Source organism: Equus przewalskii, chromosome 10 (assembly GCF_037783145.1).
Source record: "Equus przewalskii isolate Varuska chromosome 10, EquPr2, whole genome shotgun sequence".
NCBI classification, from domain to species: domain Eukaryota; kingdom Metazoa; phylum Chordata; class Mammalia; order Perissodactyla; family Equidae; genus Equus; species Equus przewalskii.
The window spans coordinates 52,838,504-52,964,522 of NC_091840.1; the positions used below are offsets into that span (position 1 = coordinate 52,838,504).

The 126,019-nt window shown below is 40.5% G+C and overlaps 2 protein-coding genes across 4 annotated transcripts; both read right to left on the reverse strand.

The window, feature by feature from the left end:
- Positions 1–27,281: 27,281 nt before the first annotated feature.
- On the reverse strand, positions 27,282–52,791 carry LOC103557159 (myosin-1). The gene is made up of 40 exons (XM_070563420.1): positions 52,445–52,791; positions 52,166–52,196; positions 50,436–50,679; positions 50,193–50,336; positions 49,922–50,078; positions 49,353–49,380; positions 48,456–48,570; positions 48,277–48,369; positions 48,080–48,143; positions 47,318–47,416; positions 47,122–47,225; positions 46,830–46,968; positions 46,499–46,617; positions 46,259–46,408; positions 44,195–44,365; positions 42,806–43,115; positions 42,641–42,708; positions 41,184–41,271; positions 40,984–41,101; positions 40,575–40,698; positions 40,350–40,486; positions 39,997–40,252; positions 37,620–37,862; positions 37,352–37,528; positions 37,126–37,271; positions 36,956–37,046; positions 36,480–36,869; positions 35,768–35,894; positions 34,054–34,172; positions 33,699–33,895; positions 32,250–32,433; positions 31,813–31,978; positions 31,599–31,723; positions 30,874–31,182; positions 30,583–30,786; positions 30,119–30,244; positions 29,858–30,028; positions 29,483–29,587; positions 29,265–29,360; positions 27,282–27,542 (listed from the first exon to the last, which is right to left on the reverse strand). Exons 3-40 carry the CDS (start codon positions 50,637–50,639, stop codon positions 27,390–27,392), a joined length of 5,817 nt encoding a protein of 1,938 aa, XP_070419521.1. The 5' UTR covers positions 50,640–50,679; positions 52,166–52,196; positions 52,445–52,791; the 3' UTR covers positions 27,282–27,389.
- Positions 52,792–55,077: 2,286 nt separating this feature from the next.
- LOC103557160 (myosin-2) lies at positions 55,078–81,291 on the reverse strand. 3 transcript variants are annotated; one of them, XM_070563421.1, is made up of 40 exons: positions 80,960–81,291; positions 80,700–80,742; positions 79,012–79,238; positions 78,777–78,920; positions 77,197–77,353; positions 76,055–76,082; positions 75,863–75,971; positions 75,684–75,776; positions 75,115–75,178; positions 74,891–74,989; positions 74,134–74,237; positions 73,463–73,601; positions 72,745–72,863; positions 72,507–72,656; positions 71,219–71,389; positions 70,784–71,093; positions 70,082–70,152; positions 69,182–69,269; positions 68,974–69,091; positions 67,737–67,860; positions 67,512–67,648; positions 65,628–65,883; positions 63,789–64,031; positions 63,521–63,697; positions 63,293–63,438; positions 63,123–63,213; positions 62,648–63,037; positions 61,634–61,760; positions 60,821–60,939; positions 60,483–60,679; positions 59,601–59,784; positions 59,358–59,523; positions 59,135–59,259; positions 58,658–58,966; positions 58,367–58,570; positions 57,717–57,842; positions 57,456–57,626; positions 57,268–57,372; positions 57,052–57,147; positions 55,078–55,362 (listed from the first exon to the last, which is right to left on the reverse strand). In XM_070563421.1, exons 3-40 carry the CDS (start codon positions 79,213–79,215, stop codon positions 55,210–55,212), a joined length of 5,814 nt encoding a protein of 1,937 aa, XP_070419522.1. In that variant the 5' UTR covers positions 79,216–79,238; positions 80,700–80,742; positions 80,960–81,291; the 3' UTR covers positions 55,078–55,209. The 3 variants fall into 3 exon arrangements, with proteins under 3 accessions (XP_070419522.1, XP_070419523.1, XP_070419524.1); XM_070563422.1 differs by having other exon boundaries at positions 80,884–80,987; XM_070563423.1 differs by lacking the exons at positions 75,863–75,971; positions 76,055–76,082; positions 77,197–77,353; ... (2 more) ...; positions 80,700–80,742; positions 80,960–81,291 and having other exon boundaries at positions 75,580–75,710.
- Positions 81,292–126,019: the final 44,728 nt, after the last annotated feature.

The following is a 126,019-nucleotide window of genomic DNA, read 5'->3' on the forward strand; positions in this document are numbered from 1 at the left end:
TTTTTTTTCTTTTAAAGATTGGCACCTGAGCTAACAACTGTTGCCAATCTTTTTTTTTTTCCTGCTTTATCTTCCCAACCCCCCCATACACAGTTGTATATCTTAGTTGCAGGTCCCTCTAGCTGTGGGATGTGGGACGCCGCCTCAACATGGCCTGACGAGCGGTGCCATGTCCGTGCCCAGGATCTGAACCCTGGGCTGCCACAGCAGAGAGCACAAACTTAACCACTTGGCCACAGAGCCAGCCCCTTTTTTGTGTTTTGATGTCTCTTGCTATCAGTATGCTTTGGCTTCTTTATCATGTTCTTTTGTGTAATTACAAGATTTTCCCTTGTGGTTACCATGAGGCTTATATAAAATATCTTAAGCTATTTTAAACTGCTAACAACTTAATGTCAATAGAATTCGTATGCTTTACACTTTACTTCTTCTTTCTCTCACATTTTAGGTTATTGCTGTTACAATTTGCATTTTTTTAATATTGTGTAACAAATAACAGATTATTGTATTTATGGCTATTTTTGCTATAGTTGCCTTTTTTTTAACTTTTAAACTAGAGTTGTGAATTATGCACCACTATTGCCATATTGAAAAATCTAACTGTGACTATATATTTATCATTGCCATGAGTTTTATGCTACCTTTCAATGTTTTTATGACGTTAATTAGCGTTATTTTACTTCCACTTCCATTATTTTACCTTTAGCATTTCTTGTAAGGCTGGTCTGGTGGTAATGAACTCCTTCAACTTTTATTTGTTAAGGAAAGTCTTTATCCTGCCTTTGTTTTTGAAGGACAGCTTTACTGTGTATAGAATTGTTGGTTGACAGTCATTTTCTTTCAATATTTTGAATATGTCATCCCATTCTCTCCTGCCCCAAAAAGCTTCTGTTGAGAAATTCACTGATAGTCTTATGAGGGTTCCCTTGTATGTAACTTTTCTCTTGCTGCTCTTAAAATTCTTTCTTTGCTTTGACTTTTGACAATTTAGTTTTAATGTTTCTCAGTGTAGCCCTATATGGGTTCAACCTATTTGGGATCCTTTGGGCCTCATGGATCTGGATATCCATTTCTCTCCCCAGGTTCAGAAAGTTCTCATCCATTATTGCTTTAAATATACTTTCTGTCTCATTCTCTTTCTGGAATTCCCATAATGCAAACATTGTTTCTTTTCATTGTGTCCCTTAATTCCTGTAGGCTTTCTTCACTGTTTTTAATTCTTTCTTTCTTTTTGCTCCTCTGACTGGGTAATTTCCAATGTCCTATCCTCCAGGTCACTGATGTTTTTCTTCTGCATGGTTGAGTCTACTTTTGAAACTTTCTATTGAACTGTTCAGTTTAGTTATTATATCTTTCAACTCTAGGATTTTTTTTTTGATGGTTGCTATTTCCTTGTCAAACTTCTCATTTTGTTTATGCATTGTTTTCCTAGTTTCATTTAGTTGTCTGTCTGTAGTTTCTTGTAGTTCATTAAATTAATTCTTTATCTGATAGTTCATAGGTCTTCATTTCTACAGGGTCAGTTATTGGAGCCTTATTAGTTTCCTTTGGTGGAGTCGTATTTACCTGATTTTTTGTGATACTTGATTCCTTATGTTGGTATTTGTGCATTTGAGTAATTTGGCTCTTCGTCCAGACTTAGAGGTTTGCTTTAGCAAAGACAATTCTTCATCAGTCAACTTAGTTTGGGTTTCTGGGTGTGTCTGCTTGCAATGTCTTTGGGCAGGTGTGTCCCGCTATTATGGTCTATTTTGGGGCAAGGCATCTGTTCAAGCTCTGAGGGTGGGGATGAGGGGCGTGCCACTGGCTGAGAACAGTTGGATAGGACTACTGGCTTGGTTCCCTACCCAAGTGAGGCTGTAGGACAGGTTCCATAGGTGTCTGAATTCTCTGGTCAGGCTTACTAGATGGCTGGGACTGGGTACTATATACAGTAATGGGTGGAGCTGTGAATTAACTTCTCTGCCCTGGCAGTGCAGCAGGCCAGGGCCCAGAGCCTGTTCAGCTCGTTGTTTTGGGACCTGAATCAGGCCTGAGTGTGCACTGAATTCTCTGGTTAGGTGAGGCCCTCAGTTTTGCTTGGTGGATGGGGGAGGCCATGAGTTGTGCTCTCTGTTCAAGTGCCACTGTATGTAGGACTGTTGAACGGGCTATGCAGCTTCCTGTGTGCTCTGGTTAGGTTCCCTGATCAAACAGGCCGAGGGCTGTATTCAGTGATGATTGGGGCCATGATTTGATTCCCTGCCTGGGTGCAGTGGGAGAGGCTGTCTAAAACCAATAAAGCTCTTTGTTTGTTGTCTTAACTCAAGCCAACCTGCATCTCAAGTTCCCTGGCCAAACAGGGCCACTGGCTTTGCTCTGCAAACTCTCAGCTCTGTCTGCCTTTTTTTTTTCAACTTGAGCACTACTGGGCTGCACAGCTTTCAGGTGTTCTTGCCAGTCCTTCTGGTCAGATGGGGCCAGAAGAGAAGCTCCACAGCAAATGAGGCTATGTGTCATTCCCTTTGCCTGGGCGGGAGGGGAAGGGCCACTCAGGGCTGCTCTCAATTTTCCAAACAGGCTCTCTGGTTGGGAGGGGCTGGGAGCTACCCTCAGCCCTGTCTGTGAATTAGTCCCTGTGCCTGTGCATAGCATGGGAAACCTCCACCCCTGTATTGGCTTTGCTCTGGGGGCGATCTGCTCTACTTGCTTGTCTCTCAGCTCAAGCACAGCTGGGCCACACAGCTTCCAGGAGTTGTCATCAGTCCTTATGGTCAGATGGGGCCAAAAGACACTTTCCACAGCAGCTGGGGCTGTGACTCATCACCTTGCTTGGCATGGGCAAACTGGGCTCTAGGGCTGGCAAAACTCCTTGTGTGAGGATCTGAATCAGGCAGATCTGTACCTTGCTGAGTTTCCTGGTCAGAGTGTGCCCTCAACTTCATTCTTCAGATGAGTAAAGCAGTAAAAGTAAAGCTGGTTGGGATTACTACTTGGGCACTGTGGATATGAACTCAGTCTGCCAAGATCCATGTGCTGATTATTGCAAGCCCCTCTGTCTTCCCTGTCACAGTCAGATTCCCAGTGGCTGGGCCGCACAGATTCCCCTGCAATCTCTGTGGTGTGAGATCAGAATAGGGGTTTCCATAAAGTGATCCACAATCCTGGGGGAGGCTGGTTGTCCCCCTAGGCTCTCTTTTCCCACTGGAGGAGCCAGAGGCTCAGAGGATACCTCTCTGCCTGGTACTGTGCTGTCCTGGGGGAGGGGCAATGTTGTCAACATGTAGCTGCTTCTCTTACCCTTCTAATGCAGCCTGTCATGGTCTCTGAGGTGCAGGGGGTGATTAAGCCTCATCCCTGTGTTCTAGGATTCTCTCAATGTGTCTTGTTCTTGAATAGTTGTTAGTTGTACTTCTTGTGAGAGGGAGTGAAGTCAAAAACCAACTATGTTGCCATCTTGGTGACATCGCTCTGATCTTGCACTTCTTTATGTATTAAAAACATAAGTCTGATGAAAACCTGATATTCTCTTCACTTATAGAGTTGTATGAATTAAATTAGATTATATAAGTAATCTATAGTTTATAATACTTATATAACTAATATGCATAGTATAGATTATGATATTACTATATCATAAATGGAGATTACATATATCTTACATGTTACATGATTTATGTATACACACAGACACACACATGTGCATACATATATGTGTAAAATGCTTAGAACAGTGTCACCAGGGGCTGCTGAAGCAGACATTTTTAAATTAGAGGTAAAGATCACAATGGCATACTGACACTTCACAATATACCTAGGGAGTCAAAGTGGTAGTAAAGGGCTGAAGGTAGATGGTGGCTAGGAAATGTTAGTGAACATGATTGTTTTTGTTGCTGTTATGTTTTTCTTATATAAATTGTGTTAAAAAATACAGTTGGGAACTTGTTGGAGATGTTCATGTCCAAGTATCTGTGGTGTCCAGCATGGCAACATGATCTCAATAAAACCCCTTGAGATTCAACAGGTCAGATTATTGTTTGTCTTCTTTCAAATTTCTCTGGGACTCTGATAGGTCATCACTATTTAAAAGAAGTTGTGTACTCATTTTTAAGTCAGTTATTTATTACACTCTACAGAGTTCTCATTCCAACGTGTGGGTATAATCACTCCCTCACTTGTATATTCAACATGTATTTATTGTATTTATTGAATGTCTGCTATGTGTCAGCCACGGTTCTAGCACAGGCGCTACTACAAAAACAGGCAAAGCTTATGCCCTCATGGCAATTTCAGTCAACAGGGGTGGACATGCACAAACAAACAAACAAGTCAGATGGTATTAAGTGCTGAAAAGAACAATAAAGCAGAGCAAGGGGGAAAGGGAGTATTGCATCAAGGTGGGTAATCTGGGAAGACTTCTATAATAAGGTGACATTTGAGTAGCAGTTTGAGGGAAGTGAAGGAGTAAGCAATATGGATATCCAGAAGAAGAGTATTTCAGATAGAGGAAACAGAAAGTGCAAAGGCCCTGAGGCAGGAGTACAACTAAAGTATTCAAGGAGCAGCAAGGAAGCTTGTAACAGGAGCAAAACTAACAAGGAGGAGAGTGGCAGGAAATGACATAGAGAAGGTCAGATAATGTAAGACCTTGTGGGACAATGTAGGGACTTTGTTTTTTAATCTGAATGATGTGGGGAGTCAGAGGAGAACTTTACAAAGTGGAGCAGTGTAATTTGATAGAAGATTTAAAAGAACCCCTTTGGTTCTTATGTTGAACATAGATTGTAGGCAGCAAGAGGCCGAGGGGAGGCAGCAGGCCACTGCAACAACATAAGTGGAATATAGTGGTGGCTTGGGCCATGTTCCAGTTGCTGTAGCTGCATAAGAAATTAGCACAAACATAATGGTTTAAAACCACCATTTTAGGGGCTGGCCCAGTGGTGTAGTGGTTGTTTGCGTGCTCTGCTTTGGCAGCCTGGGGTTTGCTGGTTCAGATTCTGGGTGCAGACCCATGTACTGCTTATCAAGCCATGCTGTGGCAGGTATCCCACATATAAAATAGAGGAGGATGGGCACAGATGTTAGCTCAGGGCCAATTTCCCTCAGCAAAAAGAGGAGGATTAGCAGTGGATGTTAGCTCAGGGCTAATCTTCCTCAAAATAAATAAATAAATAAATAAAACTGTTTTATTATGATCAGGGATTCTGTGGGTCAGGAATTTGGAATCTAGAAGGAACACAGCGGTCTCTGTTCTACAATATCTAGGGCCTCCGAGAACCCAAGGGGATGATTCAATAGCTAGGGGCAAGCATTATGTCTCATGAAAAAGGTTAGAGAACAAAAGATTGTTGAGAATGATAGCTAATAAATGAAGTGGTATTTGGAGGCAGACCTGGCATCAAGGGAAGGTTGGGAAATTGATGCAAGAGAGGGAGGGGATAATTGTGGGAGACAGGGCAAGAGAAGCTGGAGTCTAGGGGCCAACTGAAGGTTTGGACTCTGATGGGAGCAGGGACACCTCATGTATTAGGAAAGAAGTCAGAGAGTGAGAGTAAGATACAGGTTAGTTGGTAGATTTGATGGTGGGAAGATGAGGGAGTTCCTATTTGCTTGCTTTAATTTTCTCAATGAAGTATGAGGCAAGGCCACTGGCTGAGAGTCAGGGCAGTGGAGGAGATTTGGTGGATATACAGAGAGAGGAAGTATTTATTTTGGAGAGTGAGAGGTGTCCTAGGCTTGCCCAGATGTATTGAGTTATAATCATGAAGTTTAAGTGAGCTCTATTTAGCAGAGCTGTATGTTTTTCTCCAGTAACTCCAGTTGCTTGGATGTGGCTACAGAAAAGGTGAATAGTTGAGTTTAACCAAGGTGAGACTTTGTCAAGCAAGTGAATATAGGGAGAGAGGGGCAAAGGAGTTAAGAATATTTTCAGGTGAGTGATTATAATATTGGATCGTGCAATTCAAGCTTAAGGAAGGAAGGGAGAATATGAGGAGACATGTCAGAACAATAAAAAAGTGGTGGAGGTCAATGGATAGGAAGTCTTGATGATGTCAAAGAATTGCAAGGATGGAATATCTGGAGTAGGTGAGCTGGAAGAAGAGGAGGTATTGGATAGAGATTGGTTGGAATAAATCCCGCTTGGTTGTGGTGGGATTCCGTTTGATAGTATTTTGTTGGAGATTTTTGCATCTGTGTTCATGAGATATATTGGTGTGTAGTTTTCCTTTCTTGTACTGTCTTTATCTGTTTTTGGTATGTGGGTCATACTGGTCTCATAGAATGAGTTAGAAAATATTCCCTCTGAGAGTGATGTCAGCATCGTGGCAGAGTGAGTCATTCTACTTGTCTCTCCTCTCTAAGTAACAACCAGTCAGATATCCAGTGAACAACAAAGGACTCCCTGCACAGCACACCAGAACGTCTGAGTGATCCTTGCATCTATACATCTGAATGTGGGTGGACTGCATACAAGAACCTGGGCTCCTGACAGCAACAGCAATGCCTGTGAACCCAGTGCCCTTGGCAGCATGCTGCCAACACCCCCAGATAACCCAGTAGCGGCAGTGTGGGTGGTGCATGAGGGAGTAGCACATGAGCCCATGGAGAGCAAGTGGAGGAACAAGAGACCCAGTTGACCCCAGAAGCAGCAGAAGTGCTCACAGCCTGGTGACCCTGGTGGCAACACCTGAGACTGCAATGACCTTGAAAGCAGCAAGGCATCAGCCACAAGAAGCACAAGGAGGGCACTGATGACACCTCTAGCAGAGGCAGTGGAGGGTGGAAAGTGCAGGCTCTCAAATACAACCAGAATCAGCTTGGAACCAAAGTAACCAAAGCTGTACCCAAATAGGAAAGGTGGTTACTACCACAAATGAGCAGGCAAAGGATCAATTCATCAAATGCCATGAAGAAATACAGTAATACAGCAGAAGAGAAGGAGAGTATCAGCTCTACAGAAACCAAACTTGAAGCCATGGAAGATTACAATCTGACTGACAGAGAATTCAAAATAGCTGTCATAAAGAAACTCAGTGCGTTACATGATAACTCAGAAAGACAGTACAGTGAGTTTAGGAATAAAATTAGTGAACAGAAAGAATACTTCACCAAAGAGATTGAAGCTCTAAAAAAAACCAAACAGACATTCTTGATATGAAAAGCACAATTAATGAGGTAAAAAAAATACTGTAGAAAGCATAAAAAATAGAGCAGACATTATGGAGGAGAGAATCAGTGAACTCAAAGATAGAAACTTAGAAATGATCCAGGTGCAAGAGGAGAGAGAACTAAGATTTTTTTAAAATGAAGAAATTCTTCAAGAAATATCCAACTCAATTAGGAAAAGTAATATAAGGAGTATAGGTAACCCAGAAGAAGAAGAGAGGGAGAGGGGAACAGAGAGCTTATTCAAATAACAGCTGAGAACTTCCCAAACCTGGAAAAGGAACTAGACATACAGGTACATGAAGCTAATATAACTTCTAATTACCTCAATGTGAAAAGACTTTCTCCAAGGCATGTAATATTAAAACTGTCAATTTCAATGACAAAGAAAAAAGTATTAAGGGCAGAAGAAAATAACCTACAAAGGGGCCCCCATCAGGCTTTCCACAGATTTCTCAGCAGAAACCTTACAGACTAGAGTGGAATGATAAATTCAAAATACTGAAAGACAAAAACTATCAGTCCAGAATACTCAATCCAGTGAAATTAGCCTCCAGATATGACTGAAAAACAAGAGTTTTTCCAGACAAACAAAAGCTGAAGCAGTTCCTCCCCACTAGATCTGCCTTACAAGAAATAATGAAGTGGGTCTTTCTAGCTGAAACAAACAGGCAAAGGTTTACAAAGCTTTGAACAAAGAGATAAATAGGCAGACAAAATAAGTAGATTTCAGCTCTGTATCAGAGTAGGTCAGCAAACACAATTATAAAATAAAGGATAAAGGGAATGAAAGCATCAAAAATAGCTATAAACACTTTGATTTGGTCACAAACTCAAAGCACACACAAAAATAATTTATGACAACAAAAACATCGAAAAGGAAGAGGAAGGGAATGGAACCTGCTTAGGCTAATGGAGATAAGAGGCTATCAGAAAATGGACTATCTCAACTATGAGATCTTTTATACAAACCTCATGGTAACCACAAACCAAAAAATCAGAGGAGAGTCACAAATCATAAATAAAGAGAGAACCCTCACAAAAAACCACCAAACTGAAATGCCAGATAGAAATACAAAGGAAAAGAAACAATGGACATAGAACAACAGGAAAAAAAAAAAGAGAAAATGGCAGTATTAAGCCCTCATCTATTAATAATCACTCTACATGTAAATGAATTGAATTCACCAGTCAAAAGACACAGAGTGGCTGAAGGGCTTAAAAAACAAGACCCAACAAAATGCTGCCTCCAAGAAGCACATCTCACCTCCAACAACAAACATAGGCTCAGAGTGAAGGGATGGAAGATGATACTCCAGGCAAATGACAAGCAAAAGAAAGCAAGTGTAGCCATACTTATATCAGACAAAGCAGACTTCAAAGTAAAAAAGATAATGAAAAACAAAGATAGTCATTATACAATGATAAAAGGGACATTCCACCAAGGAGACATAACACTTATCAATATATATGCACTTAATATAGGAGGACCAAAGTATGGAAAGCAACTATTAACAAACTTATAGAGAGAAATTGACAGCAACACAATAGTAGTAGGGGACCTTAACATCCCACTTACATCAATGGATAGATCATCCAGACAGAAAGCCAACAAGGAAACAGTGGGCTTAAATGAAACACTAGACCAGATGGGCTTAATAGATATATATAAAACATTCCATCCAAAAACAGAAGACACATTCTTCTCAAGTGCACATGGAACATTCTGAAAGATAGACCATATGTTGGGAAACAAAGTAAGCCTCAATAAATTTAAGAAGATTGAAATCATATCAAGCATCTTTTCTGACCACAATGGTGTGAAACTAGAAATCAACTACAAGAAGAAAGCTGGGAAAGTTGCAAATATGTGAAGACTAAGCAACATGCTACTGAACAACTGTTGGATCAATGAAGACATCAAAGGAGAAATTAAAAAGTTCCTAGAGATAAATGAAAATGAAAACACAACATACCAAAACGTATGGGATGCAGCAAAAATGGTACTAAGAGGGAAATTTATAGCAATGCAGGCCTACCTCAACAAACAAGAAAAATCTCAAATAAAAAAGCTTACTTTATACCTAAAAGAACTAGAAAAAGAAGAATGAACAAGGCCCAAAGTCAGTAGAAGGAAGGAAATAATAAAAATCAGCAGAAATAAATGAAATAGAGCTAAAAAACATAGAGGGTCAGCCCCATGGCCGAGTGGTTAAGTTCGTGTGCTCTGCTTTGGCAGCCCAGGGTTTCTCTGGTTCAGATCCTGGGGGTGGACCTAGCACCACCCATCAAGCCATGCTGAGGTGGCATCTCACATAGCAGAACTAGAAGGACCTACAAGTAGAATATGTACAACTATGTACTGGGAGCTTTGGGGAGGAGAGGAAGAAGAAAAAAAGAAGATTGGCAACAGACGTTAGCTTAGGGCCAATCTTTAAAAAAAAAATAGAAAGGATCAATGAAACTAAGAGCTGTTTCTTTGAAAAGATAAACAAAATTGACAAACCCTTAGCCAGACTCACTAAGTAAAAAAGAGAGAAGACTCAAATAAATAAAATCAGAAATGAAGGAGGAAAATTACAGTGGACACTACAGAAATACAAAGGATTATAAAAGAATACTGTGAAAAGCTATAGGCCAACAAACTGGATAACCTAGAAGAAATGGATAAATTCTTAGAATCATATGACCTTTCAAACTGAGTCAAGAAGAAATAGAGAATCTAAATAGACCAATCAGAAGCAAAGAGATTGAAACAGGAATCAAAAACCTCTCAAAAAACAAAAGCCCAGGACCAGACAACTTCTCTGGTGAATTCTACCAAACATTCAAAGAAGACTTAATTCTTATCCTTCTCAAACTAATCCAAAAAACTGAAGAGGATGGATGCTCCCTAACTCATTTTACAAGGCCAACATTAACCTGATACCAAAACCAGAGAAGGACAACACAAAAAAAGAAAATTACAGGCCAATATTGCTGATGAACATAGATGCAAAAATCTTCAACAAAATGTTAGCACATTGAATACAACAATACATGAAAAAGACCATACACCATGATCAAGTGGGATTTGTTCCAGGGATGCAGGGATGGTTCAACATCCACAAATCAATCAATGTGACACACCACATTGACAAAGTGAAGAATAAAAATTACATGATCATCTTAATAGATGCAGAGGAAGCGTTTGACAAGATCCAACACCCATTTATGATAAAAACTCTAAACAAAATGGGTATAGAAGGACAGTACCTCAAGATAATAAAGGCCATATATGACAAATACACAGCCAACATCATACTTAATGGAGAAAAACTGAAAGCCATTCCTCTGAGAACAGAAGCAAGAGAAGGATGCCCACTCTTGCCAATCCTATTCAACATAGTACTAGAAGTTTTAGCCAGAGAAGTTAGGCAAGAAACAGAAATAAAAGGGATCCAAATTGGAAAGGAAGAAGTGAAACTCTCACTATTTGTGGATGACATGGTTCTATATATAGAAAATTCTAAAGAATCCACCAAAAAACTATTAGAAATAATCAACAAATACAGTAAAGTTGCAGGATACAAAATCAACATATAAAAATCAGTTGCATTTCTATACACTAGTAACACTCTAGCAGAAAGAGAAGTCAAGTATACAATCCCATTTATAATTTCAATAAAAAGAATAAAATACTTCAGAATAAGTTTAACCAAGGAGGTGAAAGACCTATACACTGAAAACTATAAGACATTATTGAAAGAAACCAAAGAAGACATAAAGAAATGGAAAGATGTTCCATGGTCATGGATGGAAGAATAAATATAGATAAAATTTCCAGGTTACCTAAAGCAGTTCCTACATATTACCTACGGATTCAATGCAATCCCAATCAGAATCCCAATTACATTCTTCACAGAAATAGAACAAAGAACCCTAAAATTTATGTGGAACAACAAAAGACCCCAAATAGCCAAAACAATCCTGAGAAAAAAGAACAAAGCTGGAGGTATCACACTCCCTGATTTCAAAATATACTACTAAGCTATAGTAATCAAAACAGCATGGTACTGGCAGAGAAACAGACATACAGATCAATGGAACAGAATTGAGAACCCTGAAATAAAACCACACAACTGTAGACAGCTAATCTTGACAAAGGAACTAAGAACATATAACGGAGAAAGAAAAGTCTTTTCAATAAGTTGTGCTGGGAAAACTGGACAGCCACATGCAAAAGAATGAAAGTAGACCATTATCTTACATCATACACAAAAATTAACTCAAAATTGATTAATGACTTGAATGTAAGACCTGAGATCATAAAACTCTTAGAAGGAAATATAGGCAATACCCTCTTTGATATTGGGCTTAGCAGTATCTTTGCAAATACCATGTCACCTCAGGCAAGGGAAACAAAAGAAAAAATAAATAGGGCTACATCAGACTAAAAAGCTTATGCAAAGCAAAGGAAACCATCAAAAAACATGAAAAGACAACACACCAACTGGGAAAAATATTTGCAAATCTTATATCTGACAAGGGGTTAATTTCCAAAATATCTAAAGAACTCATGTAACTCAACAACAAAAAGATGAACAACCCAATCAAAAGATGGGCAGAGGATAGGAACAGACATTTTTCCAAAGAAGATATACAGATTGCCAACAGGCACATGAAAAGATGTTATGCATCACTAATTATTAGAGAAATGCAAATCAAAACTATAATGAGATATCATCTCACACCGTCAGAATGGTTATAATTAACAAGACAAGAAATAAGTTCTGGAGAGGATGTGGAGAAAAGGGAACCCTCATACACTGCTGGTGGGAATGCAAACTATTGCACCCGCTATGGAAAACAGTATGGAGATTTCTCAAAAAACTAAAAATAGAAATATTATATGATCCAGCTATTCCACTACTGGGTATTTATCCAAAGAATATGAAATCAACTATTCAAAAAGATTTATGCACCCCTATGTTCATCACAGCATTATTCACAATAGCCAAGATGTGGAATCAACCTAACTGCCCATCAACAGCTGAATGGGTAAAGAAGATGTGGTTATATATATATATATATATATATATATATATATATATATACAATGGAATACTACTCAGCCATAAAAAAGACAAAATCATGCCATTTGTGACAATGTGGATGGACCTTGAGGGTGTTATGCTGAGCAAAATAAATCAGACAGAGAAAGACAAATACCATGTGGTTTTGTTCATTTGTCGGAGACAAACACACACATAGATAAGGAGAACAGATTAGTGGTTACCAGAGGAAAAGATGGTAGGGGTAGGGTGAAGGGGGTAAAGGGGTACTTGTGTGTGGTGACAGATAAAAACTAGACTTTTGGTGGTGAACACAAGGCAATCTATACAGAAATTGAAATATAATAATGTACACCTGAAAAATACACAATGTTAAAAGCCAACATGACCTCAAAAAAACAAAACAAAAACCCACCATTCCTCATGTCCAAAAAAAAAAAAAAAAAGGAAATGTTCCTTCTTCTTTTGTTTTCTTGAAGACATTTTGAATTGGTATCATTTCTCCTTAAAATTTGGTGGAATTCACCAGTGAAACCATCTGGGCCTGGTGCTTTCTTTCTTGGAAGGTTATTATCGATGATTCAATTTCTTTAGTAGATATAGATCTATTCAGATTATCTATTTTTTCTTGTGTGTTTGATGATTTGTGCAGTCCAAATGGGATGTTCGAAATTGAGATATTTTTGAAGGTACAGGTATTGATAATGACAAGGTCAAGGATGACTATATGCTCAACTACCTCAAAGTACTCTCAGGGAGTAATTTTCTATACATACAAACATATTTCTATGCACACATATATAGTGTATATTTATACAAATGAAATGATCATACTGATCATCTGCAACTTGGTTTTTTTCCTCATAATAAGGTATTTTGAGCTTCTTCCCATGTTAGTATTCATTCATTTAATTGGTATTTATTGAGCAAACATAAAATGGTTTAAAAAACAAAGTCCCTGGCTTTCATGGAATTGACATTTTGATGAGAAGGGGTAGTGGAGTCAATAAACTCATTAAAAAATACTTAAAGAAGGATTTCTTATTCTAAATGATATGTTATGGAAAGTATAAATTAGGATAATGAGGTAGAGATTGATTCGGGCAGGGGGCCACATTTAATATGTCAAACAGGGGTAGACTTCTTTGAGCTGTGACCTGAATAATGTAAAGGAAGGTGTCTGTGCAAAAATCTGAATGAAGGACTTTCTAGGTAGGAAAAATTGTGGAGAAGTGAGTGAGAGAAAAATAGATCCATGTTTTGAATATCTGCTATGACCCATATGTATATTCCAAGCATTTGATGTACATTTATTCATATTATCCTCATGCGGACCTAAAGTATAGAAAGTGTTATTATTGCCATATAGTAATGAAAAGGAACTGAGCCACAGTCTGGTTAAGTAAATCCCCAAGGACCCCATAGCTGGTGTGGGTGGAGCCAAGACTCACCTTAGGCAGGGTTACCCCAAAGACCATTACTTAGCCACTAGCTGTACAGCCTCTAATGTCCTGATCAACTCGAAGGTTCTGTATTTATCTAATGATTTTACTGCCACAATAAGAGATATGCCAGAATTAAAAGGCTAATAGAATAATAAATGAGAGATCTCCCATCAAATTGCTTACACTTTAATGAAAGCCTGCATTTACAAGAACTTCATGTGGTGTTATGGTGTTCTGTTGTTGAATGTGCCATAATGCTTACCCACCAGAAGCTGGCATATTCAAAACCAGGATGCCATAAATAAACTCACCACATGACACACAGAACTATGGGAAGAGATAGAGGTATGTAGAGACTTATATTTTTTGTGCTACAGGATGTAAGTGGAGCCTTGAAAATATTTTCCAAAAATTCTGTCTTGGTAGCCGATCCATCGTTTGGTCCCACACACGTAACAGTTATGCTCACTCACCGCTTTCCTCTTCTAGCTGTCTACATCTTTCCTCTTGCTTGAATAGAGAGAATAGAGAAGCATCTGCTAGATGTTATAATTAACTCAGAGGCACATAGATTCCTGGGAAAGTAAGTCTAAATGGGAAAAGAATGGGGAAACAGTATCATTCAACTCTTCCAATTATTCTATTTCATTCTTCAGGGCCTCTCTGATTCCGAGGGGCTGGTATTTATTTGTATGGCTTACATTAATTTTCTTCTCTGGTTGTTATCTGACATCTACTCTAAGGTGTAAGAAATCATGCACTGTCCTCGCTACCCAGGCAACAATAACTAATTAATATTTAAGAATCTAATTTCCTGTGTATTGATGAATTATAATAAAAATAAATCAGCAAATTCAATTTTAACTTGAATCACCTTAAATTCTCTCTTCCTTCATAATTCCAGTTAGCAAGATACACTTGGGCATCTTACTCCAGAAGGAAGACTTACGTTAAATGTCATGCTTACTTATAGGATTGTTTTTCTGTTTAAGTTTTAGGTATGGCACTAAGATGCCTTTAATACAGAAAAGAAGTACCAGGAAATCACTGTTGTCCTTGTTGACAGCTGGCATCTCCTGCAGAGCTGAGAGTAGAGGTAGGAAGGGACTATACAACATTCCCAAATGGTAGGATTTCAATGAGAGAGAACAGGAAAGAAATAAGAGGTAGTTGTGTAGGGAAAATGTAGTAAATGTTTTAGTTTCCTTGTATTGGTTGTTTGTGGATATTTTGGATTTCTATAAATTTTACTGTGTAAATAGTTGCCTAATGGTTTTGAAGGTGTTGAAACCAGGAGAAAAGACTTAAAAAACTAAGTTTTTCTTAAATACATGTAGCAGTTAGGGAAAATTCAGAAGTAAAATGTGAATAAGTACAACTAGCTTTCTTTAAACAAGTAAAACAAACTTATCAATCTAAAATCTGGACTTGCCTTGAATAACAGGAAAGATAAGACAATGCAATAATTGAAGAGGAGAGATAAGACAGGATGCATTAACTGAGTAGGGGACATAAGACAGGATGCACTAATGGAAGCTAAAAGATAAGACAGGATGGAATAACAACAGAAGAGATAAGGCAAGGTGCGGTACTTGAAGTGGAGAGATGGAAAGGACACAATAAGTGAGGGGGGAAAGAGAGAAGATAGGATGTAATAACTGAACAGAGAGATAAGACAGGATGGAATAACTGAATGGGAAAGATAAGACAGGATACAATAACTGAAAAGGAGAGATAAGAAAGGATGCGATAAATAAGAGGGTGACAGAAGAGAGGATACAATAAATGAACATGAGAGATAAGACAGGAAGGAATAACTGAACTGTAGAGATAAGACAGGATACAATAAATGAGTAGGCAAGAAATACGGTGTGCAAAAATGAATGGGAGAGACAAAACAGGATGAAATAAACTGGAAGAGACGAGACAGGTTGCAATAAATGAAGAAGAGAGAAAAGACAGGATGCAATAAATGAGAGGGAGGGATAAGACAGGATGCAATAAATGAGCAGAAGAGATAAGACAGGATGAAATGACTGAATGGGAAAGATAAGACAGGATGGAATAACTGGACAGAAGAGGTAAGACAGGATGCAATAAATGAAACTGAGGATAAGATAGGATACAATAAATGTGCAGGAGAGATAAGAAAACATGCAATAACTGGACAGGTGAGTTAAGACAAGATATAGTAACTAAGCAGGAGACGTAGACAGGATGCGATAACTGAACATAAAAGATAAGACAGGATGGAATAACTCAATGGAAGAGATAAGACAGGAAGCAATAATTGAACAGGAGAAAGTATTAGGTAATTGCTCTAGAGAGTTCTTCTTCCTACTAGGAAAAGCTTCTTGGAGCTAGTGCTCTTGAAAGATGAGTAGGGTGGACTTACAGAGAGGAGGAAAGGAGCACTATGGTCAGAGGCAACAGGAGCAAGAAGAATATGACAGTGATATTAAAATTTGAGAAAGGAACATTTAAATTTACTTGGGTGTCATAGAATGTGTGAGTGGATGCGCTGCCTCCTAAAGAAAGCATTAAAGGGAGTAACGTTTAAGCTGAGAATTAAAGAATGGGTAAACATTTACCAAATGGACAAGAGATGGAGGGCAGGAAGGCAACAAAATCAAAGGTATGGAAACATTTATTCATACTTTCAAATATAATTATTGAGCATGTGCTGTATTCAAGGCACAATGCCAAGTGAAGGGATACAGGGATAAACAAGTAAGACCCCAAACCTACACTCCTGTAGCTTACATTTTAATGAGGGAGTAAGATATTACTTAGTCACAGTTTAGTAAGTGATAAGTAAAGAGAACATATAACAGGGAAATATGACCTATTCTGGAAGGTCTTGGAAGCTTTTCTTAAAGAAGTGAAATTTAAGCTGAGATTTAGGGGATAGGCCTAGGACTGGGCCTTAGCTAGTCAAAGTATGGAGGTGAGAGGTGAGAAAGAGTTCTTAAAAGTTAAGGGAACAATATGTGCTAAGCCGCTGATGTGAGAAGGCTCAAAGTATATTCATGGGACTGAAAGGAGGTCACTGCAACTGAAATATGAAGAGGGAGGAAGAGAGAATCACAAGGTAAAACTTCCAAGGTGGGCAAGGCTGTCTTCAGAATTTTAGTCTTTATACTAAGAGCAAAGGGCTAGAGAGTGAAGTGATCCGATTATTGTTTTTGAAAGATCTCTTTGGCTACAGTTTAGATTCTGCCAGAATGGTTTAGACTTGGGAAGGAAGACTAGAGGAGTGAGAGACCAGGCAGTAGACGATGGCAGTTTGGATGGGGAATATGGCAGAAAAGACAGAGAGAAGTTGATGGTCTTGAAAGATATTTAGGAATAGTAAAGAAAACACATGATGATTGATTGGACATGGATGAGTGAAGGACAGGTAGATTTCAAAGATGATTCCTAAATACTTAGCTTGAGCAACTGAGTGATTACTGTTGCCATCCGCTGTGATGAGGAACAGCATAGGAGTACAAGAGGGGATAAAGGAGAGGAGGCTGTGTTCATGAATGTTTTGACTCTGTTGAGTTTGAAGTGCCTATTATCAAGTCTGGAACTCAGAGTAGAGAACCAGAGTTGGAATATAAACTTGGAATTCATAGGTTATAGATGGTAATATAAGCCAAGGGAATGGAGGAGATCATTTAGGGAGAAAATGTAAAGTGAGATGAGAAGGAGCCTAAGATGGAAACTTGGACCACATCACACTGAGTTCACAAAAACATTTGACAGTTAGGCAGAGGACAATGAGCTGATGAAGGAGAAAGAAAGAGAGGCTGGAGAGTCAGAGCTGTGAAGAAAACCAGGGCAGGGCAGAGATTTGGACATCAAAGGAAGAGAACATTTCTGATAAAAGAGAATGGTCAGATGTATAATGTGCAGTTGGAAGGTTGGGTTAAGTAAGGATTAAGACGTGACCATTTGATTTATCAGTGAAGTCACTGAGGATCATAGTGAGATTCATTTAAGTGGAATGGAGGGAGCAAAAGCCAGATTGGAGTGAGTTGAGAGGTAGGTGAGATGTGAGGAAATGGAGACTGTGTATACACAACACTTTTGAGAAATTTTATTGTAAAGGAATGTAGAGAAATGAGACAATAACTGGAGAAAAAAATAGAGTCAAGGGAGAGTTTAAGAAAGGATCCAGCAGAGTAGGAGAGAGTAGGAATAAAAGTGAAAGAAAATGAATTCACTGTATAAATATTTTAAGAAGGAGGGAAGGGATGAGATTCAGAGCCAGGCAGAAGAGGTGGTCCTAAATTGGAGGAGGTATCTCCATTTCCTTCATTCATCTCCATATCATCCATTGGAAGGATGAAGATGACTTGGCGGTAGAAATGTGAGGCCATTTCCATCCAATGGCGTCTGTTTTTTCTTTTAAGCAGGATGTGAGATCATTTTCTGGGGCCAAATGGGGGAAATGGAGATTGGAGGAGAGTGGAGAAGATTTGAAGTAGAAATAGAGTGAGCAAGTTGACTACGTAACTCCAGCACTGAAGGCCTGGTGAGGTTAGTGACTGGGAATTTATAGTGGTACCATTCTCTTTGAAGTGTGGAGTAGTGAATTGTCGGATTCATTAGGGTTAGTGTCTTTCCACTCAAGTGTGACAGGGGCATAGGAGATGGCAAGGAAGTTTAGGATGTTGTCAAGAGACTGGACAAAAAGATTATGAATTTTTACTTAGTTGGGAGAGAAATAAAGATAAAAGAGAGGCTGATGAATATAGAAGAAGTAAAAGTTCAGAATACTGGACATGCCAGTGGGGTTGAAGAACTGTTATGTTGGGGATAGTTCAACAAGCAAGCTAGAAAAATCAGGAAGGAGATGCTTGATTTGGTGACTTTGAAGTTTGGGCATTTTCTAGAGTGAGGCTGTGGAAGAGGTGGAGTGGAAGAGAAGGCAGCAGAGGGCGGGAGTCAATGTATTTGGTGAATCATCCATGTGGACCTTGAAGTCTCCCAGAAATGTGGTGAGAATTGAGTGGAGAGAGAAGAGGTGCCAAAATCTTGGATGAATGAAAAGTGAGTAGATGATAGCAACAGGTATGTGGAATAGTAGAATAGCATGAACCTTGAAGAGGGAAGAGCTTTCTACAAGAGCAGTGGAGATCAAGGGGGCATATTATTTCTAGTTCACAACTCCTTAAGAACTTAAAGAGTTCTGAAAGCATGAGAGAATGGCCATGTCTTAAGAGAGCTTCCAGGGAAGCATTGTTATCAAGGAGGAGCAGATTTAAATTTAAGTCAGGAGGTAGGGGAATATTCCAAGGAGCATAAGAAATCCCATGTTTTCCAGGAAGGTCAGTATTAAGTGAGGACAGAACCAAGATTGGCTGCCATTATCAGACCCTACCCTCTTTTCCTGCCTCTTTGCTTAACATTTGTCTATTTATCTATTCATTTTTATCATTAAGTCAGTAATCCAATGAAATGGCAATGTGGAATTGGAGTATTAGGTTGTAACTTTTGGTGGAAAATTGGATAATATATTAAGGATTATTAAAAACTTTTATAAATTATTTTAAAGTGTAGCTCAAGATGTAGCATTAGGATAAACAATTGTCTCCAAGGACCAAATAAGTAGAGGTACGTAACAACCCAGAGGGAGCTGAGGTCCAGAGGTGTGCAGCTGGATGCTTTAACCTACTAGATAATAAAATTTAAAGCATTTAATTTTGTATTGTTCCTTTTAATTAGGTTGTGTACTATTCTTATAAGACATTTGTTATATTTCTAATAGACAAGATAGTTGCTTTTTTACTTGCCCTCAGCACATGTGACTCTGTAGTCATAATACCAATTATACTAAAGATGATAATAGAGGATCTCATCAAGATGGCGGTGTGAGCAGACGTTGAACTCGTCTCCTCCCACGAACACAACCAGGTTACAACTATTTTTGGAAAAATTACCCCTGATTGAAAACTGAAAACTGGATAAAAAGAACCCCCACAACAAGGGACAGTCCTGACGAAGGCAGAGGAGGCAGAAATTCCTGCTGGAGAGGAAAAAAGCCACCTTTGGGAGCAGCGGGCTTCTCAGCTGGCCAGGCGGGAGCCACCCGAAGGTACGCAGCCCTCCCTGGAGGAGTGAGGTCCGGAGCAGGGGCAATACTGCTATAAGCATGTTTCAGACTCAGCCCAACTGAGACGGACATCTTACTGTCTGGCTTTGCTGGCTATTAACTGCAGCAAGGGTACCCCCAGAAAAGCTATTGGCTGAAAGCCGAAAAGACCTGACTCTTAAAGGGCCCACGCACAAACTCACTCATTGCAGCAACCTAAAATCACCAGAGAGAAGGCTGACAGTCCTTTGGTGAAATGAGACTCACCTGGTGGGCTCTGGGGTCATCTTGGTGAGAGGAGGCACTTCTCCGGAGACTGAGACATTGGTGGGGGTCATTGTTCTAAGCTGGTCCAGGCGTGCTGACACAGACCCCAGTGGGTGCCATTGAGGTTCATCCCTTGGCCTGTTAGCCCAGGGGTCTGCCATGCCCACTAGAGCACAGATTTAATCCAGTTCAGCCAGGGTAGGCAACCTTCCCGAGGGACTGGCCCCACCTAACAGCAAGCCCTCAGGCTACTTTTCAGCCTGTATTGACTGGGTGCCTTGATCCTCTACAGGCAGGCAAGGGTGTCTGCCTCTGTGGGGCAGGGCCAGTGTGAAGACCAGGTGAACTGTGGGGGGCATTGGTGGAGAGGTGGGGGCCTCTGCAGCAGTGTCAGGGTATGCTCCAGGGGGTTGAGAAGTGTACTCAGACCAGGACTGTGTTGATGGTGTATGTGGTCCTGTGGGGGGTGAGGCTTATCAGCGGCAGAAGACCTGTGCTTCACAAATAGCCATAAAAAGGATCAGCCCCACCTTCCAAAGCCTGAAACAATTGAGTGCCCCTGTGCCAAGGGCCAGCCGCACTCAGCTACACTCCTAAGAGAACTGACAACAGCCTTGTAGGCCTGAGGCCTATCACAACTGTAAGCCCCTGAGCCTAGCAACCAGCTACTCTGGGTACCAACCCAATTAAGAGGAAAACTGCAATAGGAGTGTGCTGATAGACTTTGTAGCCAACAGTGCTGAGGCTTCCCAAACCGGATTTACAAACAGCTGGCCAGGGAAGGAAAGACTAGACTCCCTGGATACCTGCAGTGGGAGCAACCCTGCCACAGCAGAAGGACACAAGTCACCCACAAAGGGGTCCCTTCTGGTTCTTATGGACTGGTAACAAGAGGGAAGCACACTGCTGGGCCTCATAAGGCATCTCATACATAAGGCCACTTCTCCAAGATCAGGAGACATAGTGGACTCACCTAATACATAGAAATAAGCACAGAGAAAGAGGCATAATGAGGAGACAAAGGAACACTTTCCAAGCAAGGGAACAGTACAAAACCCCAGAAAAAGGACTAAATGAAACAGAAACTAGTGACCTACTCGACAGAGAGTTCAAACACAATATCATGAGGATGCTCACAGATATGGGGAGAAGAATGGATGAACACAGTGAGCACATCAGCAAAGAACTGGAAGATATTAAAAAAAAACCAATCAGAAATGAAGAATACAATACTGGAAATGAGAAATTCACTAGAGGGACTCAATAGCAGAGTGGAGGATGCAGAAGAATGGATCCGTGAGCTGGACGAAAGACTAGAGGAAATCACCCAAGCAGAACAGAAAAGAGAAAAAAGAATTAGACAGAATGAGAACAGTCTAAGGGAACTCTGGGACAATATCAAGCGTGCTAACATTCAGATTATAGGTGTCCCAGAAGGAGAAGAGAGAGACAAAGGGACAGAAAATTTATTTGTAGAAGTAATAGATGAAAATTTTCCTAACCTGAGGAAGGAAACAGACATCCAAGTTCAGGAAGCACAGAGAGCTCCAAACAAGATAAGCCCAAAGAGGCCTACACCAAGACATATTATAATTAAAATGTCCAAAATTAAAGACAGAGAAAATCCTAAAAGCAGCAAGAAAAAGGCCACAAGTGACATATAAAGGGAAGCCCATCAGGCTATCAGTGGACTTCTCAGCTTGAGACCCTACAGGTGAGAAGAGAATGGCACAAGATATTTAAAGTGCTAAAAGGAAAAAACCTACAGCCAAGAATACTTTATCCATCAAGGTTGTCATTCAGAATGGAAGGAGAGATAAAGAGCTTCCCAGACAAGCAAAAATTAAAGGAGTTTATCACCAAGAAACCAGTTCTGCAAGAAATGCTGAAGTGACTTATTTAAGTGGGAAAGCAATGACCACAAATAGAGATAAAAAAAAAAATTATCAAAAAAGCAAAACAACAACAAAAAACAACCAGGCAATAAAATCACTTGTAAAGGTAAAAATGTAGTAAAGGCAGCAGATCAACTACCTGTGAAGATAATATGAAGGTTAAAAGACAAATGTACTAAAATCACCTATTTCAATGATAAGAGGGTAATGGATAGACACACACTAAACAAGAGACTATAAATGATTTGAAAAACATGTAATGTGGGAGGAAGGTAGTAAAAAAGTAGAGCTTTTAGAAAGAGGTCAAGCTAAAGAGTCTATCAACTCCATGTAAACTGTTATATGCATAGAATATTAAATAGGATCCTCATGGTAATCACAAATCAGAAACCTATAACAAGCAAGAAAAAAAGTAAGACAAAAGAAATCAAACATATTACTAAAGATAGCCATCAAACCACAAAGGAAGAGAGCAAGAGAAAAAGAAAGGAACAGAGAAGAACTACTAAAACACCCAGAAAAAAAAGTGACAAAATGGCAATAAATACATATTTATCAATAGCTACTTTAAATGTCAACGGACTAAATGCTCCAATCAAATGCCATAGGGTGGCCAACTGGATAAAAAAACAAGACCCATGTATATGCTGCATACAAGAGACACACTTCAGACCCACAGACACTCACAAACTGAAAGTGAAAGAATGGAAAAAGATATTCCATGCAAATGGCAAAGAAAAGAAAGTGGGGGTAGCAATACTTATATCAGACAAAATAGACTTTAAAACAAAAACTGTAACAAGAGACAAAGACGGGCACTACATAATGATAAAGGGAACAATCCAACAAGAAAATATAACACTTGTAAATATCTATGCACCCAACATAGGAGCACCTAAATATATAAAGCAATTATTAACAGACATAAAAGGAGAAATAGACAGTAACACAATAATAGTAGGGGACTTCACCACTCCACTTACGCCAAAGGATAGATCATCCAAACAGAAGATCAATAAGGAAACACTGGCCTTAAAGGACACATTAGACCAGATGGACTCAGTAGGTATATACAGAACATTCCATCCAAACACCACAGAATACACATTCTTTTCAAATGCCCATGGAACATCCTCCAGGATTGATCACATATTAGGCCACAAAACAAGTCTCAATAAATTTAAGAAAATCGAAATAATACCATGCATCTTTTCTGACCACAAAGGTATGAAACTAGAAATCAACTACAGGAAGAAAACCAGAAAACCAACAAAATTGTGGAGATTAAACAAAATGCTACTGAACAACGATTGGGTCAATGAAGAAATCAAAGAGAAGTCAGAAAATTCCTGGAGACAAATGAAAATGAAAACATGACATGCCAAAATCTGTGGGATACAGCAAAAGCTGTTCTAAGAGGAAAGTTTATAGCAATTCAGGCCCACCTCAACAAAGACGAAAAATCCCACATAGACAATCTAAAAGCGCATCTAAAGGTACTGGAAAAAGAACAACAAACAAAGCCCAAAATCAGCAGAAGGAAGGAAATAATAAAAATCAGAGCAGAAATAAATGAAATAGAGACTAATAAAACTATTGAAAAAATTAATGAAACCAAGAGCTGGTTCTTTGAAAAGATAAACAAAATTGACAAACCCTTAGCTAGACTCACCAAGAAAAAAAGAGAGAAGGCTCAAATAAAATCAGATACGAAAGAGGAGAGATTACAATGAACACCTCAGAAATACAAAAGATAATAAAAGAATACTATGAAAAGCTATATGCCAACAAATTGGATAATCTAGAAGAAATGGATAAATTCTTAGAAACATATAACCTTCCAAAACTGGACCAAGAAGAAGTGGAAAATCTGAATAGACTGATCACCAGTAAGGAGATCGAAACAGCAATAAAAAACCTCCCAAAAACTAAAAGTCCAGGACCAGATGGCTTCTTGGTGAATTCTACCAAACATTCAAAGAAGACTTAATACCTGTCCTTCTCAAACTCTTCCAAAAAACTGAAGAGGAAGGGAGGTTTCCTAACTCATTCTACAAAGCTAACGTTATCCTGATACCAAAACCAGACAAGGACAACACAACAAAAGAAAATTACAGGCCAATATCACTGATGAACATCGATGCAAAAATCCTCAACAAAATACTAGCAAATCCAATACAACAATACATTAAAAAGATCATACATCATGATCAAGAGGGTTTCATTCCAGGGATGCAGGGATGGTTCAACATCCACAAATCTATCAATGTGATACACCACATTAACAAAATGAAGAATAAAAATCATATGATCATCTCAATAGATGCAGAGAAAGCATTTGACAAGATACAGCATCCATTTATGATAAAAAATCTAAATAAAATGGGTATAGAAGGAAAATACCTCAACATAATAAAGGACATATATGACAAACCCACAGCAAATATCATTCTCAATGGAGAAAAACTGAAAGCTATCCCTCTAAGAACAGGAGCCAGACAAGGATGTCCACTGTCACCACTCTTATTTAACATAGTATTAGAAGTCCTAACCAAAGCAATCAGGCAAGAAAAAGAAATAAAAAGGATCCACATTGGAAAAGAAGAAGTGAAGCTGTCACTCTTTGCAAATGACATGATTTTATATCTAGAAAACCCGAAGATTCCACTAAAAAACTTTTAGAAACAATAAAGGAATACAGTCAAGTCACAGGATACAAAATCAATGTACAAAAATCGGTTGCATTTCTATACACTAACAATGAAGTAGCAGGAAGAGAAATTAAGAATACAATCCCATTTACAATTGCAACACAAAGAATAAAATACCTAGGAATAAATTTAACCCAAGAGGTGAAAGATCTGTACACCGAAGACTATAAAAGGTTGAAAGAAATCGAAGAAGACACAAAGAAATGGAAAGATATTCCATGCTTTTGGATTTGAAGAATTAACATTGTTAAAATGTCCATACTTCCTAATGCAATCTGTAGATTCAACACGATCCCTATCAAAGTTCCACCAACATTTTTCACAGAAATAGAAAAAGAACCCTAAAATTTACGTGGAACAACAAAAGACCCTGAACAGCCAAAGGATTCCTGAGAAAAAAGAACAAAGCTGGAGGTATCACACTCCCTGATTTCAAAATATACTACAAAGCCATAGTAACCAAAACAGCATGGTACTGGCACAAAAATAGACACACAGATCAGTGGAACAGAATTGAGAGCCCAGAAGTAAACCCACACATTTATGGACAGCTAATATTCGACAAGGGAGCTAAGAGCATATGATGGAGAAAGGAGAGTCTCTTCAATAAATGGTGTTGGGAAAACTGGACAGCCACATGCAAAAGAATGAAGGTAGACCACTCCCTTACACCATGCACAAAAGTCAACTCAAAATGGATTAAAGACTTGAATGTAAGACCCGAAACCATGAAACTTCTAGAAGAAAACATAGGCAGCACGCTCTTTGACATCGGTCTGAGCAGCATATTTTCAAGTCCCATGTCTGACCAGGCAAGGGAAAAATGAACAAATGGGACTACATCAAACTAAAAAGCTTCTGCACAGCAAAGGAAATCGTCAACAAATGAAAAGACAACCTAACAATTGGGAGAAGATATTTGCAAATCATATATCAGATAAGGGGTTAATATCCAAAATACACAAAGAACTAATACAGCTCAACAACAAAAAAAACCAACAATCCAAATAAAAAGTGGGCAAAAGATCTGAACAGAGATTTCTCCAAAGAAGATATACGGATGGCCAACAGGCATGTGAAAAGATGCTCAACATCATTAGCTATTGGGGAAATGCAAATCAAAACTACAATGAGGTATCACCTCACTCCGGTCAGAATGGCTATAATTAACAGGACAGGAAACCACAAATGTTGGAGAGGATGTGGAGAGAAGGGAAACCTTGTTCATTGCTGGTGGGAGTGCAAACTGGTGCAGCCACTATGGAAAGCAGTATGGAGTATCCTCAGAAAATTAAGAATAGATCTATCATATGATCCAGCTATCCCACTGCTGGGTATTTATCCAAAGAACTTTAAAACGCAAAGGCATAAAGATACGTGCACCCCTATGTTCATTGCAGCATTATTCACAATAGCCAAGACTTGGAAGCAACCTAGGTGCCCATCAAGGAACGAATGGATAAAGAAGATGTGGTATTTATACACGATGGATTACTATTCAGCCATAAGAAATGATGAAATCTGGCCATTTGTGACAACATGGATGGACCTTGAGGGTATTATGCTAAGTGAAATAAGTCAGAGGGAGAAAGTCAAATACTACATGATCTCACTCATAAGTAGAAGATAAAAACAACGACAAACAAACACATAGCAATGGAGACTGGATTGGTGGTTACCATAGGGGAAGGGGGGAGGGGGGAGGGCAAAAGGGGTGATTAGGCTCACATGTGAGGGGATGGACTATAATTAGTTTTTGGGTGGTGAACATGATGTAATCTACACAGAATTCGAAATATATTATGATGTAATCTGAAAATAAATAAATAATAAATTTTAAAGGAAGGTTTGAAAAATAAAAAGATGATAATAATGGCTATAGCAGTAGAAAGGCTCAATGTAGCAATCTAAGATAAAATAATGAGAGTAGGGAACTGACTTTAAAAAAAAATATTACTTGGCCTTCTATTGCTATCAGAAGTACTAGGAGAAAGCCTTGTAAAAGATACAGGAGTTTCCAAGGAGATAGAACGAATACTGACAATCCATCCATTCTTAACTCCCGTTTACCATTCTAATGTGATAACAAGGGAAGAACCTCAGTAAAACAAACAAATAAACATATTGTAGGTAACCAAAACCTAAAACTCTCCTATATTTAAGAAGGACCAGAAAATCTGGTCTTTTCAATCCTTCTGAAGGGATTCTAATCCCAACTTAATAGTTCATGTAGTTATAGTGGAAAGGTTACATTTTGAATATTTTTGAGTGTCTAATCCAAATTTTTTTACATTTTCTTTTATTTTATGTAGATAATCAGTGTTTTATCTTTTCTCAGTCTTCAGATCAAGCATTTCCTACCGTTTTCTGAAGAAAATCAATTACTTCATTAATCTGCTTTTCTGATAACTAGCTGATGTTTGGCCAAGTAGGTTTACCAAATATTCTGTGTTCTCTGTGCCTAAGGTCTGCCCCTAGTCATCACCTGCCTCCCACAGGGGCATCTACATACTTACTCACTGAGTGCTTACTAACCAGGACTGGCCTGGCTGCTCCCTTCATGTTTTATTCTTGGTGATTAAATCCTTCTCCATAAAATAAAAACAATGTGTTTATTTCTTTCTTTTCTCAAAGCATGAAAAGGTAAATTGACACATTGGGGAAAAAAAGAGACTTACAAGTTCTCTGCTGATAAATTTTTTATCTGCAAAAATCTTAAGTACAAAATAGAGTGACAAAGAACTTCACATTTTGTGCATTTCTTTGGTCACTTTTAGCATTTGGATAAATTACTCTTCACTAATGATTTTTGTGTGAACCTCCCGGCTCTTCACCCGCAGCTTGTTGACCTGGGACTCGGCGATGTCAGCCCGTTCCTCGGCCTCCTCCAGCTCGTGCTGGATCTTGCGGAATTTGGAGAGATTGACATTGGACTGTTCCTCCTAAGAATGAATGGAGATGCATTGATGAGGGGAAAAGTTCAGAGGTTCTAGTTTCTTAGGTCAGTGGGTCTTGAATTTCTTTTTACTTAAAAATGATCCATTCTAGTTAGTAAACCTTTTTTTAAAAAATTTGAGAAATGCTTCTTGAATTTTTTTTTGTTTTTTTGGCATTAAATCCTCTTATGCTTCTTGAACTCATAGATAACAAGGAGGGACGGGTGACATTTGTCTCCAAGTTTAGAACATCTAGACTTAGAGCTACTACTAAATATGCCAGCTTTTCAGCTTCTTTTTTTCCAGAATCCTGAGAATCTAACCAGACTTTTTAAAAACGCAGTTAGGCAATCTGTATTCTACCAAACTGATAGCCTTGAATATAAATTGTTGCCACTTGAGTGTAGATTATTGCTACTTAATGCAGCTTAGGAATTAAATAAGAAGTCTATTGCTTCCTAAAACAGTCTGAGTGGTCTCTGATTATTTTGAATATATAGCAGTGAATTTGAGAAGGCCAGTCTTGGTTTAGTCTCTAGCAAGCATTCTTTTTAAGACTCATTAAGAACTGTCCAAAATATGTCATTCAAATTTAGAACATTAATAAAACTTAGAATCACTAAATAATAGTGTTTGAAAAAAACCTCCGATCTTCCTCTTACAGATGAGGAAAGTAGGAGCTAGAGACAAGTTAGGTCTCTCTGTCTCTCAGACATTAGAGGTCAGGGGAAAGATAAAGACCACAAATGAACAGAGGAGCTAATTTGTGGTATATACGTATGTATACCTGTACTCCCATACTTAGGAAATTGATCTTATTTGATTATTATTTCAGATGAATCACAGGCTAGGGAAATGAGATAAGGTGGAGACCTGAGAATCTAGAGGTTTGAACATAACTGAGACCTTCTGAGCTCCAGACTTCATATTTAACTGCTTACTTAACACCTTCACTTATGTATATAATGGTATTTCAAAGAATGTTTCCAAAAGAGAATTCCTAGTTCCTTCTTGCTCTGCAAATCTATTCCTCTTTTACTTCCCCATTTTAGTGTTACACCATCCACCTGGTTACTCAGACCATAAACTTGATGAATTACCCTTGATTTCCTTTCTCTCCCCACCCAACTGCAACCTATTAGCGTATCTTGTAGTTTCTACCTCCAAAATATATCTTGAATCTCTCCACTTCTGTCTGCTTCACCACCACCGTAATCCAAGCCACAGGGCCACCCAAAAAGCCTCCTAAAATGTCTCCCTGGACCTCCCTGTGTTATCTGACCATCATTCTCCACGTAGTACCAGATACTCTTTTTAAAAAACAAATCAGGGCGTGAATGATTCAACTTAAAACTCTCCTGTAGCATTCTAGTGTCCTACTGTCCTTAGAATAAAATTCAGACTTATTACTGTGGCCTAGCAGACCCTGTGATCCGCCTCTTCCTAGCTCTCGAGCCTCATCTCTACTGCAGTCTCCCTTGTTCTTTCTGCTTCTTGAACCAGACTCCTCTTCCACTCATAAGCTTTGCCTTGGCTCTTCCCTTCCCTAGAACATTTTTCCCTGGCTCTTCAAGGAGTTGATTTCTTCTCATTCTTCAGACCTCCACTGAACCATTGTCCTTTGATCCTTCCTCATTTTACCCTTTTCTTTCATCCCTTTAATTAAATTGGCTTGGGCATATCTGAGACAGGAGGCTACTCAACCACCCCAAAGGGTTCTCAACTCACCGCTTCCTCAGCTTGTCTCTTGTAAGCTTTCACCTTTGATTGCAGTTTATCCACCAGATCCTGGAGCCTGAGTATATTCTTGCGGTCTTCCTCAGTCTGAAATAATATTTTAAAGAGTGAGGTTCTTGAAAGCAGAAGTAGCATGGCATTTTGTTGTATATTTGGTTTTCTGTCCCTTGCAGACTGGGGTGAAAACCTAGACAGGTCATTTTCCTTACCTGGTAAGTGAGTTCCTTTACTCTTCTCTCATGTTTGCGCAGACCCTTGACAGCCTCAACATTGCGCTTCTGTTCACTTTCAACTTCTCCTTCAAGGTCACGTACCTGCAAGAAGATGGGCATTTTAGTGACGTTTACTACAGTCCATTCACTCCATGGATTTCTACCTCTTCAAATGACCCATGGTGCTTCTTTTACTCTGCTTTATATGTAGTTTTTGATGCCTTGGTCTAATCGCCCCCCTTAAAAGTTCTTGGGCAGCAAGCAATATCTCTCATTCATCTCTGTATGCCCCACATCATCTAGCTGTGCTAGGTATCCAAAATCGTGCATCGGATTGGAGTGAGATGGGATATATGCTGTTAGAAGACCCACCCTGGCCTCCAGTTTCTGGATCTGCTTCTTCCCACCCTTCAGGGCCAGCTGCTCGGCCTCATCCAGACGGTGCTGCAGGTCCTTCACCGTCTGCTCCAGATTCTTCTTCATCCGCTCCAGGTGGGCGCTGGTGTCTTGCTCCTTCTTCAGCTCCTCAGCCATCATGGCCGCCTAATTCACAGTAAAACAAGATCAGTTGAGGGAGCTGAGATAGCACATCAAGATTCAAGTTTGACCACCACTGCGTTGCCCTCTGCTCACATCAGTGATGGCCTTCTTGGCCTTCTCTTCTGCATTGTGAGCTTCCTGGACGATATCTTCCATCTCTCCCTGCAGCTGGGAAATGTCTGTCTCCAGCTTCTTCTTGGTGTTGATCAGGCTGGTGTTCTGGTTAAAATATCAAATTTAGAAATATTAAGTGCATGGGAGCAAAATTAGGATGCTCTGTGTTCAAATGAACTCCAAAACTCATTGATTAAATTAACTAATTAGTAGCTCTCCTTGTTCCGTAATTTATCTGAGTTGACAGTGTATTTTTAAAAGAGAGTCAACTCTAGATGTCACAGTTCAGATAAACAAAAATACTGTTAATCCAAAAATGTTAAATGTTTTCAACTTTATCCTCCATGAAATACTATGAATAAAATTTTAGCTAGAACTAAGATTTGAGCAAGAATTTCACTTTCATTCTTTTGTATTTTGTACTGTTCTATTATTATACTCACCTGGGTGTGCAGGAGCTGGACGCGCTCACTGGCATCCAGGAGCTCCTGTTCTGCGATTTTCCTGCTCCTCTCGGTCTGCTCCAGAGTGGCCCGCAGCTCCTCGATCTCAGCCTGCAGCAGGTTGGCTCTGCGCTCCACCATGGCCAGCTGCTCCTTCAGGTCCTCCTGGCCCCGGAGAGCGTCATCCAGGTGCAGCTGGGTGTCCTGTGGAACGAACAATCATTGAGACACCCCGTTCTCAGGGCTGCAGTCACCCCAGCCGCCCTGGGACCATCTCTTGAACCCATTTACCTTGAGGATGCCTTGAGTGTTCCTGTAGTTCCTCAGGGCCTCTGCAGCCATGCGGTTGGCGTGGTTCAGCTGGATTTCCATTTCATTGAGGTCTCCCTCCATCTTCTTCTTGATCCTGATGGCATCATTCCTGCTCCTGATCTCAGCATCCAGCATGGTCTGCATCGTCTCCACAACTCTGACATGGTTTCTCTTCAGCTGGTCAATTTCCTCATCCTTTTCAGCAATTTTCCTATCAATTTCAGACTTGACTTGGTTCAACTCCAGTTGGATGCGCAGGATCTTTCCCTCTTCGTGTTCAAGAGATGCCTTAATGACAGCAAGAGGTCACATTAGCAGGGAATGGAAGTGTATATATTCTAGAAACAGGAATTAGTTCCTACCTTTGTCCTGCCTTATACATCTTTATTCCATTGTTATAGAAGTTTTTACAGTGTGCTATTGTTGGTTTTATATTTTTTTATCTCGCCAGCTAGATCATGCCCTTCAGGGCAGGGCCCTTAACTTATTCATCTTTATTTTCTCAATGTCTAGCACAGTTTCTGACATATGGTTATGTTAGTTGCTTGCATGGTCAATTCTCCATCCTCTACACATCCTCCATCCATGTGTACTTAGTGTACAGGGTAAAAGTTATTTTATTTTCTCTTTATCCATCAGTTCTTGCATGCAGTAGACCCTGATTCCTCTTGTAATTGTGTTAGAGCGTGTGATAAAATGTTTACCTCTGCTTCTTCTAAAGCAGCCTGAATTTCAGACTTTTCTTGCTCAATTTGCTTCTTTACTTTTTCCAGTTCATGGATACGCTTCCCTCCTTCTGCAATCTGCTCAGTGAGATCAGAAATCTCCTCTGTTGGTGAACAGAAATATAAAAATTTGTTCAATAGGGGAACACAGTCTTTCAAATCTTTTGTTAAAGAAAAGTTAACATGTACTCACGTTGCAAATTCTTATTTTCCCGCTTCAAGGTTTCAAGTTGGTCTAAGGATTCCTCATAAGCATTCTTAACCTTGAACAGCTCTGTGCTGAGTGACCTGGACTCCTTTTGGGAAGCTTCAAGTTCAGCATGAGTTTCTTCATACTTGTGCTTCCATTCTGACAGGATCTGAGGTGCAAGGAATGGTCAAGAAATTTAGCGAAGAAAGTTTGACAGGATGAAAACCATCTATTCTGGCAACTCTCAAACAGAGTTGCGATGATCTGGGACTGAAATAATTATGATGAGATGAGTAGGAGACCCCTCTCCTCCCCCACCTATCCATGGAGCGGGAGCTACTGAGAACAGTCCTCAGATGGTTTGAATAAGGCGCACTGAAGGTGGCAGGCAATCTTAAATGATATGTTGAATGCTGAGGCAGAAACCGGTGCAGACATACCTTATCGAAGTTCCTTTGCTTTTTGTCCAGGGCTGCACAGGCAGCATTGGTTCTCTCAACATCAATCATGAGGTCCTCCACTTCATTCTGGAGCCGCTGCTTGGTCTTCTCAAGGGAAGCACATTTGGCATTCACAGCTTCTACGTGTTCCTCAGCATCCTGCAGCCGCTGAGCCAGCTTCTTCCTGAAAGGTGAAATAAAGACAATAGAAGTGAATGGCCATGAGTACAACTGGGTGTTTCAAAGTGGGTACAAGAGAGTGATTTCCAGAGTCAGACTCCTTAATACTTGGCTTTCCAAGCTTGTTTGTAGGCCCAGTTCTGTATTAACTCCTTCCACTCTCCTACCAACCAAATACTGAAAACAACCCAAATTTCAATATCGCCGTACTTCATAGTCTGGCTTTAAGGCATCCATGATCAGCCCAACCCAACATTTTACCCTTCAAGGTAGCTGGTTTATTCCTCCTTTATGGAATATTAATATCTCTCTTGAATTACTGTTATTTATGTCTTTTCTCCACTGAAATTTGATCTCAAGAGGGTAGAGTCTGTATCTTGCTCATCTTTGTATCCTTGTTGGCTGTCACACATATCAAGTACTCAAATGTTATATGAATTGAATTCAAATGAAATATACTTGATTTTGTCTAATTATATCCTTTATTTTCTTAGCTTTCATTAATCCTTTAATAAAAAGAAGCTTCCCCATATCAATATAAATTTTACTTTGAGAGCGCCATTCAGAATCTCTTCTAAGGCATCCACCAAAACATTATAATTCCAACTATATAGTTGTATATTATTCACCGAATAAATGACTAGATCTCTCCTTAAACGTTCTGTTGAATAAGTAGGTTCCCTCTTGTCTAGATTCTCCCTCTGACAGTTTAGTCTTGAACTTTTGATTGCATTGAATATTTAGTCCTTTATAAAACAATTTGTTCTTTCTTATCAGAGAAGTTTTGTCTACTTTTTAGTCTTTAACGATATATTTCCTTTTCCCCCTATAAATAGCCATATTTTCACATCTCAAAAGGAGAAGCTCTGCTTTCAAGCCTGACTATTTTTCTCTTACATACTTCTCCCCTTGGACTGATACTTTTGTTAGTAGCTAGGAGGGAGGAGAGGCACAGAAGAATACAGTTAACTCTTATTCTATCTATACCTGTATAAATAGAATGATGTCAAAAGTTACCCCCCTTTTAAAAAAGAATCATGCAGCTTTCTCTTGTCTTATATCCTTTTTCTTTCTACCCTCTAGCTTAATTTCTTTCCTCAGACAACGTAGAGTATTTGGTATTTTGGTTAGCTTTATGTTCAGGCATGTTTTTTCCCTAGTTTTTTATTTGTTTTGGGCTCAATGGACATTTGCCCATATAGTACTTATAGCAGATGAACTTTGATTGTTAATAGAGATATTTCCATTTTGACTAAGTCTAGAACATACTTGGCCTCCTCCAGCTCCTCCGTGCGCTGGATGGCGTCCGTCTCGTACTTGGTCCTCCACTGGGCAACCTCACTGTTGGCCTTGGACATTGCCCTCTGCAGCTCGGCCTTGGCTTCCTGCTCCTCCTCGTACTGTTCCCGCAGCAGGTCACAATCATGGCGGGCTGACTGCAGGGCATGGGCCAGGGCACTCTTGGCCTGAGAACATAGAAATTGGTGACTTAATTTTATATCTTTAAAGTGATGTTTTAGTCCATAACCTCCTATAGGCCACCAGAAGTAAATCTGTGAAAGTAAGCTAAAAACAAACAACCAAAACAAGGATAATGAGAGCAACAACAATAAGTACGGCTTACCTTTATCTCCTCTTCAAGCTGCCTTTTCAGTTCCTCAATCTGTTGTGTGAATGCTTGTTTGCCCCTTGAGAGCTGAGAAACTAATGAGTCCTTTTCATCTAGCTGGCGTGAATATTCACCTATAAAGACCAAGAACCAGAACTTACTCTGATAACTAAAGCTCTAAATTACAAACTGGAGCAAGGAATGGGAGCTGAGTCTGAAACATGATGGAGAGCACGGATTACAACAAACCACCAACATGCACTTGAACCCTGATGAGCAAATCTGTGTAAAAATGAAAAGTATGGAAAACTTTGAGGCAGATGACATGCTTATGAACAACACAAAAGATTTTGGGAGATATTTAAGATTATTTGATCACAATAGAAATTGATGAAGAAACATGTGAAAAGAAATGCAAATCAAACCAACAAAACATTCCAGTGCTTTTTGTCTACAATGGTGTTGTACTCGTGTACCTTCTATTGAAATTTGATTGAAACAGAGAGTTTATTCTTTGGAAAATAGGAGACTTTGAGCAATTCCCTCTGTAGGTAGAAGTGATATGCAAAAGAAAATACTGGAAGCATTTTTATATTTAGAAATCATCAAGTATTCTTCCATCCCCAGAATGAGTTGGTTTAAGGATAACTAGCCAGTTCCTAAACTAAATGGCATTTAAATTTGTCTCTAATTTCTTTAAGCACCATAGTTCAGAAAATATACAACCTTATATTAAAAAGAGAGAAAAACCTTTCAGTACCATTTTTGAACTGGTTACCTGGAAGCTTTATCTCTTTAACATTTAATGAGGATACCAACTTTATTATTTTTTTCATACCACTAAATTACTAGGAGTAAACATGTTTTGAGGAAGAGAAAATGCAAGAAGCATTTTGATTCTTTGAGAATAAATTTTGTTTTTCATAAAGTGTACTTCTCAGCAGTATAACAATAATAAAGCCTTACTTTGAGCTTTGTTCCAAAAAGAACAACATTTGGATGAATATGAAGAAGTAAAGTGGTTCTCCAATACTTTGATTGCCTGTTACTTTCATACCCCAAATGACCCATAAAGAAATTTCTATCTTGTTACCTCTCACTTGGGGAAGTGGAACTTTGGTAGAAAGTCGGATAGGTTGATAGAGGAAGGAGTAAATGCAGAGACTCTCCAGTTTGGATAATCAACCTCTATGAACCTCACTTGAATGCTCCTGGGCTGGGCTGTGGTCCTGAATATTTCCCCTGCTATACAGTGGTAACTACCAGTAATTGGCAAGACTTCAGGAAAAAGACGAGTCAGCATTCTTGGACAAGCCATTTCATCTCTACTGTGATCTGTCATCCTTCAAATGGGGATAACATTGTACAGACTAGTGGAGATAACAAAGTAATAAATAACTTGTGGAAGCATTTTGAAAAGTGAAAATACTGTGAGGATACAGTTTTTATTTGATAACTTTTTGATAGAGTGAAATCTGCTTTAAAATGCTAATGTACAAGAGAGTCTGGATCTTTTTATTAAAAAACAACAACAACAACAACAACTAAAACCAAATGAACAAGAAGGCAAGAAAGCCGTCCGTGCCAGTGGTCACTAATGTGTTCACATGAGTGGGCACCTCCCAGGGAGGTAATATGTGATCTCAGGTAACTCAATGCAGAGTTTTTCAGCAAATTGAGCATCCAAGGTAAATTTATCATTCAAGGTCAACAGTGGTAAGTGACCCACCTGCTTCTGTCTGCAGGCGCGCTCTCTGGCCCGTCAGGTCATTGACCAGCCTCTGCTGCTCTTCCTCTTTGCTCTTAAGTTCACTCAGTTGATCTTCCAGGGTGCGGCACATCTTTTCAAGGTTGCCCTGCATTTAACAAGTGGTAGAAGACATCTCAAGCCAAGTATTTGGACCACAGAAACTTTCAATTATCCAAGCATCCCACAGGACCTGCAGTTCTCATTTATTTTGAGAATAAACTGTCTTTACAAACAAACAAAAGCAACTGAGTCCATAGATTGTGATGGAAAGAGTAATGAGATACATAGTCTAAACGTGCTGCCACTAAATTGCTTTGTGAATTTAAGTCTTTACTCACTTGGCTTATCTGTGATATCATTATACGTGATTCAACTCATGAGTTTTTTTGAGAAACAAATTATGTACTTGTGCTTAAGGGAAAAACAAAAAGCATAATCAAGGTGAGGTGTTTTGAAAATCTCAATGTATAGTTGACCTGTATTTTTTTATTTGAAAGAGCTTAAGTTTTCACTCTGCATATTCCTTGGGTGTGGCGATGAGCGCTCTGCTCCATCACACCCGAGTTGCCCCTCCCTGCCACTGGTCTCCTGCCTTGTACCAACCTCCTCCTGTCAGTTGCTAGTGACTCTTGAAAGGCTCACTCGCTCTTGTCTTACCGAAGTCTCTTTAAGACTTAAACCATGATTGTACCTTGGCTTTGGAGACAGTCTCCATGTTGCTCGCCAGGTCGTCAATCTCCATCTTCATTTCGCTCTTCTCCTTCTCCAGTTTCTGCTTGACTCTCTGCAGGTTGTCTATCTGCTCCCCGAGCTCTGCCACACTGTCCGCGTGCTTCTTCCGCAGAGCGGCCGCCGTGGCTTCATGCTGCAGGGTGGCCTCCTCCAGGTCCCTGCGCATTTTCTGGAACTCAGCCTCCCGCTTCTTGTTCATCTCAATCTGGGCTGAAGTCGCCCCACCGGCTTCTTCGAGCCTCTCGCTGATCTCCTCCAGTTCCCGGGAGAGGTCGGAGCGCTGCTTCTCTGCTTTGGCCCGGGAGGCGCGCTCTGCCTCGATTTCCTCCTCCAGCTCCTCGATGCGGGCCTGGCAGTGGTGAAAGCACAAACTTAGCTTCTTTGTGTTAGTAATTTTTTCATGTTGAATTAGACTGGTGGAGACCATGCACTTACCTGTAACTCCTTGATCTTCTTCTGCAGCTGCATCGCAAGGGCCTGCTCATCTTCAATCTTGCTTTGCAGATTGCTCATTTCAAACTCTTTCCTGTTAGAAAAGCACTTTATGTCAGTCACAGAAATATTAATAGTAATTTCCCCTTGAAACTTTTTTTCTCGCTGCTTACTTTTTCAGTTTTTCATCAAGTTGCTGTTTGTCATTTTCTATGTCCATTGTGGATTCTTGGGCCAATTTTAGGTCACCCTCCAGTTTCCTCTTTGCTCTTTCTAGATCCATTCGAAGTTTCTTTTCTTGCTCTAGAGATCCTTCAAGCTTATGAGAAAGTAAAATTTGTTAAAAATTGAAAGTATAGAAAAAAAAATCTTTCAAGTGGATATTAAAAATACACTTACATCATCCACTTGCTGCTCTAGCTTGGTTTTAGCTTTGGTCAGAGTGTTGACCTTGTCCTCTTCTGCCTGCAGGTCATCCAGGGTCTGCTGGTGGGCCTCTTGGAGGGCCTTCTTCTCCTTGGTCAGCTTAGCGATGGTTTCGTCCAGGCCTGCCATCTCCTCTGTGAGGTTTTTCACCTTGGAAAATTGAGAAGAAATGGTCTCTGCAATAAAGCAGCTTTGTTGGATGGCAGAACCTCTATATGATGCAGCAGATTATGATTCATACCTTATTTTCTGTGGCATGTTTCTCCTTTTCAACCTTGGCCAGTGTCAGCTCAAGGTCATCAATGTCCTTCTTGAGCTCTGAGCATTCGTCCTCCAGTTTCCTCTTCTTGGCCGTCAGCTCAGCGTTGATCTCTTCCTCATCCTCAGCTCTCTCAGTCGCCTCCTTGATTTTGGCCTCCAGCTGGATTTTGGTTTTAATCAGCTGGTCACATCTTTCCTCTGCATCAGCCAAACTGTCTGCTTCCTGAGAATGGACAATAGACGCTTTTACATTTTACTTCTTTGGACATTTTCAGATTTTATTAAGATTTTGAAACCAAATAAGTAAATTGTGTTGTAAAGCCTTTGGTTAATTTTCATTAACTTTCCATCATTTGGGAGATATTTATTAGGCACTTATTGTGACACTGGAAATTTTTAAAAAGGGAAATTTAAGTCAGGGTTCCTGGTGAAAGTATGTTACAATTATATTTGCTAATGATGAGGTTCAAGACACCATACCCTGAAATATGGCACCTTGGCATACTGGATATTTTCGGCTGAAGGAGTTTGAGAAAGCGACAGAAGCAAGAAGCCCACCCTGATCTCCCCTCACCTTTCTTCCCTGAAACAGATCATAAAACACTCATGTGAAAGGTGCCCTCCTGTACTTGGAGTAAAGAAGACCTTCTTGTCACCAGAGATGGGGAATTTGGGGCAAGGAAGGCTGTAGAAACAAACCTTAAACTAACTCTTATCCTCCTAGTTATTTCTTCACCATTTACCACACCTAGCCAAACCCTTTTGCTTTTCAATGCTTCAAAAATTTATTGTTTCTCTGTCTAAAAGGTATAAAAGCTTCCTCTTCTGGTCTCTTCTTTGCATCTTCATTCTCTTGTGAAGGCTCTCCTGTATATGTAAAAATTCAATAAAATTTGTATGTTTTTTCCCTGTTAGTCCGTCTTTGTCAGTTTAATTTTTTACCCAGCCAGGGATCCTTAGAAGGTTGAGGAACACTTTTTCCTCTTCTACACGATAACTTGTATTTAATATGTTGGTATCTAATTTCAGATCAGTTAGTTTTCTTTAATATTTTTTTCCAGAAAAGTTTAGTATGTGAAAAACAAAATGATAGCATATCTAGCAGTTTGCTAGGAAGAAGGGGTAATGTCAGAGGAGTGGCTTAAAGAGAAGACGTGTCCTGTAGTGATAGAGTAGCTGGGAATTAAAGGGAACACCTGTAGGAACTAAGGGGGAGTAGACAGGTTAGAAAGGCGGTGCTCAGAGAAGAGGCAAGCGTGCTTCTCATGAGAAGAAACAGGAGTCGGAGTCTAAACTCCATGAGGGCAAGGACTAGGTCTTTTGCTCAAAGTTGTATCCCTAGTGCTTGAAACTTCATCAATTATTTGTTAAATGGATAGTTGATAGGATAATGTTGAAAAGAGGTCATACTGTACTGAAAGGAGAGGAGTATGCTTGGATCAAGCTTACATACCCGCTATAAAAATCCCTTGATTCTCGAAAGTGTGATGAATCCCTCCTCAATTTGGAAAACCTTCATCTACATAAACCATAAGGAAAGTCACAGTGCCAACCTCGGTATTTACAATTCACCTTTCCTTAAATTTTCTAGTTTTGTGTCCAAAACCTATACACCCAATGGAAACAGTGGAGATTCCCTTCTGAATTCAGAGAACTAGAGGGTAGCCTTTAACGTTTCTATTGTCGATTTCAGTGGCAGCAACTAAAATTATATTGTCATTTGGGTCAGAAAAAATGGGTTAGACAGTGGCGTTTGATCAGATATTTCTTCCCAAGCCTCTGGATATTTATTGGGACATCAGAACAAGAACATCAACCCTCTCTCTCATGCTTTGCATAAAAATTGACACTATTTATAGAAAGTATTGCCGTTATCCTTGCAATGGTCCTATTTTTCAGGTACTAGAGAGTTTCTAAAGATAGAGTTGAGAGAGAGGTTGCCAGGGGGCCATAGATATAAAAATTCAGAGTATTGGTTTCAAGTTGATATGTTTTCATCACAAAGTCTCCTTCCTCTTCACTGTGAATATTATTCTTTTTTCACTGCTATTATTTGCATTTTTTAGTAGAGAGCGTCTTAGGGAGCAAAGATCACCTTATTTCCTGACCATATTCTGTTAGGAAAAGCAATAGGGGGAAAGGAAAAATGGTTATTTTCTCCTTCTCAACAGCAAGGAACCCTACCACAGTGCTTCTTAGTGATGTTGTATATGAGATTTTGTAGGATATTGTAAGGAGTTGTGAATTAGGCAAGATTGATGATCAGTCCCTAGTAAGGTGGAATTTAGACTTACCCCTAGCAATCACTGAACTGAAATTTTAGCATCAGTTTGCAAGAAATGAGTTCTGATACTCACAGCTTGAACCTGAAGTTGCAGGTCGTTTTTCTCTTGCATCAGAGCTACCATTTTTTCTTCCAGCTCTTTTCTTTTGGCCTCAGCCTTTGCAAGGCTTTCTTTGGTCTTCTCGAATTCTTCCTTCATGTTGGCCATCTCTTTCTCTGTCTCTGCACTCTTGAGGAGGGGCTTGATCTTGAAATACAGCTTCATCCAGGGCCAGTGCTTCACGTTCATGAAGGCACGGACATTGTACTGGATGCAGAAGATGGACTCTCTGTGATAGGAACAGAAATATTCAAAGTTAAGTTGTAACAGGAAGCAGAATTAAAAGGCCTAGGCTATGAGGTTTAGTGAAGTATTCCAATTAGTACCTTCTCTCCACCATCCTCTGGTACTCCACTCTTGCCAAGAACCCTCTGCACCTGGCCTGGGTTCGGGTAATTATCTGGGCCAGCTTGTCATCTCGCATCTCCTCTAGGAGCCCCAGGAGACCAGCTTTGAAGAAGACCTTTGTGTGGGCAGAGTTGCAGGTCAGAAACTTGACATGAACTTCAAAGGGACAGGAAGAGCATCAGGTAGGTTTTAGAGACTGTTACCTTGGTGTGACCAAATTTGTACTGGGTGTGGTCAATGTCAATGGACCCAAGGAGCTTCTCAGAAGCCTTCTTGCTATCGATGAATTGTCCTTCAGGGATAGCACTTGCATTTAATACCTTGTATCTGTTTAAGCCAAACATACAAATGATATAGCTGTTGTCACCAATAAGAAATTCCCGTTTCAACCCTTGGGTCGTCTAACAAACATAAACAAGAAATCACATCTGCCTCTTTATCTATTCTCTGTTTATTCAAAGGGTGTCAAACTTTTGGTATATCATTACAGAGTCTGTTAAATTTGTTTCTCTTCTCTTCCATTTTAAAATAAAGTATAGAGGATTCTTTCATTGAAAAATTAAAGCAAATAACAAGAACCTTTTAAAATAATTCACAGTGAGAAAGTCTGACCTCTGTTTGAAGTCTGCATAAAGGATCCTGCTTGGGAATCCCTTTCTGCAGATGCGGATGCCTTCCAGCACACCATTGCACCTCAGCTGGTGCAGGACAAGTTCATGCTCCATGGCACCTAAAAGGAAGAATGCACATGCTTTGTTTCCTGGTCTAAAGCAAACACACTGGAGCTTGTCTGGATCTCAGCAGTGTCTTACCAGGAGTTTTGGTTTCATTGGGGATGATGCACCGTACAAAGTGAGGGTGAGTGCTCCTCAGGTTGGTCATCAGCTTATTCAAATTCTCCTGTGGAACCAAATGAATATTTGGTTTAAAAACACACTTATTTTCATACATTCATATTTATAGACATAATCATCACGATCTATGACATTGGTTCAATTCTAATGAATAGGATCCAGATTTGAATTTGCAAAGCGTGATCTCTGGAATTTCCACATTCCCAACATGTCCTTCTATTTCCTAGTTTTGTGCGTTATAAACATATTTTTCTACTAGCTGTTAAAGATGTTCTTCACTGCTGTTGAATTTTCTAGCATATGTTGTAAATTTAGCATGACATTCTATACATATGGAAATTTTCCACCCATACTCTTTTGCCTAGATATGTGGTCTGGTTTTACAAATAATTCAATGTCTTTTCCAAATCTCCCATTTCTTTTTTTTTTTTTTTTTAAAGATTTTATTTTTCCTTTTTCTCCCCAAAGCCCCCCGGTACATAGTTGTGTATTCTTCGTTGTGGGTTCCTCTAGTTGTGGCATGTGGGACGCTGCCTCAGCGTGGTCTGACGAGCAGTGCCATGTCCGCGCCCAGGATTCGAACCGACGAAACACTGGGCCGCCTGCAGCGGAGCGCGCGAACTTAACCACTCGGCCACGGGGCCAGCCCCCAAAATCTCCCATTTCTTTCTTTACCTGACTTTCAATCGGATCTGCTTGTCTAGCACATGCTTATTCCTTATCATAGTTACTGAGTTGTGTCCTCCTGCTGGTCTCATAGAAAGTGACCTGTTAATGCCTCATTCTGGGAATTAGCAGAAAACTGGCAGTCTTGTTACCAAGTATGAGAACCTTTCCAACCTATGAAAATCCTGGTTTTTAAGAATAACTAGGGCTTCAGTTATTATAATTAGATTGTCAAAAGAAACGTAAATTTCCCTTAAAAAGCTATTTCTTATCATATCTGGTTTCTTATTTCCTTCTTTTAGCTCAGCCTCCAGGTCCCACTACCATTCTTCTGTCCTCAGCTTTCAAAAGTATTCATTTCAGTTCTATGCCAATATACACCAAAGCGCCTACATCATTTGGAGGCTCCCAAAGGCTCCAGCAAATCTCATGTTTTGCTTAATCCTGTGCCAGTAGAACCTTTTAAGTGTCAAATGACCTCATTTTCCAGCCCCCAAATTGAATTTTACCATCTGACACTGACTTCTGCGTTCACTCTCATCCCTGCTGGCGTTTGTCTCCTATACCCTGAGGCGTCTCTTCCTAACTACACCAAACCTCCCTGAGCCTCAGTTCTGCCACTACCCGCTGCCCTGTCTTCTTGATTCACATCCAGTTCTAGAATCCTTGCAACATTCCTTCCCCTTCCCACACAATAAAGTAAAATTTATTTCCTAAATCTAATTAGAGACAGAAAATGAAGTTTGTACCCTGAAGAGCGCAGACACGGTCTGGAAAGAAGAACCCTTCTTCTTGCCTCCTTTCTTTCCACCAGCCTCTAAGTGGGGGAAGAGAAAACACAAGCAACCATCATACAGGTGTTCTCTGATTGTGTTTTATACATTAAGTAAAAGATTAATTGTATTGAAAATTACCCGCATCAGCACTTGCTGGCCCAGAGAAGAGCAAAGCCAGAGTCTTCACTGAAGACTTCTGGTACAGCCCGACCACGGTCTCATTCAGGGGGTCCTTGTTCTTGTCAAGCCAGCCAGTAATGTTGTAGTCCACAGTGCCGGCGTAGTGAATCAGGGAGAAGTGGGCCTCAGGCTTGCCTTTGACAGGTTTAGGCTTCTGGAAATTGTTGGACTTTCCAAGATGCTGTTCATACAGCTTGTTCTTGAAGGAGGTGTCTGTGGCCTTGGGGAACATGCACTCCTCTTCCAGGATGGAGAAGATGCCCATCGGCTGAAAGAATAAAAAGAAACAAAAACCATTAGCATTTGGTCTGCTTGTAGAAATAATATGTAACATTAGGATCCTATTTGAGTAAATTCATCCTTGAATTCCTTATAGTTAATGAAAACTCATGCCTTTGGCGAGAAGTTGTTCGTTTAACAAATATTTCCTGGGTGCTTATCAGGATGCAGGCGCTGTGTCAGGCTCCGGGATTGATGAAGAGTGGGAGAAATGGAGGGCGTGCCCTCGTGGAGTTGGGGTCTTTGCCCCAAAGGCTTTAGAGCCATATTTCTCCAAGCGTGCAAACTGGTTGCATCAGAATCATTTGATAAAAATGTGGATTCCAAGGCTCCATCCCACACTTACCAAAAAGTATTTCTGGGGCGAGATTAGGGAAATCTGCAAATTTTTTAAGTGCTTGTGGTGATTGTTGGGCACAACTGAAGTTCAAGAGCCTCTGCTTTAGAACACTAGAAATTCATATTTCAAATGCCAGTGATAATGAATCTGAGGATGGCAAAGAAATAAGAAGTAAAAGCTACTTTCATCAGTGCTCTTTTTTAAGGAAAGATGGCTTTAAATACAAGGCTTGTGTTGCAAGCTGTGGGGAAATATAGAGTTCTGGACTTTATAGAAAAGATTCAGGGGCTGTCCTGGTGGTGCAGCAGTTAAGTGCGCACGTTCTGCTTTGGCGGCCCGGGGTGCTCCAGTTCAGATCCTAGCCGCAGACATGGCACCACTTGGCACGCCACGCTGTGGTAGGCGTCCCACAAATAAAGTGGAGGTAAATGGGCACGGATGTTAGCTCAGGGTCAGTCTTCCTCAGCAAAAAAAGAGGAGGATTGGCAGCAGATGTTAGCTCAGGGCTAATCTTCCTCAAAAAAAAAAAAAAAAAGGAAAGAAAGAAAGAAAGAAAAGATTCAGTCTCCTTTTACCAGAATGCCCACCTCACAGTTGGCAAAAGAAGGAATTTTTCCTGATTTTGCTTACAAGTAGAAATCTTTTCCCATAGTCTGTACCAAGGATTTACACTTTTAATTTAAGTACTGTTCAGCAGTTTACTCTGCAATCTCAGAAAGCAAGCGAACCTTCTCGATGAGCTCAATGCAGGCAGCCAGGTCCATGCCGAAGTCGATGAACTCCCACTCGATGCCCTCCTTCTTGTACTCCTCCTGCTCCAGCACGAACATGTGGTGGTTGAAAAACTGTTGCAGTTTCTCGTTGGTGAAGTTGATGCACAGCTGCTCCAGGCTGTTGAACTAAATAAGTAGAAAATACAAATTAACATTCATCTGATAATAAAGGCTTCTCTTGGAAAGGAGCTTTTCTTCGTTGGTTAGCCTCACTGCCCTCTTAGCATGGTATGGCTAGGTCGTGCCTATAGCCACCCCCTTTAGCCTCCTGTGTCTTTTCTGCTGCTGCCGGCTAGGAAGTGTCATCACACTTGTTGAAACTCTCTCATCAACAGGAATAGACAGGCTCTGAATGATGCTTTCTTATGTGATAAAACAATTGTTTGGTTTTTACAATATTTTTGTTGGTCAGAGGTTTTTTAGTAGTTCATCTGTTTATCATTATGTTGTATAATGAGCTAAATTCACTACATCTGCCCACTGGGGTCTGCATGTTGTTATTAATAATAGGAATACAAATTCAACAGCTAACGTTTGTTGGATATTTACTATATGCTAGACACTGTGCTAAGTGCTTTGTATAAGTTATTGCATGTAATCCTCACAGCTGCCTTGGAAAGGTGGTACTATTTGCGCCTTTCACGGATGGGGGACGACTCTTAGAGGGGAAGTAACCTGTGCAAGATCAGGAGAGCATGGCGCATGGCAGGGGCTCCAATGCTTTGGCAGCAGAGCCAGGGTTTGTAACGACCTGCAGAACTTGAGGAGATCTGCTCTGCTCCACTGTTCGGGACACCTCGATGCACACACGACTGGGAATGGTTTCGTCTAAGAGCGGTACCACCACACACAGAGGTCACAGAGGGTCTACAACACGGAGGAACCTGCAAACGTTCTCCTACATGACAGAAGCCGATCACAAAGGACCACGGATTGTATGATTCCGTTTCCATGAAATGTCCAGAATAGGCAAGGCCATAGAGACAGAAAGCAGATTAGTGGTTTCCAAGGGTATGGGGGAGGGGCAAATGGGAGTCACTGCTTCATGGGGATGGGGTCTTGTTAGGGGGATGAAAATGTTCTAAAATGGATTGTTGCGATGGTTACCCATATCTGTAAATATACTGAAAACCACTGAGTTGAGTACTTTAAGTAGGTGAATTGTATGGTATGTGAATTATATCTCAGTAAAACTGTTATTTAAAAAACTCAAAGAGGTTGCAAGTTTGCACTGTCATTAGTTTTCTTGTTTAAAATGTGTGGATTGCTCTCCCTGCTCCTACTTGGTACAGGTTATTCCTCTCTTCCCATGTGGGCTTGGAAATTTCTGGAAATGCTCTTGTCCCTAAAACTCAGAAAATGTCATCCTGTCTATCAGTCCAGTTAGAGAATGCTGTAGAAATGCGATTTGAGGCTCAGACACATCTGAGACACTGCTGTCGTGTAGAGGGCTTGGGCAACCTTGTTTCCTAAGCTGTATGGGAGGTAATCTTTTTCAGGCAGATGAATTTGAGTTTCTTTACAATGCCATTTCCATCCTCTATTCCTGGATATTGCAGGCCAGATAGGAATCTCAAAATCTTTTTGAATTTGTCATTGTCTTACTCGGTATCATCTTTGTTGCCATTGTTACCCTCATCACCTTCTTTATCTTTTACTGAGTGCTGACTATGTGCTTAGGGACTGTGCTTACAGCATTAAACTCAGAAATCTTGTAAGAGGCAGAAAGATCTTAGAAGCGAGTGTGTTATCTGGAGTGCTAGGTGCTCCACATACAGCTGCTGGTTGAATTTGCCCAGTGTCGGTCGATAACATTCCCATTATCTAAGTTCACACAGGTAGGAAATGACAGAGGTGGAGTGTGAGTCCAGATTTGTCTCATCCCAAAGTTCATGGCCTTTCATGGACTTTGAGTTTTCTTTCCTGTGTCAATTTAATTTGCAGTGCAGCTATTTTTCATAGATCTTTTCCAGTATGGAAGATTTATAAATTTTTCTGCTACAACGTTTCTGAACTCACATCAAAGATCTCAAAGCCAGCGATGTCCAAGACCCCGATGAAGTACTGCCTGGGCTGCTTGGTGTCCAGCTGCTGGTTGATGCGGGCGACCATCCAGAGGAACATCTTATCGTAGACGGCTTTGGCCAGAGCACCCACCGCATTGTACACCTTTATAGACAAAGTAATGATTGTTGGGCTTATTAAGGACATGCCATGAAGGCCTGGGAGGTGTTTGATTCATTGAGGTCGTGCACTTACCTGTTCTACAGTCTGGCCTTTGGTGACGAACTCATTGCCGACCTTGACCCTGGGGTAGCAGAGAGCTTTGAGCAGGTCAGCAGAGTTCAGACCCTGAAGATAGGCAGCCTTGTCAGCAACTGCAGAGACACAATTCAGGTACCCAAGGTGACCTACTGTGGGCTTCACAATTCACTGGGGCAGAGTAGGAGTGAGTAATTTCATGGAAAGTCTATGTGGGGATAAATTTGCATATGCCCATGGGAAACTCGGCTGTAAAGGAGGCATGAGTTTGGACTTGGCTTTTTGCCTGTATTCTCTCATTAAACCCAGATGGAGGTTTATTTGGTACCTTCAGTGCCATCTGGCTCAGCTTGCTCCTCACGCTGCTTCTGCTTGAATTTCAGGTTCCCGTAATGCATTACTGCCCCTGTGAGCTTATAGATGGACACTCTTTCATCAGAAGTGAAGCCCAAGATCTCAATGGCACTCTACCGGGAGGGACGAGAGGACAAAAGTTAGGCCAGAAAACTGTAACCTATTTAGGAAAATTTATACCATATCCTTAACTACACCTACACTGTGTTGTTACTGTCCTTCCCAAACATAAAGGAAATTTTTAAAAAGCTGCATGTGTAACTTACATCTGTGGCCATCAACTCTTCTTGGTCATCAATGCTGGGGACTGTGATCTCCCCTTGACTGACAAAGGCATAGTCATACGGGTTGGTGGTGATCAGGAGCATTTCTGGGTACAGAGAATTCAGGGTATGTGTTTTACATTAGAAGATGTTAATAAAACAGTTAACTTCTAGCTTATAAATTTAAACTCTTTCTTACCAATTAGATCTGGCTTCTTGTTAGACATGATCTGATAAAAAATGTGGTAGCTTCTTTCCGCCTTTAGCTGGAAAGTAACTCTAGACTTCTCCAGAAGATCTGCAATGGAAAGGAGACATTGGATTAGGGGGAAAAAGTATAAAGTTCTTGGAGTGATTTTGGAGCTTGAGGTCATTAGCTAAATCTCATTGGCCCTTTGGGATTTCAGCTGAATGTTCCCACAAGGTTCCACATATTATGTCTCTACAGACACCATTGCAGTTGCTCTTACCACCCCTACAAAGAAATAAAGCATGCCAGGCCCAAGACATATTCATTTCTCACACAGGAGATCCTTGGCATTGGGAATATAATTGATTCTTAATAACCCTTCCCTCTTTAGGGTCTGTTTTCCCTTTATAATTGAAGAACTACTAAGAGCACCATTCCTCAAGGGTCAGACTAGAAAGAAATCACATATATTCAGTCCATAGGTCCATTTACCCCTAGTGTTAGTTTTTTCTCAGAAAAATTTGAAATTCACTCTGAGGCTGGAATGTTCAGATAAGCCCAACAGCTCCTGGCAGTTTTTACAGAATCATAGGCTCATGACTGAAGCGGATTAAGTACACTGTGGTCGGTGGATAAGACTGGCATTAACCATGGACATGTTTGTCAGCAGACTGGTGTTTCACAGGCTCCAGGCTCAGCAGGAGCTGCAAATGTTCCTCCAAACCATCATTCATCATTCTTGGATTCTGTTTAGGAGGTTCTGTTACTCACATGTTTCAATATCAGCAGAAGCCAGTTTCCCTGTGGTACCGAAGTGGATCCTGATGAATTTACCCTTGCAAGTAAAAAAGATGATGTTATATACAAGACTTGAAGCACACAAGAAAGCTGAGATTGAAATAATAATTCAGGCCTGCTTTCCCAGGCATTAAGGGCTGAGAAAACACCTCTGTGACCGAGAGACTTACAAAGCGAGAGGAGTTGTCATTCCTCACGGTCTTGGCGTTGCCAAAGGCCTCCAGTAGGGGGTTGGCACTGATGATCTGATCTTCCAGAGTCCCCTGCAAAGGCGAGAGCAGACCTCACATCTGGGCTCGGGAGCTTCTTCCCTGAGAGCCCAGAGTCAGAGCATGGCCGTCAGACCCACCTGCATTTTGCCGGAAGTAGGTTCCTCCTTCTTCTTCTCCCCAGTAACTGCAATTGTTGCAAAGTACTGGATGACACGCTTGGTGTTCACAGTCTTCCCGGCACCAGATTCTCCACTGCCAAACAGTGAGCAAACTTGTGAGCAAGCGAGCTCTACGACAAGTGACACTCCTTCCACCATCAGCATTTCCTGCCTTATGCATCTGTCTTTATATGTCGTCGTCAGAGTCTCCTAGATCTTTCTCTTCAGCCTACATACAGCTCTTATTATTTCTGTTGCTTTGTACTGACAAGAAGTAGAGAAATTTGTTCATTAGTCATGTAGCACATATTTCTTGAGTGCTTAAAATGTGCCAGGCTCTGTAATAGGTGCTGAGGCCTGGGCTTGAGGGGTCCGAAAAGCAGCCACTCAACAACTGTGTAGTAAATGAAACAATTAGCAAAAACCTCTCTGAAGCAATGCAAGTGTTCTTCAGCTTCCTTTGACTAAAGACATGACACAAATTACAGCTTTGAAGGAGCAGACATCCCTCAAGTAGGCCTTAAAAATGAACCCCTGGTAAGAGTTCTAAACTGCTCAGCCTTCAGAACGTTGTACGTTGCTCACTGCCCTGTACCAGGTGTGACTGTGCACAAAGAAGGGGTTTGCATCTCCCACTCCCAGGAAGGTTCTGTGGAACTTTCAAGACTGGGCTAGCAGATGATGTGATTTGGGACGTTGTTGTTTTACATTGTGATGCAATCTAAACCCTACAGTAAACTGAAAACAGCATCTAGTTCCAGGCTGATCATGCCATTGCTTTAGTATCGATGGGGGCGTTAATTAATTTCTTCTTTTGGTTTGTCATTTTCCCAGTGAGAATCAAAGACTAAGAAGTCTCAGAGTAGTAATACGTACGTGATTAAGATAGACTGATTCTCCCGATCTAGAAGGAAAACAGTGGACAATCAGCATATGTACCAGGTATGCAAACAACACTTCCTATAGGGAAACACTCAGGGCATTGAGGATAAGTGTCATTCTCAACGGAGTGTTCAGTATATTATCGTAAAGTTATAAAGGTCTAATTCTTAAGCCTCTTAAGTTGGGGAAGAGAAACATAAAATGTTATCATTTCATAAATTCCTTAAGCCCCCACAGGAAGTGTGTCCTTCTGGTTTAAAATAAAGAGCAGTACTTTCCAAAGCCAGGCACATTCCCTGGTTGTCATCTATAGATGTCAGTGGCATGGCTGTCTGCTGATAAATGCATGTAATTGAAAAATGAGTAATAAGCTTGGAGTTTGGATTGTAGTTCAATAGGTTAGAGTAGAGTTAATGAAACCAAGGTTGAGACTTCATTTTGACAGTATATATCTCTGTCTGCTTTAGTCACCTCTAATAGTTGGATTCAATTATTTCTATGGGTCTTTTTAGCTTTAATGTTCAGCGGTTATAGGTGGTAATAAAAACAGTTGAGCCGCTCACCAGTCAGCATGAACTGATAGGCGTTGTCAGAGATGGAGAAGATGTGGGGCGGGGCCTCCTGGCGCTTTTTGCCTCGGTAGGCCGTCACCACCTCGGCGTTGTACACTGGCAACCACTTGTAGGGGTTGACGGTGACACAGAAAAGACCTGAGTAGGTCTGCCAAAAAAGAAAAGAAAGGAATATAATTATTTCATGGGGACCTTAATAATGTACTATTTTTCACAAATACTAAGCACCTGCGTGAGCAGAAGGCCGAGAGAATGAACTCACGTAGATCATCCAGGCTGCATAGCGCTCTTTGAGGTTGTACAGCACAGCAGGCTCATGCAGGTGAGTCATCATGGCCATGTCCTCGATCTTGTCATATTTGGGAGGGTTCATGGGGAAGCATTGGTCTTCTTTCACAGTTACTGTCTGTCAAGTCAAATAAGAGAGGCCAGGTCAAAAACTAAGTGTCAGCTAACCTAACCACAAACGAGGCACCATCGAATCATCTCCAGACGTTTTACTCACAGCTCCAGCTTCAGTCTTGGCTGTCACCTTCCCTCCTTCCCTGCTCTGCACTGTTGCTTTCACAAAGGACTCCTTAGGGTCAGCCACAAAAACTGATGTCTTGGCATCGAAAGGCTTATTCTGGGCTTCAATTCGCTCCTTTTCAGACTTTCGGAGGTAAGGAGCAGCCTCCCCAAATATAGCCATTTCCTGGTCTGAACTCATGGCTGCGGGTTATTGATGGAGGCCCAGTCAAAGACCCTGCCTGGCAGAGGAAGAAAAGATATTATAGAAATTCAGAAACTGGACCATTAGGTTCACATTACAAAAAACAAAACACTCTTTATTCACTGACCAGTTGAGCGCTTAGCATCATACTGGGTATGGCTACCTCCAAGGCTTGGCTGGAGGTGAAATGTCAGTCTCTGTGTTCTGTGCCAGTGCTGACAGATGCTTAATCATGGATTTGGAAAGAGACTGCTGTTACTGGCTCATCTACTGTGTGATGTCTTAGCTACTTTTTCTGTTTCATTTGTTATGTATATTAATCTTTATAAGCTGCCTTTCATTGGCTTATCCAAAACACAAAGCTGAAATGATGGCAAGATGTTTTCCAGCTCTTTCATTTATAGTTCCTATTCGAATTGGATTATAAGCATTTTGCAGGCAGGGAGCACTTTTCCTTCTATAGCATCCTTCACCCCTGTTAGAACGCATGCTGGGTACAAGGAAGGGCTCAAAGCTGGCTTCATGAGTTGAAAGAAAATAGAAATATGTTGCTAAAGTTATAGGGCAACTATTTTATATATAGTGAAAATCTTTTCATTATAGATTTGTGATTTACAAAGACTACCTAATAAAGGAAAGCAGGAATATGAGGAGCTTGTCTTGCATTATTTTGTTAAAAAAAGTATATTATACATCAATTGCTCTTGTTCCTGTATCGTAATTTTGACAAACTCGGCTTCTTCACCTCTCTTTCGTATTGCTCAAAGAATTATTATAAAATGTTATTACTTGTGTTTTCTTGCTTTATTTTACTAATATTCTCATAAAAATTTCGCAGAAGTTTTTCTTTTCAAGATCCGTCTGTTGTCGTTTTAACCAACATTCAATAATATTCATAGGTAATCTATTTTATAACAATAAAATATCTTTTCAAGGAAAACTCAAAGCACATTGTTAAACTTTTCCATATTTTCCATTCAAACTACAGTGATTTGGATAACACAATTAAAATTCTGTGTCTTGTTGAAAATGCTCACAATCATTTTTAACATCATATTTTGTAAATTTTCGTTTTACAGATTGAAACAACATGCAGATTTCGACCACTTCTCTAAGACAAGGATTCAGTCCATTCTATTTATCAATTTAGCCAGCATCTCAAGGTTTTTTATATTATATAATACTGAGTAAAAGGAAATTTACATTTCCTCTATAAGTAAATAATAACACTCTGAAATGTATTACGTTATAATTCAATTATTTAAAAGATAATCTGCAATGCTGGAAATAGAAAAAATTGTAGATAAAACTCTTAAAGACTCTGAGAAAGCATTTTCATTTATTGCAAAGGATATACATTAATGAGAACCAGTTTCTAAAGGCCCCCTCAGAGTTTTTTGAGAGGAGTATGATTGGCCATGGAATTGAAATGCTTTTATTTTATAACTCCCTGACCCCTCTCCAAACCACTGCAAAAGATTTCTTATACCCTGAGAGGAATGAGAAAAACATCGGTATCTTACCTTAGAGATGCGGCCTTGAAGTGGGTCAGAACTGTAAGAAAAGAGCAAATTTCTCCTGATTAAATTCTAACCATTCCTGATAATATCATAATTCTTAACTGAGAACCAGGAACTGACTGTAAACACTAAAACATCTAATTAAAATTGCTACAGAGTAAGTTGGTGCTTCACTGGCTGGGCTCCCAGGGGCAGTGGGAGCCAGGATGTGTGGCATGCATGCAGCCAGCCAGACATCCCTTACCATCCTTCAGACAGAGCGCTGTCCTCACACACACTTACCTTGAAGCTTTATGAGGAAAGACAGGTCATACTCATTCCAAGGGTACTTTTATACGATCAAATATGGAAAACACATAGCCTCCTCCTCTTTCCTAAAACATATTTGGCAAATCATGTTTTTGGCAATGAAGGGCTCCAAGCATAATTCTCCTCATATTAAAGATGTTTGGATATAATTAGAAATATTTCCTCTCACATTGGGTTAAGTATATGAATCAATCTCCTATAAATAATTTGAGTTGCTGGCAATCTGAGAGTGATCTGCCTTTGGAATAATGTAAGGTGTTGTTTCAAGACAGCTCTGTTCTGGAATGCCTGGACTTTGTTGCTTGCTGCTCTTCTGTTTCGCTGAGTTGCCTGTGTGAGGTCTTTTCAACTGCCTGCACGATTGCAGATATTCTCCTAGGAAGGGAAATTTCTGCTCTTTACCAGAGAGTTATAAACAGATTGTTAGTTCCTCCCAAGAAAGCGTGATGTGGTTTATTTTGCAATTTATTGTGCTTTTTCAAAGATACTTGGAAATTTAATATTAACACTTGCTTCATGAAGAGCAGCCAAATATAGACAACGTCTTTTGTTTCCTCCAGCTGCCTCTTATTAGTTGTCAAATCACACCACTCCCACTTCAAACTTTTGTTCCAAAACCGGATCGCCTTGCCTTGTGGAGGTGGCCTGCTTCTCTCATTTTTTAAAAAACATACAAATTGCTTGTGAAATCCTGTTTCTTCTATGAAACTCAACATAGGAAAATATTAGAAAACAAGGCATTTCTCTGTCTAAATATGCAGCATGTATGACTTCTCCTCCATCAGCTACCCATGGTATATATTTCACATCGTGCTTACAAATAATACCTGAGCATTGTTTCCTATTCTAATTTTTAATTTAAAAAATTTATCTGTGTGGCAAATTTGTATCTCTCTGTGTCAGCATTGTCTGTCTGGGACTGAGACCAAAAATGCTTAATATACCTTGTTTTGCAACCACTCCTGTATTATTGCACTTATATTTCAATCAATTTAATGGAAATAGGTTGTCTTAGGAAAGCAGGTATCTGGAGATACTGGTTGTAATGGTCACAGGACTTTATTATTCTAAGGGACCAATCCATACTCCTTATCTTACTAATAAAGCAACTGAGATCCAAAGAATAGAAGAGAGACTTCACAAATCACTCAGCAGTCTAGACCTGGTCACCTGACTCGCTGTCCAGCATGCTTGCTGGTAACACTCTTCTACCTGGAGTAGTTTGAAGCCCTCATCAAGGGTTTTGCAGGAGACGAGCCTCTGAGAGGGCTTTCCTAGCCCACTGCTCACCTGCTTTGTTATCACAGGCACATCATTTTACTTTCTTACATGTCCGTTTTCTTTATCAGGCATCTGAAAAATGTGGGCAATGATTCTCCGGAAGAGGGAACATTTTAATAATGTTCTCAACAGGATTTGATGGGAATTTAAAGACAGCCTTTTGACCTGCTCTGGCTAGATTTTTCAATAGGTAGAAGTAAGACGTTGTTTTGGTCATTACTGCCAAGTTATGAGGCACGTAAGCATTTACAGGTGATGTGGGAACAAAGTGGCAGAAGTGCCAGTGCAGTGAGAAAGGCAGTTCCACACTCTTCCACACTGAGGCCCGCGTGACAGTGTGAATCCTGAGTACCTGGCAAGCTGCCGCCACACATCTACTCCAGTCCTTCTCTCACAGTGCCATGTAAACCAGCACACGTGGGCCTTCTCTTCAGACGGGAAGTTCCCATTCAGCTTTTCCTTAATGCTGCCCAGAAAGGTTATATTTTTGGCTATACATCTCAACTGAATCCAGTTTGTCCTCTAGAAAAACTTCTCTGAGTAATTCAGATTGCTACCATATCTAGTTTTTGCACCAAACTCATAGTCATGGTTATGTGTATTGAATATACATTTAAATAATCTATTTTGAGCTTCATATTTTATTGACACTTTTAGTGATTTATTTTGGCTCTTTACGTGATTATACAGGAGGCCGTAGAGTCCAGAAACATAGGCTAATAAACAGCTGATTGATGTGGCATTATGATATATAGAATGATATTCTCTTTGTCTCCAGACTTTGTAGCCACCCTATAGCTTTCATTAGGGAGCAGGGTCACATCTCACTCTTTCATTGTCATACCCATTGCCCAATGCACGTACTGTGAATAGACAGTATATTGGTATTAATGATGAAAGTCATCATGCACTAATAATAATCCTTTGGATTTGTATTCCTGATAACACTTACTAAGCAAGGAGAATTAATGATGTACGTCAGTCTGAATCCCATATGTGAGAATATAGCTAGTGCCATCCTTTGCATAGACCTGAAAAATTAGGTTCATATTAGGAGAAGCAGAAGCTTTCTAAGCTCCTGCTTGAATCCAGTATTAGGGAAAGGTTAGAAAGAACTAAAAATAACTTCCAGATTTCTGTTCATCAGAACAGGCTTCCCTGATAAGCAGTAACTTTATAGTCTTAAAGTGGTGCTACAGACCTCAAATAGTAGTAAATACCTGACTACTTCTTAGTGGCAGGTTCAGTATGATTCTTGATAGCCTTGTCAAGCTTTGACATCAAGGAGAGAGAGAAAAGAAAAAAAAAAGACCAGTCTAAGGATATTGTTTGCAAAGTACCTTATGCTCTTTATTTCCTTTGCAGTAGGGTGGAATAGACAGTAATTACAGACAGAAATGACCAAAGACTTCACATTCTGTGCCTCTCTTCAGTCATTCCATAGCGTGAAGGCATGATCACTCTTCACTTATGATTTTTGTATGAACCTCCCGGCTCTTCACCCGCAGCTTGTTGACCTGGGACTCAGCAATGTCAGCCCGTTCCTCGGCCTCCTCCAGCTCATGCTGGAGCTTGCGGAATTTAGATAGATTTGTATTGGATTGTTCCTCCTGAGAATAAAAATGGAATTGTAAGGAACCCATGTTGCGCATCTTTCTAGATGCTGTAGGCCGAAGGGCATCTACAGAGAAGTTAAAATATTCAGCAGGAAAAATTATTGTCTTATCACTTCCTGGATTTTTCTTATCATTGAAATTAACTTTATGATTTACTTGGGGTTTGGTGTCTCATAAATAATTGCACCCCTATTTTTGCAACCAAAACATATTAAAAGATATATGCCACAAGTAGAGCAAGAAAAAATGTAAGAGCCGAGAAGAAGTTAAGAATATTAAAGTTATGTTTGTTAATGCTTGCTATAAGATGATGACTGTTCGATCGGGTTAGATATTGTTTATCATATTAAGGATAAATTTCTTAATAGTTCCTTTAAATTGAAATGTGTTGAATTTTATCATACATTATTTTGGCACATTTCAGAACAAATACTTTATTCTTCTGCTTTGCATGTAATGATTCTATTGACAGATTCCCTAATATTAAGTAATCCTTACACTGCAGAAATTAAGCCGATTTAATCACTGATGGACAATCCTCTGAATAAAGTAAGGGTTTCAGCAACTTAGTAATTTATCTTTGCTGTAACTACACTCATGGGTAAAACTGCCTTTAGTTTTTCTCTCCTGTTCTCTCTTGGACTGGTTTTGGTATGAAGGTTATGCGAGCTTCTTAAAATGATTTGGAAAGATTTCTCTCTTTTCTCATGCTCTGGAACAGCTTACATAGCTTGGGGATTATCTGTTCCTTGAAATTTTGAAAGACCCGTCTCGACCTGAGTCCATTTGCAGAAGTAATTCTGAAATAAGTTATTCAGCCAACTTAGTAACTTATCCTATAAAAATCATCAATTACTTTAAGCTTTCAACTTTGTTGACAGATTTATATTTTACATTAAAAAAAATCCTCTACTTGTAAGATTTGTCCCCTTCCTCATTCTTAATCTTGTGAGTTTGTATTTTCTTTCTTGTTTTCCTTGATCAAGCTAATTATAAGTGTATCTATTTTATTAACTCACCAGGAATTAGTGGAATCATCAAATTAGAAAATAGTATACTCTAATCCATCAATTTCTACCTTTATCTTTAACAGTACCTCTTCCTTTCATTATTTTATTATTTATAATTTCTTTTTTGGACTGTCAGTTTATTCATCTATTTTTATTTTTGATTCATAATGATAGCATATAAAGCAATGAATTGTCCTCCAAGCTTTGTAGCTTTGACTACATTCTATAGGTTTGTAGAAGTAACATCTTCCTTTAAATTTTATTTATAATGAATAATTATTCAGTAATTATGTTTTTTATTTCCAATTTAACCAAAAAGTCATTTAGGAAAGTAAGTATTTTTAGCATTTAAGCATTTGGGAATTTTTGTTTGTATTTTCTCATCACTTTGCAAGTTTAACACACTGTGACTAGAGAAGGTGCCCTGTAGTACTTCTACTTTGAAATTTTTTGAGCTTTCTTTGTGGATTGAAATTTTACTTTTAAAATCAAGCTATTAATAATACAAATAATAAGCAATAAGTACAAAAATGCACACATATGTTTAAGAAATACACAGTCTGTATAAAGCAAATAGCTGATTACTACAAGGATTAGTAAATCTAATTATTTATTTATTAGCTTTTCTTAACAGAGGGGTTTCTCTCTTCCCTTCAATCTTAAGAATACTTACAGCCTCCTCAGCTTGTCGCTTGTAGGATTTCACTTTTGCCTGAAGTTTATCGACCAAATCCTGAAGCCTGAGAATATTTTTTCGATCTTCTTCTGTCTGAAAGATTATAAAAACCATAGGGCTTCACTTCAAAAGCACATGACTATTGTATCATTGCATGTGAGTGTTTCACATATATATGGAGGAGTGCTTAGCTGAACAAAACTAGTGCTGTACCTGGTAGGTGAGTTCCTTCACTCTCCTCTCATGTTTGCGCAGACCTTTGATAGCTTCAGCACTACGCTTTTGCTCACTCTCAACCTCCCCTTCCAGCTCACGCACCTGTGAATAAGTAGGCTCTTAAGAACTTTGATCCAATAAGGCATTGGGAGCAAATGGGAGTAGAAAGATATTGAAATACCTACCCTGGCCTCCAGTTTCTGGATCTGCTTCTTCCCACCCTTCAGGGCCAGCTGCTCGGCCTCATCCAGACGCTGCTGCAGGTCCTTCACCGTCTGCTCCAGATTCTTCTTCATCCGCTCCAGGTGGGCGCTGGTGTCCTGCTCCTTCTTCAGCTCCTCAGCCATCATGGCTGCCTAATTCACAGTAAAACAAGATCAGTTGAGGCAGCTGAGATAGCACATCAAGATTCAAGTTTGACCACCACTGCGTTGCCCTCTGCTCACATCAGTGATGGCCTTCTTGGCCTTCTCTTCTGCATTGCGAGCTTCCTGGAGAATGTCCTCCATCTCTCCCTGCAGTTGGGAAATGTCTGTCTCCAGCTTCTTCTTGGTGTTGATCAGGCTGGTGTTCTGTTTAAAAATAAGTTATAAATTTTTTTATTGTGGTACCAAAGTACTTAGTGGTAGCCATTTTTTGAAAAAAATTTCAGATAAAAATTTGCAAGTCAAATGCCATACAATATTATTCTGTTATGCAGTACAATTAAGTAAAATAGAAATGTTATGGAATATTTGGCATCTTCAAGTACATAGTTCATAATTGGACCAATATCTCTATAATTTTATAACTGCCATTTACAAGGATAAAATTATAACAGGTGTTCAAACATTCCATTTCTTCACAATAGAAATGTCACTGTTGATAATGAGGATCAATAAAGATGTTGGCACAAAAGAATATGGGCAGCTTTGGAATATTTTAGGAAGTGAATCAATAATAATTTATGCAAAATAAAATAGCAAAAGATTTCTCAATAATACAGTGAAAATTTGGTAGAAGTATAAAACCTGTCTGTTATATGAAAAATTCAAGCTTATATTTTCTGGGATGTATAGGCATTTACTGAAGGTGATTTCTTTGTGCTGAATCTCACCTGGGTGTGCAGGAGCTGGACGCGCTCACTGGCATCCAGGAGCTCCTGTTCTGCGATTTTCCTGCTCCTCTCGGTCTGCTCCAGAGTGGCCCGCAGCTCCTCGATCTCGGCCTGCAGCAGGTTGGCTCTGCGCTCCACCATGGCCAGCTGCTCCTTCAGGTCCTCCTGGCCCCGGAGAGCGTCATCCAGGTGCAGCTGGGTGTCCTGTGGAACGAACAATCATTGAGACACCCCGTTCTCAGGGCTGCAGTCACCCCAGCCGCCCTGGGACCGTCTCTTGAACCCATTTACCTTGAGGATGCCTTGAGTGTTCCTGTAGTTCCTCAGGGCCTCTGCAGCCATGCGGTTGGCGTGGTTCAGCTGGATTTCCATTTCATTGAGGTCTCCCTCCATCTTCTTCTTGATCCTGATGGCATCATTCCTGCTCCTGATCTCAGCATCCAGCATGGTCTGCATCGTCTCCACAACTCTGACATGGTTTCTCTTCAGCTGGTCAATTTCCTCATCCTTTTCAGCAATTTTCCTATCAATTTCAGACTTGACTTGGTTCAACTCCAGCTGGATGCGCAGGATCTTTCCCTCTTCATGTTCAAGAGATGCCTTAATGACAGCAAGAGGTCACATTAGCAGGGAATGGAGGCATTTGGAAGTTTTTCTGCACTTTCCCTTTCACGAATTTTGTGCTGTTTATCTTATTAGTCAATCTATGTGGATGGGCCTCATTCTTTTCTGAATTTATTTGTTTATAATGTATAATTTGACCAGTACCTCTGCTTCCTCTAAAGCAGCCTGCAGTTCAGACTTTTCTTGTTCCACTTGTTTCTTTATTTTCTCCAGTTCATGGATACGTTTCCCTCCTTCTGCAATCTGCTCCGTGAGGTCAGAAATCTCCTCTGTTGTTTGGGTAAAAGACAGATAGAGATTTGCTCAGAGAACATAAGAGAAAGGTTCCTTGAGAGCATGAATGTTACTGAAAGTAAAAGGGACTCACGCTGTAAGTTTTTGTTCTCTCGTTTCAAAGTTTCTAGCTGGTCCAAGGATTCCTCATAGGCATTCTTCATCTTGAACAGCTCGGTGCCAAGAGAACGGGCCTCCTTCTGGGAGGCCTCAAGCTCAGCATGAGTTTCCTCATACTTCTGTTTCCATTCTGCCAGGATCTGAAAAACCAAGAGTGGTTATCCGCTGTAAAGGGTAGAGGAAGACAGTAGAGAGTGGAGGCTGCTACAGAAGTTACCTTATCGAAGTTCCTTTGCTTTTTGTCCAGGGCTGCACAGGCAGCGTTGGTTCTCTCAACATCCAGCATGAGGTCCTCGACCTCATTCTGTAACCGCTGCTTGGTCTTCTCAAGGGACGCACATTTGGCATTGACGGCTTCTACGTGTTCCTCAGCAGCCTGCAGCCGCTGGGCCAGCTTCTTCCTGGAAGATTATATGTTTGTAGAGAGAAGTGAACCAAAACAAGGATTATGAACTATTACCACACTGAAAAGTATTGGAAACTTCATAATACTATCCATTCATTCATTCAGCAAATGTTGATGAGCTCCTTTTATGAACCAGACACGGCTATGAACAGGACGAAACAGGGCCCTGCCTCATGAAGCTTCCAAACAGGTGAGAGAGAGAAACAATAAGCAGGTGAGAAAATGCATAATAACGTATTGCGGATGTAAGTGCAATGAAGAAAAATAAAATGGAGTGAGGTGTGGGGAACTACTCTAGATATTCAGGGAAGGCCTTTCTCAGGAGGTAAACATTGGAGTCAAGATCTAAGAGAAGTCAGAGAGTGAGCTAGAGGGAGATCTGGGGGACAGTATTCCAGACGAGGGGCCAGCGAGTACAAAACCCTGAAGCAGGAGTAAGCTTGGTGCGCTTGACAAACAGCAATAAGCCCTAATTATCTGGATAATCGTTGGTTATTCTTCGTAACAAGATTTTCAGCTAGGAGGGCGGGGATCGTGTGCACTTTATTCATGTCTTATTCTCGGGACTGATAGTGCCTGCCGAATAGAAGTGAATTAATGTTTTTGGGCTAATTCACTGAACCTTCAAAGGCTGTATCTTTCTGATTCAATGTGCAAAGTTTTCTGCACGTTCTCTCATCTCTCTGCACATACTTGGCCTCCTCCAGCTCCTCCGTGCGCTGGATGGCGTCCGTCTCGTACTTGGTCCTCCACTGGGCAACCTCGCTGTTGGCCTTGGACAGCGCCCTCTGCAGCTCGGCCTTGGATTCCTGCTCCTCCTCGTACTGTTCCCGCAGGAGGTCACAGTCGTGGCGGGAGGACTGCAGGGCGTGGGCCAGGGCGTTCTTGGCCTGTGGAGATAGTTACACCTTCATTTTACTGGATACTTCAATGCTTAATTCTTCAGTTTCAAGACTCTTTAAAAGTTGGTGTAGTGGACTCCAATTAGGGTCAGGTCATGGGAAAAAAATGAGTTTTATAGTAACAGTTACCTTTATCTCCTCTTCAAGTTGTCTCTTTAATTCCTCAATCTGCTGAGTAAATGCTTGTTTGCCCCTTGATAACTGAGACACCAGTGCTTCTTTTTCATCTAGTTGACGTGAAAATTCACCTGATAGGCAAAAGAAATAGCAGCATTTTTTTAAAGTTAAGGAAAAACTTTGCAAACCCCTATTAGAAATAAATTTCAACTCTTAACATCTCTCCCCCCAATTGAGGGCTCAGATGATTGAATTCTCTATTAATATCTTCATGCTTAATGTCAAATTTCTGATTTTTATGGTGAAATTATATATTAATCTGAATGAATAAATACAGCTTACATTCTTTTTGTTTTCTCCATAACTAATTCTTTCAGAGTTGTATGATATTGTGCAAAACCTGAGGAGTGTCAAAGAAGGGAGCGACAGTGGTTAATGCTACCTAGTCCCAGTTTCATAAAACTTGTGAGAGAATGGCTTGCCCACTGCCCTCTTCAGGAATTTGGTTCACTCTGGCATGGATGAAAAGAAGCTTGGTCTAGAGCAGAAACCCTGGACCCATGCTGGTGTGACTCCTAATCCAAGCATCCCCTCAGTGTGGCCAACTACTCAAGGGCTCTCTGGAGTAGAGCTTGATCCGGTCCTATTGAAGTCTTTATCTCCAACCTTGTGCCCAAGTGACCTTGCAAGTAGGTTGAGAGTCTGAGCTGTTCAGTAAATCAGACGTGTCCTCAGTGACTTTTTAGTAGGCTCTCTCATCACAAATCACTTGTTTTGAACCACATCATCTCCACTCTTAGGCACCATAAAAGAGAAGAGAGTTACCAGCTTCCGTCTGCAAGCGTCCCCTCTGGGCTGTCAGGTCGTTGATCAGTCGCTGCTGCTCCTCTTCCTTCGATTTCAGCTCACTCACTTGGTCCTCCAGTGTGCGGCACATTTTCTCCAGGTTTCCCTACATGAGAAAAAGTGAAAGAAGTCAATGAAGACGTTTTAATCTAATTTTGCTATAGCTACAATTTCTTCTCAAACAAAAAATTTATTTTGACGTATAAAATCAAATTCTCATATATAATATGATTATATTTAGAAATTTTTTTATATTTATGATTACTGCTCTAAGTTGAAAATACTGTACATTGGGATTTAAAAAAAGCTAATTGCGGGGCCGTCCCCAGGGCCGAGTGGTTAAGTTCGTGGGCTCTGCTTCAGCAGCCCAGGGTTTCCCTGGTTTGGATCCTGGGCGTGGACATGGCACCACTCATCAAGCCATGCTGGGGCAGCATTCCACATGCTACAACCAGAAGGACCCACAACTAAAAATATACAACTATGTACTGGGCTGCTTTGGGGAGAAAAAGGGAAAATAAAATCTTTAAAAAAAAAAAGCTAATCGTGGAGCTCTATTCAATATTAATAAAAAAATTTAAAGATTATGTTCTGAATTTAAGATTTTCTAAGAAGTGTATAGTACATTTCCTAAAAGGATGTTCATAAATACTTCATTGCTTTTATGTACAAAGAAACACTGCTGATTGGATAATTGAGAATATTGGAGAGCTGTTTTCTCCAAATGGAGACCGCGAGAACACAGATGACCTATGTTCAAAAGCTGGTTCTGTCATTCATTAATGGGGTGATGGGGCTGATGTGCTTAACTTCTTTGAATTTCAATTTCTTCATACGTTACGTGGAAATAATACAAGTACTAATATCTTTCTTGCTTACCTCTTGGATTACTGCAAAGAACAAATGACATACTGTGTGTAAAGTACCCTGTGCGAACTATGATGTGTACGTAAAAGATTATTGTTGTTGATAATTTCCCAGACTCTCTAGTACCTTGGCTTTAGAGACTGTTTCTACATTACTAGCGAGGTCGTCGATTTCCATCTTCATTTCGCTCTTCTCCTTCTCCAGTTTCTGCTTGACCCTCTGCAGGTTGTCTATCTGCTCCCCTAGCTCGGCCACACTGTCCGCGTGCTTCTTCCGCAGAGCGGCCGCCGTGGCTTCATGCTGCAGGGTGGCCTCCTCCAGGTCCCTGCGCATTTTCTGGAACTCAGCCTCCCGCTTCTTGTTCATCTCAATCTGGGCTGAAGTCGCCCCACCGGCTTCTTCGAGCCTCTCGCTGATCTCCTCCAGTTCCCGGGAGAGGTCGGAGCGCTGCTTCTCTGCTTTGGCCCGGGAGGCGCGCTCTGCCTCGATTTCCTCCTCCAGCTCCTCGATGCGGGCCTGGAGTAGCGACAAGCACAAACTTAGCTTCTTTATGTCATAGCTGTGCCTCTTTTGAGCTAGACTAATGGACATATGAACTTACTTGCAACTCTTTTATCTTCTTCTGCAGTTGAATGCCAAGTGCTTGCTCATCTTCAATCTTGCTTTGCAGATTGCCAATTTCAAACTCTTTCCTTTTTGAAAAGTAGCAAAAGATAACAGTTGAGTCCATATCCACCATTGGAATCAAGTTCATAAGCAATTCTTACTTACTTTTTGAGCTTTTCATCAAGTTGTTGTTTTTCATTTTCAATGTCCATTATGGACTCTTGGGCCAACTTGAGGTCACCTTCAAGTTTCCTCTTAGCCCTTTCTAGGTCCATGCGAAGTTTCTTTTCTTGCTCCAAAGACCCTTCAAGCTAAATATAAATAACGTTGAGTCAAAAGGAATGCTTGCCTTCCTTTCGTAGAAGATAATTTCCTTGATAATCCTAGACTTACATCATCCACTTGCTGCTCTAGCTTGGTTTTAGCTTTGGTCAGGGTGTTGACTTTGTCCTCTTCTGCCTGCAGGTCATCCAGGGTCTGCTGGTGGGCCTCTTGGAGGGCCTTCTTCTCCTTGGTCAGCTTAGCGATGGTTTCGTCCAGGCCTGCCATCTCCTCTGTGAGGTTTTTCACCTTGGAAAATTGAGAAGAAATGGTCTCTGCAATAAAGCAGCTTTGTTGGATGGCAGAACCTCTATATGATGCAGCAGATTATGATTCATACCTTATTTTCTGTGGCATGTTTCTCCTTTTCAACCTTGGCCAGTGTCAGCTCAAGGTCATCAATGTCCTTCTTGAGCTCTGAGCATTCGTCCTCCAGTTTCCTCTTCTTGGCCGTCAGCTCAGCGTTGATCTCTTCCTCATCCTCTGCTCTCTCAGTCACCTCCTTGATTTTGGCCTCCAGCTGGATTTTGGTTTTAATCAGCTGGTCACATCTTTCCTCTGCATCAGCCAAGCCTTCAGCTTCCTTGAGTTGGAAACAAAATCAAAATTGGGGAGAAAGAATGAAATATTGCACAATGATCATGGTGTAAATCTCTGCTGTTGGTTCTTTGGATTTAAGCTGTTATGAACCACCTACTATGTGCAATGCAGGACACTCCACATTGTGGGAAAACCAAAATGTGTCAGATATTGTCTTGTTCTTTTAGAAAGGTATATTCTACAGTAGATTAAAAGTTCTATCCCCCAAATCTACCATTAATTCAGAAAGCAATTAGTGACATAAGAGATCAGAGAAGTTGTATCAGAGATGGTTACATGAATGAAATGGCATTTGAGTTGGGCTTGAGAGTTGGGTAGGGTTGGGTCTTGTAGAAATCAGTTTATTTGGGGAAGGAGCAGGAGGAGAGAAGGGATGCCAGCAGGAGAAATTCAGAGTGCAGCTGCTACTGAACTATTTCTCTTTGTAGTACTGGCAGATGATCCTGGTTATGATGCTCTAAATTCAAGCTGAGGCATAAAATAATCAAGAAATTCCTGGCGAACTGCTATGTTTCCGATTAAGATGGTTGGGGCTGGGCAGGAAAGGAGAGGGAAATTGATATATACATTCGTCAGTGAGCCTCCCTATGAGCCTTTGAACACATAAAGACATAAAATGTGCCGCATACAGTCAGGTAGTGGATAGAGTGGTGTAGGACAGATTCTAAGTCATTCTCTGTGAACAACAAGTGAGAATTCAGGATAGATTTGAGGGGGTGGGACAGAAAAACAGCTCTTTTTTTCTTCTGTAATCTAGAAGAGGGAAGTTTTACACTACCCAAACTTGACAGAAAAGACCAATCTTAATCAACGGGAAAAATACATATATGATTTTGTGAAGAGTAAATTATACCACCAATTCAATTCACTCCAAATGGAAGACAGCCTTATAAATTATATTTCAGAGCTGATGGAAGCAGTTCTAAAATGATTGTTCAGGAGCAGCGAGCAGGGAGCAAGCTGGATGGAAGAAGAGGGAGTTGGAGGCAGGCAGAGCAACTTAGGTGCTGATGCAGCACTCCTGGTGTGCTGTGATGGGGCGCTGACTATGGAGATAGATTGGAGAGAGTGAATCCGAGTTTTGGAGATCAATAACAAATGATAACTCAATAAAATTTGGTGTAGAATACTGCCATTTGTCAGCTGTACATATTGTGATTTAAGACCCATGGATGTCTAGAAGTTCAAGGAAATTTCAGAGACAAAAAATCACCCTCTCCATGCTGTCCTCCCTTTACTGTTTTATATGGGATACTTTCATGTTAAAATTCACCTTTGAGGACTATCTTTAAAGGGAAAAGAAGTCATAAATCCTAGAGTTTGAGGAAATTGTGTAGAAAGGAAGACAACAGTCAGTTCTACCTCAGTGCCCTGGTCCTGGTGTGTGTTGGGGATTGGGTGAGGGAGATTTATTGGGTGATTAGGAATACATGGACTTTATTAGTACCATCAGAGTTCTTTAACCTTCTCCCTCCAGTGAGTGTCTTCCACGCTGACTACCCAACTCACTGGCGCTAGTGGCCAGAGTTCTAGCACTTGCATTCTGGTTAGCAGTACCCAGGATGACTCCACTACTTACAGACTGAACTTGGAGCTGCAAGTCGTTTTTTTCTTTCAACAGTGAGACCATCTTTTCTTCCAGTTCTTTCCTTTTTGCCTCTGACTTGGCGAGTTCGTCTTTGGTTTTCTGAAACTCCTCCTTCATGGTGGCCATCTCCTTCTCAGTCTCCGCACTCTTCAGCAGAGGCTTGATCCTGAAGAACAGTTTCATCCAGGGCCAGTGCTTGACGTTCATGAAGGCTCGGATGTTGTACTGGATACAGAAGATGGACTCCCTGAAATTTAATTTGTGCAAATTAGATATTGTGCAGACCATGTAGTGAGATGAAAGCTTGGCAATGAGAGTTGGAGTTCTTTCACACCCCACTGTGTTCCTCAGCTACTTCCAAAAGTACGATGGAAGAAGTAATATCTTCAGATGATGGTCAAGGACTTGTTAACCACTCATTTTTCTACATCACTGCTTCTCAAGCTTTAGTGTGCAAAGGAATGATCTGAAGGGCTTGTTTAAATACTGCTTCCTGAATCCTATGCCCAGAGCTTCGGATTCAGAAGATCTGAGGTGGGGCCTAAAAATTTGCATTTATAACTGATGGTGCAGGTCCAAGCAATATCCTTTGAGAAGTACTGCTCTACCTCAATGCTTCTGAGACTTTCCCGTTAGAACAAAGCTGAGAGCAGTGAAGGGGGACTGGTCCTTGAGAGATGTGGCGCATAGGATAAAGGGATTCACTGAAAATTCAGAATTTCTTTCAAAATCTCTGATTGTATATTTTAATGTTGTATGAATTTTGCATTCTGCTCTGTAATATCATCATATTTGTTTTAATGTAAATTCTTTTAAAAAATTAATTTCCCTTGGGGCCAGCCCTGTGGCCGAGTGGTTAAGTTCGCGCGCTCTGCTGCAGGCGGCCCAGTGTTTCGTCGGTTCGAATCCTGGGCGCGGACATGGCACTGCTCATCAAGCCACGCTGAGGCGGCGTCCCACATGCCACAACTAGAAGGACCCACAACTAACAACATACAACTATGTACGGGGGGCTTTGGGGAGAAAAAGGAAAAAAATAAAATCTTTAAAAAAAAATTAATTTCCCTTGTATACAGGCAATTAACTACCCATATATACATATGTATATAATAGGTCATGATCAAACATTATTTTTTAATAAAATAGAATACAATAGAAAATATTACATTAACTACAGTTACAGAAATAAAATTTGTTTCATGTAAATTCTATATTTACACACGTACACATGTATTTTGGATGCAGAGATGACAATATAAAATGCATTTCTGACTATGGGTCTCGTTCATATGCATCATGCAGTTTGAGATGGCTGGATCTTTAGTCTTAGGACTCTGTCCCTGCATCGAATTAGATCACTAGAAAGCTATATACTTTGGTGACATTGTATTGACTCACTGAAAAAAAATCTTTCACAGATAAATGCCCCTAATATTTTAAATCATAGTAGTTTGATAATAGAAATAATCAGATGAAAAAAGTTTTTTCTAGAGCTTGTATACAACCACCGTTGAAAATAGTCTGCTATGCAGCTCAGTGTATCTTATTTAATGATCTACCCAATAAATTCACATTAGAACCAAGTGCTAGGGCAAAATTCTGTTTCTGCTTACTTACTGGTATATTTTCTCTTGTTAGATAAAAACTACACACACTTTATGCTTCTCTTTCTTTTACCTGAATGCTCAGGATGTATTCTGTGGTGATGACACCTATTTTAAGTTTTCTGGGACATTTATATCCCCACTTCAGTAGGGGACTCTTATTCATTCCTTCTTTCTTTGGGGGCCATATCATATCGGAGTAACTGTAAGCCATCTCAAATGTATTTCTGAAGAAGGAAGATGTGAATAAATAAACAATAAGTTTTTATACCTTCTCTCCACCATCTTCTGGTACTCTACTCTTGCCAAGAACCCTCTGCACCTGGCCTGGGTTCGGGTAATTATCTGGGCCAGCTTGTCATCTCGCATCTCCTCTAGGAGCCCCAGGAGACCAGCTTTGAAGAAGACCTTTGTGTGGGCAGAGTTGCAGGTCAGAAACTTGACATGAACTTCAAAGGGACAGGAAGAGCATCAGGTAGACTTTAGAGACTGTTACCTTGGTGTGACCGAATTTGTACTGGGTGTGGTCAATGTCGATGGATGCAAGGAGCTTCTCAGAAGCCTTCTTGCTATCGATGAATTGTCCTTCAGGGATAGCACTTGCATTTAATACCTTGTATCTATTAAAGTAAGTATAGGTTTTTAAAACTTGGTTTACCGATGACACTAATAGTAGTTAGACATGAAATGACCCATTAAAAAATTAGAGCTTTTAAAACAATTATTTTTTGTTCACAGGAAGGACATTCTATACATGGATGGTCAATCTAGTATCAACTATCTATTTTTATTCCATTTTACCTTCCTGCATAGTTGCAACTTTCCTTTTTGCCTCATCAGACCTTGTTCTCAAGAAAGGATTCTATAATCTTGTTCACATTAAGGTGTAGATGGTCAATAAAATGTAACGTTACACTTGCTAAATGCATTTGGTTTATAGGATCCTGAGTCCAAGAAAGCAGAATTTTATTGAGCATCTGGTAAGAGCTAAACTTTAGGAGTGAGGAACTGTCCCAGTCACCTGAAATAAAACGTATGGGTGCTTTGAGTCTTGAGCACTGGAGTTCTCTGTCAACTCCACCAGACCCAGACTTAGGAGAGACAAGCTCCCTGCAGCTGCCATCCAGCCCCTTGTCCCCTTTACATCTTGTTTGATTCTCAAGATGGATTTATCTAGGGAGGAAAAAGGGGAGCTGAAGAGCTGTTTGGACATGGTTCTGGGAAACATTGGGAAGCTAGAGTGTGAAAGAAAAAGATGAAGATGTGAAAGAAGTGACATGAAATGACTTATTGGTAGTTATACTTGCGTGGGAGAGTTCCTCACTCAGCCACTTAATAACTACGTGACTTTGGGCAAGTAGTTTAATCTCTTTGAGCCTCAGCTTATTCATCTATAAAATGAAGTATTGGTAGTACTTACCTCTACTGAGTTTTTGTAAGGGTTAAGTGAGATAATCTAAACATATTAAGCACTCAAAAATGGCAGTTCTCGTAATGATTGAAGTTAATATATACACTTATGAGCTAAGCCAGGAGCTTGATATATCCAATGAATGGTCTTCAGAGTGCTTAATATGTGGTATAGCTATATTTTAAAGGTGTTTTGAGGCTTATAATTTTTTATTTTTTGTGGAAAATTAAAAATAACAAATAGAGGCATATTTTTCACTAAATTGTTTTCTTGTACTAAATATATTTATACTTAAGGTACACCGTAATTAGGAGAGTCTGACCTCTGTTTGAAGTCTGCGTAAAGGATCCTGCTTGGGAATCCCTTCCTGCAGATGCGGATGCCTTCCAGCACACCATTGCACCTCAGCTGGTGCAGGACAAGTTCATGCTCCATGGCCCCTAAAATAATACATATTTATTTCACTGCAGAGTTTTGTAAAAAGGAGGTATAGCGGTCATGCTTTGAGCTGCCAGTCTAGAGCTTCTTACCAGGAGTTTTTGTTTCATTGGGGATGATACACCGCACAAAATGAGGATGGGTACTCCTCAGGTTGGTCATCAGCTTGTTCAGATTCTCCTGTAAAATCAGGAAAAGTCCTATCTCAGACTTTAGACATGGTTAAGGAGCATTTAGTGATGTCCATAATAGAGCTGACATATATAGCAGAGGACATAGCCAGTAATGGACCATTTTTACTTAAGTTAACACCTTGATAGGCTTCTCCTGAGATGCAGTTTCCTCCTCAGTACCTTTTTCTCCACTTAAGTTGCCAGGAGTTACAAGTGTAAAGCAGCCTGACATGTGATTCCTTTCATGTATACAAGCACCCTCCTTTTTCCTACCCTGGTCCCTGGCCACGCAGATATATTTACAAAGTTATTGCCTTCCCACACTACACGGTCACACTTTCTTCTAGTAAACTCCATGGTTCTCCAATAAGGAAATTCAAGCCTGCACCACATTTAGACTTTTTTCTCATAAATATAGCTCCCCTTTTTCAACTCCATCAACTTTTAGGGAATAAAGATTATCTATCAGGGAAACAATCCTACTGGTTATAATTGAGAATTGATTGGATTAAAGAACAAGGATACCATATTAGGTTCCTTGTGGGTTAGCTGTTAGATTTTCGTTGGTCTTGCTGATGATTTAGTCTCTCTGAGTACATGTCATTGCTTATTTTAAAATATTCTTGATTATTTGGCTTAGCATGAAAGATGAACTAATAATTCCTGAGTTATTGAAAGCTCTTCTCTCCAAAGCTAGATTAACAGAAGTCATTAGTTAGTGTTAGCCGTTTCCTAATCGACTGTGGAAAGAAGACCCTGTGCTTTAAAAAACAAATTTCCAGAGTAACTGGGGAGTGTCAACAACAGTTTCTTCCTTACCCTGAAAAGGGCAGACACGGTCTGGAAAGAAGAACCCTTCTTCTTACCACCTTTCTTGACACCACCTGCCTCTGGAGAAAGAATAAGAAAAGGTGTCATCCAAATATAGTTTTGAATCAACAGGGCTATTTCTTGCCCATTTTCTAATTTTTCTAAACAACTAGAGCGTTTTTGACACTACTGGCCTCTCTGTTTGAGTTTGAATGAATCTTATCTGTCAACTAAGTTTGCATTCACTTTTCTGTGATTTCTTTCTCCATTTGGAAATGAAGTGAAAGGCATTCACTTCACCCTGTAGAGATGGACTCCTCAAAATTAGGACATCTGGGGACACAATAACTTTAAAACATCAGTAGAAGCTAGAATCGAGAGGCAGAAGTTTCTCACTATATTGCCTTAAATACCCGCAGATACTCAGTATCCAGCAGATGTGGAGGAAGAAGTAGAAGAGAATCATAGAAGCCAAGGCTTTTCATTGGTTGAAATCCTGATGGTTCCTCTCTGACCCTTTGTAATAGGGCTTTTGTCAGTGCTGGAGTGAGCCACAAATATATACTTACAATGCAGCCTACTTTCTCAAAACTTGGAGGCATCAGGGGTTTGGCCTTGCAACCCTTGTGCCAGGGCTGTGAGATCACCAGCCTCAATCTGACATCACATTTTGTAACACCTAGAGAAAGTGTTGGATTTTTTGAGCATTACCTGCATCAGCAGTTTGAGCCCCAGAGAAGAGCAAAGCCAGAGTTTTCACTGAAGACTTCTGGTACAGCCCGACCACGGTCTCATTCAGGGGGTCCTTGTTCTTGTCAAGCCAGCCAGTAATGTTGTAGTCCACAACACCAGCGTAGTGAATCAGGGAGAAGTGGGCCTCAGCTTTGCCCTTGACAACCTTGGGCTTCTGGAAATTGCTGGACTTTCCAAGATGCTGTTCATACAGCTTGTTCTTGAAGGAGGTGTCTGTGGCCTTGGGGAACATGCACTCCTCTTCCAGGATGGAGAAGATGCCCATCGGCTAAAAGCAGACCACAACGCAGTTTCAATTCTCTTTAAACTTTTTTTTCTGTATATAGAATTAAACTAAGATGCAATGAATTCTTTAGTTTTCACAAAACGTGGTCTCTGAAATGCAACACAGACCTTCTCGATGAGCTCAATGCAGGCAGCCAGGTCCATGCCGAAGTCGATGAACGTCCACTCGATGCCCTCCTTCTTGTACTCCTCCTGCTCCAGCACGAACATGTGGTGGTTGAAAAACTGTTGCAGTTTCTCGTTGGTGAAGTTGATGCACAGCTGCTCCAGGCTGTTGAACTAAATAAATAGATGTGTTTACTTTTCTCTTTAGCAAATTGAGCATTTTTAAATATAGGATTTTTAAAAATGTGTGTCAATTAGCCTTTAGATTAAAGATGTCAACATCATTGGGGACCTGTGAAATCTACTGCTTTCTCTGCTGCATTTTATACAAAACCCTAAATCATTAAAATACTCTTTTCCTGCACTTGCTTATGTTTACTCAGGTATTTTTCTGAGTTCCTACTTAATCCTTCTGTATTTATTCCCATCGTCTTCTGCATTTTCTGTTTTCTCATTTAGGAGCTAATTTGCAACCTGTTAGAAGCTGGCTGGGAGGAGTTGTGCGTTGTATGAAAGTCCTCATGGTCGGTATTGCAGGTGAACAATAACTGCCACCCTTGTTCTTCCTTAATGTGAAATGAGAGAAAATCGACCCAGCAAATATTATGTACTGTATGTTAACATGTCCTTGCATTTTTTTAAAACAGCCAAAATGTTAACATTAGCTAGATATAAATAGCAGAATTAATGTGGAATCCTTTCCCTTGATTTTCTGTATTTTCTGCAATGCCCAAGTTTTGCTTTTATAATTAGAAAGAAAAATATAAACTTCTTAAAAACTATAGACTGGAAAAATGTATTTCATAATTAAATATGAATTTTTATCCCATGATACTGCGTTGAGAACCAAGTTAATTGCAGTTAATGCTGACTCTAAATTACTCACCTTTTCTCAGCTCTTATTATTTGCCTAAGTGTTTCTGAATGATTTTTCTACCATGTATTCAGAGCATATTATGTGTGGCACAGGTTTACATTGATATTTTTATGTTGACTTCATTTTGCATTGTGGGATTTTTAGACACCCCCCTGCCCCCACTAGACCAAGCTAATTCCTAATCCCTTTGGATCATGTAGCAAGTTGAAGAGTCCTCATTAAGTGCCTTATTTCTCATATAAGTGGAATTGCCACTACAATAATTGATTAGTAGCTGCCCAATCACTCTCTTTTAAGTCTTAACGTAACTTTTTGACAGTGGTAAGAAAAGGTCATAATATTCACAAATGTCTTCTTATTGGTATTTTCATTGCCTTATTGTAAAATCCCCTTACCAACCAGCTACCAACTCACATCAAAGATCTCAAAGCCAGCGATGTCCAAGACCCCGATGAAGTACTGCCTGGGCTGCTTGGTGTCCAGCTGCTGGTTGATGCGGGCGACCATCCACAGGAACATCTTATCGTAGACAGCTTTGGCCAGAGCACCCACCGCATTGGTCACCTTGAAAGGCAAACATATATCCATTGAGGTTATTGAAGGACTGTAAAATGCTTGCATCTCTGGCGGTGAATTTGAATTATGCACCTACCTGCTCTACAGTCTGGCCTTTGGTGACGAACTCATTCCCGACCTTGACCCTGGGGTAGCAGAGGGCTTTGAGCAGGTCAGCAGAGTTTAGACCCTGGAGATAGGCTGCCTTGTCAGCAACTGAAAGGAAGAAAAGATAGAACAATGTTATTATGGCCCAAAGCAACCCACTTCCTCAAAAAAATTTTTTTTAAGTTACAGGCATTTTGTGCAGTGCTTCAAGAATATCTTTTTGAGTATTGGCTTGCCATTTTTTTCACAAAGTTCAAGACCTTGATTATGGGTAGCGTGCCCTAAAGAACTCCAGAAATTACAGGGAACATCTATCTAATACCCATGCTTCGCATATGGTAATATGTTATCTAGGTGTACTTTAAAACTCAATTCTTAAAAATGAGTTTGTCTTCCTAGGAAAACTCAAGGGTAGCAAGTTAAAAATGTGATTTCCAAGCCAGATAGAAAAGGACAATTTCTGTATGACTCCTCTCATATGTGGAATTTAAACACGTAGACAAAGAGAACAGATTAGTGGTTATCAGGGGAAAGGCAGGGTGGGGAATGGGCACAAAGGGTGAAGTGGTGCACCTACAATATGACTGACAAACAATAATGTACAACTGAAATTTCACAAGATTGTAAACTATCATAATATCAATGAAAAGTTAAAAAAAATTTGATTTCCAACAAACATGAAATCATGTGGATGACTCAGTTGGTACCTTCAGTGCCATCTGGCTCTGCCTGCTCCTCACGCTGCTTTTGCTTGAATTTCAGATTCCCATAATGCATTACAGCCCCCGTGAGCTTGTAAATGGAGACCTTTTCATCATTAGTAAAGCCCAAAATGTCAATAGCACTCTGCCAATATAAACAATAGGATAACTGTTAGGTTATGATCCACACATTTACTATTTATAATTCACAGTCTGATTCCTGGCTTATTGGTCAAACTAAGGAAACTACCAGTACTCATGGGGGCAAGGAACTCTTTAGAATGGGTGTCTTGGGGGTTGATCAACCAAAGGCCATGACAGAGCATTAGAATTACAGGTGCATACCCTCTGAAGATAAAAGAAGTAAGCTCAAGATAGAGAATGGGGATAGGAAACTTAAAGAACTTGTTATTTTGAGAGGTGGTATGGGTCTAATGCAAGTAGATTATTTAAAATGGTTTAGGTAAATTCAGAAATGATAGATCTTTAAAAGACTATTAAGGGAAAGTAAAATGTTGTAGGGGCACATCTTAATCTTTTCACTTGACTCCAGGTGGCATATCTATGCTCATCCTTGAATCCTCTTTTGCTGTTTCTACTAGAAACTGAATGTTTATCTGAAGGGATCATTGCTCCAACTCAACATAATCATTCTAATTTTCTTGTGTTCAACTTACATCTGTGGCTATCAATTCTTCCTGATCATCAATGCTGGCCACACTGATCTCCCCTTGACTGACGTATGGGTAATCATATGGGTTGGTGGTGATCAGAAGCATTTCTAAGTACATGGAACAGAGCAAAGGTAAGCAGAATTATCCTCTTCATTGAGGCAAGAGATTTCTAGACAAATTCTGAGGCACCATTTGATGCCAAAGAAGATAGTCACATACTTGGAAAAGTTATGTCTGTAAGGGTAATCAGTACAGTGTTGACTATTTAAAATCCAAAATTGGAAACAGCCTAAATATTCTTAAAAGGGTTTGGTTAAATAAATTACGCTTATCTCTAGAATGCAACATTATGCAACCATTAGAAATAATAATGTGGAGCTATATTTGTTGACGTGGAAAAAATCATGATACATTATTGCTCAATGAAAAAAGTAGATTACTGAAGAGCATGTAACTATAATTCCAGTTATTGTATGTATGTATGTATATGTAAAGATATATGTACAGAAAATGACTAGAATGATATTCATCCCAGAGTTAATAGTGGTTATTTCATAGTGATAGGATTTGGAGGTGTTATTTTCAGTTTTCTTTTTGAATTTTGATGCACACACACAAATTTTTACCAAACTTACAAAGCTCTTTTCAAAATTAAGATGATACATAAAACTGACAAAATTCAGTCATGAAATACTAGGTTGGATCATGCAGTGTTGGTGCTGATGCAGTAATTCTGAAGAGGAATTATGACATTTCTTACCAATTAGTTCTGGTTTCCTGTTTGATGTGATCTGATAGAAAATATGATAGCTCCTTTCAGCCTTAAGCTGGAAAGTAACTCTAGACTTCTCTAACAGATCTGGAAGGAAACAAATAACAAACAGGAAAAATGTAAAAATTCATGTGAGATGCAAATCTTACTTTTGGTCAATTTTATAGGTCATAAGAAACAGAAATGATTACAAAGGATGTCCAAGCACTTACATGTTTCAATATCAGCAGAAGCCAGTTTTCCTGTAGTGCCAAAGTGGATTCTAATGAATTTACCCTTGAAAGGAAAGCTAATATTACTGCTTTGTTTTTAAATTATAAATTATATTAAATCTTTGAGAAAGTCAAAACACTTGAATTGCTAATGTTTTAATATTGAATCAATTCAGAGACTATTTGTATCAGGTAGAAAAAGCTGTAGCTCCTATTTTGTAGATAAAAGAATTTTATCTTTGCTTTAGAAACTGTGAACAATTGTAGGTATAAGAATGAACTCGGAAATAGGGTCACGTATCTTTTTAGACAGGACCTGGATCCATGTTATTACATGCTCAGAGGAAAAGGAAAGAACTATGATGTAGTATAATGTGAACGAAAAAGATTCGGAGAACGTGTTCACAAACATCCCATAAATTTTGACCAGTGAACAGCGTCCACAACAGTGTCCAAGAGACTTACAAAGCGAGAGGAGTTGTCATTCCTCACAGATTGAAATAATAATTCAGGCCTGCTTTCCCAGGCATTAAGGGCTGAGAAAACACCTCTGTGACCGAGAGACTTACAAAGCGAGAGGAGTTGTCATTCCTCACGGTCTTGGCGTTGCCAAAGGCCTCCAGTAGGGGGTTGGCACTGATGATCTGATCTTCCAGAGTCCCCTGCAAAGGCGAGAGCAGACCTCACATCTGGGCTCGGGAGCTTCTTCCCTGAGAGCCCAGAGTCAGGCCATGGCCGTCAGACCCACCTGCATTTTGCCAGGTTCCTCCTTCTTCTTCTCCCCAGTAACTGCAATTGTTGCAAAGTACTGGATGACACGCTTGGTGTTCACAGTCTTCCCGGCACCAGATTCTCCACTGCCAAATGAAAACTAAGTCAGATGAGGTCCCAAAGCTGGCAACGATCCCAGCCATGAGAAGAAAGCATAAAAGCTACTTACGTGATCAGGATTGACTGATTCTCTCGGTCTACAAGAGAGAGATTATAGATATTTAATACTGTTCTCTTATGTATTTGTAAATGGTAAGTAAAGTCAAATGGAATGAACTTAGCATTTTTCAGCAATCCCTAGGGCTTTGTGGGCCCTAGGCCTACCACCTTCTCCAGTACCCTTCTCTCTTACTCCCTATGGCTGCCTCCCCCACCACCCCTGACTTTAGCATATATGCAACCATTTAAACAGCACACTGCAAGGAAGCACCAGGCTTTTTCTTTTTATATTTTACCACTAAATAAATATCAAAAGTGGATTTGAATCTTCAGTTGGATTTAGATGGCAACTTAAGTTAGTGCCATATTTCTTGGAGGTATAAGAAGTAATGAAAAGTAGGCAGTGCACATATTTTCCCTGTGTGAGAAGAAGTAAATATAGTAAGGTGGTAGCTTTGGAAGTAATCATGGCTTTAATCATATTTTTAGGGAGAAGTAAAGGTTTGTTTGGGTGTTTTACTCTCTCTGAAGAAGACTTCTCGAAGCCCTTTCCCCAAGGTGCCGAGGTACCTTAGATTGGTCAAGCTGAGACCATGTTCTAGGAAGAAGATTCATGGTATAACTGTTTTAACACCAGATACTAGTTAAAATCTGGAGTGTGTTCAGGTTGGTTCTGGGCAGGGCAAGAGCATTTCTGCCGTCCTTAATAGAGTCATTCATTGATCAGAATGTCTGATACTGAGGATAAGGCCACAGAAGCAAATTTTACTCTTCTGTTTTTTGCCTTTTGGTAAAGGAAACATAGTTTGTATGTATGATTGTGTGTGTATGAATGTGTGCATGTGTACACATACACGTAGATATGCTTATAGTTCTGCTCAAGCTTATTTAGTTTCTGAGTCATCAAAAGTAAATTATCTAACTATGACCAATCTCTGTTGACTTTTAAAAGTTTAAGAGATCGTTAGCAATTATGTAATAGGAGGGATTGCAAGTCGTCTTTTACACTCTCTCCTCCTTGGACCTTCTCACTCACAAATATACCAGCCTCAACTAAAGGAGACCATCTCAAAGAGTGCATTGAGATGGTTAGAGTCTCTTTCTCCTACGGTTCTACTCTAAAAAGATGCACATGTAAAGCATTCAACTCACCAGTCAGCATGAACTGATAGGCGTTGTCAGAGATGGAGAAGATGTGGGGCGGGGCCTCCTGGCGCTTTTTGCCTCGGTAGGCCGTCACCACCTCGGGGTTATACACCGGCAGCCACTTGTAGGGGTTGACGGTGACACAGAAGAGGCCCGAGTAGGTCTGTGCAAGGGAATAAGAAAGAATAACTGCCCGAGTACTTTTCCTTTTCTTTGTGCAATTCACTTATTAAGTGAATTTTAACTAAAAGGAACACTAATTTAAGTAAATATATTTCTTTAAGGCATCAGCATGAAAACTAGTTGGAAGTTTCAACAATGAGATAGCAAAATCCTTGAGGGAAGGGATCACAGTTTAGACTTATTATTCCTCTTGGGATTTGTCACAGTGATTTTCACACAGCAGGAGCTCTAAAAGTTTTTTTTTTTTTTTTGTATATGTAGTATGAGACATTTTACTGTATTTTAGGAAATAAACATCTATTTCCATTGTAGCATTAAGATAGTTCGAATTCGTGAAAACATAAATTTGGACACAACGTAAGTGCCCAACAATATGAAGGTGGTTAGGTGAACAATGGTTGATCTTCTTAAGACAATCTGATGCAGGCATTTAAAAGGTAAACATGCAAGTATGCAGCAAAACCAGGGACATATTTGCAAAATACATTCAGTTATAAAGAAACAGAACACAAAATGATGTAAATACGTTATGATTACAATAGGGGGATTTTCAAAATCTTTGACAACCGGTCTAGGACAAGCACCAACCAATCAGAGTGGATGCTGACTCTAAACACCAGCTACCTTGTGCAGGTGTTGTCTAGCTGAATATCAACACTGGCTAAACTACACAAAAATATCAATGTAACGTAGTACATTCCATTAGAAACTATTTCCTGAGTGTGTATTCTGTGCCAGACCTTTGTGAGGCACTAGAAGTGAAACATAAATGAGACGATGTTCCTTGAGAAGCTCCCATTCTACGTAGGAGGCAGACATGTAAATGAATGATGGTGGAAAAACATGGTCAGTGTTACTGCAGGGACTGAAACATTAGAACGGAACATCCAACTCTGCCTGGGTAAGTTGGAAAGGTTTCATCAAAGAGGTGGCATTCACATAGAAAGGACCAGCACATACAGATACCAATTGCTGTTATTTTGGAAGGGTGAAAATGAGTGGAATTAGGTCTTTAAAAACATTATTTTTAAGTGTTAAAAAATAAGTTTATCTTTTCCCTATGGGTGAATCTGCAGCTGGAATTGAGTGGGGGAGATGTAGGCATTGTAGGCATGTGGTTGAGACAGAAGTAGTAGCTGTTTCAGTGTTTGTTCAAGGGATCTGTGGCAAACCCAGTCCATGTGGACAGTGGCCTTGACTGGCTTTGGATGAGGAGACAAAGGGTGAAGTGCTGGCTGTTGGGTTGTGCCTTACAATAGCAATAGTGAACCTTTTCACTAGTTACACTACTAGTGAAAGCGAAATGGGTCACTACTTGTGACCCTTTTATAGGACAGTGAAGCAGTGGGCTGGCAGGGTCCATGGTGATGAGGATAAGGACCACTTTAGTGGGAGGCACTCACGTAGATCATCCAGGCTGCATAGCGCTCTTTGAGGTTGTACAGCACAGCAGGCTCATGCAGGTGAGTCATCATGGCCATGTCCTCGATCTTGTCATATTTGGGAGGGTTCATGGGGAAGACTTGGTCTTCTTTCACTGTCAGAGTCTGGTAAACAAGAAAGATAACTTTATTTCAATTGAGTGACCAAACCAAAAAAAATCAATAAAATGTGGTCGGCTCCTGGAACTCTACTTACCGCCCCTGCATCGGTTTTCACCGTCACTTTCCCCCCTTCTCTGCTCTGGATAGTCCCTTTGACAAAGGATTCCTTGGGCTCCGCCACAAAGACAGATGTCTTGGCGTCAAAGGGCCTATTCTGGGCCTCAATGCGCTCCTTTTCAGACTTTCGGAGGTAGGGAGCAGCCTCCCCAAATATAGCCATTTCTTGGTCTGAACTCATGGCTGCTGCTGAACTCAGAGGTCCTAAAGGAGATGAAACATTTCACACTAGAGATTCTGGACTGTCATGTATATCAATAAATCTCCATATTGATGATATTTCATGGGTCTAGTTGGAAATTCCTCTGGGCAGGTCTGCTGTACACCATGCTAGAGTTGTTAAAACAAACACAATCACAGGGACTCAAGTGCATTGGGAGTTACTGTACCCAGCATTATACTTGGCACCTTACATCCATTATGTTCTTTTATCCTCCGAGACTGGCATTCTAACAGGGAGGTGGGTTGTAGTCTCAGCATGCTGCTAAGGAGCTTGTGACCTTGGCTAAGGCACTTCATCTTTTTGAGCCTCAATGTCTTCATCTTTGGAAGAAGGATTACAATATCTGTCTTTCTTAATTCACAACCCACGAGATATAGTGAAGATACTTTGAAAAAAAGTTAGAATGATAAATGAGGAAGCAATTTGAAATAGTGTAAGCTACGATTTAGATATAAAATGTAATTTATTATAATGTAGCCAAATTCCATTTCTAGCCATATAATGTGAGAGAACTTTATTTCCTTCTTTAGATGTTCAGCCAGAAGTGCTCATGTTTAGTGGATTTTTTAGGATTATAATTTTGTTTAGCTGTTCTTTAGTTGGGTGCTTAGTAGAGTTTCCCTATCATAATTTCTTTGTGTGTTAAATCCGGTTAATCAGTTTAACTGAGTTAAACTAATTGAGGAGAAAAGCCATAGCTAACGTTATCCTCATCCTTCTACACTGAAGGGCTCCCTTAGCTGTTCCAAATTTCCTTCTGCAGAATGCAGCTTCGGATTACTCCATTCTGTTATCTGCAGGTTGCCAGTGTACCAGTAGAATGAAAGGCTTGGCAAAGGATGCTACTGCAATCATTACATGATCAAATTACTTGAAACTCATTTTAATCAGCTATCCACTAGTCTGTCTCTTTAGAAATGCAGTGTGTGGTAGTGGGGCAGGTTAATACCTTTATTATAGATGGAACAAAAATTTCACAGTGTTTTGGTTCATACAACACTCAGTATTGGGTAAGGTAACTTATTTTTTAAGGTTTTTTGAAGAAGTTTAAAGGAAGCATTTTCCTAGGTACTTCTTTTCTTATTTGTTAGCTATCATGTTTACTAAATGAATTCTAACAGTAGGATACATTTTTATCAAATTTGAGATTTTTAACAAGGGAATCTGAGTGCAGGTTTTTTCCTACAGAAGTGAAATGGTACTCGATTAACCACTATTCTCTTGCTGCAATGTCACCCTACAATGCTTGAGTCCTAACTCTGGATATGTGCATTGTCCTCAAAGGCAAGCCCTTCCCCTCTCTCTCCAGCACCTTTCCTGAAGAACAGTCGTTAAGGTATTTACTGAGACAAGCACTTTCTCAAAGGTTGCTAAGTGACATCTCAGATCCATCTCAGAGGCTCTCGCATTCTCTTCCAGGGACTGGTTAGTCCAAATCTTACCTTGTTAGCAAGCGAGGAGATGTACCCTGGAAGTGAGACAGTTCTGTGAAAGAAAAGGAAAAGCACTGGGTTTAGTTAACCAAAACCAAAACAAAACAATCCCGTTTGCGGCCTTACTTGCTATTGTAAATAGAAGGTAAGGAAAGTCCGGGTGTAAAACATGCACACTCGGAAAGGGCAGTACCAGAACCAGCAGCTGCAGCCGACGCCGGGCAGTGCGGCCAGTGTCCCTCTTGAAGTCCAGTCCTGTTCACACTTACCTTGGAGCTTTTTAAAGAAGGACGAGTCAGCCTCATTCCAAGGGCTCTTTTATATGGATAGCTATGGAAACAATGCAGCTGCCTCTTCTTTCTTAAGTCAAAAGGAATTGTTTGGCAAAAAAAGTCTTGGCAATCTTGCGTCCCCGCATAATTCTCATTCATATTAAGAATGGTTGGATATAATTAGAAATATTTTTCTTATTGAGTATGTGGATAAATCTCCTATGGATAATTTGAGAAGATGATATGAAAGGAAAGTTCAGCCTGGTGGATAAAGGCGGTGGCTGGGCAGCCAGAATACCTGGCTTCTCTCATAAATCCTTTCTGGCCTTGTGGGGCATGCCATTCAGGCTTGCCTTGCATCACTCTTCATATTTAACATATTAAATGATAGGAGTCAAATACAAATATTTATTTTAACTTTGTGAGGGTTAATTTTCACCCGTTGATCCTTTCTTTCCAGCCCTGCAAATGAAGCTATGTGCCTTCAACAATTTAAAAAGAAAGTCCCCCTTTGTTCCAATATTCTTGTCGTTTCAGGAATATGCTTACTCTCTCTGTTTTGCTTTTGCCCAAGCTGGTCCTCCACACCACACACTCTTTCCTGTCCACCTACTCATCTGACTTGCCTGCGATGAGAAAGGCTGAAGATTTTTTAGTAGAAAAAGGTGCTTTTAGGAAGTACTTCCCAACATTTTTCATGTCAGCGCACTGAGAAAAAATGATACTGGTGTAGTACGCTAGAGTAATGTGGAAGTGATGTGGCTGTATCTGTAAAGGGCTTGGTGAGAACATTTCTTTATATTCCTTTAGATGTCTCTATGTGACATAAATATTAAAAATATACACAGAATTAAGAGAAATATTAAATACTGAATATGTCTAAAACTTCCAAATAATATGTTGTAAACTTTTAAGGAGAAATTTCAGCTAGATTCTAGGAAAAATAACTTTTTTATATCTGGCTTTATACTTGAAATAATGACACATTTCCTGATCAAAATTTTAAAAGTGAAGGCATACAGTACTTGCATTCTTGATAATTACTGTCGTAGGGAAACTTTGCACAAGAAAATGATAAGAAAGTAAAAACATTTTCTTTTTACAGCTATTGAGATTATATTTTAAAAATTTACCAGCTCTTCTTTTTCCTTCATTGGCAAATATAATGCTGAAATTTTTAGGATAATGAGAATAAATTTGGAATTCACTTGAGTTCTTTTTTTTCATATCAGATATTTCAAAAGATGATGAAGCTCTAATCTTCAAAAAGTCCATGTGTTAAAGGAGTCACCCTGCGGCGGGGTTAATCACCACTAAAAGGGGACATCAGCCACAAGTACACAGAGTGCCTGATGTATTCAAAGTCCTAGATTTGGAGCTACCACTCTGAGCTGTCTCCTCCAGGACAACTTACTTGGCCTTCCAGCACCCCTACATTGGCTGGCTGCACACCCTGCTCCTGGCATCCTGAAATACCAACCATCCCAGAAACTCCAGGGGTCTCTTGTCTACAGCCGGCAGCATCACACTCAGCTGGCTGCTGAAGTCAGTGCCCTCCTTGGTTCCACTCAGCACATGGGAAATGCCTCCTTTGGGGATTGTAAGGTTTACCATCAAACCTTAGCTCAGCCTAGGCCACCCTCCGAGGACCCGTTGGTTAGGCCTTTCACAGCTGCAGAGCACCTCCCAAGGCGCTGGCCTCCCCTGCCCATCCAGCCATCCCAAGACTGACGGGATCGACACTTCATGGCACATCTATAACCTTTTTGATAGCAAGATATCCTGGTTGGGCAGCTCTGCTTTAAGGGGAGCTGTGGTTCTGTTTCCTCCTGCCAAGCAGCCATTTTAGTGCCCAAACCAATTATTCTGCTATTCTCTTATTCCATTCTTTCTGCCCCATGGGCATTTTCTTTATGCTTCATTAAATATTCATTGTTTTGTGTTCTTACAAAATGTCATTCACTTTTAAGTCCTATCATGGTTATATATTCTGCCTCCTCAGTTTGTCCACTCCTTCAGTTTATACAAAGAGGGTTAATTGTAGAGGTGGTCTAATTTCTTAATGCGAAACCTCATTCCCAACGGTTGAAAAATACACCATCATTGTTCGCTATGCCACTTGGGGCCTTGTGACTCAGAACTTGTGACTGGTAAAACGTTCTCTGAGAACTAGGGCTTAAGGCATATATCAGGCATGACAATCTGCTTTTCCACTCTGCAAACAAGTCAAGATGTGCATTCACGTCAGGCATTTTTCTTGATTTCACCAGTATTTTGACCACTGTTCTAATGAGTCAGGGGCTTTTGACTTCCCTTGCTTACTCCTTGGGTTGTCTGTCACATTTAGGTCTAGTGACAACTCAGGAATAGAGAGAAGTCAAGAGTGAATACTGGTCTGTGTTGTGCAGGGAGGTTCAAAGGGAATGGCAGTGGCTGACCCTGTCTTCAGAAGGCTATAATCTAACTGGGAAACCAAGAGAGCACTAATGAAGTGGCTCAGGTCACCTTCAAAACAATGTGATGGCAGGTTAAAAAAGTACAGTGTACAAGTTCTTTGCAAGGAAGGGACCATATTTTATGCATCTATTTGATCTTTATCAACACCTAGAATGTGCAAACACATAGAAAGTGTCCCCCAAATTCTAGTTTACAAATTCCAGATGCTCCAGGTTTCTTTATTCTAATCACTCTTGTCCCTGACAACTGAAATTGGATCCTGGATTTGCCTTTTGACTACACACCATTGGGTATCCTTGGAAACTTACTAACTTTCCCAAGACTCTGTTTCCTGATCTATAAAATGGATAATAAAGTGATATCTCATAAAAGTTTTTGAGGAATAAATAAGATAAGAACAGTGTCTGGCATCCATTACTAATTCAGCACATATTAACAATTGTGATGACTAGGCCCCCACCTTTTATTAGTTCTTATCCTGAACTCTCTGTTGCAGTGAAGTAGTTTCCTTTCTGAATCCTATAACAAGGCATGCTTGTTTCACTGATCATTTCAATTATCCAGTAAACATTTACGGAGCATTACTGCATGCCAGGATCTTTGGTAAGCTGCCACCATGGAATGCCCTGCTCTCTTTCGTATCATTTATGTGTCTTATGTATATCAAAACCCAGCTCAGGTCTTACCCAGACATTTTTCATGGTTATTCTACTGATAGAGGAAGGGTAGTTTGGCCAGGAAAGATACAGACTAGTTTAAGCTTTTACATTAAGATAGGTATGAAGAAATGAGAGCCTGGTCTAGGGAGTTGATGATGACAATGAAAAAGAAGGAGTGCTCAAGAAATTGGTTAACTGGTGATCTCTGAGGAGGGGAACTGAATGGTCAGTAACAGGGTTGAAGGGAGACTGACATTTCACAGTATATCCTTTTGTACCTTTTGAATTTTATGCTGGGTCCATGTATTACTTCTTTAAAAATAAAAAGTGGTGATTTGTCAAAAGAGGTTCCCTCTAAAAAATGAAAGACAAGAATAGATAGAATTGAAAAGAGTATGACTACAGAATTAAAGAGACGAGAGATTAAATCCTAGAGGAGTCGGGATCCAAGAGGTAAATTTTCCAAGATGTCAGTTTTCCAGCGACCACTTCTCTCTCTGTACCATTGACTACACTCCAGGTCCATCAACCTACATGTTGAAAACTATGGGTGTGGATGTTGTTTTCTATGAATGTGTTGGTTTTCTGGTCCAAACTTGATACCTTTGCACCAGCAACCCACATGTACGAAGTTCCATCAGTAGAAACCTACACTTCCAAATGTCCAGTCATAGAATTTCCTGAAAATTTGCTTTATAAAAACCAGTGAGAATAGCTAGCAAGACGCCTATGGGAGTGCTCATAATTTAAAGTTATTGAGAGAGATGGCGAGGATCATTCAAAAGCCATTTCTAATTTGGTTTTGTCAGATATTACATGGCTCTTTTTAGTAGTTGCAGAGTGAGCTTTCAAATAATATATTATTTAGTCCTAACTTGAAATAGATGTGGGAGATGGTAAGCTTGTATCTGTGAGCACTCATGGGTAGAATTTTTCAGGAAGTTGCTGGAACTGTGCTGTACTAAAATACAAGAATCCAAAGGTTTGTTGTATGGAAAGCATCCTATTAAGTGCTTAGGAGGTAGGAAAATGGACCATACTTGGTAGCTAACATCCAGCCGTTCTGCCAGCACAAAGCACATAATCTGTGTGTAGATAAGAGGGTTTGGTGACCCTTCATGGAGAAATTTGGGAGAAGCAAAACTAAGTCCCTTAAGACTAAACCAATGTTGTTTGTTTTCCTAAATTACAAAAGTAATATAGTTATGCGGATATTCTAGAAATTTGGAAAAAGAACAACAAAAGAATGAAAGTCAAGAGAAATTGTTTCTTAGTGGTGGATGTAGAGAAGAATGCATTCACTTCTGGACATCTTAACGTTCACTTAAAATTTGTATTAGGTTAACCTGATTATGCAATTAAGAGGTGTGTGATCAGTATGTATACGGTCTCTATTAGCCTCCTGTTTATTAAATAGTAGGCATTAATATAGGTTAGTTGAATGACCAAGGAGGAAATGAACATTATTTTGACAATTCCACTATTTCCATAGCATTTTATAGCCTATAAATATCTTATGGGCATTATCTCACTTTTCTGTTTCAAAAGTTCTGGGCTATGCACAGGACAGGTAAACTCTCCTCACTTTATGTTTGAAGAAACCATGATTCAGAGGAGTGGGAAATGGCTTTCTTAATCAGAGTGGAACTCAAATAATGATTTCCTGCTCCACTCTCCATTGCTTTACTGCCTAATATATGCAACTCTGACTGCCGTTCATTCCAGAATTGCTCTAACTCCTTCAGGTTGACCATTAAGATGTAAGTTAGTAAACTGCTAGCCTTGAGCAGACATCTTACAATATTGGGAAGGTAAGATGATATAACAATACAAATATACCAAGAGTTATTCTAGAATGCTGAACAGTTTAAGTGTAGAGCCCCAGATGAGATGGGATGGAATATCTGCTCCCTCCTAACCCTTTGCTACCCTATTTTCTCAATCAACTTAAAATTAGCACACTGAGGGACCAGCTCCAGTGGCCTGGTGGTTAAGCTTGACACACTCTGCTTCAGTGGCCCAGGTTTGGTTCCTGGGCATGGACCTACGCCACTTGTCAGTGGCCATGCTGTGGTGGCTCACATACGAAATAGAGGAAGATTGGAAACAATCTTAGGGCTCAGGGTGACTCTTCCTCAGCAAAAAGAGAAAGATTGGCAACAGACGTTAGCTCAGGGCGAAGCTTCCTCAGCAGCAGAAAAAAAAAAAAATTAGTGCACTGACTGTGACAGTACATGCACATATCTTTAATGAAGGGATGGCATCTAGTTGAGGGATCAGGGAAGGCTTCATAGAAGTGACATCTGAAATGGTGCATGAGGGAATGCATAGGATTTGACAGGTGAAGGCTCAGGAAGAAAGAAGTCTTAGGTGTAAGAATGGAAACCGAAAGAACGAAAGTAGGAAGAGGGAAGGTTTGAAATCTGTCTGAGGAAGCGGGAGGGGAGCTGTCCTGTCTGACTAGAGTCTAACATATGTACAAGGGCGAAGTCCAGGGAGACAGATGGAGACTGGACGTGTCAGAAGCTGTTTCGTGACTAACTCATTAAGAACAAAACGTCTTGTCCCAAAACTTCAAATGAAGCTGACCAGAGCACCTGCTGCAGGAGCTTTTTGCCCTTGTCCTCAGACCGTTGATCCCTAGTTTCCTTATCTTTCCTTCCGTTCTGTACTCTCCTTGGTTTTCCATCCCCCATATCCACACTCACCCCAATGGCCTCTCCACTGTTGGACTCCTCTTCTGCCCTTGACCTCTTCCTCCCTTGACCACACTTGATCATACGGTCAGGGCACCTAACCCCTTGCCCTCTTCCTTGACCACAGACCTTCCTCCCACTGATGTTTCTTGAAGCTGGAAACAGCTGTGACTTCCACCCAGCTCCTATACTGCCCTCTCCAGCCCACTTACAACGTGTGACAGCAGAGCATCTTGAATGCTAGACACAAGAGTTTGACGTGAATAAAATAAATATTTAGCCCCTGAAATATGGGACTATTAACCCGAACAACACTGCCATGAATTTAAAATGCAGTACCACTGAGCTCTAAAATCATCTCATACATGGTTTAAAATAAAGTCCACCCAACGTTCTCTGAGAAAATTTTATTTTACTTGACTATGATGAGACTTTTTTTTTTAAGGTACTCTTTTTGGTGAGGAAGATTGGCCCTGAGCTAACATCTGTTGCCAATCTTCCTCTTTTTTTTTTCTCTCCACAAAGCCCTAGTACATAGTTGTATATCCTAGTTGTAAGTCATACTGGTTCTTCCATGTGGGACGCCACCACAGCATGGCTTGATGAGTGGTGTGTGGGTCTGTGCCCATGATCCGAATCAGCAAATTCTGGGCTGCTGAAGCCGAGCGTGTGAACTTAACCACTCAGCCATGGGGCCAGCCCCCGATGAAATTTTTGAAGTCAGCTTTTAGGACTGGAAAAAGTATTCAATTAACCCAATCCTGTTTTCCTTATCCTAGCTTCGAGAATAAAACTTGAAGCAAAATAATTTTTATTCTGTCCCTCAAAAAAAAGAAAAAATCCCAAAAGAGAAAAAAAAAAGAGGAGTGTGAGTTGGGTGTGGGAGTGGAATTCTCATGGTTGAAAGAGGAAAGATTTTCACTATTTCTGTGAGCTGGATATTTCAAGGAGACCTGAATGTGGATCAACTTCCTCAAAACTGCCTCTTTTTCTTTTTTCCTTTGGCTTGTCCCAGCCAAGCAACTGGTGCAGTGGACAGGCGTTGATAAAAACAAGGCTGCACTCCAAGGCTAAGGAGTATTTTTAGGTCTCAAGGAAGAAGTTTTTTTTTTTATTTGAAGGAAAGGATGGTAATGTCATCCAAAGTACTAGTCCTGTGCCGAAGCTGGGACTTGGCGTGACTCGAGAGGCATACTTCAAAAGGAATGCAACCAAAAGCCAAGCTTCAAGAAACCAAACTCTGCGGAGACCCAGTGTTCTTCTGGTCTATCTGAAAAGCTTGACGGCAGACGTTTCACTGAATTTTCTCATTCTTTGTCCCTTTTATGAACTGTTGATGAACACAGGCATTTGCTGTTTTGATTGCCCCGTGGGAGGCTCAAGACTCAAGTTCTGTGTTCTTTCCCTCTTGAGCAATAAGAACAAAAATAACCTTTGAAACTCCCAAGGTATGTCATATCCTCATGGGAAAATGTTAGCTGGCCAATCTTGAACAGTCCTCAAAGTAAAAATTGTATGAAGAAGTGACGGATTGAAGATTAGATGCCTGTGTGTGTATGCACGTGTGGGTGCAGTGTGTGTTTACGTGTGCCCAGCATGCATGCATGCACTTGATAAAAAGTGCCCCATGCAATTAGGAGAAAGGTAGGAATGACAGAGCTACTCATCATTCTTGGATGCTTCAGACTCACAGGGTAGCTGGGTGTTTCGATAGGCCCTCCCCGCTAAGGTCTTACTACAACAAATGATTCTAAGTTGGCATTCAGGAAAATCAATAGGTGAACTAAGGAAATTGAACTTTTAGAAACTCTTCAGTTGAATCTTGTGATGTTGGTTGAGCTACTCAGGACCCACGGGCAAAGGCTTATCAACAAAACAGTCTTCATCCATAGATTGCTCTTAACGGTCTCTTGGTATTCTCCTCCTGGGAGAATTCTTCCAGAGGGACCACAGACCAGCTTTACTCAAAATGTGTCCTTGGGACATTTAGTCCAGCATGACTGATGATAAGAGATTTTGTGGTCACATAGCTTGGGACACACTGCGTGCTAAGTCCTTCTCCTGAAGAGTGACTGCACACGATGGCATGTAAAGGGTCTCAGCATAAGGCTGACTTTATTGTTCTGTTTCTGCATACTTATTTAGCCATGGGACATTTTTCTTTCCCATTATGTACTTGCACCATAATGCAAAGTGCAGGAAAGCATTAACACGACGTAGAGCTGTCTCTGAACTTGATTTTTCTGAGTGTAAGGCGTTAAGCGCATCAGAGATAATCAAAGTGGAGTCTGTGTGGATAGGCCACATCAGAGTCGCCTGGGAGATTATTAGAAATGAAGATTTTGGGCCCCACCCCGAGACCTACTGAATCTGAATCTCTGCAGGTAGGGTCCAGGAATCTGTATTTTCATAAGCTCTCCATATGATTCTTATTCATACTAAAGTTTGAGAAGCCCCAATGTAGCTGTTTAGTTAGGAATGAGGTTGACAATTACATTTCTTAGATGACAACTAATCCACCAAACTTTATGGATTCTCTCCTTGGTTTCTAAGGCCTCACCCAACCGATCCAAACTTAATTTACTTTTATCCCCAGCTCCAAACCCTACTCACTGTCTTGCGTGCATTCTCTACTTCTCGAAGCCACCGTGCCTTGCTAGTGCTGTCTCTGCCCGTTTCTGTGCCATAGACCCCTTCCCAGAATAACGTTTTAAATGCATACAATGAAACATGTGAGATTTCAAAAGAAACCAAGTTATACCAAAGTACAGCTATCAAAATATTTTGAAAGCTGTGTTAATAAAAGAAGCAAATACATCCGCATTTCACATAAGATCTAGAGGCAGACCTGTAACTGTTATAAATTCAAAGTAGTGACATCTGTAAACAATATTTTGAAATATCTACAACTACCAAAACATGACATGAAAATATCTGTAATTTCTTTTGCTGACAAAGTCCCAGGTTCTGCTACTAGTACTGGTGTTTGTGGCCCATGCCATATTTGAAGGAAATTGACTCTAGGTTAATTTTCCCTGAATAACTTCCCAATTTCCTACTACCTATCCAAACACTGCTCATTTTTTAAGGTCCAGCAGACTTCTCCATCCATTCCAACCTCCACTGAGAACCCACATTTTTGGAGTCTTTGTGTCCATATAATACCACCACCCATCAAAGCACTTCCATTGTTCATAACATTTCGACCTCATGTTGTAGCGCTCCTGTCTCAGCATAGGCTTCTTGGAAGCAGGGACCGGACTCCTGCTTATTTGAAATTCCCTGATTAGCGGCAGCTGGCACAGGGATGGGCGGATGGTACTCTAGTTGTTCTCAACCCTGAGCACACATCAGAATTACCTTCAGGTGCTTGGGTTCTGTGCCCTAGGCCAGTAGTTGTCAAAGTGGGAGCCCCAGACCAGCAGCATCACCTGGGAATTTGTTAGAAATGCAAACTGTTGGAACCCACCCCAAATCTACTGAATCAGAAACTCTCAGGGTGGAGGAGACAGCAACCTATGATTTTGATATGCCCTAAGTTTAGGAATCACTGCCCTAGGGATTCTGATTCAGAAGGTTAGGGGTGGAATTCAGAAAACTCTGTGGAAAAAGTACCATTATCCAGTAAACTCCATGAGGTCAGGGGTATGTACGGTCCAGTTTTGCTCACCATTGTATCTCCAGGGCTGTCTCAACACCTGACACGTGATCAGAACTCAAAAATATTTGTCAAATAAAAGAAAGAAATGTGATTTTTGAAGCCCACTAATTGAGTAATGAGCAACCATATGTCCCAGCGTCTGGTGGCTTCTATAGGAATTAGGTGCAAGAAGCCCCGTGGAAGGTGAATGTTCCCTTCCAAGGTGCCTTTTACTGCAGACCATCAAATGTTTCACACGTGATGTCCTTGCGGCTCGTCTAATAGCTCCAGTTAGTGATTTGGCTTGTGAGAGAATTTTGAAAAACAAGCCAAAAGGTCAGACTTTTAAAACCAAAATGTTTTCACCAACTTAAATTAAATTTTGCATTATTTTTGTAGGCGATCTTGCACCTGAAGAATAAAGAAATCCTGCATTTCACCTTCAGATTTAAGTAGAAGAAACCAAAGCTACAAAGGACTATAACTTCCAGAAGACTGTGATTGACATTCAGATCAAAAGATGTCAGAGAGCGGACTTGGCTCTTTAAATAGTGTCCCGGATGCGTTGATCCTACTATGTGCAAATCATTGTTTGTTTAAGACCCAAGAGAGAAGTTGGAGCAGGAAGACAAATAAGGAAATCCCCCCTCATCCTCCTCGGTGCTTGACAGAGCCCTTATCCACTGTTTTTCATTTTATTTATTCACTTGTTTGTGAGTTTATCGTCTCTCCCCATCACTAGAATGTAAGCTCCAGGAATCTCATTCGCCACCATATCTGACCAGCACTTAGGGTATTTCCTGGAGCCTGGTGAATACAATAAATATTTCTTGAATGAAATGCCAATGAAGAAAATACAAAGTTAAACGTGTGAGTTACCACTTTTCAAGTGTTCAATCCCCCATTTAGGCCTTATTTTCATGTTCTCAGATAAAGAACCATGCTCTGGATTCATATGGCTTTGCAAGGTTCAAGTCTTGGTTCTGAAATTTACTGCTGTGTGGCCTTGACCACATTTGACAGCTTCTGTTGCTTCCTTCATTATAATATAATGAGGGCTAAAGGACGTTATGCAGATAAGGTACTCAGCACAGGGCACGGTAAGTGTTAGCTGTTATGGACACGCAACATTTTAAGCCTCGTCTTTATGAATTCATCCCTAGTTAGAAATGATAACTGAAGACAGAAGCTACGGACCCCGGGGCAGTTTAGAAGAAACCTTGAAGGGAGAGGGGGCTGTTGACTCAGGTTCTGTGGGAAGATGAGCACTCAGCTAGCCGTCACATCCTGTTGGAAGAGAGAGGCTAGCACACCGTTATGTAAAATTTAAGATAAATCAGTAGTCACTCTGTATTGTCCCACCTGGAATTTAATTTCTGTGTCTCTTTGTTAAGATGAGCAAAGACATTTCCTGTAATAGTAAAAAATGTGTTTTTCGAATTCCAAGGATTGTTGGCTTATAACCACAAAGCTATAAACGTTTTTATAAAAAACTACATACATTAAAACAATTTTTTTCTTTGTTTTTTGGTCATTGTTTGTAGAAAGCGGTGTTAGCTCAAAGTGGTAAACTGTGTCATAAGAGCATAATTTTACTCAATGACCTGTGATAATTAACTCACCCTGACTTCCAAACATAGTTCCAGTTGACTCAGGTGATATTAAAGGACTTCAAGAGCGGGAGCACACCTGAGGGAATTTCCTCCTTGCGGCAAAGCGTTCTACGAATCAAACGAAAGTCTCTGAGAATAACTTTAAAACCCAAGGCAGGACTTGACTACCTTGAGAGTATCATTGTTTATTCTGTGGAAGTAATTTTGCCCTCTATTCTTATTATTTGAAGCATCAATAATTCTAACAAAACGAGTTTTTATGTGTGTGTATAAATACATGTGTCATATTTATATAATCACTAAATAAGTATTTTTCAGAGCCATGTTTTTCAAACCGCTTCTCTCCATTGCTGAGAGGAGATGGAGCTTTCCATGTGTTTTTCTAAAGAAGCTGCAGAGTTCTCTCCGGTGTGCTCTGTGAGGTGTATCTTCTGGTAGCACGGGTGCCTCACCTGGGCCTAGGCCCCCACCTGGGACCGTCATGAGATGGTGAGAGAATTGTTGTGGGATCGTGAAACTCTCCAAGCTTCTTGTGTGCTGTCTGTAAAGTTAGGATAACAACACCCGTCCACCTTTAAATACAAAGTTGTGTGCAGAGGGTTTTGTAAATGGCAAAACACTGTATGTATGTCTGTGTGTATGTGTGTATATAAGTAGACGATTACATGTAGGGGTATAAGTTATTTCTGCTGATGTCCTTTAATGGCTTGCTTTTATCAGTCCTGCAGGAGATGCTGATCAAGGATTTCAGCGGGTCCAGTTGTCAGCTCTTCACTCTCTGAAGAGTTAGTCACATTGACTGTGACTGGTCGTCACATTTAACAGCACAAGATAGGGCATTCATTTCACATTTTACCACTGCCTTGGTTATCTTTTTCTTGCTTTTATTTTTCTTGTGAAAAGTATTGGAAAATGCAGATCAGTAAACACTTCCTAACCCTGGATCTTAGCCAGAAGAATCTTCTTCTTCCTCAACAACTACTTCCTACTGGGGAACTGGGGCCTTGGATGGCAAGGGGACAGGTCTGGCCTGACCAAAAAGCCTGGCTGGCCAAGAGGGATCTGCCAGTTACCCAGCACAAATGTCCCTTCTCTGGTGACAGCCTCTCACAGACTTGATGAGCCTTTCTCCAACATCCATGGCTCGCTATTCAGATGTCTTTCCTCCTGTTGATTACATGGTGGTGAAATTAGTTTTTTAACAACAGATAATACATTGCTATAGTGATAAAGTTTTAAAAATTAAGTATATAGAGTAAAAGTGAACATTCTCCTTGCTGTCCTGCCTGTCTGTCCTCCTGTTAGCAGTGTGAAGCATAGCCCTCCAGATCAATTGGTGTGCAGCTTTAATATGAAGAAATCATTCTGTACATTTTGCACTACATTTTAAAAAATCTTTTCATGTCAGAACATGCATTGTATACCTATTCCATAGTATGAATGTATATTATTTAACTTCTGATGGACATTTCTTTCTTTCTCTTTTTTCTCTCTCTCTCTTTGCTAATACAAATGATGCTCCAGCGAACACTCTTGCACACACACACCCCTACACACGAATTTCTGAAGAACACTTTTATAATCTTGTTTTGTACAATTAGTTCTTAAATGCAGCTAAAATTTATTTTTATACATAATGTGATTTAACTGTACTTCAAAATAAATAAATATCCATTAGTTCCCAACTATTTATTGAATAGTCTATCTTGTTCCTGTTGGTCTACAATGTTAAACTTTATCATAAGCTAAATTTGCATGTATACCTGCTGCTGATTTTTCCATTGGTTTGTGTGTCTTTCTACAAGTCTATTTGTGTGTACCCACCACATTTTTCATATCATATGGTTATAATAATCTTATAGGATGTTTTCAAATCTGGTAGGGCAGGTCTTCAAACACCGTTCTTTTTCAGAATGTTTTCATTATCCTGTTCATTTTTAATTCTGGCTGAGCTTTAGTATTAACTTGTTAAGCTCCGTTTAAAAATTATATTGGAAACTTAAAAAAAATTAACATATAGAAAAATTGATTTTGGGGGGGATGTACGGTTCGATGAGTTTTGCCGTGTGTAGATTTATGTAGGCACCACCACAGTCAGCAAACAGAAAAGTTTCATCACCCCAACAGTCCCTCGTACCACTCCTTTGTTGTCACACCCTCCTCCAAACCTAACTCCTGGCATCCACTGTCTATTCTCCATCACTGTAGTTTTGTCTTTTTGAGAATGTCACGTAAATGGAATCATATAGCCTGTAGCCTGCTGAGGCTGTTCTCTCACTCAGCACAATGCCTTTGAGATACATCCACGTTCTTGAGTTTGTTCCTTTTTATTGTTAAGTATCTTCCAGTGTATGAATGTACCATGGCTTATTCTTTCTCCCCTACTGATGGACATTTAGGTTGTTGGCAATTTGGGGCCACTATCAATAGAGTTATCTTAAACTTTCATGTACTGATTTTTGTGTGAACACAAATTTTCATTATTCTTGGATAAACACCAAGAAATGAGGTTGCCGTGTTTTATGGTGAGTATATGTTTAACTATGTAAAAAACTGCCAAACTATTTTCCAGCGTGGCAGTACTATTTTGCGTTCCCACCAGCAGTGTGTGAGAGTTCCGGTTCCTCCATATCCTCGCCCGCACTTGGTATTGTCTGTACTTGTTATTGTAGTCATTCTGATCAGCGTGTAGTGGTATCTTATCATAGTTTTATTTTGCATTTCCTTATGGTTAATGATGTGGAACATCTTTTCATGTGCTTATTTGCTATCCCTATATTCTCTTTGGTGAAGCGTCTGTTCAAATCTTTTGCCATTTTAAAAATGGGTTATTTGTTTCCTTACTATTGAGTTTTGAGTGTTGCTTATTTCTGGATTTCTGGATACAAATCCCTTCTTGGCAGGAGTGGCTTCACGGGAGTGTGACCTGTGCAGTCACACAAGGCCCCACACTAGGAAGGGCCCTACACTTCTGCTGTCGCAGTCTAGAAATTCTTTGTAAGTTTTCAACAAGGGGTCCCACATTTTCCATCTGTATAGGGCTCCGTAGATTATGTAGCTGGTCCTGTTTCTTGGACGGGTGATTTGCAAATATTTTTCCCCGGTCTGTAGTTTGTCTTTCCCTTCCCTAAACAGTGCCTTTCTCAGAGGAAAAGTTTTACATTTTGATAAAGTCTTATTTCTTTTTTCTTTGATGGATTGTGCTTTTGGTGGCCTGTCCAAGAGCTCTTTGATTGCAAAGATTTTCTCTTCTGTTTTCTTGTAGACGTGTTATGGTTTTATGTTTTACATTAAGATATATGATCCACTTTAAGTTAATTTTTGTATAGTATATGAGATTTAGGTTTTACATTGGAACTTTGATTGGCAATATATTTAATTTATAGATTAATTTAGGGAGAGCTAACATCTTTACAATGTAGCATCTTTGTATTCAGAAACATATTTTTTTCATTTATTCAAGTCTCCTTTCATATCCTGTAAAATTTTATGGTTTTATTCATATACATCTTTCTCATTTTTGGTAGTTTATTCCTAGATATTTTGTAGGTTTTGTTGCTACTTGAATGAGATTTGTTTTTGATTATATTTACTAATTCACTGTAGTTATGAGTATAGTTGAAAAGAAAACTGTTGTTTTTGTGTTGATCTTGTGTGACAACTACTTACTAAAGAGTCTTAACTGATTGTTGGCTTTAGACAGGTTCCCAAAGAGACAGCTTCTTCCGCCTCACTTCCTGTCTTTCCCTTGTGTAAACTAGGGATGGAAGTGATGGGGTCCTGCGAATTCTGCTGAAATGACAGATGCTAGCCAGCACTGAGGGTAGAAACCATTGCTATTGGATAATTAGTCCTATTGTTCTCAGCTGTGGGTTTAAGAGATAATTTCATCAGATAAACACATTTTATCAGCTCATATTTATTCAGTTCAGGTAACAGACTAGTTAAGTGACATTTACTTTTTAAATGTGTTTTAGGGGCCAGCCCTGGTGGCCTAGTGGTTGAATTCGGCAAGCTCTGCTTCAGTGGCCCAGGAACCAGCGGACCTACACCACTCGTCTGTCAGTGGCCATTGCTATGGCAGTGGCTGACATACAAAAAGAATAAGATTGGCAGTGGATGTTAGCTCAGGGCGAATCTTCTTCAGCAAAATAAAATAAAATGTGTTTTATTTTTCTCACATAACAAGAAATCTGCAGGTAGGCCGTTGCTGATATTGGTTCAGTAGTTCAGTAATGCCATTAGGAATCCAAACTCTTTTCCTTTAGACTTTTTTCAAAATAAGCTTTTTATTTGGGAGTAATTTTAGATTCACAGGAAAATTGCAAAGAAAGTACAAAGAGTTCTCATATACCCTTCACCCAGTTTCTCCTGATATTAACATCTTACATAACTAAAGTACATTTGTCAAAAGTAAGAAATTAGTGTTGATACATTCCTATTAACTAAACCACAGACTTCAGTGGAATTTCATCCGTTTTCCCACTAGTGTCTTTGTCCTGTTCCAGAATCCAATCCAAGGTAACAAGTTTCATTTAGTCTTCATGTCTCCTTAGGCTTCTCTTGACTGTGACAGCTTCTCAGTCTTCACTTGTTTTTTGTGACCTTGACACTCTTTGAAGAGTACTGGTCAGGTATTTTTGTTGAATGTTCCTCAGTATGGTTTTGTCTGATGTCTCCTCATACTCAGCCTGGGGTTATGGGTTTGGGGAAGAATACCACAGAGGTGGAGCGCCCTTCTCACTGTATCAGATCTGGGTGGGAGGTGGGTACCTGATAGCTACTTGATTAGTCACTGGGGATGTTAACCTTGTGAGAGTCAACTGATAGTGCTGAACTTGATCACAGAGGTCGTGTCTGCCAAATCTTTTAGTCTTTTTCTAATGGAGAATTTGAAGCATACACAGAAATAGAGAGACTATGCATCTATATCTACCTTCAACAATTAGCTATTTATGGTTGATCTTGTTTCATCTATACCTCCACTCATTTTCCCAGCAGCCCCCACTGGGCTATTTTGGAGCAAGTTATAGACATCACATTTAATCTATAAATATTTCAGTATGAATTTCTGAAAGATAAAGACTCCTAGAAAAATAGCTACAATGTCATTAATATTCATAAGAAACTTAACTATAATTTCAAAACTGTTTCTATTTTTTCACTCTGCCCTCCTTGGCGTGTGGTTGTTTATCCTTGCTGTTTAACAGTTCCAAGAAAGCTGCTCTGGCTTCAGTCATCACATCGAAGTTTAAGGCAAGATACTGGGAGGCAGAGTAGCAAGAAAACAGAAGCTCTCCCAGATGCCTCCTCCCTTCATCTGTACCAGCAGACTTCAAAATATGTTTCATTGGCCATAACTATGTCATGTGGCTACCACAAGTAACAAGGGAAGCTGGAAAAGCTAGCATTTGGCTTGCCAACCTCTATGATAGAGGCTGACACGGAATAATGAGGTTGAGAATAGATGCTAAGTAAGCCAACATATAGTATCTTTCACACTAATTTTGGGAAGAGAAAGATTTCACTTGGCACCTCTCTCTGTTCTGTGAACTAGTCATTAGGACTGGCCGAGGCTAGAGTGGGATTGGCAGCAAGAATCGCTGAGCTGCTGAGCCATGGCAGTGCTCATGTATCCCCTGCCATTGGCCTGATGAGGCCTTAAGGCTGGGACACGGCTGAGCGTATTAGTGGAGGCTTGAGCTCCAGGTGTGGGTGCTGGAGCCATATGGAGCTGGAGCCAGGCAGCCATTTTAATTTGTCTTTAAACTACTTGAAGAAGTAGTTGTTAAAGAATGCCGTTTCATAGGACATGAAATTGGGGCATTCCTAGATTACTGAATAGGCTAAGTATGTGCTTTGAATACTACTAAGTAGGGATTCTGTGACAAAAGTTTAATTTTGATGACTTTGGCAAGAATATTGCAAAATAAAAAAAAATTAGAAAGAAGATACCAATTTTCAAGGAATCTAAGATGTACCATTCTTTTATGTACTTCTAGGAAAGAAAATATGCAGCCAATAGACTATGACATGCCATTGAATCTAAGGCATATCCTGACTTCAGAAATGTGTGGGGAAATGTGTCTTAGTGTTGATGAAATACGGTATTTTAATTATATTATACAAGTAAATTTTGGGTTCTCTGGCATAATATTTAAGCTTTTTAAGATTGAGGTATAATCAGATTAATGGAATTTCACCTATGTGATCCCCACCTCGATTAAGATATAAAAATGTTCACCATCTCAGAAGCTTCCTTGTGTCCTTCTCAGTCAATCCCACCACAAAGGTGGACACTTTCAATTTTTTTCACCATAAATTAGTTTTGTTTGTTCAGGGACTTCATATAAATGGAATCCTTCAATTCATGCTCTTTTCTGTCTGACTTCCTTTTGTTGTTGTTGTTGTTGCTGTTTTTTTGAGGAAGATTAGCCCTGAGGTAACTGTTGCCAATCCTCCTCTTTTTGCTGAGGAAGACTGGCCCTGAGCTAACATCCATCCCCATCTTCCTCTACTTTTTATATATGGGACACCTACCACAGCATGGCTTTTGCCGAGTGCTGCCATGTCTGCACCCAGGATCCAAACAGGTGAACACTGGGCCGCCGAGAAGCAGAACGTGTGAACTTAACCGCTGTGCCACTGGGCTGGCCCCTCTGTCTGACTTCTTAATTCAGAATATTGTTTTTGAGATCTATCCATCTATGTAAAAATATGTCTGTTTGTTTATCCATTCTCCTGTGGAGGCACATTGGGTTATTCCTAGTTTTCCACTATTATAGATAAAGCTTCTCTAAGCATGTGGGTAAAAGTCTTTGTATGGACTTGTATTTTCATTTCTTTTGGTAACTACCTAGAGTAGAATTGCTAGGTCATAGGGTGGTATATGATTAACTTTAAAATAAACTGCCAAACAGCTTTTCAGAGTGGTTTTACCATTTTATACTCCCTGCAATGTACGAGAGCTCCAGTTTCTCCATATCCTCACCGACACTAGAAACTGTTAGTCTTTTAAATTTTAGCTATCTGGTAGGTGTAAAGAACTATCTCATTGTAGTTTTAATTTGCATTTCCCTGGTGAATTATGATATTGAATATATTTTCATGTGCTTATTGGCCACTTGGATATCTTCTTCTGGGAAGTTCCCGTTCAAATCTTTCGTCTATTTTTAAAAATTGATTTATTTGTCTTTTTCGTATTGAATTGTAGGAATTCTTTATATATTCTGAGTGCTTGATATATTCTTCTTCAGATACATATTTTGGAAGGAACAATCTCTTAAATGAAGGAGAACCATTAGAACTGAAGAAAATTGTGAAATTGAAGTCAAACTAACATTGACTGAATGACTACCAGATAGTAGGCTCTTCGTGTCCAATGTTTCCCCTAATTCTCGCTATGCAGAGAGAGAATTATTGTCTTGACTTTTGTCCTCTGATCCTGGTGTCCAGAAGGGTTCAGTAACTTGCTCACTGCCACCCAGCTTTTAAGGGCAGAGCTGGGGTTCAATGAGATCTGTGTGAATCCTTCCCCTAAAAGGAGCACACTTGTGCTGGGTGGACTCTATTTCCTCTTTTATCTTGAAGTATATAGAGGAGACATTCAGTTTCTTAAGTGCTTGGACCTCTGAATCTTTTTCTGTCTCTAAATTAGGGCTAATGTTCTTCATAGAATCAGATTATGGGCAATGGTGGATTTATAAAAACAGCAATGATCCAGGATAAGGAGAGCCAAGGAAAGAAATAGGAAGAGGATTCTGAAGCAAGTTGGAAAGCCAGTTTATATGCAGAGAGTACTGAAGCAGAAGGTCAAGATGGGAGAGCAAGTCAGAGGCAGGTCAGAAGTTGGAAGCCAGAAGGCCAAGAGCTGGAGGTGACAGAGCAGGGCTATAAAGTCAAGGAGGAGAAAGAGATGCTCAGGGATAAAAGGACTGTGAAGTTCACGAGAAGCCTGCCTAAAATATAGACTTTTCCTGCTATAATAAGACCGACTATAGGCCTCCCAAAACATGGCTAGTCCCAGATAGAAGCTCAAGGGTTCCTTCAGTTCAAGAACTTGCCATACCTGGCAGGTGCTATCAACGTGGATGACTTTTAAAACCTCCAGCCCTGGCTGTTTACCCGCTGTTTAATTGGGACTCCTGGTCATCAAGTGATAGAAATGCAAACCAAGCTAATGCAAACAAACAAAGAAAATGTATTGGTTGTTATATTGGGAAACTTAAGGGCGTGAATCTGGCTTCAGGCACAGCTCAGTTTTGGGATTTAGATGATGCCTCCAGGAGTATCTCTTATTCTCCGTTTCTTGGCTGTGCCTTTCTCTCTATTGGCTTCATACCCAAGCAGACTCCCCTCTGTGGTGGGAAATGGAGCAGCGGCAGATCTAGATTTTCATTGTCCTTGTGATTAGAGAGCTCAGAGGAAAAAGAAAGCCTTTTCCTGGGAGTCCCATTTCCAGTTCGTACTCGCCTGGCTCATGTCACATTTTCACCCTTAAACAGAGTTGCCAGATAAATATAGGACTCCCAGTCAAATCTTAATTTCAGACACAGAAAGAATAATTTTTTAAGTATAGATATGTTCCATGCAATACTTGAGACATGCTTTTACTAAACAATTAATCTTTTATTTATTGAAATTCAAACTTAAGTGAGCATCCTATATTATTATTTGCTGAACTTGGCCACCTTATTCCTACCCCATCACTTGTGACCAAGGGGATGGTGGACTCTCGAATCCTGAGAGTTGAGTTAGTCACTGAATCATGGGGCCAGGAATGGGGGAGGGCTAGTTGCCCGAAGAGAGTCTGGGCAGACAAAAACCTTGTGTCCGCTATGCCTCCTCTTCCTGTCTGCACTCCCACTTATGTGTAGACTTTGCCAGGACACCCGTCTCATGTCATCATCTTTTGATGCAGGCTCAGCGAGCCGAGGAGTCAAAAGAAAGATTTATTCAATTCTCAAGGTCTGGCAGTAGTGCTCCTTTATTCAGAGACTAGCATGGGGACAGGACCCACAGCAGTAAAGAGCTGCAGCATAGGGTCAGGATCCATGGGCAGTGAAGAGCTGCAGCATGGAGACAGCACCCATGGGCAGTAAGAGCTACAGGCATGGGGACAGGACCAATGGGCAATGAAGAGCTGCATTGGGTTGAGGGTAGAGCTAAGTTTATAAGGCATAGGGATGTGAGTTATCGCTTTACAAGGCAAAGGAAAGATTATGTAAAAAAGTCATTAAAATGGTATCAGTGCAGGTGGGGTCTGGTTATCAGGTGGTCCTACGACTTTAGATAAGAATCAGATCGGATCAAGTCAGGACGTCCCATGCTTCCCGGAGGATGATATAGGGATGATATAGATCGGTCTATAGGGCAGGACACCTTGGGCTTCTCCCTGGGGCAGCCTTGATCCTCATCAATCTTCATCTTCACTTTCAATTTTCTTTTTTTTGGTAAAACTGCCAATTACTAACAACAAATTTCACCATTCCTCTGGTCCCTAGTTGCAGAATTTTAAAGTTTGGTGTTCTTCATTTCTTGACTCCCCTTTGGTACCTAAATCCATAGCTCGGAAGCCCAGCTACTACTTCTCCCCGTCTCAGCAGATCAAGCCGTCCACTGCGTGTGATATCCAGCTCAGTCACAGCCTGGGGCCAGCTCCAGGCCTCCTCAGCAGGCAGTAGGAATCTGGGAATTCAGGTTCAGCACGTGTGTTAACTTGAGAGATCATTCAAGTTTTTATAGTGATTTAAAAAATTATCATTTTGTGAAATAATGTACTGTATCATAGGAGCAAAATTTAGACCTTAGGTGGGGAAAAGGGACTAAATTAGAGAAGTTTTCCTATTTGTCAAAGTTACTATTTACAGGAGTTTTGTACCGGTTTGTCGTATTCTCACCTGTGCACCTCAACCATACGTATGCATATCTACTAACTTTCAGAAGACACATAACGTCTGATTATGCCAGTTTATACCACTGGCAACTCTTCCTTCAGTATTGTCAGAATTCTGGTAAATTGGGTTTACTCACCTGAAAACGTTTGTGTGATAGTTACTGAAGGACCAGGCTATTTTATGGAAAAGTTCTTTTCTTCTGGGGGCTGTTGGATTTGAACAGTCCCCATGTCTTCTTTTGCAGCAAGTCATTCAATAAATGGGTTCACCTTCAAAGGAAACTTCACATAATCTTCCTCTGGCTTATCTTTGGTAATCAAAACAAATAAAATCAGGAACTAGGGAGGCATTGACTCACCCTTTGAAATCTTAGGTTTATGTTTAGACTAGAGACAGTATGGAAATCTGAAACTTCATATTAATCTATGGGCATGGGCTCTGACAAAAACAAACAACAAAAAACATGTAGATAACAAAGATGAAAGATAAAATAGACCAACATCAAGAAAAATGGCATTCTGAGTTTTGATCTCAGGCAACTAGTCTTTTTTTGTCTGTCTTCTAGAAATGAGAGAAAATGACATATTTTTAAGTCCAAGTTAATTCTTTTCTTTTAGTTAAATTGTTCATGACTGAATGGTCCTTTTATATGTCAAGAAAATGATCCTTTCTCTCCCCGATCTTCTCTTGAAAACAGTGGGACAACTCATTCTTCCTACTGATTGATCTGGTAATACAAACTCTTAAATGTGTGGAACCCAAATTTAGAGCTTCTTGTAAAGATCAGATATTCAAAGGGAGTGTAATTCATCAAGAGTTCCCCTTTGGAAAATGATGTTTAAAAGCTCAGATAGCTCTAATTAGGTAAGTACAATGATCATGGGAGTAATGTTAGATTAGAACAAAAAAGTTTTAAAAAGGGTGGAACAATTGAGAGGGGCTAAGGACAAATTAATGCATGAGAATTGAGTGACTGTGCCAATGGTAAAGAAAATTTAAGAGGACGTGTTTCAAACCAGTCAATGGTAAATGGTGCAGAGCATATGGAAGGAAAAAGGATTGGGGCCCCTTTTACAAAAAAGCTTGCATAGGTAAAGGGGAACCGGCTGAATTCACTACAAGCTTAAGTGCCCAGGGGAACTTGTGCCCTTGACTCAGTCAACAACAGCAGCCACTGAAGATCTTGAAGGAAAAAAGAAGATGGGGAAGGCAGTGTGTTGGAGAAGTGAATCTGGAAGTAGAGTGCAGAGTGGGGTGAAGCAAATCCGGAAGTAGAGTGCAGAGTGGGGTGAAGGGCAGAAGTTGGATTTAGAGGCTAATGAGATTTCTGATTGTGTGGGCAGGGCTGGGGAGATGAGATGAATTGAAACAGCTTGAAAAGAGTGGAACACTCGCAAAGAGGGAGCACAGACAGACTGGATGGTGTCTGAGGATACCTCGTCCAGCCCGCTGCCCACTAGTCTGTCTCAGTTCAACAAGCACGTTTTGAAGTGGTTCCTTATGCTGGCATATCCGGGGCTTCACCGCGTTCCCCAGCTCCCTTTTTAGGAAGACAGCATTCTCTGGACTTTAGGATTTATTTTATTGCCTCTCTTTGCTTATATCCTCTCCAGAATGTACCTCTAGCATCCTGAGTCTTTCTGCTAGCTTTGCCACAGGCCACCATCTCCACCCAAAACTTGGAGGTATAAACCCCGTAAAAGGTCACCAGCCCCTCTCTGTGGAGGAGATGGGGTGGAAATAGCTCCTCCTTCACTCAACCCTTTGCCACCCTGTTCCCCTAATCTCCTCAAAACCAACACACTGACTATGATCTATGAAATGTCTTTATTGAAGAGTTAGAGAAGAATGCTATAATGTAAGAGGGTAAAAAGCTAGTAAGAGGTAACCTTTGTTGAATACTTGCTCTATGCTCACCACGGAACTGAGAGCGCCACATGCGGGATTTGGTTTAATCTTTACAACACCCTCTGGGGTAGGTGTTATTATGATCTCAAATTTATGAAAGAGGAAACCCAGACCCAGAGAGGTTTAATGACCTCCCCAAAGTCCCCTGTCCACTGAGTGGCAGAGGTGAAATGTAAGCCCAGCGAGTGTGGCTTCAGAGCCTTCACCCGGAACCACTGGGCTATCTGTGGACTCTCAAGGGAACACCTGAGACACAGACGTTCCCAAGGAGGCCTCCCCTTTCCCCCACTCCTACGGTGGCTTTCCTGCCCTGGGGCCTGGGCCTTTTCTTCCCAAGCTCCTTCACCTTCTCTCTCTCCCAGAAAAGCTTCCACTCCTTTCCCTGGGGAAACCCCACCTGTCCCACTAGCAGAGCCCTGACTCCATATGTCTTTGTCTGTTCCCCATACACTGTCCCCAGAGTGAGTTCCGTGAGCTTGAACAACACCCAGAACTCCAGGTAAATAGGAAGTGATGCTCATCAATGCTCAGGCTTTGGACGGGGGATTCCAGCTTCATGGATGAAAGGGGACACAGATCCCCCTCCCACCTCTCCCCAAAAAAGTTCCCTTTCATTGTGGGCCTGCCCGTTCCTTTACTAAATGATTTGTTAAAAGTAGGCCTATCTCCCCAAAATGGACATTAATTTCTTTTTAAAATAAAAAAATTATGAATAGGCTTTAATTTTAGAGCAGTTTTATGTTGACGGAAAATTGGAACAGAAAGTTCAGAGTCCCTTTATGACCCCTCCCCACCTCACCCCACACTTTCCCCTGTTTGCATTAGTGTGGTACATTTGTTACAGTTGATGAACAATATTAACACATGATACTAATATTAACTGAAGTTCAGAGTTTATGTTATGGTTCACCTTTTTTGGTGAGGAGGATTGGCCCTGAGCTAACATCTGTTGCCAATCTTCCTCTTTTGCTTGAGGGAGGTTATTGCTGAGCTGACATGTGTGCCAATCTTCCTCCACTTTATATGGAGGATATACCGCCACAGCATGGCTTGATGAGCAGTGTGTCGGCCCATGCCTGGGATCTGAACCCGTGAACCCTGGCTGCTGAAGCAGGGTGCACAAACTTAACCACTACACCACTGAGCTGGCCCCTAGGGTTGCTTTTTGTGTCATACACTTCTTGGGGTTTTGACAAATGAATAATGTCATGCATTCACCATACAAACATTAATTTCTCTTTCAGAGACAAGGGAGATTAATACCATGTCGGTGAAGGAATTGTCCTTGACCACCAAGGTATCTGTCCTGTGTTGAAGTCAGTGGGTCCCCGCTGTTATGCTGGAGCCTTGAATGGCCTTCCTGCTTTGGAGGTGGTGTCTCCTGGCATTCCTGCAGAACCGCTGAATATGACATAATACTCGCAGCAGGGTAATATATGTTATGTACACTGTAAAGCTTTTCTGAAATAATAAAGAACACTGAGCTCCAAACAGAGCTGGCCCCAGAGGTTTCCGATTTGGAGTTGTGGACTTGGATTACCGGACATCTCTGCAGGGTCTGCGACAGCACCTCAGAATCAGGCACCTTACTATTTCTGCAGTGAAATAATTTTTGCACAGTAATAGTCACACTAAGTGGGAAAAATAGAGATAAATACCTCCACATTAGTTTAAGACAAATTTATAGCCAAAGCACAAATATGTGTGTGTGTGTGTGTGTGCGCGCGCGTGTGTGTATGTATAAAGCTCTGTCTTTTCAAAGCATTTTGGATTTCAGAATTGCAGATAAGGGATAGTGGACCTAAACAATATATGACAAAATGGTACAAACCCCATTATAAAAAGGACCATGGACACACAGAGGGGCAATGGGTTCATGTCTCTACTCCTTAGCTGAAGCTGATTTCAGGGAGGAAATGATAAGGGAATAGAACTGGTGGGTATGGACTATTTGTATAAGAAGTTTCTTAAAGTGTGTCAGTTTGTATGCTTTTGTTAAAAGAAACAGAACTTCCAACTCAAAGAAGTGGAAATAATAAATGTGTCAGCTAATATACTTGGAAAAGCCAGAGGGAAGACTACTATGAGGCAAGACTTGACTCAGAAGCTCAGAGATATTATCAAGGACTCAGATTCTTTTGGTCTCTCTGCTTTCCATGTGAGTAGTTTGCGGTATCTAAGGTTGGTTCTCCTCATGGTTCCAAGATGGCTGCCAGCAGCTCGCAGGTCCACATGCTTCCCCACTCAAGTCCAGAGGAAACAGAAAGCATTTCTCTCTTGGACAGGCTTAAGTCACATTTTCATCCCTGTAGCCAGGGGATGGGGATGGGGTGATTGGCTTTGCCTAGGCTGGCTGTCTTCAAACTAGCTATGCATATCCTTGAGGGTCAGCTAAGGGTACACAGGCTTGGATAGTTTTAAGGGAATCAGTTTCCACATATTCACTTTCTGTATGCACTCTTACCTATACTGATCTCTCTGAGAACCCGTCTGCAGGGAGGCACCATTCCCCGTTCACAATTGCCCTTCTGTTGCTCTGCCAACGAAGAGGACTTCCCTTACCCTGACCATACTGACTATTCCGATAGTGCACTGACCTCGGACATAGCAGTCTCTGGGCACACTCAGAAAGGACAGTTTGGAAAGGTTGCTAGTGAACAAGCCTCCTTTAATCAAGGCTTTAAGACTTTTCCTGTCTTCTATAGATGTCTGTTAAGAGTGAAGCATGACTTAGAAAGCAAGTAGTGGACCACGTGGGATGTTCTGAATTCAGATATAATATGGAGTGGAGTGCTGGGACAATTTCCATTTAAAGCTCTCACAGCTCCTTGCCCCTAACTGTGCTCAAAGAAGTCGTCGCTGTAGAGGGAGAATTTCATGTGAACAAAGCAAAGGGGAAGAGATATGGACTGAAGGTGGCGGGGACTGATCTCCCGTTGCCTCCTCTGGTTGTTAGTGCCGTTCTGACTCCCGGCGCCAGTGCACAGCGGAGCGACCCTGCCTGTCGTCTGCACCATCCTCTCACCTGCCAGCACTCTGTCAGCCAGTGCTCTTCACAGGGTTTTCACGGTCAATGTTTTCTGAAGCGGGAGGCCAGCTCCTTCTTCCTAGCTGCCACCTCTATCAGTCTAGAGTTCAGAGGTGAGATGATTGCCACGAGTAACATTTATGTTTGAGCTGAAAAATGGAGAGAGGCTTTTCTGACAGAAAGTGAGTCTATTTGGCTCCAGGTTTGACAGTGAGACCTGGATTTGCTAACCAGGTTAGATGACAGACATTCTCTATAAATTCAGTGAGCGAAATCTGCTGCTCCAAGCTCTCTATGAAATACATCTAAAGCATGCCATGGACATTTTATTTAAAATATATATTGATGAGGCTGGCCCTGCGGCCAAGTGGTTAAGTTCATGTGCTCTGCTTCGGCAGCTCAGGGTTTGTGGTTTCGGATCCTGGGTGCGGACATAGCACCACTCATCAAGCCATGCTGTGGCAGCATCCCACATACAAAATAGAGGAAGATTGGCACAGATGTTGGCTCAGGGCCAATCTTCCTCACCCCGCCCCCCCCCCCAAAAATATATATATATGTAATGGTTTATTGAAATTAGCAATGCTTCTATTTTTCACATCTTTTCTGGGTATATCAGATTAAACAAAGTGCCTCTTAGTGAAAGAACAACAATTGTAATTATTAGTTATTTGACATCTGGGTAAAGTTTTTTTGATATGTTCCCCCAAAATTCAGAGAGTGAATGATGTTAACTGGGAAACAAGTCCATTAGCAAGACGTGTGGTTTCCAAATCTTTGTTTCCAACAAAATTAAAGAAAACCCCAAACTGACTTCCCAACTGATCATTAAAAATAGTTTTTTATAGACCACCGTGTGATGTTAGGCATATAACTTGTGCATATAATAATAAAATATTAATTTTTACTTAACTTTTCTCTTGCTTCCATTTATCTCTATGAATGAGGTTTCAATAGTTACATCTATAAAAAGAAAAAACCACGATGGAATTAATCCTGGAAACTGTTTATTCTCAAAACTAGTAATATTTATCTGTGGATTTATGAACTAATTAAAATATAAAAGCAGCCCCATCCATCTCATTAAAAATGCTTTTCCAATACAATTTTACTATTTATATTTGGTCATTATTTATCAAAATCTCTCATATATTTACCTTTTTTGTTCAAATTTTTACTAGCAATAATTGCAATAATAACTCAATGCAGAAAAAGTTAACATATAGAACCTATGGTCACAAGAAATAAAAAATTTTTTAACCTCAAATAATGGACATATTTTTATCACACAGAGGAATAATGGCTTGCTTAATAAAAGCAAAAAAGAACATTACGTTATGATCAAATTCTGGGAAGAAAATAGAATAGAAATACAATTTTTTAAGGAATAAAAAAGAACAATGGAAAATTTGGCCTGTTACAGAAGAGCTTATTGATGTGTTTTAGATGTTGGAAACCAATTGCCATGGTATTTAGATTCTGTTGTATACATGTGAATGAGTGAATTAACGGTTTTACTTATTTAGGTTTTTTTTATTGAGGTCACGTTGGTTTACAACTTACAGTTTTATTTTAAAATATCAAAAGTCACATACACAAGATTGCTTCTTTTACAACCATCTAAAACTGACAGTGAAAGATTTGGGATGTCAACCTAAAAATGTGCAAGGAGACACATCGTTTTTCAAAATTCTTTTAGGTGTACACAAACAACAACAATGATAAAGAATTGAACATGATGGCTTAGGCTATGTGTCCCACCCACCCCTGAGGCAGCAGGAGGAGAGACCTTCCCTGGAACTGTCTAGATGCCAAACAGAAATCGAATGTTGGGAAGTGGCAAAAGGGACTGGCTGATGCAGAAGCAAGTAACCATGAGGAGAAGGGAAGAAAGCAGCGAAAGGCCAACCGAGTCCAGGTAAGCTTGTTCTTCAATAGGGGGTATGTGCTTGTCTGAAGGCAGAGGGAGGAAGCAGTGGTGAAATGGGGTCTGGAGGGCCAGTGCAGATGTCCTGGGGGAGGAGGGGAAGAGAAGGGATTTAGACAGAGAGGGTGGGTGTGTGGCTTTGTAAACCGGCTGTGGCAACTGGCTCTGACATTCCCAAACTCGAACTGCCTTTTAGACGGACGGGCACAGCTGGTGACCACTGAGCCCAATCTCTTGGGGACTGCTGTGATCGCAGAGCAGTTTTTTCTGCAAGGTCTAGCCACAGCCCTACCTCCAAGTTACCTGAGAGCAAAACCTGTCTGTTTAATCATTGTTAAAAGGATATTGTTCAAAGGGTACCAACTTCCAGTTTTAAGACGAGTAAGTTCTGGGGAGCTAATATACAGCCCGGTGGTTATAGTTAACAAGACCGTATAATATACTTGCAAGCTGCTAGGAGAGTAGATCTTGTATGTTCTCACCACGGAAAGAAATGCTAATTATGTGACTGGATGGAGGTGTTAGCAAATCTAGGGTGGTAATCATTTTGCAATACATAGTGTATCAAATCAACACGTACACCGTAAACTTACACAATGTTATATGCCAATTGTATCTCGATATAGCTGGAAAAAAAAGATATTGTTGTTGACCGTGCTCATACATGCCCCCATAAATAAAAATGCACCTCTAGGGCATAAGATTGGGTCCCTGAACTCACCCTTTCTTGTTTCAAGCAGCAACCATTATAGTAGTTTAAACAGATAGACCATTGGTAAATCATATCCGTGGAGGTGTCCAGGTCTCCTGTATCTTTATATGAAGACAGCATGTCTATTTTTAAAAAATATTTATTGAAGTATAATATAAATACAAAAAAGCAAACATGTCATAAGATTATAGCTTGGTGACTTTTTACAAACTGAATACACTAGGTGGTCAGCTTCCAGGTCAAAACCAAAACGTCACCAGCGCTCCAGCTGCCCCTTCTACATGGTGCTCTGATCATGTTTAAACTTAATCCAGTTTAGGCCTGAGGTTACCGAAGAAATGTCGTCTGCCTTTGAAATAATCTGACGGCAATTTTAGAGCAAACTGTCGACACGGTTATGTGCGTATTTCACTGCTGGAAAGCTGATTACGGAAACATTTTGCTCCTAAGAACCACATCTTTAAGTAAAAATCTGAGTTGCTCACAGCAATAATTTTCATCTTTTAGTACATCAGCAGAATCTGTCAAATGAAATGGTAAATTGGTAAGAAGTAGAGGATGTGTGTCTCTATTAAGCATCCATGAATGAGCAGGGCAGCAAAATATTGGGTAGCAAAAAAGTGGACACTGTACCTGAGTCATTCGATTCAGGATGCTGCTTTCTAAACACGTTCTGAGAGCAATATGAATCTGTTCATAGCTTTATATATATATATATATACACACACATAAATATATAGGTATTTTCTATATTTTTATAAAATTTTATGAAAATATAAATTTAAAAATATAAAAATTTAATAAAATATTTGAAAATATTTATATTTATATAAAATATATTAAAATATATAAAATATACATAAATGTTTTACTTTGGAAAGGTGATTATTATTGCAGAAAAGGACTGGTTTTCTTTTTACCTCATTTTATACTACTAACAACGTTAATAGTATCTAGTCAATAGTATCTGGTTTTATATTTTATAGAGCACTGATGTATTCATTTTGTACTTCTTTCCCTTTTTTTTTTTTTTTGGAGGAAGATTAGCCCTCAGCTAACTACTGCCAGTCCTCCTCTTTTTGCTGAAGAAGCCTGGCTCTGAGCTAACATCCGTGCCCATCTTCCTCTAGTTTATACGTGGGACGCCTACCACAGCATGGCTGCCAAGCAGTGCCATGTCCGCACCCGGGATCCGAACCAGCGAACCCCGGGCCGCCGAGAAGCGGAACGTGCAAACTTAACCGCTGCGCCACCGGGCCGGCCCTTCTTTCCCTTTTTTTGGTTCTGTATCTATGTGGTTCTGATATCTATCTACCTATCTATGTATCTATCTATCTGGCTATCTATCTTCAGTCCAATCCACACAGGTATGCTTATGTAAACGGAGGGTGGAGCGTGTGAGCATGGATGTGGTACCTGTGTTGTAAAACAGGGGTGGATAGCTACGGTTTTATAGTCATTTTCTTCTGGGGTAAGGTAGAAGCAGGCGAGCATTGGAATGGGAATGAGCAGGGCTGGGAGTGAAAAGATAGGAGGCTGAAAGTCATGGGGGTTCCTTTTGCTGAAGTCGTTTCTCAAACCAGGGGACCAGATGGCCAAGCCGAGGTGGAGGGGACACTCCCTTAGTGTCCCTGGCTCCCTTAACCCTGCCTGGCCTCTGCTGGGACTGAGGGCTGAGACAGTGGGTGCCATCGACTTGCCTGCTCCTGGGTGATTTGGCGCTTTCCTCTTCCCTTCCCTCCACCCGTGCACTGGCTCCCGGGGCCCAGCCACACGTTTGTAAATGGACATTGATTCATAAGTGCACACCCTCGTCTTGTCACTCGTTATCACTCTTGTCACTCTTTGTCAGAACGTTAGCAAACCTTGACATTTGTTTGGCTGAGTATCAACAGTAGCCAAAGAGATCTAGTGAATGTCAACTTTTATTTTTTAATTGTTGTAAGAACATTTAACACAAGATCTACCATCTTAACAAATTTTTTAATGTACAGTACAGTATTGTTAACCTCAGGCACGATATTGTACAGCAGACCTCCAGAACTTATTCATCTTCCCAAACTGACGCTTTATGTCTGTTGAATAACAGCTCCCCATTTCCCCCTCCTCCCAGCCCCGGCGGCCACCATCTCACGCTCTGCGTCTCAGAGTTTGACTATTTTAGATTCTTTGTACAAGTGGAGACATGTAGTATTTGTCCTTTTGTGACTGGCTTAGTTCGCTTAATATAATGTCTTCAAGGCTCATCCATGTTGTCACGTTTTTAAGGCTGAATAATATTCCACTGTATGTGTATATACCCCATTTTCTTTGTTTATTCATCCATCAATGGACATTTAGGTTGTTTCCACATCTTGGCTATTGCGAATAACGCTGCAATGAACATGGGAGTGCAAATACCTCTTCGAGATCCTGATTTCAATTCTTTTGGATAAATACACAGAAGTGGGATGGCTGGATCATATGCTAGTTCTAGTTTTAATTTTTTGAGGAACCTCCATGCTGTTTTCCATAGCGGCTGCACTATTTGTAATATGTGATATGTTTACTTAAGTTACTTCGGTGACTATCTCATTGCAATATGGTCACCATGGGTACAATTTCTACTTCTCAAGAAATACCTATGCCAGTAGTTGTGACCTTCTAAACCTTTAACTTTGGATAAGAAAAGAATTCGAATATAAGAAAGGAACTGACTATTGGGGAGATCTTGCTCTTTCATTCTCAAAAAATGGTTTTTTTCTTTCCAAGATAGTTTAAATCTACCTTTTTCTTTTTCCTTCCCAGTGTGTTTGAAATTCAACACTTATAGGTTTATCACTTTTTGCCTTCATTTAAATTTCCACTCAAGGTAAGTGAAATGTGGTGGATGGTCCTTGACACTCTGCCACTCTCTGTCAAAGTGGATTGGAACTACAGCATTTCAAGGGGGACAGTTTGTGCCTTCAGGCACGGTGGGCTTGTATTAGCACTCTGGGAAAGAGGAGCAGTGATTTGGAAGCTCAGAATTGTGGGTTACTGACATGTAGAGATCAAGAACATTGCAACAGTATTTCTGTTTGTGGAAGAGTGTGAGGGTGACTGGTGATTGGAGACCAAGGAAAATCCAGAGGGAGGAGTTAAAGCGCAGACTGGAGAAGTTAGAGAGAGGAGGCCAGTGGGAATCGAGGACCAGGGGAGATTTTAGGAGTGAGGACACTGGTGGTGAGAATGTGGGGCTTGGAGAATGCAAGGGGGAGGAGGAGGCAGACAGGAAGAAATGAGAGAGAGTGAAGTAAGATGAGAGGTGGTCCCTGGACTATGAGAGAAGAAGACCTTGTGAGACTGTAGTATGTAGGGATGGAAGGGGAACCAAGGCCAAAGGTGGCGGGGCAGATAGAAAAGGGGAAGGGAGCAGTGAAACTGGTTTCCAGCAAACCCACCAGCATTCTATCTGCCTATAGAATTATGGCCTGAAAGCACTCCCATGGAAAGCTAGCACATCTAGAAAAGTAATTGGATACAGAGCATCTGTCAGTTTACTAAGCCTCGGGAAAGGCAAGAGCTTGATTTCCAGACTTGTGAATAAACATTTACTCTGCTAAGAAAAATTGAGGGACTCTATCTCATCCACTTAAGTCTAAATCAGAGAACTGAAGGCATGGTCCTGCTCCAAAGCAAAGTGAGTCCATTTTTTTGATGAGCTTAAAGGAATATTTTCATTTGTCAAGTGTTCCAGAAGTAGTATGTAAAAATATTGGTATTGTGTATTTTGCTAACAACTAGTAATAATTATATTAGACAACCACCTTAATAGAAGTAAACATGTCTTGAGCAGAGATTTTTTTCTTCATTAATCAATTCATCAAAATGCAAGGATGTTAGCCAAGGACTTAAAATAGCCTGGCTGAAATGTCCCCACTGCAACCTTCCTAAGAGAATGAGATAGGTTCGTTTGCAGGAGAAATACCTCGTTCAAGAAACGAAATGTATCTGCTAATAATGAAAGAAATCTCTCCTTATTTCTTCTGGGGCTTTCCAGCGCCCAGGCACGTCCTGAGCACAGAAGCACTAAGTAGTGTGCTGCCCGGGGGAGGCTCGTGGGCAACCTGGTGAAAGATGATTCGTGATGAAAGATAAACCATCTCATCTGGAACTTGTACATTTGAGCTGGGGACACGTTTGTCACATAGCAACCCTGAAGTAAACAGAGTGGCTGCTCCCCCAGAAATCGGATTTTCCTTTGCTGCAGGGGTTGGATTAGATGGTTTTTCTGGTCTGGTTCAGCTCTCATCGTCTGTGGCTCATTCTTCTGCCTTTTAAATATGCCTGTGGTGAGGAGTCTCAACTTGTCTTGGTGGTGGTACAAACTGAGGCAACATCTTTAAGAGGGCAATTTGGGAGCATCTATCAAGACATGAAATGCACAAATCCTTTGGCCGAGCAGCTCTACTTCTCAAAATTTAACTTGTACACTTAGTCTCACGGATGCATCAATATATACACACAAGATTCACTGGAGAAATGTTTGTAATAGAAAAAAGGTGGAAAAAACCCATATACTCTCAGGGGGGAGACTGAATGACTACATCATGAATACCCATTCAGTGAAATACTCATCAATATTAAAAGGCATGAGATCAATTTCTGTGTGTTCATCTCCCCGTGTTCTCACCTCCATGAGAAGATTTTTGTTTTTTTTTCCCTCCAGCACTTAAAACAGTCCCTGGAACATAATAGGTGCTAATAAACTTTTTAAGTGAATACAGGAATGATGAAAGAGTTTTAGAAATGAGTTTAAAGTTGCTTTTTAGTATCAATGCCCAGAGAGCACTCTGTATTTCCCAGGGCGTTTCATAATCAGATCCTTGGTCTTTCCCATTGCAATTGTGGGAAGTATGAGTATTTTACACACCCTGCCCTTGAACGGTGAGCGGTTTTGTTTAGTAGTGATAAGTTTTAATGCCAAATCCCCATAGCATCCCCCGGGGTTGAGAGGTCGAGGTGGGGAAAGAGCCTCTGAAGGGCCACCGTGAACCCTGTTCCTGTTCAGAGCATTCCACAAAGGATGCTCGTGGCTGCAGGCAGCGTGGAACATGCTGGAAAACTGAATAAGAAAGAAATTGCCAGCTGTTCCATTTGAAAATGTTCAACTTGATTCCTTGTTAGTTTTTTCACAAACTCTTTAGCTCAGCAAAGTTCACTTTTTAAATGAGATAAATATTTCAAAAGAATGTGTTTGCAATGAGCATGATGGAGTTATATTTTTTCCTATCAAGGATTTGAAGTTACATACTTAATGAAAAGAGAGTAATTAAAAAATGTTCTTTTCCTGAATAAATAATGTAAGAGACTTAAGGATTCTAACATTAACCTCATTGTAACTGGTATTTTGGTAGGTTGGAAAGCATGATTTCATTCCCCTTTGCTATTTTATTTCTTTGCCTCATTTGTTTTTATTTTCCATTCTGTCCATTTCAATAAAACCCCTGGGAATAGACTCTTACAGGAATTTGAAATTTATAGCATCACACTCCCAAGTCCTTTATCGAAGAAATCACAGGCCTAATAAATATAACCACACCTATTGGTTAAAGATACACGTTACAGAAAATAAAACAGCTGCTCATTTTCCTCTGCATGTTCATGAGAGCATTTAAGGATTTTTCTCAAAAGAACTGCTGAAAATATGGAAACTCGACATCATCATAAAACTTGCTGAGATGCTGGGTGGTGGATTAACAAGCACACTCCCTGAGCTCCCTCCTTGCCGTAGACAAGCCAAGTCTTGGCAGCCTGTCACAGCCACTGAAATGCCTGTGACTCTTGTATAGTCCGACTGAGAAACTTAGACAAGTATAGCTTCTGATGAGCAGCTATAGACTTTCGGGACCCTGATATTGATGCTGTCCAGGCTTCTCATTTAGAGGGATGGGACAGGACGGGATGAGCCACTTCTCTGCTTACCATTAGTTAGGTCCTGCTTCCATCTCTACGCCTTCTTAATAGGCTGAAGGAAGAATGTGAAGAAATGTATTGGAAATTTGGACTTCCTCATATAAATGGAGCTAAAGGGCCCATTTGTCAGTTAGTTTATCCCATAGCAACAATTCCTTTCTTTCTTTCTTTCTTTTTTTTTATACTTTTTATGGCTTTCAAATCTAACACAATTTTTTTAGTAGGCTTCATTTTTTAAAAGCTTTAGGTTTACAGAAAAGGAAAGTCCAGAATGTACAGAGTTCCCATAGACCCCTGGCTGTTTTCCCCTTTATTAACATCTTATATTAGTGTGGTACATTTGTTACAGTTAGTAAAGCAATACTGACACATTATTATTACCTACAGTCCATGGTGTATCTTCAGATTTCCTTAGTTTTTACCTAATATTCATCTTCTCCAGGATCCCATCCAGGATACCACATTTCACTGAGTTGTCGCATCTCCTCAGACTCCCCTTGACTGTGACACTTTCTTAGACTTCCCTTGCTTTTGATGACCTTGGCGGTTTTGAGGAGGACTGCTCTGGTATTTTAGAGGATGCTCCTCTACTGTCTGATGTTTTTGTCTTGATTAGACTGGGCTTATTGGTTTGGGGATTAAGACGACAGAGGTACAATGCCTTTTTGTGTTAACACTGACTTTGATCACCTGGCTGAGGTGGTATTTGTCAGGTTCTCCACTCCAGTTACTCTTTTGTCTCCCTTTCCATCTTGCGCTCTTTGGAAGGAAGTTACCCTGGGCAGCGCACGCGCAAGGAGTGTGGAGTTATGCTCCCCTCCTCAAGAGCACAATATTGACGTAAACACATGGAATTCTTCTGCATGGGAAACTGGCCTCTTCTCTCCTTTTATTAATTTAATCAATCATTTATTTATATCAGTATGGATTCATGGATATTTATTCTATACTTTGGGTTATAATCCAATTCTACTTTATTTATTTCGTTGTTCAGATTGTTCCAAATTTGGCCATTGGAGCTCTTTTAGTTGGCTCCTGTGTCCCTTTGACATTCTCCTGTTATTGTGTGTGGGGGTTTTTTTGTTTGTTTTTTTGGATCACTTCCTTACTTTCTAGTACTATTCCAGGCTCATCTTCTGTATTTTCCTCCTCAATCCTTCTTCAGCTATTTCTCCAATTAGCTCTAGTTCCTTTTATTGGAGAATGGTGTTAGAAACCAATATCTGGGCTTTCAGGGTACTTGTTGCTACAGGGGTATCATTTCTTTAGGGCTTTATAGCTGACAGAGCACGGAAATATATGTGTGTATACTAACCTGTGTATATATACATATCTATATGTAACCGTCTATATGTTAGGCTAGACATGAGTTCATCGTGATGAACTTTAATCTATTACCACATGGCTCATTCTGGCCTCCTTCCTTTGCTCCTCTGTAAGCTTCCAGTCCAAGAGGGAGAAACCTGGCTGCCAACACTGGTTATCCACTTACTTCATGTTCATTTTCAGTCCACATGTAGAGCAGTAGCAGAATTATTACCCTGTACCCCTGTGGGAAACAACTCTATCAACTAGAGGACAGTGCCTGCGTGCACGTCCTTTTGCTTTTAGTCTTACAGACTCCATTCATTTCCAGAGTTACTTAGGTTACCACCTGTCATCCCCACCCCATTCAACGAGATTGTTTCATACATTTGTAATATAGTCCTATTCTCTTGTCATAGCCTGCATTCCCGCTGGGATCTCCTGACCTACTAAACTATTTTTAAAATTTGCATTAAGATTCATTCTTTGTGCTGTAAGTTCTACGGGTTTTGACAAATGCATAATGCCAAACCAGGAGAGTATCATAAAGAATAGTTTCATTGGCCTAAAAATTCCCGGTGCTTCATCTATTCAGGCTTCACCTTTTCCCTGAGCCCCTGGCAACCATCCAACTTTTTACTGCCTCTGTAGTTTTGCCTTTTATGAAATATCATATAATTGGACCAAAAGAGTATGTAGTTTTTCCAGACTGATTTTTTCACTTGGCAATATGCATTTAAGGTTCCTCCATGTCTTTCTGTGGCTTGATAATTCATTTGTTTTTATTTCTGAATAATATTCCATTGTATGGATGCACCCCAATTTGTTTATTTATTCACTTATTGAAAGACATCTTGGCTGCTTCAGTTTTTGGTGATTTCATACAGCCTTTATAAACATTCATATGCAAGTTTTTGTGTGGACATAAGTTTTCAAATCAATTGGGTAAATTAATTTCTTTTTGACAAGAAACTCAAAGAGAAATGTGAATGTTTTTAATCTGACAATGATGGGGAAGGAGAAGTCACTTTGCAGTGGTTTGTGCTTCCTTTATTCTCTACCCAACTTCTTACAATTACCATGTTGTCAACATTTATATTATTCTTCTACCCCCCACTATCCTTAGTTTTAATTAAAAGCAGCTGTACTAAGGCATTCTGCATATGGTCAGGACTGGGTAATTGCCAAAAATATCTATTTGAGTATGAGTACCTCAAGTGTGATGATATAATGATGAACAAAGTGGTCCTTCCCTACCTACCCCCTGACCAAAACCTATGTGTTGCAAGAAGCATCAAATGAGGAATTCTCCAGAGGAAATGCAACGACCTATTTTGGGTTCCTAGTTTAAAGGGGTGGAGGTCTGTGATCAAGCTCACCTTTGCTGGTGTTCCCGTTCCCTCTAGTCTCCTGGGTAGCGTTTTCATCATGCCAACACTGAGGGCTCCCTCTAATAATAGGTTCCTGTTGTGACTGGAGAGAGGGTTGTGATCTTAACCTTCGTTGAATTGTGCTGTTTGCTCAGTACAGCACCCTGGAGTGGTGAGACCTAGGGCAACCAGATCCATCTGATGACTTTTCCTCTGCTCAGAGGCAGGAGCCACATGTAACAAGGTACCAAGAATTCAAGAAGAAGCGAGTCACCATATAGAAATGCAAAGACAAGCACTTCCAAACTGGGGAGTAAAGGTTGCATTTGCAAGCTCGCCGTCCCTTTCTGTTCTAATACCCCTAGTATTTGTTATAGCTAGTGATTTGTTATGGCGATGGGAGAAGAGGTAATTGGGAATGGCCTGTTGCAATAATGAACTAGGTCATACCCTGTAAAAACCTCTGTCAAAGTTTACTCCTCTAATGTGTACTTGAGCTATCCATCTCTTCTTCCCAGGATGGCAGCAGATGTCATATTGTAAGAAAAGTTTCCAAAATTCTGTGTGTCAGACTGACCTATGTGATCTTTGGTTACCTTGGGACTCCTCAGAAGCCACAACTGGAAAGGCTGGGATTCCTTTCAGTTCTACTGTGAAAGCTTTCATTCCAAATCTCTTTCAGATTATGATTTGTATTCAGCATTTATAAGCACATAATTTGCTAAATTGCCTTATTTTTAATATATATATTTATGCAGGTATTTAAAAGCCTTTTGACGGATTCATGCCACGAACTACATGTTTAGCAAATATCAACATCCTTGTTCTATAGGAAATTGTGGCTGACCCTATTTATAGATTATTATTTATAATAATTTTAGAAGTTTAGATTAATATAATTTTAGATGTTAACATAAAAACAGAACATCAATCTCTAACTTACCAAGAATGACACCATTTAACTTTTTAAATAATTGTTAGTATTATGAAATACATCATACATACAAAGAGCAATACAAGATAGATATATATATATATGGTTTACATAACAATGATAAAAGTTTTCCTCACCTTAAAGTTGTGGTCTTTCAGAGTGGATAGGGACCTCAAACACTTCACACTGGGGCCTACAGAGGCTTCCCACCTCTCCAAGGTGACCCACCCGGCGGCAGGATTGGCACCTGGTTCTACTGATCCAGCCGTAAAATGCTATTATATCTTAAAAAGTAAATATTTGAACTTCATTTTAAACAAGGACCATCTTTCAAGTCAAAATAGATTTCTGATGATTATTCTATAACCATTCTCTATTACTTTTCAATGGATAGAAACATTTGCTTTTTCTAGACCCTCAAAGGTGCAAAGACCCAAAGGTTTCTGTCTCATTACACAAGGAAGGAAGTGAGGAAATAGAAGTGATTTCTAAATACTAGATATTATGACCCCGTGGCTTTTAAATAGTGACCGATTGTAACAAGGTGCTACTTAGAATCTTCTACATCCTGGTACTACTAAAGGTGGTCCACGGGCCAGCAGAATCAGCATCACCTGGGAGCTTGTTGGAAATGCAGAATCTTTGGCCCCACCTCAGCCCGCTGAATCAGAATCTGCATTTAACGAGATCCCCAGGTGGTTCACATGCATGTAAAGTGTGCTTCCTAGTCCGATGTCCAGAAGGCATAGTTAGATGTTCATCCGACTCACATTTAGGGCACAGAAAATCATTTTTCAAATTCTAGAGTCTCATCAAGAAATAAGAATAGGATTTTCTAGAATGGTTTTATCTCCTAACATACTGTTTCTTATATACACACAATTAATGTATCCCTTAAAGTGAGTAGTCTCTATATCTTTATCACCCTTCTACTTAGCCACTCGAAGCTGTGCTGAGATAAATGCCTAAGGGTAGGAGCCAGTCTGCTCTCTCCGCTACAGAGCTGGGGCCAGAGAGGGGTCGGGGGTGGTCACTCGCCTGCCTACGAAATTGCAGATTACCTCAAATGAGCTCAAGTCAACTTCATACAGTGTCATTGTTAAAGGACAGTTTTGAGGACACAGGCATAAAATAAGGAAATCTATTGAGTCAGCTGTGCAAACCTCAGAAATGAAATGCTGTACAGTGTAACAGGAAGTATGAATCTTGGAAATGAATCCCTACGTCTGGATCTTAGGTTGTCAATCATATGTCAAACCCTGAGCTACATCTAAATCACAAGTTTGCTAGACTGTCAGCGAATTGACTTCAAGTAACAATTGAAATACATTTCAATATATTTTACATCCATTTTGAACAAGATGGTCCAGCAGGGTAAACAAAGCAAGTTTGACCCCCTATTCAAAGGTTTCTCACCTCCACGCCACTGACATGGGAAGTCTTTGTTGTGGGGGCAGCCTTGTGTGTTGTAGGATGTTCAGCAGCGTCCAGAACCTTTCCTCACTAGATGCCAGTAGTACCGCCCCTCTCCTGAGATGTGACAACCAAAAATGTCCCCAGACATTGCCAAATGTCCCCCAAGGGGCGAAATTGCCCCCTAGTTGAGAACCACTCTTCTATGCCAAGGTAAATGTTCACAAAAAAGGTGTTGTCTGTTCCTTGGGGGTTCTGCTGAGATCATAGCCACAATGTGTCAGATGATGAGGCTTCTGCATAGTAGCTGGAAATATCTGGAAGGTTGAATTTTGAGGACAAGTTCACTTAGCTAATACCTTGGTGTGTGACAACATTAGCGCCCATGCATGTTCTCTTCTACCCTTGATATGCAGCCATAGTTTGTCCATCAGTTCCTCGCAGAAGATCTGTGAGAGCCTCTACTGCCTTTGGAAATGGGAGATCCCGGGAGACCCAGTCATGAGCCAGGCCAGAGCATTGTTTGGAGACGCAGAGCAACCAGTTCTCCAGAGCAAAATGGTGACTCTTTCAGAGCTTTATGAACATGGCAACCCTTGGTCATCCTCCTTGACCATAGCCCTGGACTCCTGGTGACTCTTACAGTGTCTTAGTCAGCTCAGGTTGCTACAAGAAAACACCAGAGACAAGTTTATAGACAATGGAAATTTATTTCTCATAGTTCTGGAGGCTGGGAAGTCCAAGATCAAGCCGTTGGCAGATTCAGTGTCTGGTGAGAACTCGCTTCCTGGCTCAAGACAGAATTCTCCTTATTGTGTCCTCACATGGTGGAAGGGGTGAAGGAGCTCTCTGGGGTCTTCCTTTTATAAGGGCACTAATCCCATTCATGAGGGCTCCACTCTCATGACCTACTCACCTCCCAAAGGCCTGCCTCCAGATACCATCACATTGGGGATTAGGTTTCAACATGAGAATTGTGGAGGGGACACAAACATTCAGGCTATGCAGGGAGATAGAGTCAGAAAGCTGACTCCTTCTTCCCAGCCGTTTTTAAGCAAAGCCCTCCTGTCACGGATGCTGCAGGAAGAGGACAGTGTTGGGGTAGAATCAAATCCAATCGTTATTCTAAAATCTCCCTGACTCTAAGATTCTACTTCCAATCCAAGCATCCTCTGTCCCACAGAGGTACAGAGATGACCGATAAGAGCAACGAACCCATAAAATGGCCTCTGGGAAATTTGCCCTTCTTAAAACGGCTGCCGTGGCCGCTGGAGTTTGCTTAAGCACGAGCTCAGAGACCGTTTCTTCTGTGGTTTTCTCAGCGGCCTAGGCTGTGAATGTTTTTTGAGTGAGAATGTCCAAACTTCAAGTTTTCTTCTTAGACATGAGTTGGATCACTAAGATCCCCGCTCTAGTCCCTTTGCTCTACCACAGACCCCTCCAACTCTTCCAGGTCCACAGCCACACCATACTTCCTTTTCCTTCCTGCTGCTTCCGCTCCTTGCCTGCCATCTGCCCGAGACCCATCTTGGTTTTAATGTGTTCTGCTGCTCTCCCTTTGAGAGCCCCCCTCCCAATCCTTCCCAAGCTACTTGTGCGGAGGGAGACTGTGACCACCACTGCCCCATCTTCCCATCCCGGTCGTAGAGCTGAGCCTCCTGGGGATCCAACTGTGAGCACTGATGTCATTGTCCTCATTCCCAGAACTCTGTGCCTCGTGGGTGGGGACTGCTCTTACTCACATCTCTGCGCCCTCACCGCAGATATCATACATCTTTCTTAATCATGGCTTTCATCGTTTGCATGAAAATAGTGAAATGTTCTCTCCAATGGCTGCTGAGTACAGCTGATCCTCATTATTTGATGATTCCGTATTTGCTAATTTGCCTGGTTGCTAAAATTTATTTGTAATCCCCAAATCAGTACTCGTGAACTTTTGTGGTTGTTCGTGGACATGCTCAGGGGCGTGGAAAATTTGAGTCAAACTTGCGCGTTCTCAGCTGAGGGCGAACGAGGCGGCGCTCTGCCTCCTTGTTTTAGCTCTATGACTGTAAACAGGCGTCTTTTCCCAGTCCATTTGGTGCCACAGCTTTTTGCATTTTTGTACTTTTTGTTGGTGTTTTGCTGGATAAAATGTCCCCCAAGCATAATGATAAGATTGTTTAGCATTCCAAAGCACGAGAAGGCTGTGATGTGCCTCATGGAGAAAATATGTGTTGGATGAGCTTCTTTCAGGCATCAATTATAGTGCTGTTGGCTGTGAGTTCCATGTTAATGAATCAACTGTAAATTAAATAAGGTGTTTTTAAACAGAAACACACATGAAACAAGGTTGTGTATTGATCAATTGATGAAAATGTTGAGACCAGAGACTCACAGGAATCGAAACCTGTATTTCCCCCATGAGCAGACACTCCGTGTTCACTCATCGAGTGTTCACAGCGGCGACTCTACAGTAATAACCGCTGAGAACGACAAGAATCAGCTGTGCATCTGTGGGCGCCCACTTGATGTGTATACAAAGAACTGGGGCACTGATCACTCCGGGGAGCAAAGCTGGGCGGCCGGGGGACCTGGGTGGGGGAGGCTTGTACTACAATATCTTTTGTGCTTTGTGCCATGCAATTATACCCATTAAAAATTAAATTTCAATTTAAAAAGAAAACAAATAATAAAATGAAAAAAAATCCAGTTTCATCATGTTTCTCTTCAGTTTCAGGATAGCAAAGCAATTCCTACTAAAAATCCAGTCTAACAAGTGACGCCCAAACTCCCTCGCTGGTCTTCAAGGCCCTCCGCGAGCTGTGCCCACGCTCCGCCTTCTCAGTTCTGCTTCTCCCCAGCCCCTTCACGGCCGACCAGTGCATCCATCTGCTCTGCTCGTTGCTCCTGCAGAATATTCAGGACTTTGCCGTTGTATACTCCACGTTTCTCATCAGAAACGCTTCTCTCCCCTCTCCCCAGCAATACTCTGCTTTTCCTTCCAAGTCTTTGAAGACTTTCCTGACTACCCCACTCAAAGAGCTCCTTCTCGGTTCCTGTTGGAACTCCTTTAGAGTTTCTTGTCACTTGTCACTGGCCACTTGATTTCGTTGGCTTTCTTTAAGTTTCAAGTTTCCCCAAAACCATGACAAGTTCTTGAGGATGGGATTGGAGTTTTACTTATGTGTGAACTCCTTTAGGGCCCTGCATGTAATAGACACTCAGTGACACTGGCTGATTGTCCTTTGTCATTCAGTACTCAAAAGATTTCTTTTTTCTTTCTTTTCTTTTCTTTTCTTTTTTTTTTTTTTTGCTGAGGAGGCATCACCCTGAACCAACATCTGTGCTAATCTTCCTCTATTTTTTGTATGTGAGTCACTGCCACAGCATGGCTGAAGAGTGGTTGGTCCATGCCCAGGATCTGAAGCTGTGATCTGAAGCTGCAAATCTGGGCCACCAAAGCAGAAGCAGGGTGTGTCGAACTGAACCACTACACCATGAGACCAACCCCACAAAATATTTTCATTGAAATCTTTCTTTCTAAGTAAATTCCTATCTGGTTATGTAAAAGTGAAGCACCTGGATGATTAAGTATTGACAGCAGTGTGGGATTTGTTTAGAGGTCTGGGAAAGACTTCCAATTGTTCTCCAAGATAGGTGAAAGTAGGATTGTTCCATCTGTGAGGAGGGAATCTAGAAGCCTGATTTTGTGGGTTTTTTTGAGGAAGATTAGCCCTGAGCTAACATCTGCCACCAATCCTCCTTTTTGTTTGCTGAGGAAGACTGATCTGAGCTAACATCCATGCCCATCTTCCTCTACTTTATATGTGGGACGCCTGCCACAGCATGGCTTGATGAGTGGTATGTAGATCCTGCACCTGGGATCTGAACCGTCAAACCCCAGGCCACTGAAACAGAGCAGAATGTGCCAACTTAACTGCTATGACACTGGGCTGGCTCCAAGAAACCTGATTTTTATCTCAAACAAGTCCCAAAGTGGAAAGGGACCTGAGTGTAGTTTTGTTGAGTTTCTGCTGGGCTGGGCACTGTCTGTGATACGTAATATACCTCATTTTATTTACATAAGCCTGTCAGATAGCTATAATGAAGCCCATTTCACAGATGCACAAACAGAAGCTTAGTTACTAATCTAAGCATTATGCTGCTGGTAAACTGCAGAATTGAGATAAGAACTCAGGTCTGAATGTCCGCCACATTGGATTGCCCCAAACAGAACAAACAATAAACATTTTGAACAAATATGAGTGCAAGTATTCTTTCTGTGGTAAATTCACAGGGTTGTGCCTCTGGATAACCCACAGAGCCAGAGCGTTTTGCGATGGCCCCTGGCAAAGACTTGTACCATCTAAGAGGGGAAATAGAATGAAAGCCTTCGCCCTCCTTCAGAGCGCTAGTGTCAGCCAGCAATGGTTCTCAGTCCCAGCTGAACATCATACTTGCCTGGCGATCTTTAAAGAATACAGGTGGGGAGGGCATTCTGACCTAAGTAGTCTGGGGTGGGACTGAGGCGTCAGTACTTTTAAAAAGCTCTCCCGATGATTCTAATGTGCAATCAGGGTTGAGAACCCCTAAGAATGAACAATAGAGAGGTCCAAGGATCAGGTGGTTTCTCTAGTTTAGTGGTTTTAAAGTCTGGTCCCCAGACCAGCAGCATTAACATCACCGGGGAACATGTTAGAAAAGCACATTCACGGCCCCACCCCAGACTCACTGAATCAGAAACTCAGGGGGTAGAGCCCAGCAATCGTGTTTTAAACCCTCCCGATGATTCTGATGTGTAATCAAGTGTGAGAACCACTGCCCTTGAAACAGGGAATTCAATGAAAAGGAAATACAAATAGTCAATAAGTGTATGAAAAGATGTTCAGTCTCACTATTAGGGAAAGACAAATGAAAACCACAGGGAGATAGATGTTTTATCTTTCACATTGGTAAAAATTTAAGATTGATCAGTAGGAGCCAGGAAACAGATACTCTCATAGACAACTAGTGGAGGGGTAAACCAGTACAACATCTTTAGAGGGGGGCTGGGCAGTTGAATTTAAAATTAAAACTATGTGCATCTCATGGCCAAACAATTCACCCTCTTGGCCTCTTTGCTAGAGAAACACTGGTACCAGTGCCTAAACAGACACACACAAAGATGTTCACAGTGCTGTTGTTGGCCGTGGGGGAAAAGTGGAAACAAATGAAATCTTCATCAGTAGGGAATGGCTGGGTCCATGGAGCACAGCCTTACCACAGAGTACTATGCAGCTGGTGAAAAGGATGAGATCACTCTATATGTACATGTGTGGGATACTGCATAGTGGAATGCAAAGGCAAGTTGCCAAAACATGTATAAAATATGATACTGTTTAAGTTAAGACAAACACACCCAAATGCTCTAAATTTTCTGAGTGCTTAAGTAGGAAAATGCATAGAAAGGTAGAACAATTATTATGTCTGTAGGGGACAAAAGTAAGGGAAACAGATCTGAAGTGGAAGCGTGAAAGAGACTTCAGACGTCTATAATTTTTAAATTTCTTATAAGATTCATGCATTCAAGTGTTTCTTGAG

What these genes read in the sequence shown, in the direction of transcription:
- LOC103557160 (XM_070563421.1), bottom strand. Translation starts at nt 79,215, where the DNA reads ATGAGTTCAGACCAAGAAATGGCTATATTTGGGGAGGCTGCTCCCTAC. An exon ending in ATGCAGCCTGGATGATCTAC is followed by an intron (nt 77,354 to 78,776) that starts GTGAGTGCCTCC and finishes TCCCTTGCACAG; the next exon opens with ACCTACTCGGGCCTCTTCTG. An exon ending in GAGGAGCTGGAGGAGGCCAA is followed by an intron (nt 59,785 to 60,482) that starts GTATGTGCAGAG and finishes ATAATCTTCCAG; the next exon opens with GAAGAAGCTGGCCCAGCGGC.
- LOC103557159 (XM_070563420.1), bottom strand. Translation starts at nt 50,639, where the DNA reads ATGAGTTCAGACCAGGAAATGGCTATATTTGGGGAGGCTGCTCCTTAC. An exon ending in CCAAGACTGAAGCTGGAGCT is followed by an intron (nt 50,337 to 50,435) that starts GTGAGTAAAACG and finishes TTGACTTGACAG; the next exon opens with ACAGTAACTGTGAAAGAAGA. An exon ending in TTCTGCTGATATTGAAACAT is followed by an intron (nt 47,417 to 48,079) that starts GTGAGTAACAGA and finishes TTTCCATTGCAG; the next exon opens with ATCTTCTGGAGAAGTCTAGA.